Genomic DNA, 127,500 nt, shown 5'->3' on the forward strand with positions numbered 1-127,500 from the left:
GCACCATGGACAGCGCTGAGTGCTCACATGTTAAAATGCTGAGCATCTTACTGGAAATACACACACACGCACACGCACACACACACACACACACACACACACACACACACACACACCACAGACACACACACACACACACACACACACACACACACACACACACACACACACAAACAACACAGCCATTACATTACTTATTTCTGTCAGGCTCAGGCTGCAACTGAGAACTCTAGTTCATATCCCTGCTTCAGTCACTGTATAAACTCTCCTCTCCTTTTCCTCTCCTCTCTCCTCTCCCTCCTCTCTCCTCTCCTCTCCTCTCCTCTACTCTCCTCTCCTCTTCTCTCCTCTCCTCTCCTCTCCTCTCCCCTCCCCTCTCCTCTCCTCTCTCCTCTCCTCTCCTCTCTCCTCTCCTCACCCTCGTCTCTCCTCTCTCTCCTCTCTCCTCTCCTCTCCTCTACTCTCCTCTCCCCTCTCCTCTCCTCTCTCCTCTCCTCTCCTCGCCCTCCTCTCTCCTCTCCTCTCCTCTCCTCTCTCCTTTCCTCTCCTCTCTCCTCTCCCTCCTCTCTCCTCTCCTCTCCTCTCCTCTCCTCTCTCCTCTCCTCTCTCCTCTCCTCGCCCTCCTCTCTCCTCTCCTCTCCTCTCCTTTCCTCTCCTCTCCTCTCCTCTCTCCTCTCTCGTCACTCTCTCCTCTCCTCCCCAGGTTTTGGTCATGATAAGTTTGTGTATCCGGACCCTAAGGAGCCAGAGTTTGGTCGTCTGGTCAGGAAGTACGCCTACAGCATGTACTGGTCCACGCTGACCCTTACCACCATCGGAGGAGACTCCGCCCCCCGTCGAGAACTCTGAGTACTTCTTCGTTGTCGCAGACTTCCTGGTCAGTGTGCCTATGTGTACATTTTCATTCTAGACTAGCACTCCAATTACTGGGAGTAACCAGCTTTAGGCAATACTTTAATTACAAAGTTTACACATCATGTATACATTTCTCTATTAACCCGATTCATTCAAGAACACTCTCGTCATAGATTTAACCATTTATTGCATAAATGGAATGCAGTTATGTTTGGCGTTGAAGGCTCCGCTCTTTACAGAAGATGCTCCTCCCTGAACCAGCCCAGCAGCATGCTACGCCGAGCAGGGAGGGCCGCAAAAATCCCCCATGGGGATACAAGATTCCAGATAAATGTAAAGCCATAGCGAGTAACAGAGGGAGCCTAAGCAAGACACAGCTTTCAGTGTGGCGGCCCCCACCCTCTGGAACTCTCTCCCGGCAGAGATCCGCAACGCCCCATCCCTGGACATCTTCAACACCCCACCCCTGGACTCCTTCAACACCCCATCCCTGGACATCTTCAACACACCATCCCTGGACATCTTCAACACCCACCCCTGGACTCCTTCAACACCCCATCCCTGGACTCCTTCAACACCCCATCCCTGGACTCCTTCAACACCCCATCCCTGGACATCTTCAATGCCCCATCCCTGGACATCTTCAACATCCCATCCCTGGTCATCTTCAATGCCCCATCCCTGGACATCTTCAACACCCCATCCCTGGTCATCTTCAATGCCTCATCCCTGGACATCTTCAATGCCCCATCCCTGGACATCTTCAACGCCCAATCCTGGACATCTTCAACGCCTCATCCCTGGACATCTTCAATGCCCCATCCATGGACATCTTCAACGCCCAATCCCTGGACATCTTCAACACCCCATCCCTGGACATCTTCAACGCCCATCCCTGGACATCTTCAACGCCCCATCCCTGGACTCCTTCACGCCCCATCCCTGGACAAGAAAACCCCTCAAAACTCACCTGTTAACAAAGCCTTTGGCCTATAGTCAACTCTCTTCTCTCTGTTCTGTTTTTATATTATATGGGTTTCTTGAAAGGCGCTATATAAATCTAAGTTATTATTATTATTACTATTATTATATTTTCCTATTCTATTCTATTCTATTCTATTCTATTGTCCTCCAGGTGGGTGTTTTGATCTTTGCCACCATCGTCGGTAACGTGGGTTCCATGATCACCAACATGAACGCTGCCAGGGCCGACTTCCAGGCTCGCATCGACGCCATCAAACAGTACATGAGCTTCAGAAAGGTATTAGCTGGCTAATTAGCTAACTGGTTAGCATGATAGTTACCAAGCAGGTGTAACCCAGGTATATAATCCATCAATACAACAGCTTGGATAAATAATGACTTAACATAGAAATCCCTTTCACTAGATTTACATCATAAATGGATTGACATAATACAAACACAATATTGTCTGTCAGTGAACAAGGGGTTAATTTTATTTGTTTTCGTTTGACTGGCATTTCATTTGTTCAATCAGTGAACTCTTAGATAGGCCGCAGCAACCAATGACCGATTAGCAGAGGTAGACACTTCCTGGTCCCTCGCAGTTTATCTGTTCCCCACTCATTGCGATCTCCCCTTTGCTTGCTGTTGACACTCAGGGCAGTCGCAGCTCTTTTGCCCACTTGACTGAATGGTGACGCTGCGTTGCTGATGAGGCCACTTGAAACTATGAAAACAACTTGAACTCCGGTCAGGTTTTGGCCCTTAGGACAATCCACTTCCAGAACGAGACACCCAGATCTTCCAGTCGACTGGTGGCGAGCCATACCCAGAGAACCTGAACGAACTCACACACACAAAATCCCATACATCTGGTGCGGTAGGAGATACGCGAGTACCCCCCACACACACACAGTCCATTCAAGAGACTTTGCCCGGGACAACCCCCCACACACACACATCACCTTATTGGGCCCGACATTTATTTTGTGTGCACACCCTTATTATTTATAGTTTGTTATTTTTCATACAATGTATTTTATATCTGTTTTGTATTAAATTGCCATATCTTATTTTTCGATAAAATCATTATTGGTATTCAAACTCAGGCTCCTTCCGTCCTAGTTCTTCTGATTGGTCCAGATTTATTTCACACTCCTAGTGTAACCGGAGTCACATAATAAATAGTAATAAATATCGATAAAAGGGTTACATAATTGGCGAGCCAGCCAAGGAGCCTGTTTAATTGAATATCAGTACTGAATTGATACGCAATATGTATTTTATACAACAGTCGGGTGTTAAGATTCCAAATACGGTTATTGTGAGTGGGGTATCCGAGGTAGGAAATGCAGATGAGGTGTTAGATTTCCTCAAGAAGTATGGTGAAGTCCACAAAAGCGTTCTGATTGATGATTCGTCCTCTGACTTTTACCAAAACCTGATCGTTGAGTATTCACACGGCTCATCGGTAGAGCAATTAGAGCCACTGCTGCCATATAAGTACACACAGCAAGATGAACCCAACATGGTGTACTTTATTAGAACTCTAAGCAGTGTTTACACTACTAAGAAAGGCAGTAGTTGTACCAAGACGTACTTAGCTGAGTTACAGGACTTGGCAAAGCAAAGTGGTAAAAGCTATGAGGAGGTGCTGAAAGAAATGATGGCGCAGATTAGCGATGATATTGAGACTATACAACAAGTAAAAGAGGGAACCCCCCCTCTACTGGTTGAGACCCCTGTTGAGAAACCAGAGCTCCTCATTTCACCCTCAGCTCCTCCTCAGAGCAACAACGCATTAGACCTCACTTCCTCAGCGTTGAATACTAATGTAAAGAGTACTCCATCTCTTTCACTAAGAGATGTGAACCCACCAGAGATTCAGAAGGTCGTGGTTGAGCATATTGTAAGGAGGGAGGATATTGGTTCACACATGCAAACTCCAGTAAGACTCCGCTCTTTCTCTGGAAAGACTCCCAGACCTAATAATGAGACTGACTATGACACTTGGCGTTCCCACATTGAACTGCTCCTAAATGATCCCAGCATGTCTCACCTTCAAATATCCAGAAGGATCCTTGAGAGTTTGCTATCACCTGCAGCTGACGTTGTTAAGGGGCTACGTCCAGACTCTCCTCCGGCAGCCTATCTGCAGCTGCTAGACTCAGCTTTTGGCACTGTGGAGGATGGAGAGGAGCTTTTTGCTCAATTCATGAACACCCTCCAAGATCCGGGTGAGAAACCATCTACATATCTTCATCGGCTGCAGCTAGCATTAAACCTAGCCGCAAGAAGAGGAGGGGTTGCACCTGGAGAAGTGAGCAGGCATCTTGTTAAGCAGTTCTGTAGGGGGTGCTGGGACAATGCTTTACTCTCTAGCCTGCAACTCGAGCAAAACAAACGTGCCCCACCTTCATTTGCAGACCTCCTGCTGATGCTACGCACTGAAGAGGACCGACAAGCAGCAAAAGCTAGCCGTATGAAGAAGCACATTGGTTCTACAAGACCAAGAGTCCAACTTCAGTCCCAGAGTGCATGCGCCTGTGTGGAGTCAAAGGACAAGCCAGAGGCCAATCCCAACGCCATAGATGAGCTTAGGAAGCAGGTGGCTAGCCTACAGAGTCAGTTAACCTCTTTCATAGCTCAGACAAAGACAAAGGGGTCTGACAATAAGGGAGCTACTGGGAAATTTCAGCACAGAGCAACAAAACCAGACTTTGTAAATACAGACATGCAAAGACAAATGAAGAAGAAGCAGATGTACAGACCCAGGCCCTGGTACTGCTTTAATTGCGGAGAGGACGGGCACATCGCCCCGTCTTGCACTGATGCTCCAAACCCTGCTTTAGTGGCTGAAAAGAGGAAACATCTAGAGGAGAAACAGCACATGTGGGAAAGACAAAGCCATTCTGACTCGTCTTTAAACTAGATTCAGTTCCTGTTGTGGGACAAACGGGGGCTGAAGAGAGTTGGCAACGTCCCTCAGACGTACATAGCAAAGCTCAAATATGTGCAAGTTTTGAACATTTTAATAGGACCCACCCTTTTAAGCTTCCAAGGGGGTTGGTTGGCACAAAGAGTACATCTCAAGTGATCATTAAAGGTGAACAGGTTAACTGCCTGCTTGACACGGGTTCTCAAGTCACAACAGTTCCCCGGTCATTTTATCAACAACACTTTTCAGAGCAGGAGATTAAACCGTTGCATGATCTCTTAGAGGTAGAAGGGGCTAACGGTCAAACTGTGCCCTACTTGGGCTACATAGAGATGACACTTAGTTTCCCAAAGGAGTTTCTAGGAGCATCTATAGATGTGCATACACTTGCTTTAGTTGTCCCTGACTTTCGAGCCACCTCACAGTCTCTCGTGTTAATAGGCACCAATACACTTGATGTGTTATATGACATCTACTCTGACACACAATTGACACACCCTCAGCCCATTCCACATGGTTACCGAGCAGTAGTCAAAGTGCTCCAGCTCCGACAAAGACAGACTAGCAATAGTCATCATGGCATGGTAAAAATGCAAGGCAGGAATTCTGAAGTCATACCAGCGGGTGAGAGTGTAGTAGTTGAGGGAGTCATTGTAACCAATGGTTTTCAGCACGAGAAGTCTGTTGTCCTTGAGCATCCATTTTCTTCTTCCTTACCTGGTGGTTTACTGGTGAAAACTGGCTTAGTCGACTTTCCTCAGCGGCGGCCTTATAAGTTACCAGTAGTCATCAGTAATGAATCTGACCATGATATTGTCCTTCCTGCAAAGTGTGAGATTGCAGAAATCAGTGCATACCAGAGCATTTTGTCACATGAACACAGTGTAGTCAACTCACCAGAGACTGCACCATCCCAGAAGACAAACCTGGAGTATAACTTTGGAGAGACCTCGATTCCATCCGAGTGGAAAGAACGCATCAAACAGCAGCTGGACAGCATACCTGAAGTGTTTGCGCAGCACGACCTGGATTTTGGCCGCACAGACAAAGTGACGCATCACATCAACCTCTCTGATGAAACACCTTTCAAACAGCGTGCTCGTCCAATTCATCCACATGATATTGAGGCTGTCCGCAAACACATTCGAGAGCTGCTTGACACAGGAATAATCAGAGAGTCAGAGTCACCATTTTCGTCACCGATCGTGGTGGTCAAAAAGAAGAACGGCCAAGTACGGTTGTGCATAGACTACAGAAAGCTGAATCTACAGACAATAAAAGATGCGTATGCTCTCCCAAAGTTAGAGGATACGTTCTCCGCACTCTCGGGTTCACAGTGGTTTTCCGTCCTTGATTTGAAATCTGGTTACTATCAGATTGAAGTCGAGGAGGCAGACAAACCTAAAACTGCTTTTGTATGTCCTCTCGGCTTCTGGGAATTTAACCGAATGCCACAAGGTGTGACAAATGCGCCTGGTACGTTCCAAAGATTAATGCAAAAATGTGTGGGGAACATGCACTTAAAAGAGGTATTGGTCTTTCTTGACGATTTGATAGTGTTCTCAAAAACTCTAGAGGAACACGAGGAGAGACTGATGAACGTGCTCACTCGCCTTAAAGAGTTCGGGTTGAAGCTATCCCCTGAAAAGTGCATGTTCTTCCAGACATCAGTCCGCTATTTGGGGCATGTGGTTTCCAGAAATGGAGTTGAAACCGATCCGGAGAAAATCGCTGCCCTTGAGACTTGGCCAGTCCCTGAGAACTTGCGCGAATTGAGATCTTTCCTCGGGTTTGCTGGGTATTATAGGAGGTTCGTTAAAGGCTACTCTAGCATCGTGAAGCCCCTCCATGATTTAACATCCGGTTACCCACCTCTCCACAAGAGATTCAGCCCGAGAGAGAAAGAGCAATACCACAACCCAAAAGAGCCCTTTGGAGGCCGCTGGTCACCAGCCTGCCAGCTGGCATTTGAACTAGTTGTACAAAAATTAACCACTGCTCCAGTGCTCGGTTTTGCGGATTCTCAGAAGCCCTACGTGCTCCACACTGACGCTAGCACCACTGGGCTCGGGGCTGTCTTGTATCAGGAGCAGGAGGGTCAGCTTCGAGTCATAGCATATGCAAGCAGGGGCCTGTCGCGCAGTGAAAACCGCTACCCAGCACACAAACTGGAATTCTTGGCGCTCAAGTGGTCAGTGACCGAAAAGTTTAGTGATTATCTTTACGGTAACCATTTCACTGTTGTTACCGATAGCAACCCGCTAACATATATATTGACCTCAGCAAAACTAGATGCGACAAGCTACAGGTGGCTGGCAGCACTATCCACGTTCTCATTCAAGCTCCTGTACCGTCCTGGAAAACAAAATGCTGATGCGGATGGATTGTCCCGCAGGCCTCACGGGGAACTGTCGGATGATCTAAAGTCTCAAAAAGAGAGAGAACGCATATGTCAGTTCACTCAGGATCATCTCTCTGACCCAGAAAACATTGATGCCGTAGATCAAGCTGTTGTACAAGCAATCTGTGAGAGGCAGCTCGTCTACAGTGTCTGTCAAAGTGACCAGAGTTGTGATGGTGGTGTTACTTTAGTTGAAACCCTTGCCCTCTCCACTGATGCTGTGCCTGACAGCTATGGTCAGGAAGATAAGCTTGGAGGATTGCCTGTTATTCCCCATCTAACTGAGGCAGAGTTGACAGACAAACAAAGAGCTGATCAGTGTATAAAGCATGTCATTTCTCAGATTGAGAGTGGAGACAAACCACCTCCCACCTTGAGGAGCGAACTCCCTGATCTTCCACTTCTGCTGAGGGAGTTAAACCGCCTTGAGCTCCTCAACGGCATCTTGTACAGGCGACGTCAAATAGGGTCTCAGACATCCTACCAGCTCATACTGCCAGCTGAGCTTCGTGACACAGTCTTGACCAGCCTGCATGACCATGTTGGTCACATGGGGATTGACCGCACATTGGATCTTGTAAGGACTAGGTTCTACTGGCCGAAGATGGCATTGGATGTGGAGAGGAAGGTGAGAACCTGCGGCAGGTGTGTACGGAGGAAGGCACTGCCTGAGAGAGCTGCACCTCTGGTCAACATTAACACCACAAGACCTCTTGAGCTGCTATGTATGGATTTCCTCTCCCTTGAACCCGACACCAGTGGGACCAAAGACATTCTTGTGATCACAGATCACTTTACAAAATTTGCTGTTGCCATCCCAACACCTAACCAGAAGGCCCGCACAGTTGCTAAGTGTCTGTGGGAGAATTTTGTTGTGCACTATGGCATCCCAGAAAGACTACATAGTGATCAGGGGCCAGATTTCGAATCCCGCACAATTAAGGAGCTCTGTGAAGTGGCTGGTATACGCAAAGGGAGAACAACCCCATACCATCCTAGAGGCAACCCTGTTGAGCGATTTAATCGCACCCTGCTAGACATGCTCGGTACACTACAAGGCCAAGAAAAGTCTCGATGGCGTGATTTCGTGAAACCCCTGGTCCACGCCTACAATTGCACCAGGAATGAGGTGACAGGTTTCACGCCATACGAACTGATGTTTGGGCGTCAGCCTCGCCTGCCGGTTGACCTGGCATTTGGATTGCCAGTACAAGGGGGTCAGCACACTTCACACTCCCAATATGTACTAGGCCTGAAGTCACGTCTTGAAGAGAGCTACAAGATAGCCACCAACAATGCTGCTAAAATAGCACACAAGAATAAAACAAGATATGACAGGCGTGTTACTGCCTCGGACTTGGAAGCTGGTGACCGAGTACTGGTCAGGAACGTCCGTATTCGGGGAAAGCACAAGATTTCCGACAAATGGGAGTCAACTGTCCATGTAGTGGTGAAAAGAGCCGGGACCCTTCCGGTCTATACCGTCAAACCGGAAAACAAGGACGGTCCTCTAAGAACACTGCATAGGGACTTATTGCTTCCATGTGGATACTTAGCTGCGGAGGAAAGCAGTGAGCCTGTTCAACAGCCCACAAGGCGCCGGCCAGGAACCCGTGCAAATCCTGCTTCAGATGCAGATCACTTCTCTGAAGAGGAGGATGAGATCATCCCAGTTTACTGGAGGAGTGAACCTCCAGCAGCTCAGGTTCCAACTGTCCATGAGAGTACAGAGCCACCTGATCCAATTACGTCTACTGTGCAGGATACACAGCATCCTGGACCTCCAGGCAATAACCCCGTTGAGAGTCCTGCAAATGCTCAAAATGTTGATTGCACTCCCGAAACTGACCAACCACCTGACATGCTTGATGATACTTCTGATAGTCCCTTGACACTTCGTGAGCCTGACAGCTATCAGGGTGACACTGAGTCCTTACTTACCGACAGAGTAATACCCACTGAAAATGACTTACCTGAAAATGACTTACCTGAAAATGTCTTACCTGAAAATGTCTTACCTGAAAATGTCTTATCTGAAAATGACTTACCTGAAAATGTCTTACCTGAAATTGTCTTACCTGAAAATGACTTACCTGAAATTGACGTACCTGAAAAGGACTTACCTGAAAATGACATACCTGAAACACAAACTGAGACACTCCCAGATACTCTAAATATGGTTGGTGATGTTGAGGGGACGAGTACACCCCAAACTGATAGCCAAGAACATGTTAGTCCTGTCAGACGATCAGCCAGAAATAGAGAACAGCCTAGCCGACTCCAGTATGCAAAACCTGGAAGCCCACTGATGGCTATTGTGCAGTCCTTGTTTCATGGTTTGACTACAGCTTTCGCTGATGCCTTAAGTGAGAGTCGAGACACTGAATTCCACGTTATATCACCCCTTCCGATAGTGACCGCACAGCCACTCCCATGCGACGGGACGTGCATGAGTTCAAGGGGGGAGGGTGTAACCCAGGTATATAATCCATCAATACAACAGCTTGGATAAATAATGACTTAACATAGAAATCCCTTTCACTAGATTTACATCATAAATGGATTGACATAATACAAACACAATATTGTCTGTCAGTGAACAAGGGGTTAATTTTATTTGTTTTCGTTTGACTGGCATTTCATTTGTTCAATCAGTGAACTCTTAGATAGGCCGCAGCAACCAATGACCGATTAGCAGAGGTAGACACTTCCTGGTCCCTCGCAGTTTATCTGTTCCCCACTCATTGCGATCTCCCCTTTGCTTGCTGTTGACACTCAGGGCAGTCGCAGCTCTTTTGCCCACTTGACTGAATGGTGACGCTGCGTTGCTGATGAGGCCACTTGAAACTATGAAAACAACTTGAACTCCGGTCAGGTTTTGGCCCTTAGGACAATCCACTTCCAGAACGAGACACCCAGATCTTCCAGTCGACTGGTGGCGAGCCATACCCACAGAACCTGAACGAACTCACACACACAAAATCCCATACATCTGGTGCGGTAGGAGATACGCGAGTACCCCCCACACACACACAGTCCATTCAAGAGACTTTGCCCGGGACAACCCCCCACACACACACATCACCTTATTGGGCCCGACATTTATTTTGTGTGCACACCCTTATTATTTATAGTTTGTTATTTTTCATACAATGTATTTTATATCTGTTTTGTATTAAATTGCCATATCTTATTTTTCGATAAAATCATTATTGGTATTCAAACTCAGGCTCCTTCCGTCCTAGTTCTTCTGATTGGTCCAGATTTATTTCACACTCCTAGTGTAACCGGAGTCACATAATAAATAGTAATAAATATCGATAAAAGGGTTACACAAGCAAGCCTGTTTTGAGCTTGTGTGGGCTGAACATGGGGCACCATGTGGGCTGCCCACAGTGAGCCCCTACCAGCCATGAAATGGTGGCCACATGTGGGGTCCAACATGTGGGGCTCAAGTGGGCAGCCCACACCAAGCCCAAATAACACTGGGTACGTTGTGGGTTGCCCACAGTGGGAGTTAATGAGTTAGTTGGTTTGAAATGACATTACTTGACTGTCTGTGGCCCCATAAACTGCTTAACTCCCCCCCTCCCAGGTAACTAAGGACCTGGAGAAGCGAGTGATCAAGTGGTTTGACTACCTGTGGACCAATAAGAAGGCGGTGGATGAGAGAGAGGTGCTGAAGTACCTGCCTGACAAACTGAGAGCTGAGATCGCCATCAACGTCCACCTGGACACCCTGAAGAAGGTACACACACACACACACACACACACACACACACACACACACACACACACACACACACACACACACACACACACACACTCACACACACACACACACACACACACACACACACACACACGTATGTATGTATGTATGTATGTACACATAGATGGGTGTCATGCTATTATTCATTACTTTAACACCACACTAGAATGGCCATGGTGGTTGTTAATTAAAAAAAGACAATGCTGCTGGTACTGTACCTGACTTTTCCTAAAACTGTATTTTAAAATAGTTTTGATATAAATTACACAAAAAGCAAAGAGAATATTTATTTACATACAGAATTTCCCGGGGTTCTAGAACTACAGTATTCTTAGCCTTAGCCTATCTATTCACTTTTCACCCCCCCCCCCCTTCCTTTTTAAGATATCCTAACACAATAAATGCATTAATATCTCAATTGTCTATTTAACATGATCGATTATAGAGTTTGGAATCTAGTTGACAGCTGTTCTATATTAGTCATGGAATTCTGGCCCAATGAGGAGTGTTAAAAACTCCAGACTGTATATTTAATCCAGCTTGTGCTTGTCTTCTCTTGCGTGTCTGTCTCTCCTCTCAGGTGCGTATCTTTGCAGACTGCGAGGCAGGGCTGCTGGTGGAGTTGGTGCTGAAGCTGCAGCCTCAGGTGTACAGTCCAGGAGACTACATCTGTAAGAAGGGAGACATCGGCAGGGAGATGTATATCATTAAGGAGGGCAAGCTGGCTGTGGTCGCCGATGATGGAATCAAGCAGTTTGTCGTCCTGAGCGACGGAAGCTACTTCGGAGAGATCAGTATCCTGGCTATTAAAGGTAAGACTGACTGACTGTTTACTGACTGACTGACTGACTGACTGACTGTGAGTGAGTGACTGACTGTTTAGTGACTGGCTGACTGTTTACTGACTGACTGTTTACGGGGTACGGTGGCGCAGTCGGTAGCGCTGTCGCCTCACAGCTAGAAGGTCCTGAGTTCGATTCTCGCCTGGGATGCTGTGGGCGCTGGAGTTGTGACCCCCCCATATCTTCAGTGCCTACTGCCCAGGTGGGCTATCTCGTCGAAAGGGCCTTTCTGTGTGGAGTTTGCATGTTCTCCCCGTACCCCCCAGGGGGTTCCTCCGTACATAACCCCCCACTAAAAACATGCAGAAGATCGTCATCCGACCAGTGACCACAACATCTGAAGTTGGTCCAATGATGGTCCAATGATGGTCCCCGGGCGCTGGAAAGAAATAGCGACCACTGCTCCTGGCCTGCCTGGAGCAGGACAAGCCTGGATGGGTCAAATGCAAAGGACATATTTCACCGGCCACCGTCAGCATGAGTGTGTGTTGTGACCGCATGCATGTGTTGTAGTGTTCGTGTGAGAATAAAGACGGGCTTCCGTCTGAAATCGTGTTTACTAACTGACTGATTGACTGTTTACTGACTGACTGTGACTGACTGACTGTTTACTGACTAACTGTTGACTGACTGACTGACTGACTGACTGACTGACTGACTGACTGTTTACTGACTAACTGTTGACTGACTGACTGTTTACTGACTGACTGTGAGTGAGTGAGTGAGTGAGTGAGTGAGTGAGTGAGTGAGTGACTGTTTACTGAATGACTGACTGAGTGGCTGACTGTTTACTGACTGACTGAGTGACTGACTGTTTACTGACTGACGGACTGACTGTTTACTGAATGAGTGAGTGAGTGAGTGAGTGAGTGAGTGACGGTTTACTGACGGTTTAGTGACTGACTGACTGACTGACTGACTGACTGACTGTTTACTGACTGACTGAGTGACTGAGTGACTGTTTACTGACTGTTTAGTGACTGACTGTTTACTGCCTCCACTTGAAAAGAAAGAAACCAACACACCCAGTTCCATTAGAGAGATAAATATACACAGGGAAAAACATCCAAGTCTGCGTTAAACGATTATGTGAAAACCACACGTACATTTCTTCTTCTCTCCACTCCTCTAACAGGCAGTAGGGCAGGCAACAGGAGAACGGCGAACATCCGGAGTATTGGATACTCTGACCTCTTCTGCCTTTCCAAAGACGACCTGATGGAGGCGCTGACGGAGTATCCGGATGCCAAGGCCATGCTGGAGGACAAGGGACGGCAGATCCTGATGAAAGACAACCTGCTGGACCTGGAGGTATGGATGCTCCTCACTGAGGCACTGAAGAGTCCCATTCCAAATCCAGTCTCCACAGTTTGAAATAACACCCACTCTGACCAGTAGCGGCTCCAGCCAATTGTGGCTGGGGGGGCTAAGGGGGGGCTTAAATATTTACAGCAGGGGCTAACTTTTTCTACATAAATAGACAGTGGTTCTCTTCTCAACCTGTGGTACAGGTACCACTGGTGGTACGCGGGGGCCCCTCCCTCTCATACATTCATATGGTGGTGATTTCTCAGGTACTTGTGTAAAAAGGTTGAGAACCACTAATATAAGAAATAATAATAATAATATGATAGGCTCTAATATTAGACAAGGAGGGTCCACTGCTTTTCCATTTAGAGAGCCAAATCCCCAACCCAACATTATGCATGTAAGTGCTTCAATGAGCTGAAGACTGACTGTGTATTTAGCCCTATGTCACACTGTATGTTGAGACTGATGAGTCCAGTTACACAAGGCTATATGCAGCACACACATTTAGATGGTAAATCAAGCAAAGCCCAGCAAGTTGGGCGGAGCCAGGCATGAAATCAACAGGGCAGAGGTGTTTACAGCATTCAATATCAAGCCAGAGGACAAACAAGTATGAGGAAAAGTTCATAATTGAAGTGGAAAACCACAAAATAATATATGACACAACACATCCTTTTTACAAGCACAACACCAAGCAAGTCCACCCCTCCTCTGCTTCTCCAGTTGGGAACAATGATCTTCTGCCTGTTTGTTGTTGTATTTATCCAACATACAAATTGTCTCGCTCGATTTCACCGTGAGAACTTGTCGGTCTCGTCACTCCAGCTGTCTGGTGGAGCGGAGCCGTGACGTGCTCTGCACGCAGCCGGTTAGTGTTGGCGGAGCACAGAGCACGGAGTAAAACCGGAGAACAGCTGCAACCAGTGCAATCCCGGCGTTATGTTCACATTCACACCACACGCATGAGCACGGCGGCCAAAAAACACAACAGCACAGTAGGCAACGCATGTCTTAACAAAGCCATTATGTATATATCAAATATAAATTCCATGCCCTGGCAGCCTACCTGTTAACATCAGTGCGCTCGATCCTAGACCTGTGTCCAGTCCAGTCCGTGTACAAAGCAAAATAAAGTATCTCCTTTGTGATAGCCATCAACATAAATGCTTGATCAAAGGCGCGCGATACTAACGCTAGACGCTTGTTTTATGTCCATTTTCCGTAGATATTGACATGTCTGTATGGAAGTTTAACTTCCGCGGTGACTTGAGAGACGCTTTGCCTTGCAGATGGAACAGACCACTTTGAGCAGAGCAGAGGGGAGGTCCTTCTATCACACCATGCAATAATACGCGCCAGTATGGAGAGAACCCCTCTATAAAAAATGGTCCGGCCCGGTGCAGACAGCCACGTATGCTGTGTTCAAGGATGCTGGGAATTTTCACTTCTATGATGTATTAGCCTAGTTTAGTGTTATAAATTAAGTTTTTGTTTTTCTCCAAAGAAATTTCCAGGGGGGGCTTAGGGGGGGCTTGGCTAATTTCAGGGGGGGCTGAAGCCCCCCCTAGCCCCCCCCTGGCGCCGCGCATGACTCTGACCACATCACCAGGGGGCCTAATTCTGCTTTGTCTAAAGTCAAGTCAAGTCAAATCAAGTCAAGTTTATTTATAGCCCTAATTTACAAGCCTGTCTCAGAGGGCTTCACAGAGAATATGTCTACTTTCAAGTTTTAAGTTTATTGTCATAATCCGGCAACAATGCAAACATCTTGCTTATAAACGGGGAGCGGAAATCTGGCAGTGTCTGAAATTGACGCCTCCAATGGGAGAGCAGCTGTAGAGCAGGGGAGGGCTTATGCCAGCAGCCTGTTTCCGTGCAGCCAGACTAGCCGTGACGTAACATTAGACAAAATCTGTGATTTTGGAAGCCTAAAAAAAAGCAGGTTTACATGCATAGAGGGCACTCTCACTTTCCTTGAAAATGATAGTGTGTAGAATTCTAACAGTTTAGTCTCAACTGTGGAGATTTTGACCAAAATTGACCTTCACACACCACCTCAAAAGCATATACTGTATATTGGTTAAAAAGTGAAAAATGTGTTTTAGGGGTTAGTCCTCCTTTAAAAAGTGTGCTAGTGCAATACTGATATGGATTAGAGAGAGAGAGAGAGAGAGAGAGAGAGAGCGCACGCACACGCACACACACACACACACACACACACACACACACACACACACACACACACACACACACACACACACACACACACACACACCAGTCAAAAGTTCAGCAGCAGGTCTAGCTAAGCACTATCAAACAGGATTGAACAATCTTATGATAGAGTGAGAGAGGAGGGAGTGGGGAGAAGGGAGAGAGAGAAGAAAGAGAACAAACAGGGTATACTGGGGCTGATCATGTTATCATACTGTAGCCTATATTATAATTACCTGGCAATTGTCATATCATTACGATGATACCACTGTATGTCATACATGACTAAACTAAAACCTAAACTAAAACATAACCAAGTTGTTTTAGGTGCCTGAACGCAACCTATACGGTCTCGTATGTGGCGTCACAAAATGGCAATAAAGGGTACCCAGTGTGTTAAAAACTATGCGTCATGACAAAGCAGCGAAATTTGACTCCCTGGGATGAGAATGAGTTGAACAGAACAGCATGACACTTGAGCTAAGCTAGGCCTCCATGTTAACAAGCCACAATAGTGTTTCAGTCATTCAGTGGTGTTTTGAGAGTAGTTTGAGAGTAGTTGCTTACTGGTAACTAGTCTAGATGCGGAGTGATACTGAATTGTGCAAAGGAATGACGTGGTAGCCGTGGTATACTATACGCTCAATATACCATGCCTATATGAACCAATCAGATTGCTTGATTTGATTAATAAACATCTCCCTCTGCTCTCCAGCTGGCAGCACAGGGCCCTGACCCCAAAGACATGGAGGAGAAGGTGGAGAAGATGACGAGCGTGCTGGATGTGCTGCAGACACGTTACGCCCGGCTGCTAGCCGAGCACGAAGCTACGCAGAGCAAGCTCAAACACAGAGTCACCAAGCTGGAGAGGAAACTGGTCCCACCCCCAGCCCCGCCCAGCGACTAGCCCCGCCCACACATTGGGAAGGTTAATACTGCGATGTTCCTCCTGTTGGTTTTCTTTCAGAGCGCAGAAAAGTTGACTTTGTGGTATTTTTTTGGTATTGTATCAAAACAAAGCTACAAAGCCCGCAGCGTGACATCTTTTTATTCTTTTTTTTTATGCATGGACACGGTTTAAAAAACATACACAAACTGTTTTGCGAGTTACATTGCTGCCATCTGGTGGAAGAGATGGAGAGATTTGCAATTACAAATGCAGCAGGAAAAATGTTTTGAATTTGTAGGTTTCATTTTTAATTGGTGTTTTTCAATGTATTCATCTGGCGTCTCAACAGTAGAATCAGCTTCACTTCCTGGATCACCTGTAGTAAGGAGGTGAAAGGTCACATGTCACACACTGGATCAATCATCCTTTGCATCTTTGGCCCAGTACTGTGAGTCTAACTGAAGCCAGAGGTGGCGCTGTTCTACTGTAAATCAGGTCTGGGTCTGTAAAACTAGCTGCTTCTCACCCTGTAAGTCCACAGTCACTCATTGCACTAACGACCATAGTTTCGTAATCGTATATTTTTCTATAATGTCACTGATAAATAATATTGTTTGACTTCCTGTCATATGACAGCTTGTAACATGTAAAGCTCTCTAGATCAAATATGAACAAAATACTGTCAGATGTTTATGCTGCAATAAAGACATTTTATAAGGAAGCTTTGCCTATTATTGTCATCACTAGATAATGCCAGCAGTGTCTGTCTGTCTCTCTGTCTGTCCTTCGCGTCTCTCAAGAACCGTTCGTCGGATCTACTTCAAACTTGGGGAATGCACCAAATTCCATGCAATTCGGCATAGCACCACCTACTGTCAACACAAATAGTGGTTTATCTCAAGAGCCGTTCCTCCAATCGACTTCAAACTTGTGGACTGCGCTACTGGGAACCTGACAGAGAGCAGTGCCGAATTTCGTGCAATTCGGCAGAGCGCCACCTATTGGCAATCAGAGCTAAATATAAACATATTGCATAATTACACCTCCAATGTGTCAACAAACTCTTTGATGATATCAACTCAGACAAATGTATGCATACAGATATGTATGCACTTCATTTAGGAGAGAATATCTCAATAGACTAATATGACCCCTGAACTGTGACCCCGGGCTCTATTCTCCCCCTGGCCTTAAAGTGGCCTTAGGTGCTAAACTGGCCTTAAACGCAAAAAACACGCTTTACGCCTGACTACCGCTGACTCGGGAGGATAGCGTCATGTTTTTATGCCCCGAAATGCACTTTACGCTGAAGAGGCGTGGCGCAGTGCCAGAATAGGCCAGAATGGGCGTTTCGGCCTTAAATACCAGCCTAAAGCGATCTTCCCAACGGCCGTTAATTTTGCGGTTAAGGTTTTTTCAAAACCAGGCCTTATTCAGTGCACCGGGGATGCACCCACGGCGTTATCCTATTTTGCGGACATGCCTTTCCAAAGCAACTCTCAGTTGTGTCTGCATGCTCGTCTGATACAGACTTCTCCCTCTCAATCACTCTCTCTGCCGCTATCTCACTCTCTCTCCCCCTCTCTCTCTCACTCCCGCTGGGCTGCCCTCTCTCTGTCTCTCACTCTCTCGCTCTCTCTCACTCTCTCTTTCACATCTTTCCCAGTCATCTTCTCATCCCCTCCTGACTTACATGATTTTTGCTTCTAGGGCTTTTCGCAACCGGACTGGAGTCGCTCCGTGGATCGGAGCTTGGAAGCAGGGCCGGCCCTAGTCATATTGGTGCCCCAGGCGAGTTTTGATTTGGCAGCTGTATCTGTAGGTTCTTCACAATAAAAATTATCCGGGTGTTTTGTCAATGAAAGTTCACCGCTAGTCTAGCAGATGTCAAACAGAAACAAAACTAAAAAAAGAGGAAAACTAAAGCAGCCTAGCCTAATACAGCCTTTTAAAAATGTAATTTCCTGGTTCACTTTTGACGGGGAGAAGAAGGCAGGTGAAGTGAAACTCAGACACTCACCACCCCCAACGTAGGCTACTCACCTGCTGCAGCTGCAGCTGTACTGACGCTGCGCCTGGATGCTGTCTGTGACAAGCCTTGTCCAACATCATATGTAGCGTTCTGCACCATCGCCTAATTGCTAATAATAGACATCGGTTCGCGCAAACAGATGCGGGATTCCCGCAATCCTGCGGCCAATTTCAGGCACTGATTGTGCAGAAAAGGAGGGGGCGCCTATCAGTGATTTTGTTTGTTTGTTTGTTGTTGTTTTGTGAGGGGCTACTGCGCCCTAGCCGAACTGGCGCCCCAGGCAGGATGCTGTTTTGCCTGTAGGGTGAGCCGGCCCTGCTTGGAAGGGAAGAATGTGATTGGTTTACTGGAGATCACCAATGGCCACTTGTGAATAATTCTATGCTTAAAAAGGCGTGGTTAAATGGTTAGCGCCGCGCACTCTGGCTTTAGCGCCAAGGAAAAATTAGGGAATGCGCGTGACCATGCCCACTAATAGTGCTGCGCCCAGCCATAAACGCAAATTTAAGGCCAGGGGGAAAATAGAGCCCCCCGTCCAGTGTTGGGGGTAACTCATTACAAAAGTAACATATTACATGTAATATATTACTTTTAGCAGTAACTCATAGGATTTCAGTAATATTATACCAGTTACTTTGTCAAGTAACTCAAGTTACAAATTGAGTATTTCCCCCCCCAAATCAAAGCACATATTTAAAAAAGATACAACCATTTCCTAATCAAACTGTGTGTTTTTATGCAAATAACCACTATAGATAACAATAACAAAGGAAAATAATAACATTTAGAATTTTGGATTGTTTACACTGACTTCAAGGCTGTCGAAGTTATTTTTCGGGATGGTTCCGGGGCGGCGATGTCATTCTGCTGCTGCTGTTGTTTTGAAGTAATGCAAAAGTAGTGTAATAAGTAACGAGTTACTCTACACAGACAGTAATATTGTAAAGTGACTTATTACTTTCAAATGAAAGTAACTAGTAATATGTATTACATTTTGAAAGTAACTTGCCCAACACTGCCCCCGTCTACACACATGCTTGTGAGACATAAAAAAAAACAGGTTGGAAACCACTGGTTTCACTTTTTAACAATGTGTTGTATTTTAAAAGCTTGTTATCCATTGTGTCAAATCTCCATCTGAAAAGTAAAGCTTTCAGTTTCAGATGGAGAAGAAAGTAGGCCTACAATATTTCCCTCTGAAACGTAGTGCATGTAAAGTTATAGTATTACATGCAGTAGTAAAGTACAATGATCTGAAACACTGTGTAGGCTACTAGTCTACCAGTACTCGAGTAAGTAGCCTACAACAAGTGGCAGCCAGGTCTGTCCAGTGTGTTACATTTAACGGTTACATGAATGAAACGTCAGCTGACTTGTTTGACACGTCGCACTGCCCCCCGGCTCGCTGTGCATTGTGGGATTTGTGGTTTTATACTTACGCGAGCTTCACAGGAACCTTGTAACCACAGGCTTCAGAGACTACACGTCCCGGAATGCAACGAGAAGCGCCGCGCATGTCAACTAGGACTCAGCTGCTGCTGCCTGCACTGCAGACTGGTGAGGTGTTGAATGAAAACTACACATTAGCTTTAGTTTGTAATTCTGTCTGCATGCATACCGTGCAGAGGACATGTGTTCAGATTACACTAGAACTGTTTACCCATAAGACATGCTCACTCCCATGTTATTTCTCTGTTGGAGCTAATGACAGCAGCTAACTTATGCTAGCTAGCCAGCTAGCTGCTGCTGTGTGAAGTGATCTCAGCCTGACTGCTAACGTTAACTAACGGGAGACTTCTGATTAACTAACGTTAGTGACACGCTGTCGGCTTTTAGCAGCAGAATAACATCATGTTATGTCTCACTCTCTCACACACACACACACACACACACACACACACACACACACACACACACACACACACACACACACACACACACACACACACACACACACACACACACACACACACACACACACACACACACACACACACACACAGAGCCAGTGAAATGACAGGAGGCAAGGGGCAGCTAAGTTAAATATGGGCCCATTGCATAGCAACCGTTTTGAGGTGGCAAGCAAGAAGTAAAGCAGGTGTAATAATCAATAACATTAATGAGGGCACTGGAACATGGAGCCATAATTAATGGTATTGCTACACCTGCTTTACTTCCTGCTTTCCCACCTCAACACCATTGCTGAGTGTGAAAGGGGTCTATAGTCTTGTCTCCTGCAGCCTGGTGCAGGACAGGTTTTGTGAAATGAAAACTCACAATATTTATGTAGTGATAGAAACAACTCCTCCTTTTTGGTAAAAAAAAAAACATGTTGTAGGTTACACAAGGACCTACTATGTTTGCAGTATATTACATCAGTACAGGTTGTGCATATACTGTTTTTTCTTTTCTTTTTTCATTGTTTTAATTGACCAGTTATTAGTTGTGTTAACAAAGACATAAAAACACAATTTTGCAAACATAAATATACCTTGACAGCCATGATATTTGCCTTTTGCTTCTAAAATACAACATTCTACTTATAAAAAGCTAAAGGGCTAGTTTTGGGGTTTGTTGCAAAAACCACAATAGTCATTATAATAGTCCAGCACCTCCCATCTAATTGCCTGTATCTCTTTCCCTCTGTCTCTCTCTGCTTCTCTCTCTCTGTCTCTCTCTCTCTCTCTCTCTCTCTTTCTGTCTCTCTCTCTCTCTCTCTCTCCCTCTCTGTCTTTCAGAGGCGGTTGCCATGGAGCCGGCGTGGCGACAGCAGGGCCGGGGGCGTGGCCGGGGCCAGGGGGCTCAGGGTGAACGGGGCGTGCGACCTCCACAGCAGAAGGAGAGAGAGAGACCAGGAGCCCCGGCTCCTCCTGTAGCTGCGGGGGGGAGGGCTGGAGGAAGAGGAGGAGGAGGAGGAGGGAAGATGAAGGCTGCCGTGACCCTTGAGCCTGAGCACAGTGAGGATGGACTGAGTGTGTGACTGTGTGTTAACATGGCTCTGACTCCCGGCTTGGTCAGACGTTCCTACAGACACCAATTGGCCGTGTCTGCGGGTGGGAAGCCGGTGGGGTATGAGTCCTGCTCGCTGCACTGGCCCCTCCTCTGGTCAGTCGGGGGGCCTGTTCGGTGGGGGAGGGGAACCGGGGGGAATAGCGTGATCCTCCCACGCGCTACGTCCTGCCGGGGAAATTCCTCGCTGTCAGGTGAGAAGCAGCTGGCGACTGCACATGTATTGGAGGAAGCATGTGCTAGTTTACTGCTCTCTCGCCCCAGATCAGCAGAGGGGGTGGAGCAACGAGCGGGGCAGCAGGGGAAATAGACCCTTCTCACAGGGGCCATTTTGTGTGGAAAAGGCAGAATAAACACAGGTGCAAGCAAAACACTAATGAGGGTTTCCAAATTCCAATCATGGAAGTTTGAAACCCTCATTAGTGTTTTGCTTGCACCTGTGTTTATTCTGCCTTTTTGACACAAAATGGCCCCCGTGAAAAGGGTCTATTGGTGAAGAATGACAAGAGTGACAATTTGTGAGAAAACGGGGTGGGGGGGGGGTGGTCTTGGTGCGCCTGTGTAGCACTGAGGAGCAGGGCTGCCTGTACGCCCGGGTCAATCTGCTTTTCATCTGTGTTTGCATCAAAACAGGAAGGAAGGGAAAGCCCACCTTCTGCTTGAATTGATTGGCTGAAGGGCCCAACTGACATTGACGCCTTGCGCTGAAAAGTTCAGACTATTTTAACTGTTATGCGTGTCTAAAAACTGTCAGAAAAACACGATGCACGGCGCAGAGAGGAGTGCCATACAAAGGGAAACAATGGTTTTGGTGGCGATGCGTTTTTAGTGACTTTTCTGCTTTTCTCTTGGGCTGAGTGTGTTCTAACCTGGCTGGTAGAGAGCTTGTATATAATCCTCAATGGAGCAGTGTCTGTTGTCATGGCAATGGTACGTTTCTACAGGATCCGTCATCTTTGTCTATATAAGCAGCCATGCAATGCATTCTGGTAGTGCTGCGGTGTGTTTGGAGAGACGGGGCGTCACGTGTCGCTCCACATTTGCATGAAGTCGAGGTCGAGGTTGAGGCTACTTTATGCGACTCGCCGCCTCTGAAAACTCGTATACACATTTTTAGGCTGACCGACAGATTTCAGCAATTTGATGGCTGATTTCTCACCTCAAATATCAGAAACACATTTCGGTGAACTATTTTTGTAGTATAAGAGAAAGAAAGAACGGGCCGCCATGTTTTTCCACTTTGAAATCTGGCGGCAGACGGCCCAGTGAGTGACACAGCTTTCGTCCAATCAGGTTCACCAAGGAACCGATATTGAAGCCCGCCTATCAAGCGTCCAATAGTGGGCAACGAGGCGACCCCTCGCCTGTGAAACGATGTCCCTGTGAAAACTACCTTGATAGCGGCTGGCATTGGGGCAGAAATTGCACATAGACCATTTTAATTTTAAATGAACAGCACGTTCTCACTGTTTTACTTTAGTACCAACAGTGTCCAGAAACTTTAAGAACATTTCTCAGAATTTCTGAGGGAATTCTGAGAACGTTGTCATTTCTCAGTTATTTGGAGTCTCTTGGTGGTCCTCTCGAGGCAGGTACACTGATCCACTGTCCACTGTTTTTATTTTCTGCTTGATTGACAGGTGTGTCTGTCCAAGCCAAGTTTGAGGAGATCAGGAAGTCCAACCAGGCTGCCGCTCAGCGATTGGTCCAGAGCCACTTAAGCTCCTCCTCCTCTGATGATGATGACGATGACGATGGAGATAGAGAGACTGTAATGAAGGAGGGGAAGAGAGGGAAGATCCTGGCCTCAACCTTCACCACCTACACCGACCAATCAGGTGAGCCGCCGTAACCATGGCAACAGCAGCTCGCCTAGGTTCACTCCTGTGCTGCTTTTGTTGTCGATTTGTTGTTCTTTTTGTCTCCTTCTCAGCTGTCTCTGACTTTGTTTTCAAAGTCAGTACAGTAACCTCTGCTGCCATTAAAGTCAGTACAGTAACCTCCGCTGCCATTAAAGCAGCTACAATTGTTATTGAACAGTCTAAATTTAATATTGATGCATCACATCTTACCTCTAATAGTAGATGAGACCAATGCCGAGTAGTCTCGCTTGAACCCCGAGTGAATCGGCCAGTGTTGTCTTGACGATTAGTCTGTCTGCGGCCGGGGCAGATCAGGAAGTGAAATGAAACGGTTTGCGGCAGCCACTTCAGCCATAACCACAAAATAACAAAATTACTTAAAAAAAAACTGTTAGAATATAACGAGAGATGTTCGCGAGAGTAGCAAGCCCCTGCATGGCGTTCTCCTTGTTTATGGTCTGTTGCTAGGCAGAGCAAAACGGTTGAAGGCAGGCAGCTGCCGTAAACCGTTTCGTTTCACTTCCTGGTTTATCCGGCCCGCCGGTAGACAGACACAGACTCTATAATCACCAAGAGAGCAATCTCCGATTCACACGGCTCGACTCGGCATGTCTCAGCTACTATTATAGCATACATGGGCAACATACGGCCCGCGGGCCGTATGCGGCCCGCCGGCGCCCCCTGTGTGGCCCGCGATGGTATTGCAAAAAAAAAAAAAAAATTTTTTTTTTTTTTTTTTTTTTTTTACAGTGCACCTGAACGCAACATGCAAGATACCCGCTGAATAAGTGTCCAAATGTTCATGTCATTCTGGCCAATACTCTTCTGTTATAGCATTTCAGTCTGGAATATGGAATATATTTCAATAATATTTATGACTAAAAGGCTAAAAGTAATCTCATGTGTAAGAAATGACTGTTCTACATTGAAGTAGAAATTTAAATAATTAACTTGTTGGTTTTGGATTTATTTAGCTTCAAGAGTGCATTTTTGTTCTTGTGTGACCCTCAACACAGGCTTTGAGAATCCCGGGCCACTTACTGATACTTATGCTTAAAATAACCCACTCATATTCTGGTTTATTTCAAGAAAAACATTTCGGCTAGTGGAAATTCAAATTGGCTGGTAACTTTAAAATCTAGCAGCCATATTGGCAGGTGGTGAAAAAAGTTAATTTCAAGCCCTGCAGGGAGAGCAGGTGGTGACATAGGAGTGCGTGAGAAAAGGATCAAATATTGGTGGTTAAGACTCAATAATGACATCACAACTGTTAATTTAAAATGAGTTATTCCTCTAAACCTGGCTTCAAATGCCCAAAATGTTTCGCGCTGGCGCCGTTCAGCCCTCAGCAAAAACTGGTAGCGAGGACATTTTTTTGTGGCCCTCTCTATCATCAAAGTTGCCCATCCATGGGTTACGGCGTGACAATATTTGTTCGGCCCCCGGCAACAATCTGGGTTTCTCATGTGGCCCCCCATGAAAAACAGTTGCCCACCCCTGTATTATAGGTAAGATGTGATGCATCAATATTTTCTATGGACCTTGTGTCTGATAATAAAGTTGATTGATTGATTGAATTGTAATTATACTGTTTAATAACAATCGAAAATCTGGCTCGTAGCTGCTTTAAAATCAGTGCAGTAACCTCTGCCGCCATTTCTTGGCCGGGTCTCCCTTGGAAAAGAGATTTTGAATCGCAATGCCCTGATAAAATAAAGGCAAAACCACTTTCTCTCTCTCTCGCTCACACTCTCTCTGTCTCTCTCTCTTTCCGTTCTGTCTCTCTCTCTCCCTGTCACTCCATCAGGTGGTGATGTCAGTGGCTTGGTGAGGACTGGTCAGTATCTCAGCGAGTTCTTTCAGTCTGGAGCGCTGACCTGCCTGATCTGCATCGCCTCTGTCAGGAGAACACAGCCTGTGAGAGACACACACACACACACACACACACACACACACACACACACACACACACACACACACACACACAGTCACACACACACACACACACACACACACACACACACACACACACACACACACACACACACACACACACACGCATGTATTAGGGTTGGGTGGTAATATGGAATCCCGGGGTATTTGAAAGTGGTAACAGTGTCCGTTTCATTACCGTCTGCTGTGCAATGTGCGCATATGTTACTTTATATATGCTCATTTGCAGCGGCGCGCGCATCGCGTCCTACGCTCGCTCATTTATAGCACAGCTTCACGCTCTTTACGTTTTGTAAACGATATAAAAAGACTAACTATTAAGAAGCGATCATAATTGCTTCTAAATAACGATTGGTGAGATGGCCTCTAGCTTCGATACCTGGGCGGCATTTGGACCTTCGGGCCAATCACAGTGCTTGAAGCCCCCCTTAAAGCCCGCCTCCAGTCAGTTTTTCCTACCTGCACAACATTGATGTTCTGTGAAAACGTACATGTGTGCGTGCTGTATCAACGCACATCATCATTTACGCCAAATAAATTAAATAGATAAGAACCAAAGCTAATGGTTTTCTCTCTCTCCAGACTCTTTGTCTGGTCCGAGAGCGGAAGCATAGATCTTCCATTACTAGATGATTCACCTCAGGCTCCGCCAATTCTAACAAATGGTCACTGCAACTCTCGCAAATGGTCACGTGGTCACCTGACCTCTCGCCTGAAGTGAGAGGACTGTGCCTGGTGACGTGGGGTTAGTGCTAACCTAGCAAGCTAACTTGAAATAGAGCATCGTGAGTTCCAAAACTCCACACAAACCACACATATAAACATAAAGCTGCCCGTTATTAGCTCAATACAGTTGGAAGTTTGAAACTAATATATTCCATTAAAAAAAATCTATCCACAGATTTAGCTACTACATCAACGAACTTCAGCTTTAGCTAATCGCTCCCTGGTAACATGAGTTCCTGTTGCCAAATCTTACAAGAGTGTGTTGCTGAGACAGAGACAGGTCTTGATCAAGTTTATTTTTCTCCTGATCTGTCTGTCTGAAAAATGCTATTTTAGTGTCAGAATGTCCGTGGAAAGGGATGGGCAAAACGCGCGTGCCAAAATGACAGGAAGTGAGTTGAAGTTGAACCGCCTTGCTTGAAATCCCATCGTCTTTGGCGCAAGTACCAGAAACGGTGACGCCGCCATGACAGTCTGTCCGCATCTCTGTGAAAACGCTATTTAGAAGCCACGATATTGCTTATTATCAACAAACCGGCCAACAGATATCAACGCTGATGGGCTTTATGCAAAAAGCGTGACTCAAACTGCTTGAAAGTTGTTATCGCAGCATTTTGAGCCTGTTGAACACTTATAGCAAACATCGCTCACAGCTAACAGCTAGTTAATGCCAGAGGCTAATGCCAGCTATTGCTGTAATTCCATACTGTAATGTGTATATTAGAGATGTAACGGTATGAAAATTTCACATCACGATTATCGTGACCAAAATTATCACGGTATTCGTAAAAAATTGCTGAAAATGTTCAAAAAGTACTGAGAGACTCACTGAAATCATTTTACGTTTTATATTGAAAACTCAGACCCAAAAAGGATTGATACACTCACTGAAATCATTTCTCCAAGGCTGCACGTTTGCATCTGGGAGACTGTTGCCAACTTTGGTTGATGATGGACAGTATTTACCAAGTTTTTCAAAGCACTGTAATCATGGTAACACGGTAATCACGGTACCACGGTTTTAATGATAATGAAAATTTGAAACGGTACGGTTATCATAAGGAATTTTATCACGGTTATCATTAAAAACCGGTTATCGTTACATCCCTAGTGTATATCTGAAGATCATACGTCACTCGTCAGGCCAATACAGTGTCTGATGTCATCACCCGTTTTTACCAGCAGCTTATTGGAGCCCAAAATGATCAACAGAATAGACTGGTGAACACTGTGGCTAATCAGCAGAGCAGGACGAAACCCAGCAACACATGAAATATCTTAAAAATGACCAAATACACTGGAGGGGGATTTTAAACATGGCAAACTCCACTCAACAGGGACGCCGAGCGACTTAAAACAAACGCACATTCAAATGCCAAGCACAGTTTACTGACAATTTACGGAGCTGACAGTGGGGTTGGGCGATTGGACGAATATATCGCCGACCGATAATACCAAGTCCACTGCCAGTTGTTGTGCCCATTTAATGGTCTAATTCAGTGGTTCTCAAATGTTTTCACATGAGGGACCCCTAAACTGACAAAGATTAGACCACAGACCCCCATTTGATAGGATTTTGTCCCACGGTCCCCCATATGATAATAAGATTGATGCTTTTAGATGTTTTATTACAGAAAGTGTATAAAACCCATGACCAAAATAGTCATTGTGTTGGAATTATAAGGAAAATAATTTTTTTCTGTTTTTCCAATAAAAGATGTCCTGCTCCGTGCGTCAGCTGACCCACGTGTCTTAAGCCGTCTTTGGTTGCTGTCCCATTGATTGGTATAAATAATAATAATAATACATTTATTTTATATAGTGCTTTTCAAGTACTCAAAGTCGCTTTACAGACACATGGGTCAAACACTCAGATTAAGATTAGTAACATTATTGCTAGTTTGAAAAGTAATAAAGGCACACTTCAATATTATACAATACATATACATTTGTTGTTATATGTAAAGGAATTACCAGCAAGACAAACAACACAAAGGGTGCCATAGCAACCAGAGAGCAGCGGCAGCTAAACGCGCCAGCGTTCACTCAACCCGGAACAGGGCCAACCTGCTTTGTATAGAAAACAAAGCAAGTCAATTCCTAAATGTTAGGTTCAAAAGCTGTATGTGATTACTGTATTTAAGGCATACTCAGGTCTTCCTTGTGCGGACTCCAGGAGCTTGCTGTTTGCACGCACACAGACTGACTACACAAGGCCCCTCCCCCTCCCCATTGCGACACAGACGGTGTGTTTGTATGGTCGAGCGAGGTTGACAGTGAATGGGGAGAGTGAGCAGCGCACAACGGTGAAATGCAGGGATTAAACACAAATAAACACACACACATCCCAACCATTGAGGACGCTCCAAACACCTCGCAAAACGCTGGCAGGCTGCAACCTTTTTTTGGGGGGTTGGGGGGGGGATTATATACGCATGTGCGAATATGTCGTCAATTGTCGGTTGATGGGCTGATGGTGGCCAGTTGGAAAATGTTGACATATCGCCCAACCAGTGTAGGAATTTAGCCAGGGGCAAGGGCAAAAATGCCCCCAAGAAATCTCAGAATGCCCCTAAAAACCATGATCCAGGGGCAAAAAATGCCTGCAATATTTTGATGATTTTATTTTAATTCACTTCATTTAATTTCCATCTCTAACACACACTCAGCACCTGCAAGCTGGTTGACAGAAGAAGACGATGAAGAACACAATCGCACAGACAGCGCTGTTGTTCACACTACGCTTTAGCAACTTTATGCATTAATTCTTTTTTTTTAAAGTGCCCCCAACATTTTGTAAATGCCCCCAGTTTTTAGAGAGTGGGGGCAAAAGTTGCCCTCAAAATATTTTTTTAATTTCCTACACTGTGCCCAACCCTAATTCAGTATTGGTAGTGATACTGCTGTAGTCACCTGCCTCTGTGCTCTACTGCAGTGGTTCCGAACCATTTTTGTGTTATGTACCCCTTGAGCTGTTTTACCATGCCGATAGTACTCATGTGTGTCCATAATTCTCCTAAAGTTGTTATATTAAACTTATATTAAACTTTTAGTAGGCCTCTCTAACACATCTCATTAAATGAAAATAATTTGAATGACTCCTCTTTAATACAATTTTGACAGTTTTCAATTGCAAAAAGTCACCAGTTTTTAGCATGTTGGGAATACATTGTAATCCCAATCTTTATAAGTACCGCCTGCAAGCTGCTCAAGTACCCCTAGGGGTACACGTACCCCTGGTTGGGAATCACTGCTCTACTGTATTCAAGCGCACTTATCTGCCTGTCATGGAGGGCTGTCCTGTTCTGTTGTGAATATGTAACGTTTCCTATTCCATTTCTGATGTTCAGAGGAGAAAATGTGCTGGAATGTGCACAGTTGAAGTCACAGTTGAAGTAGTTTCACTGGCCAGCCTCCCCTCCCTTCCGGAAGGGAGGGGAGGCTGGCTGGCGAGACTACAGTTGAAGTGAAATGCAGCGGCGCAGCCACCTTGTGGCGGCAAACGGTGTAGCAGCAACTGCATAAATCCATCATTTGGAATTGGCGGCTCCCTCCAAGCCCTGTTATGTGATTTTAAATCAGATGGTCAGACTGCAACAGGTTGGGGAAGGTTTAACACTGTCCGCCCAACCCCAACACACATTCATTGTTTCATTTGGCAGCCATAATACTATTTTTATGCTATTTAATCAGAATTTAATTTAATCCTCTTTCCCCCTCTCTCTCTTCCCCCCACCCCTCCTGGTGTGTCTCTATCCCTCCCCCACCTCTCTCCCTCTCTCTCTCTGTCTGTCTCTCTCTTCAGGTGTGGAGTTGCTCCAGTTGTTTCTCTCTCTTCCACATCCCCTGTATTCAGAAGTGGGCGAGAGACTCTGTCTTCCTCGTCTCGTCCGTCACTGATGAAGACTTCGGTCAGAAGCAGCTGCCCTGGCCCTGGTGAGGAACACAAGCTTTTCTTTGAAATTTAATTTAATTTCATTTAATTTAGTTTAGTTTAGTTTAGTTTTATTTTATTTTATTTTATTTTATTTTATTTTATTTTATTTTATTTTATTTTATTTTATTTTATTTCGGCAGCTGTAGCTCAGAGCGGGTCGTCCAGTAATTGCTTTCGGTAAAAGAGGTCGGGGGTTTGATCCCTGGCTCCTCCAGTCTGCACGTCCAAGTGTCCTTGGGCAAGATACCGAACCCCAAATTGATGGCTGTGCCGCCATCGGTTTGTGAATGTGTGAATGTACCTACCTAAGCGCTATATAAATGCAGGCCATTTATCATTTACCATAAAATGCATATAAAAAAAGTTTTTACTTTGTCAAACCAAGTGATTCAGCTATATAGAATCAGGAGACACCATAGAACATTTCACTCTGACCAAAGCCTAAAACCCCCCCAAAAACAGTTATTTTTTTTACGTTTTTCAGTTATTTTTAAAATTCCTCTAAATATAGCTGAATTGCTTAGTTTGACCAAGTAAAACTATTTTTATAAGCATTTTATGAAATGTCTATGGAAAAATGAATGGCCGATGAAATTCCTTCATATGCCTAACCCGGAAAAGTGTGTGGCTTTGGCACTCTATAGACACCTCGGCCCCTAGTGGCCACGCCGTAAAAATAACAGCAGATTAGAATATGCAATAATATTGACTAATAAGTTTGACAGTATTTAATCTATGAATCTTCCCTCCTCAGTCCCAAGTGTCGGGCAGAATATCCACCCAGCGCCACGCCCAACAGGTATGGATGCTTACATTTCTGCATTATGTTAAATGCAAAATCTATAAATCTTACAGAATTCTATATTAAAATGATTATATATCGAACATTCCTCCACTTAAGTAACGCATGCTGCGCTCATATCTGCGTCCCAATTAAAACTAGACGTTTTCAAGCTAATTTCCATACAAACTTACTTACAAACTTAAAAACAACCCAAAAACATCTGTTGAACTGTTTGTTTCCATCAACATATATATTAGTTATCTGTGCATAATGAGTCAACAGGCTATTGCAAGCGCTAGCTTGTTAAAACTGATAACGTTAGCAGGAGAAATAAAACAAATTTTCTGAACTTACCACTTCGGTCCACAACCATTACTTCCTCACGCACCTTTCTCGAAACCATGTCCTTTGTTGAGGTCCCCTGATCACACATCAAGCAGCGTCTGTGTCTGGTCCCATATCAACCACTGTCCTGTAGACTGGCTGCCACAGCTGTCAATCATCTCTTTTTATATCGTCAAATAACTACTCACACAAACAAATCTCAAAATAACAAAGTGCTCCTACATTGTTACTGGACAGAGCTTTTTGTACAAATCAAATCCTCTAAATGAATTACAGACTAACCCACTTAACTTTATCCAACATGTTTGACTTTCCCAAAAGAAAACAACAGATCTATAGAACAACACACCTAATGCCATTTATTTACAGTACATCAAGGTTTTCCATGGAGCCCAGCACATTGTCATGGATATTTAAAGAGTAACACCGCCATCTAGTGGTGTAATTTTTGTTTTTACTCTGTATTTGCGGCACTTGCAATTAGTAGTGACTGGGAACTGAGAGAGCAGGTCACGTGGGGGCTGGGTTTACCTAGGCTAGGCTCAGTCACTCACTGTGGGTTCAGTCACTCACTGTGGGTTCAGTCACTCACTGAGGTTCAGTCACTCACTGTGGGCTCAGTCTCTCAGTAAAATATAAGTGCTGCACCTCAGCTTAACACATTCACTGCCAACAACGTATGAACACGTTTTCAGAATCCAGCTGTTCCCTGCCAACAACGTGTTTACACGTTTTTGGCATCGATTTTTTTTTTTTGACGGTGGGTTGTGCATCTAAGCCTTTTACATCTCTTATATAATTATTGGAGCCACCGAACGTTTACAACCCATTCCACCGACCCACTAAGTGGCAACAGTGCTCTCCTGGCTAGAGAAAGGAAAGCATTTTTTTAACTTGTCAAGCCATTCTCTGTCAAGCCATTCTCAGCCCAGCCATTCTCCTTTTCGCGCTGATTGCTGGCGATGCGGGATTGCAAATTTACATAATAGATTCAGCCGATCTACTATGATCGGGTGATAGATTACAGGTGGAGGAACACACTTTGAAACACGCAGCATAAATATGACCAGAATCGCAAAAGCTTCTCTCAACCAAAACTCCAAACGAGCGAGTCCATCCCGACTTCCTCAAACAGCGGCCCAGACATGCAGGCACAGGAGAGCAGCAAAGCACTGACTGGTGACAAGCTTGTCCGCCCACGGAGGGCGGAGTTGAAGCAACTCGAGAGGGAGGGAGAGAGAGAGAGAGAGAGAGAGAGAGAGAGAGAGAGAGAGAGGGAGGGAGAGCGAGAGGGAGGGAGAGAGAGAGAGAGAGCGAGAGGGGGAGGGAGAGAGAGAGAGAGAGAGCCAAAAATGAATGGTTAAAGTGACCGTTCCATCCAATTTCACAAAAAGCCGTTTATCTCTGAATATTCTTTTTCACGCTAAAACCATGCTGTATTCAACTGCTAATGCTTACATAACTACTAACTCTACAAACTAACTCTTTTAGACAGAGAAAGTACACATTCTATTAGTACTTTTGAGATATTGTATGTTCACAAACTCCAAGCTGAAACGAATCCTCGGCTCTTATAAAATGAGCCATAATCCTCAAAAAACGGCTTGGCAGAAGCTACCTACAGCAAAAAAAAACGTCTGGCAGTCAATGTGTTAAGAAACAGCTTAATGACAGATAGAAGTAGGGAGAACTAAACTCACAAATCTCTTACAGTGCAGTATAACAGTCAAAATATCATCAATTATAATATAACGTAAGGGGTTCTGCATGGCGTGGCCGCGGCGCACTGCTCACAATTGAGGCATGGCAGAAATGAGCCCGCAAAGTTATTTCACAAGACAAGTGATTCAACACTTGCATTTTCAATGAGACATAAAGAGAATAAAGTGATTTTGAGGAGATATCACTGTTTTAAGCTTAGATTTGTTTCCTGATGAAAGCGTTTGTCGCACATGATTAGTTAAAGGACCCTCGTAAAATTTGAAAAAATCCCATGATAATACATTTTTTTTTTACAGTTTCTGGCTGTGATTTATGGTGTAATCTTGGCGATATTAGCATTTTATATATGTGTGCGTGTGTGTGTGTAGGTATGTGTGTTACTGTGGTAAGGTGCAGGACCCCCCTGCAGACCCCTGGTTGGTTCCTCACTCCTGCGGCTCGGTCTGTCAGAAGGAGCTCAAGCCCCCCTGTGGCCACAGCTGTCTGCTGCTCTGCCACCCAGGTACACACACACATACACACACACACACACACACACACACACACACACACACTAGAGAGGCGTGGATGGGCTCTGACGCCATTTTAATCCACATGTATACGTAAACCATCCGCGCGCCATCCATCCAAACAAATTATTTCCTATTATTTATAGATCCGCGCCCAACTGTGCACCCTGCATTTCACACTGCTATTATGTGCAGTTTCCTCTATTATTAGCATTCAAATCTTTGTGTTTATAATTCGTTCATTAGTTTCATCACACAGTTAACATGTGACAGTCTTCCTGCACTCTGTCAGTATCAAACTATATCTGTTCCAGCTGTAACACAGTTATATACATCACTGATGATGTGTGTGTGTGTGTGTGTGTGTCTTGCAGGTCCCTGCCCCCCCTGTCCAAAGATGGTGTCGGTGTCCTGTATGTGCGGCAAGGCTAATCCCCTCCCCCGTCGCTGTAGCAACAAGGTACTGTACCTTTAAGACGCCCCTGGCGTCATCTGCGTTACCACATGATGTTAGCATGTTTGAAACACATGATGTTAGCATGATGCTACCATGTGGACTGTTCAGTCTGATTCTACTGGAGTGCTGGCTCTCTGATGAGGATTCTCCTGCAGACCTGCCAACATATATTCAAGTTTATTCATTTAGGAAAAACCCCTTGACACATCAGGCTGTGAAAAAGAGGGAGGTTTTCTGGGGTGTCTGCAAATGCTCCTCCCATTGTTCTGTGGATTTATTCATTTATTCATTCTTATTCAAAGGGATACTCCAACTTTTTGGGAGTTTTGTTCATTTGCCATATCGCCCATACATAACCAAGATACACAATACCTTTACCGTCACTCTCCATACAGTATACAGTGAGCTACACTTGTCCAGTTCGTTAGTATTGAAGGAAACGGTACAGCCGTTCAGTCACCAAAAACAGACATTTCTAACAGCGCCAAGAAGCTCTATGTACATGTTGTGACTACATAGCTGTAGCCTAATGGTATAATGAGTAAAACAAATATGTACTATATATATATATATATATATATATATATATATATATATATATATATATATATATATATATATATATATATATATACATACATATATATACACTGTGTGTGTGTTCTGTCTCCAGGCCTGGTCGTGTCAGCAGCGATGTGGCAAGATGTTACCCTGCAAACAACACACCTGTACACAGCCCTGTCACGCAGGTACCGCACGCACGCACGCACGCACGCACGCACGCACGCACGCACGCACGCACGCACGCACACACACACACACACACACACACACACACACACACACACACACACACACACACACACACACACACACACACACACACAGTCTCTAGGGGTGGGAATCAGAGATTGTCTTCTTCACCGCATGTTAGTTAACCTCCCTTCACTTTACCCTCACTCATTTGATGATGATAGCGCTACCATGAGGCGTCATGAGGTAGTGACTATTAGTGGTAGTGACAATTACGTATGGTTATAATACTATCTCAATACTGTTGTTGCTTTGTCAGTCTCTTGATAATGCACTAGCAGAACTGATTCTTTAGTAACTAATGTATCCAGTGTTGACTTTGTTGTTACATCAGTTGTATCCTTTTGATGATGGTCCTGAAACACTTTGGCCATTTTGTTGTTGTGATTCATGCCAATAAAGCTATTTGAATTGATTGAGTCTGGTAAGTCAAAATAATAACAGGTTTAATGTGAGGAACGTACAGACAGTTTTAACTTGACAACTTAAACATTCTAAATTGAACCCCAGCTCACTTCCTGCTGCAGTGTTTGTTAACTAGGACTGACAGGACTGCTAGTCAGGACTGACATTTTCCTGTGAAAACTGTCTATTGCAAGAGAAAGTATATTCACAATATATTCCTGTATCAATATTTTCTCCCACCCCTAACTCACACTCTGTCTGTCTGTCTGTCTGTCTGTCCCTTTGTCTCTCTGTCTGTCTCTCATTCCCTCTCTCTCTCTCTGTCTCTCCCTTTCTCTCTCTCTCTCTCTCTCTCTCTCTCTCTCTCTCAGGAGTGTGTGCTGCGTGTCCCAGAGTCAGTGTTCAGAGGTGTGTGTGTGGCAGAGAGGAGTCAGAGCGGCCATGTGCCAGTCCTCAGTGGCAGTGCCAGCAGGTACAGCAGCACTCTACTCTAATGATGTTAATGATCCATGAGAGATTAATCACCATTAATTATTTGATGGATCAAGCTGTTAGGCGGGGACACACCAGAAGCATCACCTCGCGGAGGCAGTTTCATTTCGACCTCCTTGTTAAGAGAGGAGAGCGATCACACCGTCCGCGTCACGTCCATCTCGTGTCCTGCAGTGAGAGTTTCTGCGTCTGGTCTATGTTTGACGCGAGCCGGCCTGTGCAGCCAGGCATGAAGTCAGTACAAGTTGTGACCCGCCCGGAACAAAACAGAGCACTTCTGGTGTGAATGGCCAAAGAGTGTTTGTTAACAACGTTGTTGTGTAGGCAGTAGAGATGCGCGGATGAGCTTTTATGCCATCCTAATCCGCGTGTATGCATGAGCCATCCGCCCGCCATAAATCTGCGCAAATTATTTCGTACTATTTATAGATCCGCGCCCGCCGTGCACCTGACATTTCACAACACTATAACACTAGATAACGCAATTAATATTAATGTTCCCAATTAATGATACATCATTTCACCCGCCCGCAACCCATCCGCTATTAATCAGAATGTTTATTTTTATGTTCCGCCCCGCCCACTTTGCGGGATATCCGCGGTCAGTGCGGTTATAACTGCAGCCCGCGCATCTCTAGTAGGCAGGTCTGTAGTCTCTCTCTCTCTCTGTCCCTCTCTCACTCTGTTGTCCCGGATGACCAACCAAAACCCCACTTCAGATCGCAACGTCACTCCCTCTCTCTTTCCCCCTCCCTGTCTCTTTTGCTCGCGGAAAAAAGTAGAACAGAAGCACAGCAGAGCGCGCAGCGTGGGCAGTGTGGACGGTCAGATCAGTTAATGGGCGCTGAATGAAAACTGTCTGCGCAACACTGTGTGTTTTGGCCATTAGGGTCCCAACTCTGAAAATATCAACTGCAATAAACATGTCTTAATGATTTCCCGCCGCCCAAGAGCCCAATTTGACTTTCAGCACTTATTCAGAGGAAGAAGAAAGCCAAGCGAGCAGATGGAAGCACAACACACTTGAAATGAACACCTGCTGACCTGCCAGACGCAGGTCAACATGTCCTGTGGAGGCTGATGAACCAGTTCTAAATATCACTGCATCTGTTTGAAGCAGGCTGCAGAAACAATCCTCCTAGTCCTAACCATACATTTTCCAAAGCACTGCTACAGTAATATGCATTGAAGTGCTGTGTAAAGAGTACTGCAGGGATGTGTAGGCTTACCCAGAAATGGCAGACATGCTGGTTCGTAGGGAGGAAAAGGCTATGGGATTTTTATATGGGGATTTCGGTTAAATGCATGAAATAAGGTCTGTGGTTAACAAAAGTTTATGAAACAACAACGTTTGTGTTCAGCAAGATAATCTTCACAAACGTGGACCACTTTTATTACTTTTTAAGTGTCTTCTTAAAACTGTGTAAAAAAAACCCACACATTTACATTTCAAAAGTCATAAAAGTGGTCTACTTCGTCCCATTGCCTTTTTCCCCTCTACGAACATAGTGCTACTTCTGGACTCATTCCTGTGGTACTCTGTTGTGTGTAAGGACTTGGTTCTGCTCGGGTGAGGCTCGTGTTCGTGAGGCTCCAAAACTGGCATTTCCTTGGCTACATGCTTCTATGAGGCTTGATGAAAATCTGCCCAGTAGTTTTTCTTCCTCTTGATAGTCAAACAGACGGTTGTGTTGAGCACCGCCAGACAACTGAGCTGCAGTGCAGGAAAAGAGCTGAGATGCAGTGACGGGCATTTGGGGTGCACAAGTGAAAAAGGGGCACACCTCTCATAATTATTTATAAAAAAAAGAAAGTTACATACAGTCAGACCTGGATTAACACAGGGCAACCACACTTGAAGTGCTCCCCTCCTTCAAATGTACATGTAAAAACAAACAAACATCCCTATAGGTTGAGGCCACGTCTCGTCATAGACGCTGGTTTAGCTGGCTCAGCCTGGCTCGGGGCGGGGTCAGGGTGGGGTAAAAACCCCCGTTCTATCCATTCAGCAAGGTTAGAATTTAGCTGATAGCCCAGCCCAGGCAGACACGATCGGGGATTTAAGCACCGCAGTAAACGCACATCTGAGCAGACGTCTTGTGTTCTGCTCTAGAACCCCCAAACATGTAGTTTAGAGCCGCAGCACCGTCTTTTGGTGAGTCAGCCCATGAGATATATGGGCGGTTTTACCCCACTCGCGCGCCAGCCGTTTAACATTTTGTGGGCGTTCCGAGACATGCGGACTGTCTCTATACTCTACTGAATAGGCCTTTTTCACAGCAGCAATTTTGTGTCTAAAATGCAGGAAGTAACACAGGTGCACCAAAACCTTAATTAGGGTTTCCAACTTCCAGTCCATTTAGGTGTTCCAGTGCCGGCGCCATAATTAGGGAGTTGGTTGCACCTGTCTTCACCCCTCCTTTTAGACACAAAATGACGCCTGTGAGAAAGGCCCATTCTACTCTGTTCTATTCACCTTATTCTTTGCCCACACATGGACGCTTCCGCATTACGTCATTTCGTAATAGTATTTCCGTTTTGACTTGCCAAAAACCCCGCAGGCAAAATGGCCAAGCACACTCCGCTCCTAAAGTGGCAAAATTACTCCCCCATACACTAACATATCTTGGCCAACACGTATGTAACATACAAAATAAAACAACCCGTAATATCTTAATTTTATGTAGAATGCAGAGGACATGTAACTGTTTAGTTAAACTTGCATTCCAGGAATATTGTGCTCTTAAGATGACGTTAGTGGAGTCGAGGCTGTTGCGTCCTGAAACCCACATAGGTTGCGTAACCTATGTGCGATTCGAAATAACGCATCCGAGATAGAAACGTTATGAATATAGCCACGTTATAAACAGCAAACTAACGCTGGTGATCCGTATGGAAACAGTGTTACTCGAAATGGTTAAAAGTTATATCAATTTGGTCATTCAGTGGCATTTTACTGCCATATAACATAACTAACTAGTGGCTAATATTAGCCACAGAAGGCAACTAGCACTGAACCGGAAGAACAAATACGTTTGCGTTGAACGCGGAAGAGAGAAAAAGTGGGCGTGGTGAATAAGGTGAATAGCACCAAACCCAGTCTGCTGTATTAGTTGAGTATGTTTGCTCCTCTCTCTCTCTCTCTGTCTCTAGTCGTGTTTCCATTACCCTCACAAATGCGCAAAATCTAAATATCGCAATAGAAATTGGGTAATGGAAACACGTAAATTTCGAAAAAGCTCCCAAATATCGCAAAACGTTTTTGCGCTCTCATGAGGTGGTTTTTCAGACGTGTCGATATAGCAGTTTATCGCAAAAGTGTAATGGAAACAGATTTTCCGCATTTGCACGTCATGTGACCCATCTTCTCTTTTGGAAAATGAAAGGAAATGAGGGAGAAAGGGTTTGATAAACCGTGGCAAAACCTTCGCAGCAAGTGGAAAACTTTGAAGCAACGCTACCTAGCAGAAAGACGTGTTGTGCAAAAGCGGAGCCGGAAAATAGATCATGTTTAATGGGAGAAATCGATCCATGCCTGTGTGCGCGCATTTGGCACAGCAGCGAGATGATCGGCGGGATGAAAAGCACACCGGTGCGGTGCTGTTGACTGAAGTGATTAATACATTACACACGTTTCAGGTGCAATGTTATAATTATAATACACGATATATTCTGACTATTGCACCATATCAGCCTCCCCCCCCCTCCTCCATCTCTAAAATGGGACAAGTTGTAGGCTACCTTTTTTCCTCTGCCTGTCGCGCTCACTGCATTCACCGCAGCCCGCAACATGTTCTTTTGAATTGATAATCAGGCTCGTTTATATGCGTTGTAACTTCATGTTGTGATTTGCATTGACCATTGGTTGGATTTGAGCATGCAGGGGACGGGATATGGGGCAGATCCGCGTGCGTAATCACTGTGGCAGCTGCTGGTAACGGGAATTGCGAAACTCAACTTCAATGGAAACGCCTACAAGTCGCAATTGTACATTGTCGAAGTTGTAGAAATATCGCAATTATTTTGCGAAAAACTGTAATGGAAACACAGCTTCTGTCTCTCTCTTCTCTCTCTGTCTCTCTTCTCTCTCTCTCTCTGTCTGTCTCTCTCTCAGCTGTGTGGCTCTGTGCTGTCCTGTGGGAATCACACCTGTGAAGTGGTGTGTCACACTGAAGTCTGCCCCCCCTGCCCCCGCTCCGTCAGCAGAACCTGCCCCTGTGGCAAGAGCAGTAAGTACACACACACACACACACACACACGCACGCACACACTTATAACACACACACACACACACACACACACTCTTATAAAGGTAAGAAAACATGGGGTGTCCGCGTGATCCTCCGACACGCTACGTCTTGCCAGTGAAACTCCTCGTTGTCAGGTGAAAAGAAGTGGCTGGTGACAGCACACGTATTGGAGGAAGCATGATGCTAGTCTACAATTCTCCCCAGATTGGCTGAGGGGGTGGAGCAACAACCGTACAATTGGGGAGAAAAAATCTGAAACCCCCTTGTGTGTTTCTGTGTGTGCGTGTGTGTGTGTGTGTGTGTGTGTGTGTGTGTGCGCGCGCGCGCGCGCGTGTGTGTGTGTGTGTGTGTGTGTGTGTGTGTGTAGGGTCGTCCCTGCCTTGCACAGAGGAGGTGTTGCCGTGTGGGGACTCGTGCGAGCGCCCTCTGTCCTGTGGGAAACACTCCTGCTCTATGAGGTGCCACCGAGGAGCCTGTGACACCTGCAGACAGGTAACCTTGACAACCAACAACACACACACACACACACACACACACAAATCTCTCAATCCACGGTGCAGTCACTTTACAAGTAGAACTGGTCATTTGCGGGTGCTACAGTCATAAAACCTATTGAACAGCTTTTCAATAGAGCCATCAAGGTATTTGATAGAAAACCACTGTCACATCATCACTGTAACATTCTGGAAAAACATCACTTCTTGAGCTTTGAAAATGTTAAGGTCTTCAAGAGTGCTTGTTTCATCTACAAGTGCCTTCACAGACTACTGTAGCTCCTCCACCTGTAAAGGAATTCATACACATGAAAAGAATCACTGGACTTTGGCACCAGGTCGGAAACAAGAGGTGACTGTGCAGTCCAGCTCAGACTGACCACCTTTGGCCAAAACGTCCTGTCCATAAAAGGCTGCCAGATCTGGAACAGTCTCCCTGGCATCATAAGGGAAAGCCCCACCCTTGCCACCTTCCGAGGACAATTGAAAAAATGGCTGAAAGCCAACCAGACCTGTGAACACTTATAGACACACGCTGCAATTTGTAGCACGCACACACACACACACACGATTACACACACACGAGTACATACGCACACACAACATATACGCAACCTCTCCCTCATCCATAACACGTACATACTCCTACACATACACACTCACACACTAATACACAACTTTGTAAATTGTTTATGGTTTTTCTAAGCACTTTTAATGTTCTTAATACACTTTGTTTTAATGCACTCCTGTGCTGTTACTCTGTTTTTATATCCTTGTTCTTATGTTGTTTTATGTTGAGGACTACAGATGGAAACTAGCCTCGTGCTAAATCCACCATTTTTTACACTTGTATAATTCTACATGTTTCAACGTGTTCATTAATTATGCTTTGTCCCTCCAAAATAAACAAATAAAGTAAAGTAAAGAAGACAAAATAACAGGCATAAAATACTAGGATACAAATACCATGAAACATATAATAAAAATACGTCATAAGTTCATAAGTTAAGTTAGGTGGAGATAAGGCACATAAGACACACTGTAATACAAATTCTGAATAGTGCAAATAATGTCAGAAAGTGCAAGTCGGTGAGTAGCAGTGTATTGCTCAAAGTGACTGGTGCTGAGTGGTGTGGGTTCATTGTCTTTTGTATAGAGTGACAGTGACTTGAGACTTGACTTGAGACTCGTCCTCAAAGACTTGAGACTTGACTTGGACTTGAGATTTGGGACTTGCGAACAATCTTTATTTTTGTGTTTATTGACATTAAGGAAATGTCTACTAATAATAACGTCAACTAATCAATGCTGATGCTGGATGCTAATAGATAAAGGAGTGAGGATAATACAGTACACGCTTTGAATTTCTTAGTTTTGCAGTGTTCTAAGCAGACTGGATGGCATCCAGCAGATGATAGAACGCTCATCCATAAGGGACTTGAGACTTACTTGACTTGGACTTGTGACCAATGACTTGAGACTTGACTTGGACTTTTTAACTTTTTTTATTTCTTGTGAGCATCTCTGGTGTATACGAACAATGCTAACTCACTGTAAAAACGATTTTCTCTTACTGGTGTGATATTTATTCCCCACTCACTGTATCATCAATGTTGCATTGCATGCATGCCACTTCAAATAAATCCAGGCAGAGTCCAGGTGTAACATCAGTGATTGTATTATGTTGTTTCAGGCAGGGGGTTACATGACAGGCAGACAGGACAGATAGGCTACATAATGATGTTGCTTTGATTGATGATTAACATGGTTTCTGAAAAACAATGAAAAATGAACAACATGATTAAGAAGCAGTAATGGCACAGGTAAGTTGCATAGGCATTAATGGGCGTGATTGGCTAATAGGTGTGATGAATAGGTGTGAATTGGCAGTGATAATTGCCGCTATTAATTGTACACATATTCATGGCTAAACAAAGATTCAGATCCCCACATCTCAAATTCACTATAATTCACCGCAGGTAGTGAGAGACAATCAACAGAGGATATTATAACATAAGTGTTCTGTGCAACAAACACCAATCCAATCCGTGAATGAAATGCCGACGTGCAATTGAAAATACCAGACGGCAGGATATAGTGTCAGTGTTAGACGTTTAGCAGGACTTCGTTAAGGTGACTTGATGAATAAATAAACAAACTTACGTTTACAAGAACGCATGAACATTCAAATCAAACAAAGGGATTTGAGGGGGCGCGCAAACACAGCGGCAGCCTCCTCCTCTCCATTCAGGGTGTGTTACGCGCGCCCCCGCGTATCCAAGCACCTTATGAAACCTGGATTGCGCGGGTGCGCACTGGAGAGCCGTGGAGAAAGCAGACTGAATGAATGAATTCTTCACACACTGTTCCTCTCTCTTTCTGTCTATCTGTCTGTCTCTCGCTCTCTAACAGGAGGTAGAGAAGGAGTGTCGTTGTGGTAAATACAGGAAGTTCATGCCCTGCCATAAAGAGTATCTATGTGACTCCAAGTGTCCCAAAACCAGAAGCTGCCAGAGACACCAGTGCAGGAGGAAGGTATGAGCCAGTATCAAGCTATACATCTGATCCAGTCACATCCACAAATCTATACATCTGATCTAATCACATCCACAATATCTATACATCTGATCCAGTCACATCCACAATATCTATACATCTGATCTAGTCACATCCACAATATCTATACATCTGATCTAGTCACATCCACAATATCTATACATCTGATCCAGTCACATCCACAATATCTATACATCTGATCTAGTCACATCCACAATATCTATACATCTGATCCAGTCACATCCACACTATACATCTGATCTAGTCACATCCACAATATCTATACATCTGATCTAGTCACATCCACAATATCTATATCTATACATCTGATCTAGTCACATCCACAATATATATACATCTGATCTAGTCACATCCACAATATCTATACATCTGATCTAGTCACATCCACAATATCTATACATCTGATCTAGTCACATCCACAATATCTATACATCTGACCTAGTCACATCCACAATATCTATACATCTGACCTAGTCACATCCACAATATCTATACATCTGATCTAGTCACATCCACAATATCTATACATCTGATCTAGTCACATCCACAATATCTATACATCTGATCCAGTCATATCTACCATATCTATACATCTGATCCAGTCATATCTACAATATCTATACATCTGATCCAGTCATTTCTACAATATCTGGCATACCAGTATGCGTATTATGCTGCCAGTCACACCTCTTTGACTCAATTTTAAAAACAGCTTATGATGAAAAGTAAAGTCTCACTAAGCCTGAGTTTACGCACTACTAAGTAATAATGTTGCACCAAGTGAAATACTTCTAATGCAGGCATAAGTTAGAACTTAAATCTTACAGCTAGCTGTTAGTAGGTGCAAAGTAAAATAAGACTTGTCATGGCTGGCATAGGGATTGGTAACTTGGCAACACATTCTTGCTCAGTCAAACCAATCAGAGCCTTTGTGGGCGCTCACTAGTGATTAGGGTTGGCACGATACTTGAATTTCTAACTTGAAAAGTTGTCTAAGATCAAACAACACATTTTTGATTGACAGGTGTCAATCACTGCCATGATCTGCTCTTGTTTATTGAGGGGACTGAGCTTATATTCCACAAGCTGGTGAAACATCATATTGCCTTCTGACCTCTGCAGCACAAACTAGCCAGACAACGCAAACGAGACAGATGAACAGACTTCTCCATAATCTAGGCCTGTTAAAACTCATTAAAAACTTTACAATTACACAGCAGATTACCGCTGCTCTAGTCATCAACCTATCACAGCACTTTCAACTTGTTGAAGCAACAGATACCCACCAATCAGCAGGGCTGGATTTAGTGGATAACTATTTTATATATATATATATATATATATATATATATATATATATATATATATATATATATACAGATCACACCGGTGTAATATATATATATATATATATATATATATATATATTACACCGGTGTGATCTGTATATATATATATTAGAGATGCTGCGATCCGATCATGTGATCGGATATCGGCGCGATATCAGCCAAAAAACATGGATCGGATCGAATCGGATTCCAGCGAAAATGACCGATCCAAGGCTCCGATATAAGCACTCCATTCCATGACTCCGCTCCAGGATTTCTATCCAGCATGCAGCAGCAGCAGCAGCAGCAGCACACAGAGGCCGCGTTGAGCCTAGGATGGCCAGGGCCAAAACGTCAGACACACCCGTCCTTAACCTATGTGCGATTCGAAATCACGCGTCCGCACCTATGGTCCGCACCAACCCAAGGAGGCGCAGCTAGCGAAACATGGCCGCCTCCACTGTGGCTGTTGACAGTTTCAAATTATAATAAAACAACCACTATTGCGATTTGCAATACATGTCCCGCAAGGTTTCTGAGATTAGGGGAAAGTCTGAGCTGGCGTTACGCTAAACCAACGTGGGGAGGAGGTAGCGGATTTGTTTGGCGTTAACGTTAGCTGTTGTGATGGGGGCTAACGTTAGCTAGCTGGTTGTGGCTACCTATAGCAAGCAGCGCTCCACAAGCTTATTGTGACCAAAATCCCCGCATTTAAAGCACTTCATACTCCCAGAGCTGGCGTAAACCATAGAGAACCTCATGCATTACTCAAAATGAAACGTCCAGGGTTTGTGTCTCCGGTCTCCAAAAGCAACTAACGTTAACGTTACATGCAAGCTAACGTAGCTAGCTGCAGGGCTGTCATGATCTATCAGGAAAACGAATGCGCACATACAGTATGTTGCCGTCATGCCAATAAGAGTCTAAATGTAATTTTTTATGTTTTATCTGCAGACTAAGCAGCTAGGCTTTCGGTTATATAAAAGCCATTATTTTTTGTATTGACTATTGAGAATTATATCACAATACTGATGTCAGATTTGCTTAGGTCAGAGCTATGGAATATTAAATCATCCATCTTTGCTCACAACATTTGCCCTTTCTTTCTTCTTCTTTTTTACCCCAGGTGTGCATAAAATACAGGTTAAGAACTTATGGAAAAGTCATGGAAATCCATTGGTCAAAATGTGTATGAAACCTGAAGGGTTAAATTGAGCATTTATGAGAGATTTCAAAAATATCGAGATATATATCGTGTATCGCGATATAGCCGAAAAACAACGCGATATTCTTTAGAGGCCATATCGCCCAGCCCTAATTTGATTGTTATGTTTTAGTTTTACATCAAATGAATTAGATGAACTAAATCGTTTACATACTATATTACCAAAGCACACACATACATACCTAACCCTAAAAATGTTTGTTGCCTGCTAGCTATCAGACAGAATAGAGAGACTTAAATATGTGCTGTATCGGTATCGGATCGAAATCTGTATCGAATCGGGTATCGAAATTTGATCGGAATCGGATCGGTTTTGAGCTAAAATATCGAAATCGGATCGGAATTGAAAAATCTCGATCGCAGCATCTCTAATATATATATATATATATATATATATATATATATATATATATACAGATCACACCGGTGTAATATATATATATATATATATATATATATATATATATATATATATATATATATATATATATATATATACAGATCACACCGGTGTAATATATATATATATATACAGATCACACCGGTGTAATATATATATATATATATATATATATATATATATATATATATATATTACACCGGTGTGATCTGTATATATATATATATATATATATTACACCGGTGTGATCTGTAGCACCGTGGTGTAAATGTGGCAGAGCGGCTCTCGTGGCTCTGGCCTGCTTGTTGGTGTGTTTTCACTGTTTTAAATGTCAGCCTGATCGTGTGTGTGTGTGTGTGTGTGTGTGTGTGTGAGATCTGATAGGGAAAGGTCGAGCGGCGGTGTGTGATGAGGGAGGCGGAGCTTATCAGACACAGAGAGCAGCGTGTTATCTCACTGTCTTCAAATCAGCCTCATTCACTGTGTAGACTGACTCAGTCAGTGACATCATCCATCACTACATTCTACATTACTACCTTCATATCAGACTGCAAACTGTCATGTTTTCAAACTAGTTTATTATCAAGATGCTCATAATAATAATAATAATAATAAATTTATTTATATAGCACCTTTCAAAACAACCGTTACAAAGTGCTGCACAAACAGGCAATTACAGTGGTTATCACAGTGTCACAATTCAGTGCATAGGATAACGAATAAAAACCATCCAATAAAACCAGATAAAAAATAAAAACACACATAAAAGAAATGGCATAAATCCCGTGCTCACGTCTCGGCCATAACGGACGGACACAGGTCACTTAAGTCCGCACACTAGACTAGATGTTGCTCCCATTAACATTTATTGGTCGTTGATAGCAGCACTTTTTCCCCTCCAAAAAGTTTATTTAGTAAATTAATTTAATTACAATTAAATAAAATGTAATTCTCAGCACAGTCAAGCCAGCAGGATTTCACTGTGAAAAACAACCCAGATGAAGGAAAATGACTAAATATGTGGAAAACCATCTGCAGCCGTGTGACAGACTGGTACTCAGTTTCCCATCATTCCTTGTGTTTCAGTGTTGCCCTGGTAACTGCCCGCCCTGTGACCAGAGCTGTGGCAGATCACTGGGCTGTCGCAACCACAAGTGCCCCTCTGTCTGTCACCAAGGTAACACACACACACACACACACACACACACACACACACACACACACACACACACACACACACACACACTCGAGACACACATACAGTACACACATTTGACACACACATTGATCAAGACACACACATTTGACACACACACATTCAAGACACACACACATTCAAGACACACACATTTGACACACACACACACACACACACACACACACACACACATTCAAGACACACACACACACACACACACACACACACACACACACACACACACACACACATATTCAAGACACATACAGTACACAGATTCGAGACACATTTGACACACATTCTAGACACACACATTTGACACACACATTTGATACACACACACACGCACGCACGCACACACACACATACACACACACACATTCAAGACACACATTTGACGCACACATTCGAGGCACACACATTTGACACACGCACTCACGCACACACACACTAGGGGTGGAGGGGGGAAATCGATTCTTAGATGCATCGAGATGCGGACGTGGATGATTATGAATCGATTCACAAATCTCAATAATCATTTTTTTTTTAACGTTAGTTGTAACGTGATGTTGACGGAAAGAAAAGGCAGAACTAAATTGCGAGCGCGAGGCAGGGCCCGGACAGTTTGCGGCGTGGCGCAGCTGAAAGCAAAACAAACACGTGAAGATTGCAGAACATTAAAGTCGAGCTGAACCCAAAAATGACTTTTATTTAATTTTAGTTCAAATACCTGGGTATGCAGTGCACCTATTTAATAATGTATGCCAAAAAAAATCACAAAAATCTAATTTCTTTATTTTTTCACACTTTTTCACATCAAAAGTTAATTTTTCAAGATTTCATTGATAACACTAATCTACAGTTTGCTGACGTCAGCTAGTACTACCGGTACGAATGGTGTGAACGAATAATGATTCTGTGTAAGCGCTTTGAGCCTTGGAAAGGCGCTATATAAATCCAATCATTATTATTATTATTTATTATTATTACTATCAAATTTCTACCCCATTTCAACCAATCATATCACGACATGGCAGCTGTCAATCAAATCTTTATTTCAGGATAATTTTCTCTTCCAAAAGAAAGAGAAAATGGCGCCTAGTGCCTGTCATCTGGCCGAATTCCTATCCCATAAACTAACTACTAACTTGGCCAATTGTATCAAACATGAACAAAAAACAAAAATGGTAATGTCTAGGAATGCAAAGAAATGTAACTGGCTCGTTAAAACGCGCATTCCAGGAATATTATTTACATTTATGGCGATAATGGCGTGCGCCTCAGAGAGCTTGGTCGTCAGGGGTCGCCCCTCAGAGATTCCAGGCCGACGTGCTGCACTCTCCGCTCGGCAACACGAAGGCAGCTGGCTGCCTGCGGCTCGCCTAGCTCCACTCAGCCACTAACCTCGCATCACCAGGCTCTTCCCGAGGAGAGCGCCACAACACGCTGAATCCCACTCGATTTGGAGGCGGAACATGCCAGGATTGGCCAAAGCCCAATCCAGTCCCCAGAATTGTCAAATAAAATCATCAACATGATACTATGACGCGCCTCTCAACTTGTCATCAAGTTAGTTTTGTCAGACAAATTATGTTTTCAGTCTGAAACGGACTCAGACGCACGTGACAAACGGGTTCAGCTCGACTTTAAATCAGACACACCGGCTGTAGTTTCTCCAAACCAGCCGACAATCGAGCAAGCAATCACAAAATCCATTGCAACTTTTATTGTCATGGATATACTTCTAACGCTACGCCCGTACTCAGTCGTTGAGAATCAGCCGCACTTTGGAGCCGAGGTACAACGTCCCATCTCGCCAGTTTTTTACTGACACAGTGATCCCCAGACTGTACAATGAGACCAAAGCTGAAGTTATGGACTCACTGAAGAAAGCGGGTAGGATAGCTCTAACTTGTGATGTGTGGACATCCATTGTTACTGCGCGCTTCATCACTGAACACTGGCAGTGAAGCTAGTGTCTCATGGACTCCAAACAAGAGTGATGACTGAGAGCCACACGGGTGCAAATGTTCAAGATTCAAGATTCAAGATTCAACATTTTTATTGTACAAGTATCACGTGTGAAATTCTTGTGCTGTGGACTCCGTTTACAACATAAGACAAGTCAGAGACAGTGCATATAGGTGCACATAGGTGCACATGTCATGTGCATACTTTAGACGTGCTTCTACATCTTAAATTGACGTATTTGACATACAGGTGCAAATAGCATATACCTTATTAAACATACAATTAAACATTAGACATACGTAATGGTAGCAGCTACAGTACGGTACAGTACAGCTACTACACTATTTGTGTATGTTAACACATTGAGTGCCAAGGACGTCTGTGGACGTCCTAAAAAAAAGTAACGAGAAGTGCCAAGGACGTCTGTGGACGTCCTAAAATCATAATTCATATTATTCCATAATTCTGCTGTTTAAGGTCGTACCCAGCCAGTGAGCATGAATCCCTTCAAGGGATCACACGGCGCCACCTTAAACATCTACACGGGAGCTGCGCCACCCACCTCAGATCCTTTACTTTGTGCAGGAGAAAGCGGAGAAAGCCGTGATCAAAGACGAGACACCGATGCATGCTGCAGCCAGAGCCATATAGATTGCTCTGTCTGCAGCTGACAGTTGGCTGCGATCCGCGCCCACAACTGAGCTCCTCCGCCTCTGTCTATCCGCCTGCACATAGTCTCTCCACACGACCACCCGCCAGAAAGGCAGCACCCGAAGCCGAACGGCCAAACCCCCTCCCGCAGTCCCGTTTGCCACTTCCTCGTCGCGCTGGGATCCGCCCGGGGCAAAAACGGAGGCTGCGAAAATGACTGACAGAAAGACTGTGTGCGTGTGGGGAGGAGTCTGCAGCTCAGGGGTGGAGAGGGGGGGAGAGGGGGGTGGGGCACGCAGGCTGCACAGAACTACACCATGTCACCACATCAGAAAATACCAGCCAGAGTCAGCGAATGTGCCCGAAATTAGAGTGCAAAAAGTATTCATAAAAGTGACTTTATCTTGAAAAGTAAAAAAAGACAGCAGAAAACCCTTGAAAGTGCTCTTCTTTCAGAGGCTGTCATTTCATAATGGAACTGTCTAGAAACAAAATTTCTTCTTTGAAAGAAGCAGGAGTGTCCAATGTTTCATTATAGTCCAGCCCTGTCCATATAACCTAATAGAAAAAATTCTATAGCTGTTTTCAACTGAATGGAAGTGAATCTGGCACAGGCTCCAGACAATTTTACTGAAGCGCTGTGGCACTCAATGTGTTAAGGAGTCTCGTGGCCTGCGGGAAGAAACTGTTCCTCAAGCGATTTGTGCGTGCTTTTGGAACCCTGTATCTCCTCCCTGAGGGTAACAGGGAGAACAGGCTGTTGTGGGGATGGTTTGTGTCTTTGATGATCTTCAGGGACCTCCTGAGGCACCGCTGGTTATACAGTTCATGCAGTTCTGGCAACTCACATCCTGTTACGTGCTGGGCCGCGCGTCTCACTCTCCGTAGCGCCCTGCGGTCCATGGTGGTAGAGTTCCCGTACCAGGTGGTGAAGCAGCCAGTCAGCAGGCTTTCAATGGTGCCTCTGTAGAAGTCCCTAAGGATTTCTGGCCTTAGCCCAAATTTCTACAGGCGCCTGAGTCTGTGTATTCGCTGTTGGGCCTTTTTGACAACAGTGGCGGTGTGACCGGCCCAAGTCAGGTCCTGGTGGATGTTGACTCCCAGGTACTTGAAGCTGTTCACCCTTTCCACCACTGTGCCGTTGATGGTGATTGGGGGGTGTGCGCCCCCCCCCCCCTCCTGTAGTCTATGATACAATGATCTCCTTGGTCTTGGAGACGTTCAGAGAGAGGTGGTTGTCCTGGCACCATTGTTCCAGGGCCCCCACCTCCTCTCTGTAGGCCGTCTCGTCGCCCCCCGAGATCAGCCCCACGACTGCTGTGTCGTCTGCAAACTTCACGATGGTGTTCGAAGTTTGTGTGGCAGAGCTGTTACAACATGTAGAAGAAGTGATTCAGAATATGCTGAAGTGAAGTTAATTTACTACAAGGATGCTGCTACAGGCACAACTGGCACACTTGTGTTTCTTTTCCTGTTGGTTCTTTGCAATGCTGGGAAATATGTTGGCAAATGTAACCTTCCAGTTGACACATCAATTCCATTTGCTTTGTTAATAAAAGATAATAGAAGTAAATTAATCTGTTTATTTTAATTATGGATCATTACAATGCAAAATGCACTTTATTTTAAAAGTAGTCACATAGTGAGAAAAAAGAAAAAGCATGTATTGAAAAAAAAGATGCATCTATAATTGATGCATCGATAATCGTTTTATCATCGAATCGGGTAGCCCTCTGAATCAAAATCGAATCATGAGGTACCTAGAGATTCCCACCCCTAACACACACACACACACACACACACACACACACACACACACACACACACACACACACACACACACACACATACACACACACACACACACACACACATTCACACACACATTCACACACACATTCATCTTTGTTAAGAGGGATTAATGAGTTTAGCCAGGAAGCAGAGGTCGACATTTTCCCATACACACATGTAACTGTGTGTGTGTGTGTGTGTGCAGAGCAGATAACAGTAGAGAACACAGTGTTATTCTGCCTCCTGCTATCTGATCAATTTAAACTAAATGTCAAAACACACACACACACACGTGTGCGCATGCACACACGCGCACACACACACACGCGCGCACACACACACACGCGCGCACACACACACACACACACACACACACACACACACACACACACACACACACACACACACACACACAGAGTTCAGAAGGTGTTATGGGTCAGAACATTCCTGGACTCTGGCTGTGACCAATCACAGCCCACCTGACTGACACTAATCTGAAGTGACTGTGTGTGTGTGTGTGTGTGTGTGTGTGTGTGTGTGTGTGTGTGTGTGTGTGTGTGTGTGTGTGTGTGTGTGTGTGTGTGTGTGTGTGCGTGCGTGCGTGCGTGCGTGCGTGTATGTATATATAACTGTCAGGGGTTTCCCATTAATGCCTTCTTAATTTGTGCCGTCACATACGTGGCTGAGAAAGAAAATGTTATTGTTAGTTTGACTGTTCTGTACGGAAGCTGAGAACGACCACGTGTTTATTTATTATAACGACTTAGTATTTCGTTATCTCGATATAACAATGTCAGTTTTCTCATGATTTCCCCCCCTCATTATGCTTGGGAAGTAGCCTGTGCGCTCTTTCAGCACCATGGAGCTGTCCAGGTGGTGTTGATTAGGGGCAATCACCAACTAACTAGTGTTAATATGAGTGTTCTTCTTGTAAAGCGCCTGTTATGTTCTGATCTAAAACCATAGTAGGCTACTTAATTCATAATTTATTTATATTTTATATAAATAAATTTATATTATATTTATATTATATATTATATTTATCACCGCATACAGTGCTGGCCTGGTTTTAGACTGCTTTGATTATGCAGCATTATCAGATGCTGTTAACTCCGTTTTCTCGTGATAACGACCAGTTGTTGTGCCAGTCGGCAGCAAAATCAGTTAAGCTGCGTTCACAGCGACCTATTAAAGTTTTTCGCTGGCATCGAGTTTACATACATAGTCAATGCAAACGAGCGATTGAGCGTATATTCGCCCGGGAGAAAAATCGCTGGGCGTCCGAGCGACAGAGACAGAGCGATAGGGAGAAAATACGCTCGTCGCCCGAGATGAAATATCCCAACTCGAGCGAAATTACGCTGGCATCAGTCGCTCGCTGTTCAACGCTGATTGGCTGGCGTGTGAGAGCGAGTCAAGGATCACACTGGCTTGGAACAAACCGCTGGTTTATTGTGTGGCAACAAACCGCATTGACAGCTGATTGACAGGCTGACAGCTGACATGAAGTGAAGTCTGTACTACCGGTATGGAGCTCGCAAGGGGAGCACGCTGATAGGCTTAGCTTGTAAACAACTACGGTGGCTCGTAGTGGACAAACAGCATGACATTGCGTAACGTTATAGCCCCCAGATGTCCGTCAATTCGTGTGCCTGTTGATGAGCGATTTAAACAGAGCGACAGAGCGATCCAAAGGGTTGAATCAAGCGACAGAGCGGAAAATAAATATCTCGGTGTGAACACAGCTTTAGTGTACAGTATACTGCGTACAGATTTCTAATCTGTTAGTGTAAACTGCCTCCAGATTTCTAGTCCTCAAGTGTAAACTGCCTCCCGACGCCAGTCAGAGCCACAAAGATGATATCAAACATGTTTGAATTTCAAAGTGAAAAGTCTTGTAGTGTATACTGCCTCGTCTGAGTCAGTTGTGTAGTGTGTTTCAGTCAGTTTTTTCAGTCGTGATGAAAAAATCGTAATTTTGTAGTGTAAACTCCCCAGTCTTTTCATAATCTGTTAAGATTTTCAAAGACTTCTAGTGTATCACAGCCTAACCCATAAGACTTTCATTCTCGATTCTCCGTGGATGTGCGCATACAGAAAAAAATCAAAAGAAACGACCTGTAGTTGGAACAGCCGCTCTCGAGCACAACATCTGTTCACTTCCGTGTCAGAATGAGGCGTTTGTGCCTGGAATAAACTGCAGAGCTCTCAGCACATTAAAACATGAAGAGGAGGTAAAGGCTGCCCATCTGCTTATATTATTACCCACATTATAATGATACAAAGCGGGTAGAAACTCTGCAATGTTCCTTTAAACAACACCAAGCAACATCACAGCTGTCACATCTCTCCACAAGATAACATTATGCATTCATTATTAACACAATAATATAGGCTTGTTTGTATAATATGCAGGCATGACTGCATTGCTTACAAAAGCACCCCCCACACACACGTGTCGCCCCCCGCCCACACACACCAGTTGGCCCAACTTCTGTGGGAAGCTTTGGTGTGTGTGTGTGTGTGTGTGTGTGTGTATATAACTGTGTGTGTGTGTGTGTGTGTGTGTGTGTATATAACTGTGTATAACTGTGTGTGTGTGTGTGTGTGTGTGTGTGTGAGATTCTTTAGTATGTAACTGTGTGTGTATGACTGTATGTTCGTGTGTTTGTCATTATGTGTGTGTGTGTCGTGACTTCCCGTGTTTTGTTTAGAGCATAACGGATAGCTTCCTGCGTCTATTGTTCCCTGATTGGCCGATAAAGGATAAATTATTCGTCTGTCTGTCTCTGATTGGCTGAATAGATAAAAAAGCTCATTTACTTGTTTGTCTGCGCTCTGATTGGCTGCTCTGACCTTTCAGAAGGTTGCACCGCTGCGTCGCCACAGATAACACCAGCTAATGATACACGTGTGTGTGTGTGTGTGTGTGTGTGTGTGTGTGTGTGTCTGTGTGTGTGTGTGTGTGTGTGTGGTATTTAACCCTGGCAAGCTAAATTAACAGCCGTCAAAGTTTTGGATATATTTGTGAAGCTGCTGTTCAGACCTGCTGTGTTTTTATTTGGTGTGGTTTATAGAAAAGTCAACATTTTATTGTCAGACACTTAGCTTTAGATATGGGGGAGCGGTTCACTGGAATAAACTTCCATTGCATTTAAAAAATACGGTGAACCATCATTCCTTCAAGAAGAAGGTCAAAACCTGGCTTTTTTGCCTAAGCAAAGTAGCCTACTGTTGTTACTGTTGTTGTTGTAACTGCAGGCGAGTTGTCGCTGTCATTGTTGCTGAATTTCCTTGCTTTTTTACTAGTGTTTTCTTCATCGAAATGTGTGCATATTTATCATTTGTAATTATTAATTGTTGGTCAGTTTTTACTGTCTGTGACGGCCCTGCCATTCAGACTGCCGCCATCTTCTTCTTCTTCTCTGCCACAAGATCAAGGACCACAATGGAAACAAGTCTGAGACTTTATTGTGCTTATGCTTGTCAACTTTTAAAGCTATGATGTATTTTGTATTGCTTTTTCTATTGCCGAATAAAATAAAATAAAATAAAATAAAATCAAGCTGAAAAGTTTGAGAAAAGAAAGGTCAAAACCCCATTTACGCCTGCTTTTTAAATGTGACCTGTATCTGGATAAGTTATCTGGATAATGGTCTCATTTAAAAACCAGGTGTAAATGAGGTGTTTGATCTGAACCCAATGCGAGCCAGACTACCTCCAGATGTGGTCAGGCAGATCTGATCACATTGTGATCACGATGCGTTTACAGCTTGCATTAAGATGCGTTTTTACTTATCCAGATAACATCCACATAACTTATCCGGATACAGATCTCATTTAAAAACCAGGTGTAAATGGGCTGAAAAAAGATTCATATTTGACTGGTTCACTGAATCATCTGTTGCTTAGATCACAGTACTTTTAGGGGGCTTTCACACATCTAGGACTGCAACTCACGATTATTTTCATTCTCGATTAATCTGTTGATTATTTATTATTCGATTAATCAATTCGTTGTTTGGTCTATAAAATGTCAGAAAATGATCAACAATGTGTATCACTTGACTTTTCCCCCAAAGCCCAAGATGACGTCCTCAAATGTCGTCTTTTGTCCTGATCAACAGTCCACAACCCAAAGAGAATCAGTTTACTGTCAGAGAAGATGTGAAAAAGAAAGTGGAAGGTTTTAGACTGGCCAAGTCAGTCTGCAGACTGAAACCCTATTTCATCTGCTAAAGAGGAGAGTGAAGGGAGAAACCCCCTGAAACAAACGACAACTGAAAGAGGCTGCAGTGAAAGTCTGGAAAATTTAATTTAATGGAGTTTGGTTAAATATTCGCTTAGTTTCCACTGTACTTATCGCATCTTTCTTTTATCGATACACCAATTTTTCCACCTCCCTCAAGCGTGAAAACTTTTTTAGCGATATTTGGCGTTTTATTTTTTATTTTGCAGCGTTTCCACTCAGGTATTTTAATGCGCAAATTGAAAATGTGCATTAAACAGGTAAAGTGGTGTGCACTTTACACTGCCGTGTGCAGTCTGTCGGGAGGAAAGCTAGTCTTTATCAGGGCATTGAGTTGAGGAGCAGGTAGTAATGTGTCTGTGTTTTGTTTTGTCTTGTTTGCTTTGTTTATGTTTTGCTGACTGAGAGGTTGAATGTTTCCCCATTGTTTAATAAAGGTCTTGTTAAAACTCAAAAATCTCTCTCTCCATCTTTTATCTCTCTCCCTCTTTCTCTGTCTCTCCTCTCTCTTTCTCTGTCTGTGTCTGTCTCTCCCCCTCTCCCTCCCTCTCTTTCTCTCCCTCTCTCTCCCTCCCTCCCTCCCTCCCTCTCCCTCTCAGGTAGTTGTTATCCCTGTCCGGAGTCAGTGGAGGTCAGGTGTGTGTGTGGCTCCACCGTCTTGGCCGTCCCGTGTGGGAGAGAGAGGAGCACCAAGCCCCCCCGCTGCAAGGAGCTCTGCAGGTACATGCAGGCATGCACACTAGGGCTGTCACTTTTTATTCAAAATTCGAATTTAACTTCGAATGTGGGGGATGAGGGCATGTTCAAATGTATAATTAACCTGTTCGATTTTTTTTTTTTTTAATTAACCAAAATTAACCAACTGCTGCTTGCTGGTAATGTTAATCCCATGTCAGAAAAAGTCTCCAGATTTGTCGCGTTAGTCTCTTCTGAGAAAGATTGTCTCCAGGGTCTGAAAAGTTGTCTCGAGTTGGATGCAGCCAATTTTTTTTTTTTTTATTAACCAAAAAACTTTGAATATATTTGAACATTTTGCGGGCAATTAAAGTTTGTTCGAACTTTATTTTGGGAAAAAGTGACAGCCCTAACGCGCACACACACACACACACACACACACACACACACACACACACACACACACACACACACACACACACACACAAAGGCGGGAGCTTCTAGATCAGGGGTGGGCAATTATTTTTCATGGGGGGCCACATGAGAAACCCAGATTGTTGCCGGGGGCCGAACAAATATTGTCATGCCGTAACCCATGGATGGGTAACTTTGATGATAGAGAGGGCCACAAAAAATGTCCTCGCTAACCAGGTTTTGCTGAGGGCCGAACGGCGCCAGTGTGAAAAATTTGGTACGTTTGAAGCCACGTTTAGAGGAATAACTCATTTTAAATTAACAGTTGTGATGTCATTATTCAGTCTTAACCACCAATATTTCATCCTTTTCTCACTCACTCCTATGTCACCACCTGCTCTCCCTGCCAGGCCTTTTTTGGCATTTTTTGACCACCTGCCAATATGGCTGCTAGATTTTAAAGTTACCAGCCAATTAGAATTTCCACTAGCCAAAATGTTTTTCTTGAAATAAATCAGAATATGAGTGGGTTAATTTAAGCATAAGTATCAGTAAGTGGCCCGGTATGATCAAAGCCTGTGTTGAGGGTCACACGAACAAAAATGCAGTCTTGAAGCTAAATAAATCCAAAACCAATGAGTTAATTATTTAAATTTCTAATTCAATGTAGCCTTTTAGTCATAAAGATTATTGAAAGATATTCCATATTCCAGACTGAAATGCTATAACAGAAGTGGAGTATTGGCCAGAATGACATGAACATTTGGACACTTATTCAGCGGGTATCTTGCATGTTGCGTTCAGGTGCACTGTGTAAAAAAAAAAAAAAATTTTTTTTTTTTTTTTTTTTTTTGCAATTCCATCGCGGGCCACACAGGTGGCGCCCGCGGGCCGCATCCGGCCCGCGGGCCATAATTTGCCCATGTATGTTCTAGATCTACCCATGGGATCGGGCGGCTGTGGCTCAGGAGGTAGAGCGGGTCGTCCACTAATCAGAAGGTTGGTGGTTCGATCCCCGGCTCCTCCAGTCCGCATGTCGAAGTGTCCTTGGGCAAGACACTGAACCCCGAATTGCTCCCGATGGCTGCGTGGCCACTGGCCACCTTCGGTGTGTGAATGGGTGAATGTAGGCACATTGTAAAGTGCTTTGGATAAAAGCGCTATATAAATGCAGTCCATTTACCATGATGGAAAATACTCAGGATATATTGGGAACAGAGGAATGACCTTAACAACTCTTCAAACATGTTTCATAGACTTCTTGTTTGTTGGTTGTTACAGTTAGACAGGAACAACTCTGTTAACTCATTGAGTGCCATGGACGAACATGTTCGTCATTTCAAATAGTAACGTAGAGTGCCAAGGACGAACATGTTCGTCAATTGCGTTTTTTGACGGTGGGGCGTCGATCAAAGCCTTCTGCCTCTCCTGTACAAATATTATAGCTATTGGAGGTCTATAACCTATTTTACAGAACCCTTAGGTGGCGACAGTGCTCTCCAGGTTAACAGAAAGGCAGAGAAAAACAGAGAATAAGTCGTTGGGGAAACGGAAATCGCATCGCATCCGTATGCATCGATATGCATGAAGCGTTTTAACGTTAGATGTGCCTGCAGCAGGCAGCAGCCAATCTGCTCCCACAATTGAGCTCCTCCATGTCCGCTGCAACAGCCCATTCGCATGATCAGCCGTTATTATTCTCAACTGGAAGCATACAGTAGTAGCCGGTGACAAACACACGCGGAAAAAGCTGGGTGTCGCGCACCCTTCACAGTGCAGAGCAAACTCAGGAGAGAGCCACCTCCCATACAGGAGGAGTGTGCAGCTGAGGCGGGGCGGGGCGGGGGGGGGGGGCACGCAGAGCAGCACACAACACTGACCCAGACAGACCCAGGCAGCAGGACAGACGCAAGCCAGAATATCCGATGCCCACCAGCAGCAAATCAAGATCAGCAAGAAGCTGCAACCAGCAGCGCACGCAGGGGCCAGCGCTGCTGGTTGCAGCTAAAAATATTATTCTGCCAAACAAAATTCCCTGGCCTTCACTGTTTTATTGAAGGAAATTATTTTTGAGGTGTGACTACATCAGAAAATTAGCTTCAGAGTCAGTGATGTGTTTGAAATGTTTAATTTCACAAAAGGGCCATTATCTCAGCTTCTAGAAAAAAACTGCTCTTTTTTGTTAAATCAAGCTATCTTCTCCGGCTGATAACTAAAGAACGGAAAATGATATCAATAAACCTGTTTTTGCTGATGATAGAAAAGAGTCTCATCGTTCTTTTTGCGTGTTCATTGTTTACATAGTAATATCACACAATATTCTGTGGGCCTCGAGAAATCACTGAAAAAAGCTCTGAAACTCTGGCACTGGGAGCGTCCGTTCTCCAAAAGTGGCTGGCACTCAATGAGTTAAGGTTATGGATAGGGGCTGGTCATGATTAAATAAGAAACATGTTCAGCTGATGTTGTAGTTAGGGCTTGTGGCTCTGAGGACCAGGGTTTGATTCCCAGTTAAGCCACACACATTTTTAACAAACGTTTTTCTTATTTGAAAACGTTGAGTTACGTCTGGGGATGCTCCCATCCGCGTTTTCTGCCTCCGATACCGATTCCGATATGTGGGGGTCCAGTATCGGCCGATACAGAGTACCAATCCGATACCAGTGCTTGACATTAACGGCTGTCCAGTTGCCCTTGGCAACCATAAAACAAAAAAATGGCCTGCGGTTGCCACAGTGGCAACCACATTTTAACATATAAACAATAGGGACAGCAAACAGCAAAATGTGCACCCCAAAATAAACATGTTTCTAATATTCCTAAGACCCTAAATCGATATTAACACATTGAGTGCCAAGGACGTCTCTGGACGTCCTAAAAAAATGTAACGAGGAGTGCCAAGGACGTCTGTGGACGTCCTAAAATCATAATTCATATTATTCCATAATTCTGCTGTTTAAGGTCGTACCTAGCCAGTGAGCATGAATCCCTTCAAGGGATCACACGGCGCCACCTTAAACATCGACAGGGAAGCTGCGCCACCCACCTCAGATCCTTTACTTTGTGCATGAGACAGCAGGGAAAGACGTGATCAAAGAGGAAACCGATGCATGCTTCAGCCAGAGCCGTATAGTTTGCTCTGTCTGCAGCGGAGAGTGGGCTCGGCTGCATCCGCGCTCACAACTGAGCTCTTATGCTTCTATCTATCTCCAGACGATTCCCTGCCAGAAAGCCAGCATCCGAAGCCGAACGGCCAAGCCTTTTCGTTCAGTCGCGTTTTGCATTTCCTTGATGCGCGCTGGGATCCGTCCGGGGCAAAAACGGAGTCGAGAAAACAAACTCTGTGCGTGTGGGGAGGAGCCCACAGCTCAGAGGTGGAGAAGGGGGGGGGGGAGAGGGGGGGGGGGGGCACGCAGGCTGCACAGAAACCACACCACGCCACCACATCAGAAAACACCAGCCAGAGTCAGTGAATGTGCTCGAAATTAGAGTGCAAAAGGTATTCATAAAAGTGACTATATCTTGGAAAGTAAAAAAAAACGACAGAAAACCCTTGAAAGTGCACTTTTTTCAGAGGCTGTCATTTCATAATGGAACTGTCTAGAAACAAAATTTCTTCTGTGGAAGAAGCAGGAGTGTTCAATGTTTCATTAAAGTTCAGCCCCGTCAATATAGCCCTAATAGAAACAATTCTATAGCTGTTTTCAACTGAATGGAAGTGAATCTGGCACAGGCTGCAGACAATTTTACTGAAGCGCTGTGGCACTCAATGTGTTAATAAGATTGCATCACACACAGACTCTCTCTCATCTCCCCGATGCAGCCCTGCCACTCCGCAGTCGCTAGACATCAGCTTTTGGTTGCCGAAACTGTAATATGGTTGCCATTCTTAGTCACCTTATATTTGAGTAATTAAGATCCTATGCACTTAGTCAACTGCCATGGGTTGGTGGTACAATATCGAAATGATTCCTGTCAGAGAATCCTTTGTTGTTTGAAGTTTGATTATTTCCATGAACTGAGCTGAACATACAGATATTACAGGGTCTGAAATAAACATAAGCAAATAAATGGTCTTGAGTTTAATGTAAATCCAACAAATATGACAAGTTATTTCTGTTATACAATAGCTAAGTACACTGTGTTGTGAGATAAGTAACTAACGTTACCTCTCTTGTTTAGCACATATTAACAGATTGTCTTAATAAGGGAGAGTAATAAACATTTCAACTGTGTCCATACACCAATAAAGCCATACAGAATTAGGCTACTATTATTAGCACACAATAATCAACATTAGCCTACATTAGCCTGACCAGCACTGATAATAACGTAAGGTAACTTCATCTGAAAAGTAGGGTACTTAAACCATCAGTCAATTGAGCAAGACGTCGGCAAGTAGGCTATGCTAAACAAACAAACAGAATGAGGTAGAATTATTCACAACATAAATATCACAGCTTACATGTAGGCTATGTCCGTACGGGGTTATAGACAGTCCATATTATTGTCTCTGGACAGCGTTTCACCGTTAATGATCGTTAACTAGCTGCAGGCTGCATCAGGGAGATGAGAGAGGGTCCGTGTGTGATGTCACCTTATCAACAGGGCAGCCCTGTGTCAAACTGGTTGGCGTAGCTAGCGTGAAATACCTCCAAATAGGTGATCCTTTGGCTTGCTCCATGCTGTTAGCTGCTCCTGCCTAGCCTACCTCAGCTTGTTTAGAAACAGTCTACCAGGCGTGCTGAGCACGTTGCTAGCGTATGACGTCACACGCTGCACACACATAGAATTAGAGTGAATAGAATGGCCCCTATGGATCGGTCTATGGATCGGGCCATTTTGCCACCGATACCCGATCTAGAATTTTGTGCTATATCGGGGCCGATACCCGATACCAGTATCGGATCGGCGCACCCCTAGTTACATCCCAAAAGATTGGTTATTATTGGGATTGGGTTAGGCAAGTACAACAAGTTGGTTAGGGTTTGGGTTTGGTCGTGGTTAAATAAGAAAAGCTTAACCTTAACCAAGTTGTTCTTGCCGAACCCGAACCATAACAACATCCTTAAAACAAAAACAAAAAGTCAATGATACATGTTGTTGAGTTGTATGGCGATTCCTCTGTGCTCGGCCTTCTTTGGGCAGCAAGGTATTCTGGGTATTTCCGCCACATTGGGAGATCCAGAAGCTCCCACCCCAAGGCCAGTTTGGACCAGGATTTATGGGCTGTTTCTCAGGTGACCAATCATCATAGCGGAGACGCTGGCCGTTTCCCATAGCAACAACACAGAAAAGTGAATGTGACGGTGTAGTAGGGGTGGGCGATATGGCAAAAATATATCAAGATTTTTACAGGCAGGATCACGATCCACGATCTTATCACGATTCTTTTTCATATTGGTTTTTAAGACTCGGTTGGTTTTTAACGACTATTTTCATGTCGTTCATTTACGCTGAGTTTCCAATAATTCATATGCTAAAAAATAATGTTCACAAGCATGCAAACACTCTATTTATCTATCTATCTATCTATCTATCTATCTATCTATCTATCTATCTATCTATCTATCTCTTGGTCCACTGTTATTTTTACAGTAGGTTTGGGCGAAGGGACGAATATATTGGCTATCTGCGTTTGAGTTGCGTGATTGTCATTTGTCAATTTGCTAATTTAATGGAGAGAGAGAGACTGACAAGGCAAGCCCTGGTTAACTCATTGAATGCCATGGACGTCCTTCGACGTCCAATTAAATAGTGACGTAGAATGCCACGGACGTCCTTCGACGTCCAATGCGTTTTTTGACGGTGGGACGTCGATCAAAGCCTTCCGCAGCTCCTGTACAACTATAGTAGCTATTGGAGGTGTATAACCTATTTTACGGACTCATTAGGTGGCGACAGTGCTTGCTCGGTGCAGTCCAGATTAGAGACAGGTCCGAGAAACAGCCTAAAAGCCGTGGATCAAAGACAACCCGATGCATGCTCCCAGAGCCATTTGCTCTGTCGCGGGAGCTGACATTGGCTCCGAACAGGAGTCAATCCGCGCTCACAACTGAGCCCCTCTGTCCCTGTCTGTCTGACTGTCTGTCTGTATAGTTTCTCCACCCGATTAGCAGACAGGAAAGCAGCCCCTGACGCCAAACCATTCAGCAATCCGGGTTGGCTCTTCCCTGCTGTGGCGCTGAGAGCCGACAGCAGCAGACAAACGCAGCACTCCGAAAATATAATGGTTGCGTGAGGCTGTGTGCAGTGTGGGGAGGAGTTTACGGGGGGAGGGGGGGAGGGGGGTGGTGCACGCAGGGCATCACACAACAACTACGTCACTACATCAGAAAATATTATCTTCAGACTCAGTGAATGTGCTTGAAATGCTGCATTTCACAAAAGGCGGATTATCTCAGCTAATAATTTGAAAAGCCTGAAAACGCTGAAAACAACCTATCTTCTCCGGCTCATAACTAAAGAACGGAAAATGGTATCAATAAACTTTTTTTTGCTGATGATACAATAGAGCCAGCTCGTTCTTGTGCGTGTTCGGTGTTTACATAGTAATATCACACAATATTCTGTGGGCCTCGAGAAATCACTGAAAACGCTCTGAAAACTCTGGCACTGGGAGCATCCGTTCTCCAAAAGTGGCTGGCACTGAATGAGTTAAGTGTGTGTGTGTGTGTGTGTGTGTGTGTGTGTGTGTGTGTGTGTGTGTGTGTGTGTGTGTCTCTCAAACTAACTGCCCCTCCGTGTTGTCCTCCATGCTGCTGCACTTTGCAAAGTGAAAAGGGGGAGGGGAGGAAAACTTGGGAAGCTCTTTCAGACATAGAAATGCAACTGATAGAATGTGCACTGCATGTAGCGCGATTCTAACGATCTGTCTGGAAAGGCAGATCGTGGAGCCATTCTGATCATGAACGATCTAAGATCGTCATATCGCCCACCCCTACTGTGTAGCAAAAGGAAGTCACTGTAGCAGCGATCTTAAAGGCAGTATGGGTTATACCGGACATGTATTGTAAATATCTGCTTAGCCTTTGGTTGTTGCACAACACTCAGTATTGCTAGAAGAGCTAACCAGCCGGTTACTGAGCTAGCAGCTGCTAAGTTAATGTGATCTTTTTCTTTTCTTTTTTTAATAGCTTTTTCCACATCAAAAACGTTACGTGTGGTGTGAACAGCGCCTAATGGTTTTGGGTCTTGGAAGGGTTCTGACTTCCACAAAGTCCGCCAAAGGTCCTGAATTTTCCATGAAGCCTGTGAGCAGTTTTCATGTAAAGCCGTCTCCTCTCTCTCTCCCCCTCCAGATGCCCCTCCTCCTGCCACCACCCTGTGCGAGAGGGTCACCGCTGTCACCCTGGGCCCTGCCCCCCCTGCAGACAGCCCTGCCTGCTGGCCCTGCCCCACTGCAGCCACCACTGCCCCCAGCCCTGTCACGACCGCGTGCTGGTCAAGTCCCAACAGGTAACCTCAGCACTGTCACGACCGCGTGCTGGTCAAGTCCCAACAGGTAACCAGCTGCCCCCTGCCCTGGGAAGCCGATGGGGTATGAGTCCTGGTCGCGTGTATGCTTTTTGCATGAACTGAATCTTTGCCCTAACCGCAACTTCGCAAGGTTAAACCTTCAGAAAACTTCACGCCACTTGTAACTTCAGATATGATTTGTTCGCCTTTTTGTGATCATCCATTTACATGTAGTTTTTTTACACCCTTCTACTGCAGCCTGCCTGCAATCAGACTGCAGTCAAGCCAGCCTCCACTCCCAAATACACAGTCAAACTAGCTGCTGCGTTATTTGACGGTGCGTTGATACAGTCGATTGTCACAAAATGCAGCATCATGTTCTGGTCATTGACTTGTTATTTTTCTCAGATCACCATCACAGTTTAAAATGTTTAATTGCATTGCTTTCATAGTAACGTTAAATCGCTGCGTGGGTGACACTCTGCAGCCCCCAATATACTACTACTATAGAATCAGAGATGATTACTTTTAAAAGCCAAGAAAAAACAATCCGTTTGACTACTTAAATAATGTCATATGCATAAAGTGACATATATCCACGTAATTATTGTGTCATATTATGCATAAAGTGCATATCCGCTCTGCTGCATAGCGGGTAGGGGTGTCACGGTTATGGGGTGGGACAAAATATCGATACTCACGGTATCGCGATATTTCCACTTGCGATACGTTATCGATACACTGGCACCAAGTATCGATATGTTTTTTTTATTTTTTTTTTATTATTTTTTTAACTCATTGAGTGCCATGGACGCAGGGCAGGACACAACTACACCACATCACTACATCAGAAAATATTACCTAGAGTCAGTGAATGTGCTTGAAATGCTGCATTTCACAAAAGGCTGAATATCTCAGCTTATAATTTGAAATGCCTGAAAACGCTGAAAACAACCTATCTTCTCCGGCTCATAACTAAAGAACGGAAAATGGTATCAATAAACTTTTTTTTGCTGATGATACAATAGTCTCCTTGTTCTTTTTGCGTGTTCTGTGTTTACATAGTAATATCACACAATATTCTGTGGGCCTCGAGAAATCACTGAAAACGCTCTGAAAACTCTGGCACTGGGAGCGTCCGTTCTCCAAAAGTGGCTGGCACTCAATGAGTTAATAAACAGGCTAAAATATTATGCTGTGTGTGGTAGTTGAAACATAGTTTCAAGTTGACGTTTATTTATGTTTGTAGTTGAAACAAAAACATAAATACTGTAGGCTACATGAATGGAAATGTTTGATCATTAATATCTACTTTTAGAAATTATATAGGTAGGTAGGTTATATATGTTTTCTTGTTTTAATAATAATAATAAAAAGACTTAATGTGTAACTTTTCCTCCGTGGTATCGAAAATGGTATGAGTGAGAGAGTTCATGTCAATTCTGCTAATAAATACATAATACCTGCTTCTTGCCTTTTAGGGGTATTTCTTTCTCTTCAGTTACACAGATATCGTGATGTATCGTAGGTTAAATTTCTTCCAATATATCGATTATCGCAGAATCGCTGTATCGTGATAATATCGTTATCGAGGGCCAAGTATCGTGACCATATCGTATCGTGAGTTACTCCACGATTCCCACCCCTAGTCACGGTATGTGTATTCGTCGCGTGACGTCAGGTTCGGTGCGTGTAGCTATACGACAAATACGTCAAAACACACTCCCTTAATAACGTTCATCATAATCGTCAATATCCAAATCATCTTGTGCTGTTTGAACATTGCACATCAGAAAAGATCAACAACTCACCCTAGCACCATGTATTCAGGTCCTGCTGTCCTTCCTTGCGTCCACATGGCTGTGCTGAATGTTGGTAGAGTGGTTAACGTTATATGCCAGTTTTATCTGACACAGCCGACATACAACCATATTTTCATTTACTGCATCAAAATATGGCCAAACTGTGCTGGTTTTATGAGATGTCATCTCCCTTCTGCTCATTTCCACTATGCCTGCTTTGTTTACTTTACATCCGGGCATTAGAGGAGAGGGACTGTAGTGGCTGGTAAGGACTACAGGGCCATGCTGTACCAATGTATGACACTAGGTGGAGCACTAGTACTGTCTGTTCAAAATAAATGCCACAGGTTCAAAATGAAATTTATTTTATTTTTTGAAAAATAAAAACAAACCTAACCTTATGCATTTGGGATTCTTTTCTTGCTTTTTTCCCCGTTGTACCGAACTCGTACCGAACCGTGTCCCCGAAACTGAGGTACGTACCAAACCGTGACTTGTGTGCACTGCGACACCCCTAATAGCGGGCGATCTTCATTCATCTTTCCAAAGTATTTTCCAAGCTTGCGAATTCGGTGCGAGCGAGTGGATGTGGCGTGACAGTTTAGGTGGAAAAAAAAGTCAGCGTTACAGAACATAATTAACAAAAAGTCAAGCTGCCAAAAGTACAATTGTAAACTCCCTGATCGCCATAAAGAGGCGGGATGGGTGAGTAAAGCAAATAGCAGCAGACCCCTACAGAGCTTCCATGGAAGTTACTAATAACAAAACAGCAAATAGCAGCTAAATAGCCATAGCTGCTGCTACAGGCTGGCTTTACATGGTGAAACTGACGTGAAATTAAGTTGCAAATGATTTGCAAGGTCAGCTGCAACAGTTGCAAAACTCTCAACTTTGTGAAACTAGTTTCATGCAATAGCCAATCAAAACGCTGATGAGTAGGCTATTAATGCAGTAAATGCACTGATCTGGTCTCTCTTCTTATTATCTGTGACAGCCATAAAGAAAGAAAGTAGCCAGCGGCAGAAGAAAACCTGATACAAGGCGTCCGAATTGATATTATCCAGCTAGAAAACGATACAAAATAAGATACATGGACGTTTACATGGACTTGAGTATCCCGGTTATGAGGCTTATCCTGGTTTTGAGCATATAATCGGGATATGGAGTTTAGATGGCGCGAAATAGCCGAAAAACATTGCGATATTCTTTAGAGGCCATATCGCCCAGCCCTACTATCATGTGAAGGCAGCTTTATGCTGGTCCTCATAGAGTACTACAGGGATCAGCTTCATGCTGGTCCTCATAGAGTACTACAGGGATCAGCTTCATGCTGGTCCTCATAGAGTACTACAGGGATCAGCTTCATGCTGGTCCTCATAGAGTACTACAGAGATCAGCTTTATGCTGGTCCTCATAGAGTACTACAGAGATCAGCTTTATGCTGGTCCTCATAGAGTACTACAGAGATCAGCTTTATGCTGGTCCTCATAGAGTACTACAGAGATCAGCTTTATGCTGGTCCTCATAGAGTACTACAGAGATCAGCTTTATGCTGGTCCTCATAGAGTACTACAGGGATCAGCTTCATGCTGGTCCTCATAGAGTACTACAGGGATCAGCTTCATGCTGGTCCTCATAGAGTACTACAGAGATCAGCTTTATGCTGGTCCTCATAGAGTACTACAGAGATCAGCTTCATGCTGGTCCTCATAGAGTACTACAGAGATCAGCTTCATGCTGGTCCTCATAGAGTACTACAGAGATCAGCTTTATGCTGGTCCTCATAGAGTACTACAGAGATCAGCTTTATGCTGGTCCTCATAGAGTACTACAGAGATCAGCTTTATGCTGGTCCTCATAGAGTACTACAGAGATCAGCTTCATGCTGGTCCTCATAGAGTACTACAGGGATCAGCTTTATGCTGGTCCTCATAGAGTACTACAGAGATCAGCTTTATGCTGGTCCTCATAGAGTACTACAGGGATCAGCTTTATGCTGGTCCTCATAGAGTACTACAGAGATCAGCTTTATGCTGGTCCTCATAGAGTACTACAGAGATCAGCTTTATGCTGGTCCTCATAGAGTACTACAGAGATCAGCTTTATGCTGGTCCTCATAGAGTACTACAGGGATCAGCTTTATGCTGGTCCTCATAGAGTACTACAGGGATCAGCTTTATGCTGGTCCTCATAGAGTACTACAGAGATCAGCTTTATGCTGGTCCTCATAGAGTACTACAGAGATCAGCTTTATGCTGGTCCTCATAGAGTACTACAGAGATCAGCTTTATGCTGGTCCTCATAGAGTACTACAGAGATCAGCTTTATGCTGGTCCTCATAGAGTACTACAGAGATCAGCTTTATGCTGGTCCTCATAGAGTACTACAGGATGACTGCAGGGATCTTTTTGTAGAGGAACCTGGAAGTTAGCATCACTAATTTAATTAGCCTCGTTCCTCGTCTGGAAGTCAATGGGATTTTTGTATGGGGGTTTTGGTGCCTGAAATAAGGTCTGTGGTTAATAAAAGTGTATGAAACTAATCTTTGTGTTCAGTAAGAGAATCTTCACAAATGACGACCACTTTTATGATTTTTGAAGCGTAAATGTGATCGTATATACTGTATATCATGTACAGACTGTGATAAATGTGTGTCAACCTTATCACTGTCATCTGTCTGATAAATGCTTCCTTTCCTGCTACTTCCTATCACACCATCTGACACAATACGCCAACAACAACCTCTGTGTGTGTGTGTGTGTGTGTGTGTGTGTGTGTGTGTGTGTGTAGGTGCAGTTGGCTGGGCCATGGGAGCAGCCGTCTGAGCCAGCGTTTGTGAAGAAAGCCCTCCCCTGTCCACCCTGTCATGTCCCTATACCAACGTATGTTACACACACACACACACACACACACACACACACACACACACACAGCCGAGGATAGAAGATTAAATGCCGAAATGCCACCAGCTGCAGTACGGCTGTCAGAACAGACTCTCCCACATGTTAACAGATGGGCATCATATGCAGTACGGCAAAAACACACAGCTGTTCTATTTCTGTGGATCCACAAGAGTCTGACAAGATGACACACACAGATTGACACACTGTGTGATTGTGGGCTGTCCCAGACGGAAAATGTCCAACATGAAAGAAACGGGCATCTTATCTTATCTTATCTTATCTTATCTTATCTTATCTTTGGTCGCAGCTACAAAAACATTTGTCTTGCCCAGTGAGAGAGGTTGAAAGACAGCCATTGTCACAGTCTTGCAACCAAAGATAACCTAGGACAAATTGTGACAGTGTCAGAAATGTAGGGTGACGGCTATGACGTCTGATAACAACCAATAGAAATGCCACATGATCATATCAGTATAGATCAGACCTGGGCATTATGCGGCCCGGGGGCCAGAACCGGGCGAGAATGATGGTTCTGCCTGGCCCGGGAGGTCTAAGACAAACCACACCATTTTACTTATGAAGCTAAAATAATCAAATATTAGATGAGCTAAATTGGCTGTTTGGAGTGATTTTCAAGATAATAAATGCTGAAGAATAAGTGCACAATTTGAGGTTATGACATTTTTGTCCGGTGTACGATCTTAAACCGGTTTGATTTCATGCCAACCAGCTGAACCGACATGTATCAATGCCAGGTTCTGGCAAATTAAAAGGCAGCCTCAGCAAAACCTATGCCGACGGTTTCACAAGGCTAAATCCAACTTGTATTGCATTAGTAATAAGCAACATGACAACGTGATTAATCTAATGTTTATTAGTTATATAGTTTGTTTATAGACAAACTACCAGAGTCACTGAGAGCTGTGTACTGATGAAGCAAAGTAGCAACATGAACGAAGGAGATCAAATTTCACGAGAGGGGGAGATGTGCACAGCACACTGAGTTTGTTTTGGGCTGAAGATGATTTTTATAAACGGGACACTGAAGCAGTCACCACTCACCTGGCTAAAGATATGGTGTCCTTCAAAACAGTGGAAAAGGAGTCCTTTAAATCCATGCTTCTGATAGGCTACTCGACCGTCAATACGACCCCCCAGGTCAAACGTATTTCTCTAAAGTTGCCATCCTTGAGCTCAATTGCACAACAAACTGAGAAACACGGTTCAAGTTTTCATCTCAGAGGGCCATAACTTTGTGCTGATGACGGACATGTTGTCACGTATGAATATGACACCATATATCTGGCTGATGCTTCATTTAATAAATAAGCAAACACTGTTGTTGTTTTCTTGCTTAATATCTTCTCTGTTGTTATGGTGTCTTGTGTCCTTTTTATGCCTCCGCCGGCGATAGCCAGGCCGGAGGCATAAAAAGGATGGATCCGGGTTGTCCGTACGTCCGTCTGTCCGTACGATGTTCGTTAACGCGATATCTGAGGAACGCCTTGACGGAATTTCATCAAATTTGTCTCAAACATCGACTTGGACTCAAGGATAAACTGATTAGACTTTGAGGGTTAAAGGTCAAAGTTCAAGGTCACTGTGACCTCACACACCCAATTTCCAAGCTCTGTAATGCAACATCTCAGGAACGCCTTGACAGAATTTCTTCCAATTTGCCTCAAATGGCGATTTGGACTCAAGAATGAACTAATGGCGGAGGCATAAATCCGCGGTGCGGTCGTTCTAGTTTATTGAAGCAATATCACATGAGAGGGAGTGATCTTGTATCGTCACGGCTGTGATTCAGTCGAAGATAATCACAGCCGTGACAATATTAGACAACAACAGCACGACCTCGAGTGTGATGTTGCTTTTATACAACAGTTGTACAGCATAAACAAAGCTGTTCATCAAGTAATAATAGCATTGTTTTAAGTCATTTGCGACAACAGATGATTTCTGTCTGCCAAGCAAGCAACAACAACAACAGGTCAAATTCCTGCCTGCAGTTTCCTGACTGCAAGCTAGCTACGCTAACGTTAGCTACTTTGAGCTTAGCACAGACAATTTCAGTTGACTGTTCATAATTAAAGTTAAATCCTTACAGTATCGTTGTCCCTGAACGCAGCTTTGAACGTAGCAAGGACACGTTTAGAACAGCTGTGAAGCGGAGTGATATATACAGAGTGAAGCGCCCATGATGTTATCGTGAAATATCAGCAAGGCTAGGATCCCTCTTGTCCAATCAAATTGCTCCCCCGGAGCGAACTGTTGTATATTTCAATATAAGAAATGTAAAACAACAACAAAACAAACAAAAACAACAACAACAACAGGGTGATCAGAACCTGAGGACCCTGTCAGGATTATCCCTCATCATTACATAGCTATATATACATACATAAATCATATTTGTGTCGTATATGTGTACGATCAGATGATACAACAGCATGACAGAATGTAGAGCGACTACAGACAGAATAGAGTAGAAGTGAAGTCCAGTAGAGACACAGGGAGTCTGGCTGGAACATGAGAGCCATTGTTCTTTGTTTTCACCATGTGGTGTCCAGACCACACACACATATGCACGCGTGCACACACACATACACACACACACACGCACACACACACACACACACACACACACACACACACACACACACACACACACACACACACACACACACACACACAGCATGCAGTGTGTTTGATATCTCAGCTCTAATGTCCCGTGACACGACCAAAACACCTCAGTGTGTATGTGTGTGTGTGTGTGTGTGTGCGTGTGTGTTTGTGCGTGCGCCCATATCTGAACGTACAACACACACCCTCATCAGCGTCACTCATGTTTGTGGCTGTTGGCTATAGAGTACCTCACACACACACTGGATGTTGGCCAGAGTGTGTGTGTGTGTGTGTGTGTGTACACAGTGCAGTGTTGTGCCTCTCTACACACTACACACACACACTGTACACACAAACACACACTCTTCGGAGTGCCAGCTGCCTGCAGCTTTCTGACACACTCAACAACCAACACTACTGCCTGTGTGTGTGTGTGTGTGTGTGTGTGTGTGTGTGTGTGTGTGTGCGTGCGCGTGCGTGCGTGCGTGCGTGCGTGCGTTCGTTCGTGCGTGTGTGTTGGAGGACCCTCTGGAGGCTCTGTTGTCCAAAAACAATAAAACACCATAAAGACTAAAAACTAGCAGTAAAGCTGTATTCACACCTGGCTTATTTGGGGCAGTTGTTTGAAAACCAGGATAATTTCCCCCCTTGGTGTGGTTTATTTGAGCAGGTGTGAACAACACAGCACATCACACTCCCATGGGACAAAACCAGCAGACCGAGACGAGGTCGATCTGGTTCCAAACAAACTGGTACGGTTCGTTTGTGGTGAGAAAGTGTTTGGACCTCGATCCCACACAACTGCAGGAAGCCTCACGCATTTTTGGAGAAAAACAACATGTTCAACATGTTCCTGTTTTGGTGACTGGTGAAAGTAGCGTTTGCGTGGATCAACTTTTGGGGATTTTATTTTAATCGTCAGCAGTTTGGACTGGACCAATTTACCTCACTGGTCTTGTATGGCAAATACCAACAAGTGGTGGTCTCATCAGAGCCAGCCTTCTTCTGTGATGAGATTGTCTCATTGCAACATCTTCATTGTTTAATATTATTTTATTATCTTGACAGACATTCTTATGAGAAAAGTGTAAATTATGCTTGACGTATCCGTGGGGGTCGCGAGTGTCCGTGCGGCCAAGTCAGGTCACACCAGCAGGCACGTCCCTTCGTGAGGCTTCCGACGGGTTTTCGCCTTGCCGTGCACATCCTAGATCTTCTAACTGGGTGGACAAAGTGGAGTTTTCAAAATAACGGTCACTTCAGCGAGGAGAAACCACACGGAGTATAAAAGGGCAAAATGTCTTCTCGTAGGGGTGGGGGGAAAAATCAATACACCATAGTATCGTGATATTTTGCCTGACGATATTGTATCGATATTTGGACGCCAAGTATCGATATATATATATATTTTTGCAGGCCATGCCATGTCAGGCCACCGGGCATCTGCCCGAAGTGCCCGATGTTGCAGTCCACGCCTGCAGTGGCGTATTGAGTCCAGAGAAGCTTAATAATGTAGCCTACATGTAGGGCAAAAAAAAACACTGCATGTTTTACTTCCGGTGAGGTCAAGGAAAAGGTAGGAAAAGCAGTTGGACAATATATAGAAATATCGCAATATATCGCAATATCGCAATACTATCGTATCGTGACTCAAGTATCGTTTTAGTATCGTATCGTGGGCATCTGGTGTTTCCCACCCCTACTCGTCACGTTTGTCTCTCATTTCCATGTGACAGTCCGTACTGTACGTCCACACAGACACTTCTACAGAGGCACCATAGAAAGCCTGCTGACAGGCAGCTTCACTGCCTGGTTCTGCAGCTGCACCGTCAAAGTGCTGGACAGAGTGGTGCGCTCAGCCAAGCACAGCATGAGATGCAGACTGCCCAACCTGCAGGAACTGTCCAATCAGAGGTGCCTCAGGAAAGCCCAGAAGGTCATGAAGGACTCGACCCACCCACACAACAGCCTGTTCTCCTTGTTACCGTCACATCACTGCTGCACAACTTGCCCTGACTGCACCTTCTACCGACAAACTGCTATTTTTATTATTCTCTTATTTCTGTTCTATTGTGTTTAACGCTGTCTGCCTTATTTACGTACGTTACACGTATTTACTTGTTTACCTCTTTACATGATTATGTACTTACTGTGTCTACTTTATTATGTATCTACTGTACAGTACTTGCACTGTCTTGTAATGGAGCCCCCTATAAGAATTTCACACGTGCTTACTTGTACAACGGAGTGACAATAAATATCTTGAATCTTGAATGTCTAGCATCATTCATGCTTAATCCTCTATAGTCTCCATGATAGTGCTATATACCAATCACAATGTTGTTTACAATAACATCCGGGTAGACAAACCCTGCGTCACGTACATACAAAGTCTGTACATACAAAGTCTGTACATACGATTTAATGCAGCAAAGCTGAGAAAATGGTTAAGTGTAAAAGATATTCATATCTCATTAAAGCCCCAATCAGTAAGATTTTTGACATTTTTTACTGTAATATAACAGCTTTTTAGTCACAGGACATGGTAGATTGACTTGTAACAGGGAGACCCTCGTCTTTATTTATCCCACACCGCCCTCCATTGGCCAGCACTGGGACTAAGCAGTTTGTCTGCCACGTCCCGTAGCAAGAAAAAAGAAAAAAGAAAAGCATGCGCGCATGCGCTGTACAGCGGAAGCGCTGTGTTCATGAAAACAAGGAAGTAACTCGATTCGGATTTGCTACGAAAATGATGTTTCACGGAACTATGGATTATTATTTCATCACGGGTTGAGTACCCGATGTCACAACATGTACATAGAGCTTTCTGGCGCTGTGTTTTGTTGACTTTGAACGGCGATATCGTTATCGATACTATTGGACCTAGAGGGCGCAGTCTCACCAACAGTAAAACTTGGAAAACTTACTTAATGGGGCTTTAAATAACAACACTTTCACTAGCGTTAGTATGGAGACCTATTTACCAGTTGGGGCACAGAATAAAAATATTGAGGCCTGGAGGGATTTCGAAACGTACCCCGACCGCAACGGTGGGGGCCCTCGCTGGCGACGCTAAACTGCCCTCTCGCAGATCTCTCCATCTCCATTGACAATACCACTGTGCTTCCCTCCCAAACAGCTAAGAACCTTCAGCTCATTCAGAACGCTGCAGCCCGTCTGGTATTCAACCAACCCAAATTCTCTCATGTCACTCCCCTCTTCCGGGACCTGCACTGGCTTCCCATCTCGGCATGCATCAAATTCAAGACACTGGTACTGGCCTACAGGGCAGTACACCAGTCAGCTCCTCTCTACCTACAATCTATGGTCAGGCTCTAAACCTCCCTCCGCTCCTTCACCAGTGCAGGACGCCTCGCCCCTCCTCCGCTATGGGGGCTCAAAAGTCGCTCATCCTGATCGTGACTCTTCTCGTCCCTGGCACTGCAATGGTGGAATGAGCTCCCCCCTATGGTCAGGACGGCCGCTTCACTGCCAATCTTTCAGCAAAAACTTAAAACACACCTTTTCAGGCTCCACCTGGCCCCTTCTTGAACTAACATCTTTTCTCTCTCTCTAAAAAAAAAAAACTCTATTCCTTCAAGAGTTGTAGCTGTCATAGATTATGTTGCATAGTTGATTTCTCTATTGTTGACAAAATGTTTTATTGTAAGTCGCTTTGGATAAAAGCATCTGCCAAATGACGTAATGTAATGTAAACTTTTAGCTAACCTGTTCGCATCTATGTTCGCAATCGAAAGTATCATCATACTATGGGATGCGATGCGAACAGTTGTATTACGGGATGTGCGTTTCCCAGGCAACGACACACGTTGACAGACACGTTTGGAACAGCGCCGCATGCTGGCACGATGCTTCTAAAAGCAAAATGCTTATTGTTTTGAATGATTTTGCATCTTCTATTACTGCCAAAACCGTTAACACCAGTATTGTTGTATTGTAATAATATGCCATAAAGGTTTATTGAAATTTTGGGGAGAGCAGGGGAAAAAAAGCAAAAAAAAAGAAAGAAAAGATGATGATAATAATTTTAGAACTGTAGAATGGTAGGGGAAACACTGGCTTGAGTTAAGCCAAAACTAGCAGCTAGGCCGACCGGTGGTGAGCTGTCACATTGAATAGATTTGGTTGATCAACACAGTACATAAAATAAGCACAACCAAACGTCAGATGGGTCGTCCCACCGTGTTTAACTAGGGTTTATCTTGAACCTTCCAATTACAGCTGAAAACGACAACGGATATAAACAATAAACAATTTTGTGATATCTCCACAATTCAAATCAATCAGCAGGTGTCTACCCAGAAGTGACCTTTGTTGTTAGCACAACGTTGCGGTGATTGGGTCTCTAGGCAGACATTGGCACAGTGGGCACAGAGTGGTTTGTTACCATGGATCATGTGATGGGGCCTTAAGGCAGACAGCGGGGCGTGGGATGGGGGATGTGAGTGAGCAGGACGTCCTGAGTGGGCGGTGCACTAACCCTCTGCTGTGCTCTGTGTTCCTACAGGGCCTGTTTTGGAGAACATGAGGTGAGACACACTGCACCTTACTAAATGACCTCCTCCTACAGTCAGAGGTCTCTTCTCTAGCTTTTCATCACTCCTTCATGTCTCCTCCCTTCTCACCTCTCTTTTCCTTTCCTCTCCTCTCCGCAGACTTCTGTCTCCTTCTTCCCAATGTCCTCCACTAGCTTGTCCTCTTCCTATTATTATGAGCAATTTAATGTGATCCATTCAACTCTCTCTCTCTCTCTCTGCCTGCCTAGGAGTGTCTCTCTCTCTTCCCCTCGCTCTCTCTCTCTGTCTGTTTGTCTTTCTCTCTTAATCTCTCACGTCTTCTCTTCTTTTTCCTATCCACCTCTCTCTCCATCCATTGTACTCGTCCTTCTCTCTATCACGCCCTTGCATTTCATCCCATTTAGTGGTTTAGTATTCAACACACACACTCTCTCTCTCACACACACACACACACACACACACACACTCACACACACACACACTCTCTCTCTCTCTCCCTCTCTCTCTTAGACAGACAGACACACACACACACACACACACACACTCATTCACCTTCAGACAAGGTTTTAGAAACACTTGTGGTTTCAGAAAGAGATCTGTATTGTGTGTGTGTGTGTGTGTGTGTGTGTGTGTGTGTGTGTGTGTGTGTGTGTGTGTGTGTGTGTGTGTGTGTACGCGCGCCCGCATGCATATGTGTAGGTGAGCCCGGTGCCGTGTCATCGTCAGGGGCGTTTCTCCTGTAGTCGACCTTGTGGGCGACCTTTGACCTGCGGCAACCACAGCTGCACCAAGGAGTGTCACACCATCACCGATGGCAACAAGAGCCAGGTAACGACCTCATTAAGCTCGTTAGGAGGCGTCACTGCCGGAAACTACAGTCTGCATATTGTAACGTTTTACTCATGTAATTACCAGAGATGTGGACTCGAGTCACATGACTTCGACTCTAGGCAAATTTGATGACTTTAGACTCGCCTTTTCATACCTGCCAACATTAGACTGTGAAAAAGACAGAGGGGCCCTATCTTCATACAGGCGATATCCCATATTTGCGCTTGTGCACCTGTTTGCGCGTGCCTTAAGGCAGGGAAGATACCGGTCTGCCTTGCACATTTGTCCAGGTGTTATGCTGAGTTTTGCACCCCCGCCCGGCAGCATCCCCACCTCACGGGAGCATATTGTAATGATTTATACAGAAATGTAACTGTTTAAAAGTGATATAATTGTCTGTGTAGACATGACCTCCCTGATTTCTAAGTTAAAAGAGCCCCAAAATATGTTGGGGATGCAATTCTCGGCAGGGATGCGGAAAAGTTCACAGCACGTGTCGCAGGCGCAAATTAGAGCCGTGCCAAAATCATCTGCGCCCCCAAAATGCCTGCACAAACGGGATTTGGGCGGTCTTAAGTACCAGAATTATTCACGGGTGTGGCCAGGCAATGCTGGGCATTACGTCAATCAAAACCAATCAGATTCCCATCTTGCGATCGCTGTTTACGCGAGGCATGCAATATGCTGTAATTCTCTCCATGTGTAATAGAGTGGACTCACTCGTGCTGAGGACAGACAGAGATGGAGAGAGCTTATTCGTCTATGGTGCCAACGACCCTCCGGGTTATGGGATAGGTGAAGGTGAATAGCCTATGTCCATTGTCCAACAAGTTTTCTCAATTAATTTCCCTCTTTGCGATGTGATAAAAGTTTCTCAGTGAGTTATAGTTGATTGACTCACTGAATTATTTGCTAATACCCAATTTTTGCAGCAGAATTTGATGTGCTGGCGTGGCAATGCTGTGCTTAATGACATATCCAAAAGCAATTAATTACTTTGCACTGTGCTGCCCAGCACAGAGATTATGGTGCACTCCAGCGCAGAGAGGTATTTAGCGCTAATACGTCCTTTTCAAAGCTCTTAGCGCAAAGTAATTGCTTGCTGCTGACGATAGGATAATGCCATCTATCCGCACATTTTAGCACTGAAACGCCTGCTTTGGCATGTGGCACGCCTATGCCCAGTACAATTATAACAGGCATGCACATGTGTCCGCCCCCAATTTGCATTGCGCGTGGCGTTAAACGAGCGCAAACGCTAAATTACCGCTTTTGCGAAGATATGGCCCAGAGACTTTCCTGTTCATTCAGATATCGAGGTGAGGGACCCGTTTGAAAATGGGCATGCCAGTTTTTCCCTTGCCAAGATTTAGCCTAACTTTGGAGCAACAAGCTAGTTTCATGATAGCAGATACTTCACTCTGGCTTTAAAACTGAGCCTGCTTCAGCCATTTGATTGAAATCATGAGATTTCGGGGAAATGGTTAAAAATAGGGAGACTCCCGCAAACATCGGGAGTGTTGGCAGGTATGAGACTTCATTTGTACTTGAAAATACTTGATACATTCCCCCAAAACTAGAGATTAAAAGTATGTTATTAAAGCCCCCATTAACTAACTAACTAAATTTAGCTTAACAGCTTTGCAATCATTTTGATGGGACAGTTACTTTTTTCTTTTTTCTTTCAATATTTTATTTTCAATATTTTTTAGAACAGAACACAAACAAAACAAAACTGACAAACAGGCTCAGACAGGAGAAGAAAAGAAAAGAAAGGAAAAGCATACATCCTCGGCAGTCAATATTACAACTTGGTGCTACAAGCCACATAAGGTGCTTATGTGCTTGTAAGAGATGTTGTGCATGGGATCCCATGCAAAGGGTCCATGAGAAACTAGCCGGGCGAGTCACCCGTCACCCCTAACCTCATCGAGGTAGGCTAGAAACGGGTCCCAGCTGGTTAGACATTTTTTAAGTGAGCTGGTTCTCAGGAAGCGGAGTCTCTCCATCCTTATAGAGATCATGTCCGTCAACCACAATTGAAAAGAAGGTGAAGAGTGGGACTTCCACTCGAGCAGCCGAAGATGGCGAGTTCTGCCTCCGGCTGAAGGGTTCATTTGTAGGCCCTAAGTAGATGCGGCTGATCCAATTTAAATTCGCTCATTGTCTTCACTATACTATTCACTTTATGTTCAGACAGTGGGCCAAATTCTTCCGGGTCCTGTTAACACTTCCGGCGGTCATGGCGCAAAATAAGAGAGTTGTTTTTGGAGCGGACAGTGAAGGGATAAAATAAAGAACGTGGCCTACTACTTTGAGCTCGGTACACAGCAAGCAAGCGAGTATCCACTGTTAGCCAGGTCAGATAACGTTATCGTCGACAATGACGAGCACTTTCTTGTAAAACATACCTGGACTCCAACAAAGAAAGCTTCAGATAGTTTTCTCTCCTCCGAGCGCTCGAGCCACTAACGTCAATAAGACCTGCAGACGTTAACGTAATTCCCTGGAATGCGAGACTTAACGAGCCAGTTACATGGCGTTGCATTCTTAGACATTGCCGTTTGCTTTTATTTGGTATGTTACATACAATTGGCTAAATTATTAGTTAATTCAGAGTTAGATGATATTAGAGCAGCCAGCAATTTTCTTTTTCTTTTTTTTTAGCTGGAAGTCGTCACACGACCACACAACCGGGTCAAATGGGCGTGGCTACATAAGGTGAATAGAGACACTGCGTAACGCGTCATCATTCAGAAGCCATGCCCAAGACGAGGGAAAACGGAAACCCCCCCTCCAATCCTGGTGTTCTCCTATGTCACGTGCATGGTTGCGTGTTGCACAAAAAGATCGTACAGTATATACGGAAGATGAACACTCCAACTTACTTATTGACAGCTAGATCCATATTTTTCTTCTCGCCGATTCTCAATGGCTTCCTTGTTTTGCTCAGGAGTACAAAAGAACTTTAACTGCCGATTTTTTACATTTGTTGTCTGCGCAGCCCCACCACACAACAGCTTTTAGCTATGTTTAATTCAAGGAAAATGACGCTGGTGTGTGGAAATGAACGGAGCTTTTCCCCCATGATGGGCGTGGCCTATTTCATGCTTGTCTCTATGCATGAGTTGCACAATATCTTCCCCTCTGTCTCACCTGTGTGACAGGTGTCAGGTGTCAGATGACACTCTGTCTCATGCCTATTGGTTCTGCCTTTCACTGATGGGATTCTGGGCCAAAGTATTTGACTGGTACTTTAACTGAGCAGAGTTGTACCACAGACAGACTCCTACCCCAGCCCATATAATGTCAGATAAATAAAATGCCAAGTTCCCCCTGCATGCTTCTCTAATCGGTACAGTGACTTCTAATCAGGGAATGACTGCTCTGTCATTCCCACACTGCCCTCTGAAAGCCTGTTGCTGCACTATTACTATGGATGTTTTGGTGTCTGCGTTGTAGATCGGCTTGACAGTGTCAAGTTGCGTGGAACTTTTAAATCCATTTCCGTATATGAAGTGAAATGTGTTTCGCTTGATTAGCGGTGTGATTAGCTACTCCTCTCACTGAAACGAGTCAAGACAACATTTGGGGATATTTGGAGCCCCGCCCCCCGCAAATCAGTTATAAACTCTGCAGAAAGGTAAGCAAAGTAGAGAGTACAAGTAGAAACGGTCAAATATGGCTAATTTCTGAACGTACAAACAAGGAAGTGAAGCGTAATAGTTGGGGGCTTAGTTTCCCCAAATTACAGACCTTCATTTCATGACTCAGCTAACGTTAACGCTATTCATCCCCAGCAAGTCGATACCTCATTTCCCAGATCCATGTTGTTTGAGCCAATCTTACAGCATCCAATCACGTTGCAACAGAGAACCATGAAGAAATTACGTTACTGAGCGTCAGCTGGAAAAAAATATACCAAAGATAATTTTGTTCACATACAAAAACTATGGAGATGGACGGAGATGACTTGTTTATGACTCGAAACTCAAGGTTTAGGACTTGGAACTTGACTCGGGACTTGCCTGTCTTGAGTTGGGAGTTGAGTGCAAAGACTTGACACTTGTGACTTGCAAAACAATGACTTGGTCCCACCTCTAGTAATTACATTAGCTTCAAGAAATATGGAAAGTATCATTAACTCATTCATGGCCAGTTTAGGACTGCCAATATTTAGCACAGGCCAAAGATTTTCATAATTGTTGGTCATCTTTCAAGACCCACAGTAAATTATCTATTAGCACCAAAGTGATTTGCAATACCTCAAAATGAAGATGTACGTCTCTGGGTTCACCAGGGGGAAAAAAGTGAGCTTTTAGCATGTTCTGTACTCTACTTATAGCCATTTATATACACCCTGTTTTCACCAAAAAGGTCTCTCTGAGAAGACAAACAGGAGAAAAGGCCATTTTTGTAAAGCACACAATCTCAGGCAGAACTCGCTCTCAATTCTTTTATTTTGAACTGTATTGACATCGGACATGTAAATATTATTCATTATGACACAAATGACAAAAAAAATAAATATATATATATATATATACATGAAGTGCTTTTTTTACATTCAACAATACAGTTTACTCAGTGTGAGTGAGTGTGCAGACAGACACACAGACAGACAGACAGACAGACAGACAGACAGACAGACAGACACACACACACACACACACACACACACACACACACAGAGAGAGTTCTGTCCACAGCTGCTGCTGGATCGCACCTCCTTCCCCCGCAAATTAGCATAGGAGGGGAACACCCATCTGGTCTGAGATCAGCGTCTAGCCTCCTCTGCCTCTGCATCGTTTTCCTCCTCTCGTTCGGGCTGGGACGAATGCTGCGACACAGGAACGGGTCCGGCTTGGCTTTGGGACCAGGCGCTGGAACCGGATCGATCATGTTCGTCACGGGTTTGACTACCGCGAACAAATCAATCCAGGTTCGCCCTGCAGCAAGGCGACCAGTGCAGCGTGCCGAGGGGCGTTTCAATGGCGTTTCTCCTCTGCACAAGGAAGCGCGTTTCTCTGTTTTTCCTCCTGCTCATTTCAGACAACAGCTGCGGTATGTGTTTGATCGCGTGTTGTCGGCTTTGTCTTTGAGGCTAGGGACCTGATAACATGTCACAGGCTGGGGAAGTGTTTGAACTACGCGCTGCACTAATAAAAACAAAAACACGTCAAACACGTCATTGGCCCTCTGGGCTATTCCTGATAACACGTCAAAGACGTCTTTGGCCATGAATGAGTTAATATTTTATGTTTTTGAGGTGGGGACTCGAATCGGGTGACGACTCGAGTCACATGACTTGGACTCAATTCACATGACTTGGACTCGAGTCATGTGAGTCAGCTTCAAGAAATATGGAAAGTATCATTAACTCATTGAGTGCCAATGACGACTTTAGTCGTCAATTCAAATAGTGACGTAGAGTGCCAAAGACGACTAAAGTCGTCAATTGCGTTTTTTGACGGGGGGATGTCGATCTAAGCCTCTTACATCGCCTCTTACAATATGGGAGCTATTGAATGTGTCTAACCTATTTTACAGAACCCCTAGGTGGCGACAGTGCTCTCCAGATAACAGAAAGGCAAGGAAAAAACAAAGAAGTCGTCGTTGGGGAAACGGAAATCGCATCGCATCCGTATGCATCGATATGCATGAAGCATAACGTTAGCTGTGCCTGCAGCAGCCAATCTGCTCCCACAATTGAGCCGCTCCGTGTCCGTTGCGACAGCACATCCGCATGATCAGCCGTGGAGTTGTTATTATTCTCAACTGGAAGCATGGTTGCCGGTGACAAACACACGCGGAACGCTGTAAAAAAGCTGGATGTCGCGCACCCTTCACTGTGCACAGCAAACTCAGCAGAGAGCCACCAGAGACACTCCCATACGGAGGAGGAGTGTGCAGTTGAGGCGGGGGGGTAGGGGGCACGCAGAGCAGCACACAACACCCAGACAGACCCAGACAGCAGGACAGGATTGACAAACGCAAGCCAGAATATCCGATGCCCACCAGCAGCAAATCCAGCGCTGCTGGTTGCAGCTAAAAAATATTATTCTGCCAAACAAAATTCCCTGGCCTTCACTGTTTTATTTGAGGTGTGACTACATTAGAAAATATTAGATTCAGAGTCAGTGATGTGCTTGAAATGTTTAATTTCACAAAAGGCTCATTATCTCAGCTTCTAGAAAAAAATTGCTGTTTTTGGTTAAATCAAGCTATCTTCTCCGGCTCATAACTAAAGAACGGAAAATGGGATCAATAAACTTTTTTTTGCAGATGATAGAAGAGAGTCTCATCGTTCTTTGTGCGTGTTCAGTGTTTACATAGTAATATCACACAATATTCTGTGGGCCTCGAGAAATCACTGAAAACGCTCTGAAACTCTGGCACTGGGAGCGTCCGTTCTCCAAAAGTGGCTGGCACTCAATGAGTTAATATTATGTTTTTGAGGTGGGGACTCGAGTCACATGACGGACTTGAGTCACATGACTTGGACTCAAGTCACATGACGGACTCGAGTCACAGTTTGAATAGCTGAGACGCGTCTTTACTTCTGACTTGGTGACTTAAAAGACAAAAAAGCTTTCATGAACTTGATATCGGTCGGATCAATAATCAATCCCTCTCTCTCTCGCTCTCTCTCTCTGCAGTGTGAGGTGTGTGAGGAGGGCTGCATTAACCCCCGTCCCCCCAGCTGCCCCCACCCCTGCCCCCTCCTTTGTCACCGTGGCGACTGCCCCCCCTGCGGCCAGATGATCCGCCAGCGCTGCCACTGCAAGATCAGCATGCTGTATGTGGAGTGCAGGTCGGTATACACACAAACACACACACACCTGGTGCTCCGTGCAGAACATTTTAGGAGCCCCAGCACAAAAATTTAGGAGCACCAGCACACACATTTAGGAGCATCAGCACACAAATTTAGGAGCACCAGGGCAAATTTTATGAGCACCAGCACAAAATTTAGCTGCACCAGCACAAAAGTTTAGGAGCACCAGCACAAAATTTAGCTGCACCAGCACAAAAGTTTAGGAGCACCAGCACAAAATTTAGCTGCACCAGCACAAAAGTTTAGGAGCACCAGCACAAAATTTAGCTGCACCAGCACAAAAGTTTAGGAGCACCAGCACAAAATTTAGCTGCACCAGCACAAAAGTTTAGGAGCACCAGCACAAAATTTAGCTGCACCAGCACAACATTTTAGGAGCACCAGCACAAAATTTAGGACCACCATACACATACAGTGCAACACATTCATATTTTTTCCATCTTAACTGTATTACTGATGAATTCTTTGGTAATAAAGAGAGAACTTGGAGAAATAGCATGTGCTGTTATAATAAAACAATTTGAAACAAAATAATCTTTCAAAAATATAAAACATTTCAAGAATAGAATACAGCATCTTTCTATAGACTGTTTTAATGGAATTCTGTTGCAAGGAAACAGTTTGGGCCTCAGTTTATTTCCTGTTCGCCTAAAATGGTCTATCTTTCAAAATTAGAATACTTTCAGTTTCCAGTAGACAGTAGCTATGCACATTGCCCTCTTCACAATATCCTGTGATATCAGTCTGTTTGAGACAGGTCCTTTGCCTGTCTGTCTCAAACATAGAAAATAGAAACACAATAGAAAAATCAATACCATCAAGAGAGGATGTCACTGCTGTTTCCATGACAACAGAGATGAGGGGTGTTCGTCATCACTGCTAATTACAGAGCACAAGACAATTTTTTTCAAGTTCAATAAATTCATGATGTTGCCAAAGTCCATGAGTAATTGCGTTAAATAATCATGGTCTCAGTATGAGTCAAAAATAATCGTGATTATGATTTTCCCTATAATCGAGCAGCCCTATCAGTAATAATATGTAAATATGAAAGGGTGTGTTTGTTTTTTGTGTCTGCAGGAAGCTGACGTCAGCTGATGAACAGACCAAGACACAGCTGAGCTCCTGCAACAACCAGTGTCCTAAAGAGGTACACGCACGATCGCTCTCTCTCGCTCACTCACTCACTCACTCACTCACTCACTCACTCACTCACACTCTCACACATACACACACACGCACACACACACACACACACACACACACACACACACACACAGACACACACCTAACCTCCAGCTTCAAATTCCTATAGTGAAAAATCAGCCTCGGTCCAGAATCCGAATCCGCCCACTCCACTGAGTTGAGTTCAGGCTGCTGCTTGTCTGGCATTGCGACAGGCAACAGTGATTCCCTCAGTCGAAAAAACAACTGGTCCAATCAGGCCCTAGGGGACAATTAGCCAATCAGCATCAATAAACAGCCCAGCGGGCGGGACTGTGCCGTTGTCAAGTGTACCAAGGAGTAACGCTAACAACAACAATGGCTGCAGCCGCCGACTGCTATCGAGGCCGTTTTAAATTGAGCAAAAGTGCAAATTAAGATTCTACATTCATTTTATTCAAGATTCATAACTTTGAAATCTGAACAGCACACTGCTGAGAAGGCATTTATTCAAAGGGGAGATGGGTTTTTTATGTTTTCCCGACTGGATTAACTAAAGTAAAATGCAGGCCGTTAACACATTGGTCTCTAGTGATTGGTCATGGGGGAATCCCCTTGTAGAAATGGGTTAAACAGAGGACAATCTCAGACTAGACGATGGAGTCTAGTCTGATCAGGCTGATCAGGATATCAGCTAGTGAAAAATCACAAGTGAAGTAAAGTCAAAACTTAAAACCAGGCTGCTTCTTAAGACCTGAGGTCTCTCTCTCTCTCTCTCTATCCCTGTCTCTCGCTATCTCTCTCCCCCTCATTATCCATTTATGTCGATCTTCCTGAGCACCTCGGTCGGCCCAACATCATGGGAACTTGTTTATCAGACTTTGGAAGTGGAGTCACCTGGCTGCCTCCCATCATTGGAGAGAGTGAGAGTATGTGAGAGTGTGTTTGTGTGTGCGTGTGTGCACACTTGCGTGTGTGTGTGTACGTACGTACGCGTGTATCACACCATGTAGAGAATTTTTCCACTGATAATGGAAGTCAGAGTGTTCCTTCCTTCCTAATCAGTAATAAATAATTATCAGTATTATTATTATAAGAGCAATATAATGTGATCCATTCAAGTCTGTCTTCCTCAAGTCATCAGTTCAACTCTGTGGCCCCAGACAGTGTACTCACTCTCTTTCATACACACACATACACACACACACACACGCACACACACACACACGCACACACACACACACACACACACACACACACACACACACACACACACACCTACTGTACACATACACATTTTCTAAAAACCACATTCCTAAGTGTGTGATGCGTGTGTGTGTGTGTTTGTTAGAAGACTGTTTTCATAGCTGTAACTTTAGCTTCTAAAAGCGTTACGACACACACACACACACACACACACACACGGCTAGAATAACAAACATGCCAACCACACTAGCGTTCGTTGAAGTGCTGGAATCTTTACACACATTAACCTCTTCCACTCCACCCCTCTCTACCAGACACCGTTTTTTGTCTTTTTTTAGGGAGGACAGGAGTCTTTAGGTTGACATAGCAGGTCAACAGTATATGCCACATAGACGTGGTGCACATCATGTGAAAGCTGGGAACCTGAAGATTACGTTGAGATGCAGCTCTTAACTGTGTGTCAAGTTTTATGTAATAAGCATTGTGCTTAGATTAGGCATCCATTCAAATGTTAAAAGTTTAGAGTGTATATTTTCAAATGTTAAACAGTTAGAGTGTATAAGGAGGACTGATTAGGGGTGTCAAAGAATATTCTATATTCGAATATATATTTGAATATAAAAATGAAAAGAGCATTCGGATATTACAAATTAATATTCGGCTTAATTATTATTATTATTATTATTATTATTATTATTATTATTATTATTACTTACATTTATTTTGCTTAAGCTGTGTTCACACCAAGATATTTATTTTTCGCTCTGTCGCTTGATTCAACCCTTTGGAATCACTCTGTCGCTCTGTTTAAATCGCTCATCAACAGGCACACGAAATGACGGACATGTGGGGGATATAACGTTACGCAATGTCATGCTGTTTGTCCACTACGAGCCACCGTCATTGTTTACAAGCTAAAGCCTATCAGCGTGCTCCTAATGCAAGCTCCATACCAGTAGTACAGGCTTCACTTCATGTCAGCTGTCAGCCTGTCAATGCGGTTTGTTGCGAGCCAGTGTGATCCTTGACTCGCTCTCACACGAGAGCCAATCAGCGTTGAACAGCGAGCGACTGATGCCAGCGTATTGTCGCTCGAGTTGGGATATTTCATCTCGAGCGACGAGCGTATTTTCTCCCTATCGCTCTGTCTCTGCCGCTCGGACGCCCAGCGATTTTTCTCCCAGGCGAATATACGCTCAATCGCTCGTTTGCATTGACTTTGTATGTAAACTCGACGCCAGCGAAAAACTTTAATAGGTCGGTGTGAACGCACCTTTAGAAGGAATATTCGAATATAATTTGGAGCCAATTTTGCACGGCCCTCCTGATACACCACATCAAAAACCACCCATGTCCAATTATGTTTCATAGGTTGTTGCAGCAATCTTTCAGTTGATCCCATTTGTTATGTAGATTTGGTGTGAGATTTAACCTATTTTGTCCCCTCAAGAATTGATAAAAATGGTCAAAGATCCCTCTGAAATACCACATTTAGACAAAATCTTGACAAACAATTTAGAAAACTTAAAGAGCATGATGCAGGTTAGACACCAATTTGCATTAATATGTCGGACTTTTAAGTAGCAATTAGGATTCTCTTTTGTTTTTTGTTTTTTCCCCACACATAGCTGCATCTAGACTGTTTTTTGTGAAGCATCTGGCACGCACACATAAAAACCCTCAAATCTAGCAATAACACCTGTGACGATTTTAATACACAATAATCAATAAATGTTCCCTCGGAACATTACCTCCGTACGCCGACCGTCTGTCCGCCTATATATATATATATATATATATATATATATATATATATATATATAGTTTGTTTGCGGGCCGGACTGACTTGATTGGCCGGCCGGATTTGGCCCGCAGGCCGCCATGTATATATGTATATATATATATATATATGTATGTATATATATATTAACTCATTCTCTGCCAAAGACGTACTCGGACGTACTTTTAACAATGGCGTTCTGTGCCAAGGACGTACTCGGACGTACTTTCATGTTTTGCTTATTTACATTAGATCAGACCCTTTCCCAGCCTGTGACATTGTTTCAAGTCAAACTGATGAAAGGAACCCGCTAAATCACGTTTAGTATTTATAGTATAGTCACCCATTTAGCAGTAAACAGAGTCCGAAACAGAGTCCGACGATCATGAGCGGCCATTTGTGCATTGAGCAGCATTTGCGGCCATGGAGCAGCTGCCTGTGATTCCTGTGTGCGTGTGTGTGAGACGAGAGAGAGAGAGAGAGAGAGAGAGAGAGAGAGAGAGAGAGAGAGAGAGAGAGAGAGAGAGAGAGAGAGAGAGAGAGAGAGAGAGCGAGAGCGAGCATAAGGGTTCATTTGGTCCGTCCAGTCTTGGACTATCTGGTAAATAAGTTCCAGGAAGTAAAAGTCAGTAAAAACTTTTTTTATTTTTATTTTTATTTTTATTTTTATTTTTTTGGGAAAACAAATACTGTATATGTCTGATGTGTCACTGAGGCAAAAAATAAAAGGCTCAAAAGAGAGTTCTGCTTGAAACGGTGTCCTTCACTAAAAACCTATTTTTCTCATATTTCTGTCCAAAGGAGGGCATTTTTAGTGAAAACAAGCTAACTTCCACTGCTTGTAACTAAACAAGGAAACATGGGAGAGTTTCAGTTTTTTACAAGGGGTAAGAAGAGAGTCTCTGCTTTATTGTGAGATATGTTGTGTAATTTTATTCCTAGCACAGAATATTCTGTGGGTCCTGGAAGATCAGGAAATATGCTCAAAATCCTGGCACTGGGAGCACACAGACCGAAATGACCCTGGCAGAGAATGAGTTAAAAAAAAATCTGCTCTCCCCAACATTTCAATAAACCTTTATGGCTATTACAATACAACAATACTAAGGGGTTGTCCTACAACCCAGGTTTTATGAGTGAAGCGAGGCTCCCACCTATTGCCATCTCTGCGTGGTACACGCTATCGAATGCTCTTACCTTTTATTACTTTAAAAGTGTCCTTTACAACCATCCATTAGACCGTTGACAGGATGCAGACTGGACCCTTGGAAAATCCGGGGCGATCCTGACGGTCTCATGGTCTCCCATCCAATAGCAGGAGTAGAGGCGGGCACAAGCCCTCACGCCTGGAATAGGACCGGGAAAACACCACTCACCCGGCATTCGGCCACAACCAGACAGACTGGCAGCAAGGCACCTGAGGTGGGAGCCTCGCTTCACTCATAAAACCTGGGTTGTAGGACAACCCCTTAGTTTTATTTCGTTGAAGCTCGGCTCCCACCTATTGCCACCTTACAACCGACCTTGCTGCAAAGGAGCACCTAAGTGCCCGACCTTGCGACTCTCGATCGAAAAATGGGCCGTCACGGCTTATAGCGCATGGGAACCCGATAAGGATTGGGGAGCAGTCAGCGAGGCAACTAGTCCGCGGAGGCAGACAGAACCGCATGAGCGAATGTCGCGCCTCCCACATCCAGACTATAAAACCTCACAAAGGTATGGTGAGTCGACCATGACGCGGCTGCGCACATATCTTCCACCGTCACACCGCGCAACAGCGCCCAGGAAGAAGCCACGCCCCGAGTAGAGTGGGCCTTAATTCCTTCCGGTGGAACCTTCCCAGCGGCAGAATAGGCCAAGTTAATGGCCTCCACTATCCAGTGCGATAGACGCTGTTTGGACAACGGCTTGCCCAGAGCCTTAGCCCCATGGCACACCAGAAGCTGGTTAGACGTACGCAAAGTACGCGTCTTGGCCACATAGGCACGGAGCGCCTGCACGGGGCAGAGCGACCGAAGTCTCCTCTCTTCCGCCGAAGAAGAGGCAGAAGGCTCAAACGCGACCAGGTCTATGGTCATGGACCTGAAGCCAGCCCCAATACACTTAGGCTGATAAGCAGGGTTCGGGCGGAGCGTGGCCCTGCGCCCATCGTTAGAGAACACCATGCACGATTGTTGCACTGACAGGGCAATCAAGTCTCCCACTCTCTTGCCGGAAGACAAAGCGAGAAGCAATGCCGTCTTCAGCGAGAGGTGTTTCAGGTCGGCAGCGTCGAGTGGTTCAAACGGAGGCCTCGAGAGGCCATCCAAGACCGTGACCAAGTCCCACTTGGGAAAGATGTTCCTTGTCTGGGGGCGAAGCTTGCGCACACCCGTCATGAAACGAGAGACCAAAGACAGGCCTCCCACTGTCTTGCCCTCGATGTCCATGTGGCAGGCCGAGATGGCGGCCACATAAACCTTAAGGGACTGCGGCGACTGGCCCGCTTCGTACAGACCCTGGAGGAAGCAGAGAATGGGCCGAACGTCGCAGGTCACCGGGTCCAGGTTCCTTTCTGCGCACCAGCGTGAGAAGGACCGCCACTTGTAGGTGTACTGAGTGCGAGTCGAGGTGGCTCTAGCACTCTGTATGGTTTGCACCACGTTCGCAGGCAGGCCCTGGGCTAGCAACCGTTCCCGTTCAGGGACCAAGCGGCCAGCTTCCACTTGTGTGGGGATGGGTGGAGTATCTCTCCGCCCGCCTGCGACAGCAGGTCCTTCCGACGCGGCAGCAGCCACGGAGGACCTCTCGTTAGAGTGATCAGATCCGCAAACCAGACCTGCGACGGCCAGTGCGGGGCTACCAGAATGAGCTGTAGCCCTTGCTGTCTCACCCTGGCCAGCACCTGGGGAATCAGTGCGATTGGGGGGAACGCATAGAGGGCCGCCCTCGGCCAGACGTGCGCCAGCGCGTCGTGGCCCAACGGTGGATCGTCCGCGAGGATGGAAAACCACTGGGGGCAATGGTGTGCGAGCCGCGAGGCGAAGAGATCGACGCTGGCTTGCCCGAACCTGGCCCAGATCTGCTCCACCACCTGTGGGTGGAGAACCCATTCTGAATTGCGCGGGTTGCCCCGCGATAGCAGGTCCGCTCCCAGGTTGAGGTGGCCCCGAATGTGTGCCGCCGACAGGGACAGCAGGTGGAGACGGGCCCACTCGTGGATGACCGTAGCCAGCTGGTTCAGAGCCAGTGACCGGACACCGCCCTGGCGGTTGATGTACGCCACTGTCGCGGTGTTGTCCGACCGTATCAGTACATGGTGGCCCATGATCTGATGTTGGAAGTGCCAAAGAGCGAGGCGAACTGCCTCCAGCTCTAGTATGTTTATGTGGCGAAGCTGTTGGGCTTGCCATCGCCCGTTTGCAGCCTGGCCTTCGAAGACCGCGCCCCAGCCCCAAAGGGAGGCGTCGGTCCGAATCACTCGCCTGAGTGGGACCGGACCCAGTCTGGCGCCCTCTGAGAGCCAACAGCGGTCCGTCCACACTTCCAAGGCTTGGCGAGCGCGGTCCGACAGCGTAAGGACGCGGGACCGATGTATCGCTGGGTCCAAGCGATGACCGAGGAACCACCTTTGGAAGGGGCGCATGTGCAGCAGCCCCAGAGGAATTGCCGCGGTCGCCGCGGCCATAAGGCCCAGTAGCACGGAGCACTGGTGAACGGAGATCGTGCGTGCGTGACGCCGAGTCTCCGCTGTCCTCCGAAGGTTGTCCAGCCTCTGCGGAGAGAGGCGGGCGCGCATTGAAAGGGAGTCTAGCTCCAGACCCAGGAAGGTCGTGACCTGTTGAGGCACAAGGGCGCTCTTGCGCCAGTTTATAAGGAACCCCAAGGCCTGGAGGTGGGAAGTCAGCACCTCGGTGTGTGCGGACACCATCTCGCTCGAGCTCGCCGCTATCAGGGCGTCGTCGAGGTAGACGTAAACGCGGATCCCCATCTCTCGGAGGGGAGCCAGCGCTGTGTTGACGCAGACTGTGAAAGTCCTGGGACTTAGAGACAGGCCGAAGGGGAGTACGCAGTACTCGTAGGAGACTCCCTGAAAGGAGAACCGGAGGTACCTCCTGTGCCTTTCCACGATGGAAACGTGGAAGAAGGCGTCCTTTAGGTCGACTGACGTGAAGAAGTCCCCGGGTCTGATCGCTCTGAACAGTGTGGGGAGCGTCAACATGCGGAAGGGAAGCTTCCTGAGCAGGGGGTTTAGCCGCCTGAGGTCGAGGATGGGCCGTAAGGACCCGTCCTTCTTGGGCACCAGGAAGTACCTGTGGTAGAACCCGGACTGCCTGTCCTTGTCCGGCACGGGCCGTATCGCGCCCTTTGCCAGAAGCGAGGAGACTTCCTCGCCGAGGACAGCCATGGAGTCCGCATCCGCCAGGTCTGAGACAGGGATGCCCGTGAAAGCCGGCGGGGGGGCCGCGAACTGCAGCGCGTAGCCCTTCTCCAGCGTTCGCAGCAGACCTGCCAGGGCAGGTCTGGTGCCCTGTGTCGGGGTTACCCTTGGCACATGATCCTGAGGCGCCACGGCACACGGCCCCAGCAGGACGTCCCCAGGGGGGGTGCGTCCCGGAGGCCGTGGCAGCATGGCGTGCAGCCCCGGCAGGACCAGCCCATAGGAGCTGCGTCCCGGAGGCCGCGGCGAGTCGTCGCCCGTGGTGTGCGGCCCCAGCAGGACCAGCCCGGGGGGGCTGCATCCCGGAGGCCGCAGGAGGTCGTTGCCCGGCTGGTGCGACGACAGCTGTGGGGGGGGAATAGCAGGGGGGCCTGCAGATGGTGAGGTGCCCTCCGAGCACCTCGCAGCTTTCGCTGGCAAGGGACACGTACTGAGCAAGGCTCTCTTCGGCGCTCGACAACACTGTGGGACGCCAGGTCCTGGCAGCGTGGAGGCTGCCCCTCCCCCCCCCGGGGGACCGCTAGGTACGCGCCGGGCCTCGGGGCCCGGTCGCGGTGGCCGACTTGTCAGGGTTACGGCGGGAGCCCCTGCTGCGGCGGGCACGGCTTCCTCGACCCGCGCCAGTCCAGGCTGGCTGGGGAGGTGTTGGCCCCGCGTTCCTTGGGGCGTTCGAGCTGTTCCTGTCTGCGTTGGCTGGGGGACCGGACCACCCCTGGGGTTGCCTGTCCCGTGGACGGCGTGCAGGGCTGCCGCGGGTCGTCGTCGAACGACCTCGGGCAGGGGGTGGCCTCGCTGTGTGATGGGTCGCCCCGGTCTTGCGCGGCAGGACTCTGCCGACCGCCTCCGTGTCCTCACGCCGCCTCTGGGCCCTGCTGGCGAGGTCCGCCATTGAACCGAAGAGCCCGGTAGGGCAAACGGGCGCGTTGAGGAGGTCCGTCCTCTCATGGCCACGCAGGCTGGTGAGCTGCAGCCAGAGGTGACGCAAGGCGGCCACCGAAGATCCCATGACCCTCCCTGAGTCCTCCGACACACACTCCAGCATCTTGAAGACGTAGTCGGAGACCCGGCGTAGCTCAGTGAACATTTCAGGCTCGGGGGCTGCTTGGACCTGGTCTACCAGGAAGCAATGATACTTCAGCAGGAAGGCCATGGTGTTGGCCATGGAGGCCGCCTGGCCTGCCGCCAGATAGGACTTTTCCAGGAGCGAAGCAGTCTCCCTGCAGGCTGGGGAGGGGAGCAAGGGCTTCCCTTCCTTCTTCTGGCCTGGGAGCAGGTGGTCCGCCACCGCCTTCTCCAGTGGGGGGGGATGTTCATAGCCTGATTGGGCCCCTTCCACGACGCTAGACCAGCACTTAAAGCGTCGGATGGGGGCCTCAGAGGAGTAGGGTTTGGTCCAGGATCGCTGAACCCTACGCTGCACGTCGGGGCAGAAGGGCAGGCTGCCCCGTAGCCGCGTCTCAACGGCGCGGAAGTGGGAGGCGGTGAACATGTCCTTCTCGACGGTAGGGGGCGTAGGCCAGTCCCAGTCGAGGGCGGAAACAGCCCTGGCCACGACCTCCCTGAACTCCCTCTGGTAGATCTCAGAGGAGATGTCGTCAGGAGGGGGGAGCCCCCCGGGGTGAGCCCTTTCTGGGTTACCCGGGCCGGCCAGCAGGGAGGCCTCATCATCCCGTTTTGGGTGGATCTCGAGGAAGTCATCCCAGGGTCCCCCGCCTCCGGCCACTTGGCGGAAAGGCGAGCCCATTCCGAGACACGGGAGTTAGCCGCACCTTCACCCGACCTGGGGGAGGGGGGCAGGGAACAGCGGGAACCATGTGGGGAACGCAGGTGGGGACCGCGCTGGGAACCCGTCTTGTGCTGTGAACCCGCTGGGAAACTGTGCCGGGTATACTGCTCGCACTGCCGTGATCCCGGTGGGAAGTCACGCTGGGAACCTACCTGGCAGCTGTGCTGTGAACCCGACCGAGAACCGCGTTGGGAAATTCGCGCATCATGCCGAGGGCGCTTCGGCGGGGAGCACTGTTGGGAACCTACCTTTTTTCTTTGGTAGCTGTGCTGCGAACCCGACCGGGAATCCCGCGCATCTTGCCGTGGGCGCTTCAGCGGGCAGCGCTGCTGGGAACCCTCCTTGTGGCCATGCTGTGAACCCCAACGAGACGCACGTGGGGAGCTCACCTGGGAGCACTGCTGGGAACCCTCCTTGTGGCCGTGCTGTGAACCCAAACGAGAAGCACGTGGGGAGCTCTCCTGGGAGCTGTGCTGGGAGCCCTCCCGAGACTTGTCAACGTGCTGCTGTCCGAGAGGCAGCGGGGTGTCGGAGGTAGCAGGCCCAGAGGTAGTCTGACTCTGGCTGGGCTCAGCTGCAGCAGCAACGCCGCCAGCGTGGCCTCTGAAGAAGTCTGCCCTGTATTTTTGAGTGCTACGAGGCATCTCAGTACAGGAGAGGCAAAACTCCGGATCTCCGAGGCAGCTATCTGCGTAGGCCTGTCCCAGGCATTCAACACACAGCGTGTGCGAGTCCTTGGCTGATAGCCACGCGCCACACTTGTCCGCACAGCGCTTCGCCTTGTTAACACTAGCCATCCTGTTAGAACACGCGGTAGTGACAGGCGAACAACGTTAACGTTAATGTATCCTCTTCTTTTTCGCCTTGTGGGTAACACTGAAGCAAGCGAGTTAACACAAACCACTGAACGTGGCAGACCGAGCGCGCGTAGGCGGCAGGCTATTTTAGCGGGTCTTAACTCTAGCAAGCTAGTCGGCAGTGGTGCCGACTAATACCTGTAACCAACACAAGAACGAGACTAAGCTACGAAACACGTGACGCTAGTAGCGGAGAGTTATCTCTACGTGAGGTTAGCTTAGACAGAGCAATTCAATTAGCAAGCATACAACGACACTCGGACCGGCTTGTTCTTAAAAGCCGCCGACACGTGAAAAAAACACTTAGCTTTGTCGCCTCCAACTTTCACCGCCCAGGCGAAGGTAACCTTCCAGACCGGAAAATCAACGACCGAGGTTCCCGTCCGCTACGCCGATGTACGGGGAGCAGTTGAAGTGAAAGTGGTCGGGCAAGCTAACGCTAATCTGGAGCAATAATTCACACGTCTGTCCTTGGCCGAATGCAGGTAAGAGTGGTGTTTTCCCGGTCCAATTCCAGGCGTGAGGGCTTGTGCCCGCCTCTACTCCTGCTATTGGATGGGAGACCATGAGACCGTCAGGATCGCCCCGGATTTTCCAAGGGTCCAGTCTGCATCCTGTCAACGGTCTAATGGATGGTTGTAAAGGACACTTTTAAAGTAATAAAAGGTAAGAGCATTCGATAGCGTGTACCACGCAGAGATGGCAATAGGTGGGAGCCGAGCTTCAACGAAATAAAACTGGTGTTGACAGTAATGAAAGATGCCAAATCATTCAAAACAATAAGCATTTTGCTTTTAGGAGCATTGTGCCAGCGTGCAGCGCTGTTCCAAAACGTGTCAATGTGTGTAGCTGCCTGGGAAACGCACATCCCATAATAGTATGATGGTACTTGGGATGCCATTGCCAACATAGATGCGAACAGGTTAGCTAAAGGTTTAGCATCGCCAGCGAGGGCCCCCACCGCTGCGGTCGGGGTACGTTTCGAAATCCCTCCAGGCCTGAAAAAATGTCTAGGGGAAACACGTGTGTGTGTGTGTGTGTGTGTGTGTGTGTGTGTGTGTGTGTGTGTGTGTGAGAGAGAGAGAGAGAGAGAGGGGCAGAGAGGGGCAGAGAGACAGAGTGTGGACACTTGGAGCGAGTGCTGCAGTGCTCATTCTGAGTCCGGAGACATATTACATTAAATTGGCAGAGATTTTCAATATACTCAGTTTAACATATCCCCAGAAAAGCTCAGGTGCCATGGCCATCTGTATCGTCTGACAAGTCCTTGAGGGAAAAGACACAGTCGCTGGTCCAACATTACATCCACTGTCCACTATTTAAGTCTAACTCACACATTACAACTTCATATCACCTTCAGAAAAGGGGCACTTCCTAGATTTCAGTGCGCAGGTTGGGAAGACTCTTCAGCAGGGTGTTGGCTTGTTTGGGGTGCAGGCGTCCTCCCTGGATGCCCGTTGTGGATCAGCCTTCCTCTCAGCCTGGGCCTTCTCCACACAGGTAGAAGTCTTTCATCTCTTTGGAGCACAGCTCATCAACAAAGATGCTGTGCTTCCAACAGGTCAGGATGAGCCATATCTCTGTGACGCACGTGGCCTCTCCTCTCCTCTCTTCATTCTGTGGTTAGCCGCAGCATCTTTTAGAGCCAGAGCCTTGTTGGGTTTGAGGACTGCTTTGCTGTGCTGCCTACGGAGTAGACTGCTCACCTTCTCCTCCTGCCTACTGAGCAGCCTGCTCACCTTCTCCTGGAAGGCAATGCCTCCCTGTGACGCCATTTCACCACCAACAAGTACACTACTCACTGTAACACTGACTCAATACTGCTATGGACAGAAAATTGATGGGAGACATAATTTCCTCAGCCAGTGCACGGCGCCATTATCCGTGCTTGCTTATAGCTTCAGCAGGGAAAAATGTATGACACCACTGAAGATGTCACAATTTCTATGACAACATCAGTGTCCGTCAAAAAATCACTGACATCGCTTATGTATAGATCAAGGTCAACCTGGCAGTTCAGAGCGCCTACAGCAGAAGGGACAAAATGTTTGGCAAGGCGTGCTGTTCTCCAGTTTAGTGACCTGTATCTCCAGCCTGACGGCAGCAATGTGGATTAATTTGAGTGGATGAGTAATCGCTCATGTTCACTATTGCGAGTGCGAGGCGTGTGATGGCTTGGCTTTTTCATTCATGTCTGACAGGTTGGGTGTGGGGGAGGCGATGATTTTGGAGGCAACATGTGTCATCTTGAGAAGTTTGTTTTTGTTGGAGATGTTCAGCGTGGTGTAGAAGCAGGGGGAGCAGTACAGAAGGACTGGTTGAATGAGGCTTTTGTATAGCAGTAACAGGAGGTGAGTGGGGGGCGAAAGTGCTCTGAGTTTGCAGATGACTGTGTTGACTTCTTGTCAATTAAATAGCGTTGAAGTTTAAAAGAAACACACAAACATTTTGGGAGATTCACCCATTTGCCATCTTCCCGAGAGTAAGATGTGCGTGTACTAGTAGAAACATAGCGACCCGCCGCTCCCGCTAGTTAGCTTAGCAGAATGAATGGTAGTGATTGGTACTGGCTAGCCTACCCCATTAACACATGGACAAATGTAAAAAAACAACAACACAAAACAAACGTAATGCTTCCATACTGCTCACCTGGCGTAATGCAAGTCTCCAGCACCCCTGACATGCCAAGTTTAAGATGTAATTTACACCCTGTTTTAGCTGAAATCTTCACCGTAGTCAGGTGCTGCAAGATGGTGGCAGGTGGATACTGTGCTGTAGCCTGATATTTTTAAGCGGTTTCTATAAGTGACTATGTGTGTTTGAGCACGGGGTGTCTGTGGACGACATTCACCAAGGCCCCTCCCACAAGGAAGTGAGAGTGGAGACGAGGCACCGTGGCTCCTCTGCGGACGCACGCGTCCAACCTGCAAAACCTGCACCACTTACTTACTTCAACAGCTGGGGGTGATTTTTCTACTGCATCTCTCTGCTTGTCTTACTATCAGGAAGAGGGCAAATAAGAGATTCTCCCAAAAGGTGGCGTGTTCCTTTAACAATCCATCAGTTTGCTGGGGACCCCCAGGAACGCCCTCAAGGACCACTGGTGGTCCCCGGACCCCACGTTGAGAACCACTGAAATAGAGATGATCAGAATGTAATAGAGATGTGTTTTATCTGTGTGTGTGTGTGTGTGTGTGTGTGTGTGTGTGTGTGTGTGTGTGTGTGTGTGTGTGTGTGTAGCTGAGCTGTGGTCATCGCTGTAAGGAGGTGTGTCACCCTGGAGGGTGTGAGGAGAAGTGTCAGCAGAGGGTCAAGCTCAGGTGTCCCTGCAAGAGGATCAAGAAGGTACACACACGCACACACACACAATATTTCTCGAGTCCGAATCGAGTCTAACGCCGGGCTCAGACTACACAAATTCAGCGCGAGATAAAGATGATTTGGTCACGTGCGACACATTTTCAGCGTCTGGCCTGAATATGACTGTCGACAAATGGCCGTCTTCACCTCTTGTAGTGTGACATGATCAAAGAGCAGCATCTGGGACGCCTCTCGACACCCTGATGAAAACACTACTAGTCTTTTGATGAAAACACTACTAGTCTTTTGATGAAAACACTACTAGTCTTTTGATGAAAACACTACTAGTCTTTTCATTACTTCAGGCTGAATTCTTTTCTCACCTAGTTTGACAACTATTCCTTTTGACTTCAGCTTGAAGTGTGGAGAAACACAGCGTCCCCGTCCCGTAACCATAGCAACTCACTCACTCTCTGCCTGCCTGATGAGAGAGGAGAGGGAGAGCATGCTGTGAGCTACACAATCTATTATATTGTAGGCTACAAATATAGCAGGCTAGATGTTGTAACCTATAGGCTATGTCTTGTTTTCTGCTCTGGCGCTGTGCTGTCTGTCTAGCCAGCCTGTCAGGTCAGTCATGTTTTCACTCCCTGAGGTTATCAATTATGATTTTGTTTTTCACTGTGTGAGAAAATGGATTTGTGGCGTACGGGTCGTTCCCGATGTTCTGAGTCAGAGTTGGCAGTCCTGGTCTGGATCAGACTGGTAGTGTTGCCACTACATTGTACCACGGGTACGGTGGTGCAGTGGTAAGCGCTGTCGCCTCACAGCTCAAAGGTCCTGGGTTCGATTCCCACCTGGGACGCTGTGGGCGCTGGAGTTGTGACCCCCCCATATCTTCAGTGCCTACTGCCCAGGTGGGCTATCTCGTCGAAAGAGCCTTTCTGTGTGGAGTTTGCATGTTCTCCCCGTACCCCCCAGGGGGTTCCTCCGTACATAACCCCCCACTAAAAACATGCAGAAGATCGTCATCCGACCAGTGACGACAACATCTGAAGTTGGTCCAATGATGGTCCAATGAAGGTCCCCGGGCGCTGGAAAGAAATAGCGACCACTGCTCCTGGCCTGCCCCCTGGAGGAAAGGACAAGCCTGGATGGGTCAAATGCAGAGGACATATTTCACCGGCCACCGTCAGCATGAGTGTGTGTAGTGGCCGCATGCATGTGTTGTAGTGTGTTGTGTGACAATAAAGACGGGCTGCCGTCTGAAAATCGTTGTTACTGAATAAGCGTGAATCCACATGTAGGTGGAACACGTGCCTGTCCTTGTACCAAATTAAATAATGTCACGGTATTAATATAGCGATCAATATCGTATGCCAAATTATTAGGACCTATTACAAAAAAAGGGGGGGGGGGGGCTAGGAAAGAAAAAAACTCACTTTATCAATTAAAAAGTCAGTCTTGTCTACAACTTCCGAGTCCAAATACATGAATGCGTGAGTCCAGGTCATCAGTACTCAAGTCCAAGTCGAGTCACAAGTCCTGAAAATGAGTCCAGGACTAGGGATGCACCGATCCACTTTTTTCACTTCCGATCCGATTCCGATACCTGAATTTGGATATCTGCCGATACCGATATTATGCCGCTACCAATATTTTTCTTGAATATACAGTATAGGCAAAGATTTGGCCAATTACATTTTTTTTTTTTTATATATACCTTGCAAAAAGCAGACAAAATTAAGAAAATATGCAAGGCAAAGAAGGATGCTATTATACATGGAAAAATTACGGACAGCGCCCGCGCTGGAATTGCAAGAAAAATCTAGGACTCAACTAAAACACTGGACCATTGAATATAGTGTTTTTGCTTGAAATGCCCATCCTTGTTGTGTGTGTGTGTGTGTGTGTGTGTGTGTGTGTGTGTGTGTGTGTGTGTGTGTGCGCTCGTGTGTATGTAGGAGTTCCCGTGCTCTCGAGCTCGTGAGCAGCAGTGTGTACAGTGTGACGACGCCTGCAGAGACCAGAAGAAGAGGGCGAGCCAGGTACACGCACGCACGCACACACACACACACACACACCCACACACACACACGTACACACACATGTACACACACACACATACACACACACACACACACACACACACACACACACACACACACGTACACACACACACACACATGTACACACACACACACACACACACACACACACACACAAACACACACGTACTGTACGTACACACACAAACGCACTCACACACACACTCATGGGTTGTGAATGGGGGTGCACAGCAGTTGTGACAGCACATTGGGGGCGATGCTGTCCCCAGCTGAGCCTGAGAAGAGAGGAGGATTGAACTGATAGAAAAGCAGTTTAAACCGCTTAGAACAGGGCTTCTCAAACTCCAGACCCAGGTCCAGACCAGGGGCGGTTTTAGCATCAGAGCTTTGGGTGGGCTCAGCCCACCCAAAGGTCATGGACCACTGAACCCCTAGGGGGGTCCGGGGGCATGCCCCCCCGGAAGAAGATTTTGTACAGTTTCAAGTAAAAATGGATCAAACTGGCGCACTTTGAGATCAAAATGAAGAGACTAGATCTATGAAGAACTACACACATCAATATCTTCTTTACCGTTCTGTGGTTTTACAGCAATGAAAAAATAATTGTTTCCCTATATACTGTATACTATATATATTCTGCATACAGGTTACTATATGGTAGAATTATGCTTGCATAAATAATACCAAAATCACTTCAGGGGAGTTTCAAGTAAAGTAACATTTTGCTTTGTAGGCAAAACAAAAGTAAAATTAAATCAAAAGGGAACTTCCTAACTTATTGGCTGGAATAATATTCCGACAAGATAATAATATACTGTAAGCACTAAAGCAGGAGTTTGCAGTCAACTAGTTGAAATTAATATGTGGCAGTATTTGTGGGGGTCAAAATCTATGTAGGGTGTACCACCACAAATAGATCAGTGTATGGGAAACACTGACTATTAAATTGTGTGACTAGAAAGACACCAATAAATCTGAGAAAACGTACTTTAATTTTGAACAACAGCACTACAACGGTGGCATTACAAATGGTATTATGAAATTATTGTGTGAAAAAACAAGAATGCCACTTTTTTCATGAACTTTAAGCAGAAAATTAAAAAATAGTTTTAAATTAAAAATAAATAATAAATAAAGATCATTTTAACATTGGCTCAACCAGCCCATCTTACTGACCACCAGGGGTCCTGGTCCTTAATCCCTTTTTATTACTCCCATGCCACTGGTACTGTACACAAACAAGGCTGTTTAAATATCTGCCTTGCACTCCCTTAGAGCAGGGGTGTCAGACTCATATTAGGTAGAGGGCCGGATTTGTTCAACTGAGACCTCATGGGGGCCGGATTTTTTTTTTACTAAAATCAATTCGACTCATTTACCCATTTACTTCACAAAAGAAATACTGCTCTTTCCATTTCTCTTGAAACTGCCTGCATTCCGTGTCAACCTTTCTCTTTTTCGACAACATCTTGTTCAGGGGCGGACTGGGATCATAATTCAGGCCGGGCATTAGATACCAAGCAGGCCAGGCCGATACGGGCCGACGCGCGTGCCGGCGTCAGAAAAATTTGGGCCGTTTAAAGCTCAATTTGGGCCGTTTGAAGCCAGATGTGGGCCGTTTGAAGCCCAATTTGGGTCGTTTAAAGCCAGATTTGGGCCGTTTGAAGCCCGATTTGGGCCGTTTGAAGCCCAATTTGGGCCGTTTGAAGCCCAATTTGGGCCAAGTCCAATTTTACAATGAGATGCACCCACTTTAATCCTGAATAAAGTAATAAAACCACTAGTAAACCAGTAGGCGGCGCCTGGCCTGCTGTTCAGTGAGTGGCCTGACTGCGGGCACAATTTCTTTTTTTTTTTTTTTTTTTGCAGGCCAGGCCAGGCCAGGCCAGGCCACCGGGCATTTACCCGACGTGCCCGATTATGCAGTCCGCGCCTGATCTTGTTGATTCTTTTGTTTTTTGGTAGGTAGCTGAATGCGCGATTCAATTCCAGCGTGGCATCATGGCGGCTTTGTTTACACCTGATGACCTACTGACATACTTCCTTGTAGTGCAGGTTAATTAACTTATGTCAAACTTATGAACTCTTAGCTTGCTTATTAGCCACACGTAGTTCATGATAATGGGGTGCGAATTTAATAATAATAACAATATATATATATATATTTTTTTAATATTCCAAAACATCTCGCGAGCCGGATGAAACCTGCCCGTGGGCCGGATCCGGCCCGCGGGCCGGATCTCTGACATCCCTGCCTTAGAGGGAAATAACAAGCCTGTAAGAACTTTTATTGAGATACTGAACTAACATCACAGCAAGACATAAGTGATGCCATGCCCGCATGTTAAGCTATCGTCATCATCACATCAGACAGGCTGTGTAAAGCAGCCACTTGCGATTCTGAAGGGCTTAATTTCATTCAGATAACAAGGGACCCGTTTGAAAATGTTTGTCACTTATGCCCATATGTTTCTCAAAAAACATCACATCCATTTACACCCGCTTACTGCGAGCTAGCATGACATGGCTGGCTGGTGCCATGGTAGCCTACCTACCTTCCTCCAGTCCACCTGTTTGTCTGGCAGGCACAGCGACAAGTTCTTTTGTTTAGCCTACGACAACGTTACGTGCTAATTTGCATATCAATATGCGCTAATTAAGTAACTAGTAACGACTCTGACTGCTCAATGCTCACCTCAGTTTCATTGATCATGAGTGGGGAGAACGATTGTGTGGACTGTGGAGGACCACTTCGCTGCTGTACTGTGTGTGTGACCTGTGTGAAGTGATGTGGGATTAGGCAGATAGATGGAGGAGGGAGCGCCTGCGCAGCCGCGGTTCTAGAAACTTTTCGGGTGGGCTGAACCCCCCTAAATTTTTGTCTCAGCCCACCCTAAGAACATAGAGGAGGGGGGGGAAACATGCACACAGCGCATTGAGTGTAGTCAGAAACTGCTACTAATGACCACCATGGATTTGGAGAGGGATAAAAAAAAAAAAAAAAAGTTTTTTTGCCTCTATTTTTTTGGGTGGGCTGAGACTATTTTTGGGTGGGCTAAAGCCCACCCAAAAACGGCCTAGAACCGCCCCTGGTCCAGACCAACAACAACAAAACAATCTGGACCTGACCTTGTGTCATATACAGCCCTGCACACATGATCGGCGGTAAAACAGCTCTGTGCCTGCTGTGCCGTTGTTCTCCTGTAGGGGAGAGTGGCGCTTCTCAACTAGGCGCTATCTAGTGCGTTATCCTTGGCATCGCGCACAGCTCAATTTTGCCACTTTGCGCTGCGCTCAAATTTCAAAATATCTCAATGCTGACCTTTCATGAGCACAACCAATCAGAAGAGACGAAGATAGAGGCTGTATGTGACGTAGTGACAGAGAGAGGAGACACCAACACAGCAGAGCAGAGCCGGCGGTTGTGAAGCTCTACCTCACAGTGAGAAAAGTGCAGACTTCTTATCATGTGAAGTGAAGGTGCCTTTAGTGCCCGATTAAACGTGCATTAGGGCTGTGTGGTATATCAACTTTTGATCCATAGATGATTCACTAATACGTCCCACTAAAGGTCATGACCATTTTTGGTCAATTATTCAATGTAAAACTGGTGGTTTTCTTTTTTTCTTCTTTTTGCCAAACCTTATACCTTCAGATGAAGGTATACATACCCAAATATTTATTCATTTTCAGAATTTTAACCCTTTATAAGCCAGTTTGTCTTGATTATTAAAAATTATTTTAGCTTTCCACAATTTCCCACAAGATAAAATCCAAAGTGAATGTTTTTGTGTGGGATTATCACAGTGTAAAATATATGTAAAAGATTAGCACCAACATTGAGTCTGTTCCATTTTGACTTTTTATGCAGTGTCAAATCTAAAGAAATATGCACTTTAAAAATCATTAGACCATGTAATTTACCATTTCTGGGCAAGTAATTGAGCAAAAGTCCCCCAAAGAACCATATCAATATTGATACAAATTAACAATCCCCATTCCTATAGTTGTAGTCTATAGGCGAGGAAAAGAGATCGGATTGTATCGGTATCGGCAGATACTCAAGGTTGGGTATTGGATTGTATCGGAGATGAAAAAGTGGTATCTATATCTATATCTATATATACATATATATATATACATACTATATATATATATATATATATATATATATACATGTGTGTATATATAGATATATATATATATATATATATACATGTGTGTATATATATATATATATATATATATATATATATATATATATATATATATATACATGTATATACGTGTGTGCCAGCACTTGAAGCTCAAAACAAGAGTGAATACCAACAGAAGAATATTGGGGGGCACTACCCACATGGTTAGCTGTGTTGCTCATTCCACTAATGCACAATCCTTACAAGTTGTACTTCGTTGTAAAGGTGACTAATCAGGTATTCCAACGATATAAAATACAATACCAATTGGTATTATTAAAGGGGAGAAATAATCGACTGAAATAACGTTTCGAACTCTTTTTTGAGGAGTATATATATATATATATATATATATATATATACACACACACACACACCCTATCATATGAAACTAGAAGACCTAAGGCATTGATTGACACCAACCAATTTAGTAGCCTGTCACCTTGTCTTGGCTCTGACTCAAACTGATGATCCTTTTTCATTTACATGTTAAATGTTGTGCTGTATATTTTAAAACAGGGAAGGAAAAATGGTCAATGTCTTGTTTTAATAGAAGTGCTTGTTGTGATACAGTATCTACCATCTGACATCTCTTTATCTAAGAATTGAACATGTAGCCCACTTAAAATACCCAGATAGATATGGTGTATCGCCATTCAGCCTAAAGATAGAGAGACATTATTTTTAGTCCATATCGGCCAGCTCTAACGTGCACGAGACGTGTGACTCACGCCTGTCGGCTCAAAATGCCACCATGTCCTGTGGAAGTCTGCAGACTCCGCCCACGCTCACCACCAGCTGCGCAGCTGCCCACTGAATATGACATGTTGTAGCCCCACCTCTTTCCAGCCTGAGTTAATAGTTATTCATCTCTCCTGGATCCACCATGGGCCAAATGACCCTGGAAAGTGGTAATATATAGACCACAGATATCAGAGATACGGGCTGCAGGGGGGATCCGGTCCCCCAGACGGTTTCATACGGTCCCCAAAATGTTTTTGGTGGAGGTTACAGGTGGTGATGATTCCTCTATTCTCTGCAGCCTGCCAGTCGACTCGGAGGGCTTTTAAAAACGTACAAAAGGGGAAAAAACAGGGAAATTTGAAACTTCTGGAACTCTTATTAGTGCAGACGTAACTTATTGGTAGTAAAACAGCCTACGAGTTGACACTTAAGCTTAATTTATACTTATTAGAAAGTGTCGCTCAGCACATGGTCGCAGACGAAAAAGGAAGTTTCGCTCATGGTGTTGCATTTATACTTCAGTGAATGTTCGCCTCGGTTCAACGGTCACGTGACACTCGAACGCTATAAGTGCAGACAGCCACGGCAAGAGAGGGAACGCACAGTGAAACCACCTCGGAGGCAAGATGTAACGTACTTGGCTGCAGCCGCATATAAACAACACACAACAACACAACTCACCTCCTCTCTCTCTGGGAAATTATCTAAAACATATGCGTAATCATCTGAAGTCTCCGTGATAGTAATAGCAGACGTTTGCGAGGGGCTTTGATCTTCTATCTCCAAATTCCCAATAGATAGCCTAAATACCGTAGGCTATCCTCCCTCGTTCTTTCTCTCTCTCTCTCTCCTCGCATGGTGCACGCCCGACATAGCCTAATGTAGGTCTAACAAAACGCATTCTTATAATCATTATAGAAAATCTCTGGGAATTATTTTTTCCATCCTGGGAGGCTATTAGCCTATCAGAGTGTCTGCTGGCCAATCCAGGAAGTTTGGCAATACTATTTGGATCGTTTGATTTGTGGCTGTGTGAACCAAGGCATAAATGCAACAATTGTATCAATTAAGTACCTGAATCAGAACAAAGCAAACGACCCAGAGGTGTGAATACACCCATAAACTCCTCAAAAAAAGTTCGGAAACGTTATTTCGGTCGATTATTTCTCCTCTTTAATAATACCAATTGGTATTGTATTTTATATCACCTTTACAACGAAGTACAACTTGTAAGGATCGTGCATTCGTGGAATGAGCAAAATCCCCTGCAATATTCTTCTGTTGGTATTCACTCTTGTTTTGAGCTTCAAGTGCTGGCAGGTGTGTGCCAGTCACAGGTGTTGACTGGCACCTGATTGGCACCTAATTTGCGGTGCCAAGCTGTTGTGGCTGCGTATGGATCTTCCACACGCTACTGAGGTCCCTGACAGTGTCAAATGAATAAAGTGTAAAAATGGCCAATATCTGCTGTTTTTTTCCTTATTACTGTGGGAGAATGCAATCATCCAATCCACCAAGCAACTCAAAAGAAGAGTGAATACCCTCACCTTCCATGGAGTCGCCTTCGCCCTGTTTATCCCCGCCCCCCTGGTCTCTTGGTGCTGCAGCTTGGTTGGCTGTCTTGCTGTCTTTCCGTTTTGCATTGGTCTATTTTGAATTTGGCCCCTCCTCTCGTCTTGCTGTTCACGATGTCTGTCACGCCAGGTATCCCAGCATGCTTGTTCAGCGATTCAGTCGCATCCAATACAAAGTGAATGTGGTCGGGTTTTTGGTTTGCTTCTAGTGGTCAGGGACTCTTAGGATAGGCTAGTAGTAGCTGATTTGTTAGGTTACACTTCTCTCTTCTACACTACTTTTATACTCCTCTACTTAGTTATTTAGTGATGTGTTCATGTGCCAACATGTCATTTTTCATTCTCTGATCATCAAACACAATATGTAGCCTAATTATTGTTATATGTGTATGAATAGGAAACATGCTTTCTGTCACTTACTTATGTTACTATTTCAAATCATGAATATCCATGTGTTGGTGAGTCAAACTGATTTTAGCCCAAAAAAATCCGGGCCCCATGAGGTCTCATTTGAACAAATCCGCCCACTACTCTGACACCCCTGATATAGATGGTTTTCACAGAATTCTGTTGCCTGGCAACAGTTTGGAACCTAGTTTATTTCCTGTCAGCTACAGTGTTATTTTAGCAAACAGGAAGTAAGCTGGAGGAAATTTAGAATGTTTATGTTGTCAAGTTAAAGAAGTTAACATCTATATGTATACACACTCAACACACTCTCTCTCTCTGTGTGTGTGTGTGTGTGTGTGTGTGTGTGTGTGTGTGTGTGTGTGCGTGCGTGTGTGTGGCAGTTGAAGGAGGCAGAGGAGAGAGCAGCTCAGGAGGAGGAGCAGAAGAAGCTGCAGGTTTGAATGTTTTCATAATGATGTGCTTATGATGTCATGTTATTATCAACACTGTTAAGCCCAAAACGCACAGGACGCGCGTCAATTTCTGCCCCTATAGCGCACTGCAAGCATCAGATCTGAAATGTATACACCACAGAATGACAGAACCATCAGTGTTTTGGGGGAAAGGCCACTAATTTATATGTGGGCAGCCACAATGACCGATGGAAAAAAGTTGTTATACGGTAGTTCTGAGCCCCTGTCATTCAGAGGCTGTGTTGGATCTGATCATCCTACCTGTCTGCTGTGCAGAGGCGGGGAGAAAATGATGCAATCATTATGTCCAAACTTTCACCAATCTAATCTCATCATGACATCCAGGGATATATATATATATATATATATATATATATATATATATATAGTGGCTATATTTTGGTAGCCGATGCGTTTAGAACTAGAGCCCGACCGATACTGGATTTTGGAGGCCGATACTGATATTAGGGAGTAAAGAAATTCCGATATCGATATATCGGCCGATATCCTTATATTATACAGTATAATCTATCATAATTATATTACACAATTATTTTGCAATGATCCCTCAAATATCAAACACTTGACAAAGATATACCAATATATATACCAAAGAGTCATGACGAGACTGGATGAAACTTGCAACTACCAGCTGCTGCGACTTGACAAGCTGAATAGCTGGAGACGCCATCAGCCGGGTGGAGATGAGACGGGCCAGTTTACTCTACAACGCTGCAACTTTCCCCTGCAACGTTCTAAAACGGTTTTGTCTCGTTGTGAATCATTGGTATAAACTGGGTTTAAGACTCTGTTATGTAAAAGGCATAATCAACTCCTAGATGTGCGTTAAACCATTAGAATGCACAATGTGGAGGCCAAGACTGTGGCGGAGGGTGGTTGCCTCCACAAAGTGCATGAAAATCGCACATGAAAATTGACAGAGTATTGAAGGCCAGAGATGAAGCTCTTCTGCTTCAGCGCTGCAGTCATGATGTTGCAGTGGAACAAACTATTAGCCTTCAGTTCTTATCAATGTAAGATCTTTGGCGCAAATCAGATGATGTTCAAATATACAAATTAGAACGTTTTCATACAACAGCAACGGTGATACCAGCAGGAAAACTGACTGGAGGGGCTTTAAGGTCCATGCGCACTTAGAGTGACAACTATAAAGATAACTATAGAGACACTGCGTAACGCGTCATCATTCAGAAACCACGCCCAAGACGGGGGAAAACGGAAACCCCCCCTCCAATCCTGGCGTTCTCCTATGCATGGTTGCGTGGTGCACAAAAATATCGTATATACGGAAGATGAACACTCCAACTTACTTCTTGACAGCTAGATCCACATTTTTCTTCTCGCCAATTCTCAATGGCTTGCAATCTTCCTTGTTTTGCTCAGGAGTACAAAAAAACTTTAACTGGCGATTTTTTACATTTGTTGTCCGCGCAGCCCACCACACAACAGCTTTTAGCTATGTTTAATTCAAGGAAAATGACGCTGGTGTGTGGAAATGAACGAGGAGCTTTTCCCCCGTGATGGGCGTGGCCTATTTCATGCAGTGTCTCTATAGACGGTTTTTACGGAATTGTGTGAGGCTGTGGTTTTACAGTGATTTTACAACAGCTAAGAGTGACACCTCTTAGCTGTTGTAAAATCACTGTAAAGCATAAAGGCCTCGTGGGGCTTATTGCTTACCTGGCTTATTTCTTGTCAGCTATTGGATTAACAAACACTGCAACAGGAAGTCAGCTAGGGGCAATTTAGAATGTTTATGTTGTCAAATTAAACCCGTCTATAAACTGTCATGATAAGCTACAAAAGAATAAACAGCATGATTCTGCCTTCATTACCAGCACAACGTGCTTTCATTTTACTCGTCAAAGTCAATAACAACAGAGACAAAGGGTTTGGGCTCATCAATTTCCACAAAGGAGAGAGGAGTCCGGGTAGTGTCTACCAACAGGAGGATCGCAGGTTCGAGCCCCCGTGTTACCTCCGGCTTGGTCGGTACAGACACAATTGGCCATGTCTGCTGGTGGGAAGCTGGATTCAGGGTGTGACTCCTGGACGCTGCACTAGTGCCTCCTCTGGTCAGCCTGTTCAGGGGGAGGGGAACTGGGGGGAATAGTGTGATCCTCCAACACGCTACATCCTGCCGGTGAGACTCCTCGCTCTCAGGGAAATAAGAAGCGGCTGGTGACTGCACATGTATCGCAGGAAGCATGTGCTAGTCTACAACTCTCCCCATATCAGCAGAGGAGGTGGAGCAATGACCAGGACAGCGGGGGAGGGTGACTTTATAAAAAAAAGAAAAAAAAGAATGATGTGATGGTGAAACACTTAGACACAGACAGATAGGAAAATAAGGTTCAGGTTTAAAAGTACAGGAATTCTTCTTTACATACTCAATTATTGCTCTCTCTCCCTCTCTGTGTCTCTCTCTGTATCTCTCTCTGTCTCCCTCTCTGTCTTTCTCTGTATCTGTCTCTCTCCCTCTCTGTGTCTCTCTCTGTATATCTCTCTCTGTGTGTCTCTCTGTCTTTCTCTCCCTCTCTGTCTCTTTCTATCTCCCTCTTTCTCCCTCAGGAGGAGTGTGAGGCGTTTGAGAAGCGTCAGCGTGGGGGGAGGAGGAGTAAGAAGAGAGGGAGGAGGGAGGAGCTGGAGGAGCAGGGGAGGGGATGGTGGTGGGGCGTGTACCTCGTCGTCCCCCTGGGGGGGGCGCTGCTCGCTGCTGCTGCTGCTTACTACCTCAGCCTGCCCTGACGCACACATGCACACATGCACGTGCGCGCACACACACACACACACATTATATTGATTATATTGGAAAAGTGACAGCCCTACACAGAGCAGAGTAGGGAATCTAGGGATGCACAATATTGGATTTTTTTGCCAATATCCGATACGCCGATATTTTCCAACTCTTTGCTGCTGATACTCATATATGTTACTCATATATGTTACTCATATATGCGCAGATTTCTTCCACCTAATTTTCTTAATAGAACATCAAGTCTCTCCTGTAGTGGAATGAACACATTATTATGCCTAATGGTATGCAGACATACATACAGTACAATGCTTTTCAAAATGTACACTACACATTCACTGAGCAAAATAAGGAAACTTCTAAGACTTAGGTTGTGTGAAACATGCCTCATCTTTTATTTATGTCAAAAAAAAAATCAAGCAAAACTGTAAGCTTCATCCTACTGAAACAGGCTTGGATGATGCTCTCTCTGAGACCATCCTGACAATAACAAACACAAACAGGACAGATTTGACCTATTTCACAAATTGCAAAACAAACAAACAAAGCATAATTTTATCAGCAGAGGTGTTTGTTTTGGGCCGATGACGATATTTAATTTTAAAGTCTTTATCGGCTGCCGATGATGTGCCGATATCAGAGTGCATCACTATAGCAGTCAGAGGTGTGGCTGCCTGTCTTCTATTAGTTCAGATATTTTGAAAATATCCTATTTTGCTCCTTATTATATTCTCCTCTATTCTTTAGACTTTTCTTCTCTTGTGAATTTACTGTTATTCAGGGATGCAAACTAGTCACTTGTATGTGACCGTTACCTTTTTGATCCCAAAATAGGGCACTTAGGTGATTGATTTTGTGTGGTTTTGTGTCTGTCCTGGTCTCTGTCACCTTTTTCACCCTCCATCAGTTTGCATCCCTGGTTCTTGTCTTCTTCACTTCTGCTGCTTCCTTTTTTGGTCCTCTGTTATTCCTCTGTTACTGTGTTTGATTATATTCTGCCAAATGGTTCTTCTATATTGAATTCTGGTAGGGTTGCAACTGATTCTTTTCATTGTCAACTAATCAATTAGTTGTTTGGTCTATAAATTGTCAGAAAATGGTGAAAAATGTGCGTTCAGTGTTTCCCAAAGCCGAAGATGACATCCTCAAATGTCTTGTGTCCACAACTCAAAGATATTCCGTTTACTGTCATAGAGGAGAAACCAGGAAATATTCACATTTAACAAGCTGCAATCATAGAATTTTTTCCCTCTTAAATAATTACTCAAACCGATTAACCTATTATCAAAATATTTGGTGATAGTTGACAACTAAACTAAGCAGCTCCAGATTCTGTATAGTATATTTTTTATTCTTGTGTTGTGTTTTTCACTCTCTATTCTACTCTATTGAGATTCTATGCTGCGTCTGTCTGTCTGACAGAGTGAATAAAGGTCAGTGAAGACAGCGGTCGGCCATGTTTGTAGCTGTATTATTCGTTAGATTAGATCAACTCTTGTAAATCAAGATGAATTGTTTTCAGAGTTATGAACAAACCTCCCACTTATTAACTTCTGCCTGTTGAAACCTCATATCTCCAGTCAGATAACACTGACATAACGGTCAATAAGTGATCAAAGTTACGTAATAACTGAATATAATTTTCCTGGACATGTAACTTGTTTGTTAAACTCGCATTCCAGGAATATCGTATTTACCGCACTGCTAGTTAACGTAGGTGGCTCGTGCCTCAGAGCCTGGTTGTCCCGGAACCCACTCGCTTAGCGCCAGAACACACTCGATTTGGGGGCGGGACACGCCAGGATTGGCCAACGCCAACTCAGAACTGTCCAATCAAAGCATCGACAGAGACGCTATGGCCCGCCTCCCAACCCCTCTTTCTTTTTTTGTATGACGGGCAGTATTTTCAGTGTATCAGAGATGGAGAACGTTATAATAGCCACGTTATAAACAACTAACTAACGCTGGTGGTCTGTATGGAAACAGTGTTAGTCTAAATGGTTAAAAGTGAAATCAATTTGGTCATTCAGTGGTGTTTTACTGCCATGTAACATAACTAACTAGCCGCTAACATTAGCCACAGTACCCACGATGCCTTATGTTGTTAAAGGTCTCGTGCTAAAAACGGGTCCATTGGAGTGAATGGAGATGTTGCAACTCTCCTATTATGGCTCTGGCCATAATAGGTAATCATACAGTAATCATCACATGAAGAATTCTTTTGTCACATGAGTGGGAAAGGGCGGAGTACTCCGTGATGTCAGGTTTTACCACATTTTTGGGCATTTTGGAGGGCAACAAAAAGCAGGTTTGAACCCATAGAGGGCACTTTTCCTGATGAAAATTATACAAATGGTACAATTGTAACAGTTTGGTCTCAAATGTGGATATTTTGACCAGTCCAGAATCCTTCACACACCACACCAAAAGCCATTATATTGGTTAAATATTAAAAAAGTGTTTTGGGGGTTAGTTACACTTTAAGTATAATTATCAAAATCCCTTTATTCTTCCACATGTTTAGTATCATCTTCCTCTGATCTGGAAAAGTGACGAAAAGCAGTTTGACCACTTATACATGTGGAAAAGTTTTGGATTGGCACAACAAAATATCTGAAAAGTTCAAGCCACTGCATGCCGGGACAGAGACGAGAGGTTTCTAACAGGTCGGTTTATTGGGAGATGCAAAAAATAAATACAAAAAGGTCATCAAATGTTGAGAAAATGCTTTTATTTTGGCGGTGCCGTGTAAAGGTCTGACTTGATGCTTTTGTTTTGGCGATGCAGTGTAAAGGTTTGACTTGATGTTTTGAAGTGGAGCTTGATTTCCTTTACTATTTGTTTTTTGTTTTGTTTTCTCAAATAAATTTAGAGAAATAAAGTGTAAAAAAAAATCACCTGTGTTGAATGAGTGTTTCACTGAAAGCTGCTCCACTAATCTCATCAATTCAGAACTCGGATTTCCATCCAAATGTATCGCAAAATTTTAACCGAATTTTCAGAAAATCGTGAAAAGAAAACGTGAAATTATGTGCATTTCCATCCACTACGACATAAATATTAGAGTGCCGTTGTATTTCAGGCAGCGACCTGCGACCAGGCAGCTCTATGAAAACCATCTATTCATTTAAAGTTTCTTGATTATCCACAAAGCGACACCATAAAATGGATTACCAGGCGCCACTCTGCAATTGGGCATACATATAATCCACCGAGCATTTACTGTTAAAAGAATAATATGTCAGTTCTAGAAGTGAGCCGCCTGTTAATCGCTTCTTCACTCTTCTTCAGTTAAGACACACTGCAGCAGGCAGTCTAAAGCTACAAATTGTGCCTAAATAGCTGCATCTTATTTACCTTACAAGAGTATTTATTGATGCCCACATGTAGAGTGCATCCTACCGATTCATAACAAGCCTTGGTCATGCTCTAGAGTCGGGGTGTTAACTTGTGCCAGTGAGCAAGGCAGCATGAAACTGCATGGTTTTTGAATGGAGTTTGGTTACATAAGAATCTGGGTAACCTTAGACAACGTAAGGTTTGCTTAATCTGTTTCCACTAAGTCGCATTTACCTTTTATCGTTGCACAAATGGTAAAAAAAAAAACAGGTAGATGGAAGCCCACCTATTAATATTGTGAAAGATGCTTTATACAGAAGATGAAAAAAGGTAGAGCCTGCACACTTACTCCATGCTGTATAGTTTATTGGGAACAAGAATGGACAACGTTTCGGTCCTATTGGATCTTCTTCAGGTCAGAAGATCACCCTGAGAGGTGCTGATTGCACCAGCCACCCATAGAGCCTATTAGCCTATGATTGGCAGTTTATATATATGGGTGGTGTCAGTCACCAAACATTTCTGACCTGAAGAAGATCCAATAGGATCGAAACGTTGTCCATTCTTGTTCCCAATAAACTATACAGCATGGAGTAAGTGTGCAGGCTCTACCTTTTTTCATTTATCTGAGCTCTTTTGCTATAGCCTTGCACCTGTATACGTGATGTGCGTATCATTTTTCCCTTTCAACTTATACAGAAGATGATTCATTACACGCTGCATCAAGTGTATGAAATTGTATCCACTTCCTGTCTCCTCCCTGATCTCCCCACCTTGTTTGGAAGTGTTGTGAACGCTGTGCGGATGTGTGACAGCAGATATTTTGCTTACATAATTACACAGCTAACAGCCATATTTAGCATTACAGAAACGGTACATTCGTGAATGTTAGTTGACATGAGCTTAAAGTCCCTGGAAACCAGAAATATTTCTTTATTATTTAGCATTTTGAGTTCATCACATCACAGGAGCCTATGTTAACACATTGACTGCCAGCCTTTTTTCAATGCTGTAGGTAGGTTCTGCCAGGGTTTTGAGGATTCTAGGCTCATTTTACATGAGCCGAGGATTCTTTTCTGTTAGGACTTCGTGAACACCAATCATCTAAAAAGAACTAATAGAATGTGTGCTTTCTCTGTCTAAAAGAGTTAGTTTGTAGAGTTAGTAGTTATGTAAGCATTAGCAGTTGAATACAGCATGGTTTCAGCGTCAGAAAAAATATTCAGAGATAAACGGCTTTTTGTGAAATTCGATAGAACAGTCACTTTAACCATTCATTTTTGGCATCAGTAAGACCTAAACAATAGTTTTGAACAGTAATTTCCTCCATAACAGCAGGAAACTCCCCTCTGCTTCCAACTCCTCCCTCCGTGGGCGTTCTTCTTGGCTGCAGCGCCGTGTCACAAGCACTTTCCTACCTGTGCAAATGCACTTTCTCATACTCTCGACCTCTCAAATAAATTTCTGAATAGAAATTAAATTACTCTAAATTAGAGCGAAAAAGAAACAAAAAAGAATGGGTTGAAAATCCCATTCTAAAAGCCTTTTATGGCTGTTTCCAATTTGGTGCTATTTTGCAAGGCAAAATGGCCTGCTGCACCACAAGCTTGTCACCAGTCTCACTGCTTTGCTGCTGCTGTGCGGCTGTGAGCCTGTCTGCGCGGCCGCTCTTTGAGGAAGTCTGGTTGGACTCGCTCGCTTCTTGGAGTTTTGGTTGAGAGCTTTGATAAAGCTTTTGCGATTCTGGTCATATTTATGCTGCGTGTTTCAAAGTGTGTTCCATCCGTAATATATTATGCAAATTTGCAATCCCGCACTGCCAGCAATCAGCGCGAAAACGAAAGCGTTTTCGCCAATCCATTTTCATGAGAATGGCTTCGTCACACTGCTTTTTGCTTGCCTTCCTCCTTCCTTGTCACCACTTAGTGGGTCGGTGGAATGGGTTGTACACGTTGTACACGTCCAATACTTATATAAGAGATGTAAAAGGGTTAGATGCACATCCCACCGTCAAAAAAAAAAAAACGATTCTGACGACGTGTTAACACGTCGTTGGCAGTCAACAGCTGGATTCTGAAAACGTGTTAACACGTCGTTGGCAGTGAACGTGTTAATAAGCCACCAGCCAAATTTGAACGATGATGAACGTCGCAAAGTATATAAATTTAGGTTTGACAGTCCTGGCAAAAGTCATGAGAATCAATTATTTTTTAGAGTGTATTTTCTCCTGCGGACTGTGTGGGCGTGTCCCGTCTACAGCAGGGAAATTTCCCTCTCTCAGACCTCTCTCCTCGGAGAGAGAGAGAGATGGTGTGTGTGTGTGTGTGTGTGTGTGTTCGCGCGTTGCTGCGCGCATGGTCATCTGTCTATCTGTCTGCACGCGCGCACACACACACTGACACACACACAGCAGCGCCGCAGAGGAGAGGTTTCTACACACCGCCGACGAGACTAATCTCTGCTCTGCCACTTCGAGTGCACAGCGCTTCTGTCTCCCTCCCACCGTGTGCTGTGTTCATCCGTTCTCTCTCTCTCTCTCTCTCTCTCTCTCTCTCTCTGAGAGAGAGAGAGAGAGCGAACGAACAAACACAGCACACAGAGTGGGAGGGAGACAGACAGACACTGAGCAGCGCTGTGGGGGCAAAGAATGCGCGTGTACAAAGGTTATATAGAGCTTATGACGTCATAAGCTCCTGCGTTTTAGCACCTCGCACACTGCTGTCTTCAATGAGGAAGTACTTTGTAGAATCTTGTAGAAAAGTGTCGATTTTAAGGCTTTGGGTTGAAAGTAATGTATAATAATTTCGGAGGCACACAATTACTAACATAAGACCCTAAATAACATAGAACGTTTTTGTGGATTTTGGTTTCCAGGGACTTTAACATTTTAACACAGTTTGGCTAACGTTAACGAGTAACCAGTGGAGGAAAGGGCCAGGTTTTACTGTGGGAACCGTAATTAGACAGGCTGGGGGCCTTGATCTTATTCATGACAGACTTGATGGCACATTGATATTGATGCTGCTGATTCAGCTTCCAAATACATGTTCTCCTCCTCTCTGCTCCTTTCATGTTGCTCTGCTCTCCACTGCTCTGCTCTGCTCTCCACTGTTCTACTCTCCACTGCTCTGCTCTCCACTGTTCTACTCTCCACTGCTCTACTCTCCACTGCTCTGCTCTCCACTGCTCTGCTCTCCACTGCTCTGCTCTGCTCTCCACTGTTCTACTCTCCACTGCTCTGCTCTCCACTGCTCTAATCTCCTCTGCTCTGCTCTCCACTGCTCTGCTCTCCACTGTTCTAGGGGCACGGTGGCTCAGTGGTAGAGCTGTCGCCTCACAGTCAGAAGGTCCTGAGTTCGATTCTCGCCTGGGACACTGTGGGCGCTGTGGTTGTGTTCCCCCCCCATATCTTCAGTGCCTATGCCCAGGTGGGGTATCTCGTCGTAAGGGCCTTTCTCTCTGTGTGGAGTTTGCATGTTCTCCCCGTGCTCCCCCAGGGGGTTCCTCCGTATATAACCCCCCCACCAAAAACATGCAGAAGATCAGATCGTCATCGTCATCCGACCAGTGACAACAACACCCGAAGTTGGTCCCCGGGCGCTGTACGAGAAAGCGACCACTGCTCCTGGCCTGCCCCCCGGAGGAAAGGACATGCCTGGATGGGTTAAATGCAGAGGACACTTTTCACCGGCCACCGTCAGCATGAGTGTGTTGTGGCCGCATGCATGTGTTGTGGTGTTCGTGTGACAATAAAAGACGGGGCTTGTCCCGTTACGAGAGTTTTTTTTTTTTTTTCTACTCTCCACTGCTCTACTCTCCACTGCTCTGCTCTGCTCTCCACTGCTCTGCTATCCACTGCTCTGCTCTCCACTGCTCTACTCTCCACTGCTCTACTCTCCACTGCTCTGCTCTGCTCTCCACTGCTCTGCTCTCCACTGCTCTGCTCTCCACTGCTCTGCTCTCCACTGCTCTGCTCTCCACTGCTCTACTCTCCACTGCTCTGCTCTGCTCTCCACTTCTCTGCTTATGTTTATGTTTATTTGCACACAAATACATAACATACAGAAATCATTTAAAAAAAATTGCTTATTGTGCAGGAGAGGTTGGAAGCCAAAAATGGCTTATAAAGGTACCTCCCCCATATCAAATTCAACAGATACGGTATATTTAAAAAAGGAAAACAAATAAAAAGAAAGAACGAAAGAAAGAACAGAAAAAATATTACATAATAGTATGGTTTATAGACTAAACAATAAAATTAACAAAATCTAGAATTAGCAAGGAAATTATACAACAAGTTAGTTAAGTTAAGAAACACAACAAATTAAATAAAATTACAGTAGGGTCCTTTTCAGATGTTTCTTGAATGATGATAATGTAAGTATTGTTTTTAGTGATGGAAGTAAATTGTTCCAAAGAGATGGTCCTCTGTATTTCAATGAGTATTGGTTAAGGGAAGTCCGACAAAATGGAAGATGAAAGTCCTTAGAGTGTCTTGTGGAATATGAATGTATATCTGAAGAAACTTTTAAAAAATTCTGAAAAACAATAGGTAAATCATGCGATAGGTGTACATATTTACACATGAATACACAAGTCTGATATATGTTAACATTATAAATTGACAAAAGTTTGTATTTACTGAAAAGAGGAGCAGATGAGTCACATCTATTAGCAAAACTAATCACTCTTAAAAATGTATTTTGGATTAAGAAGATCCTATTGAGATACGTGGGACAAGTGGCTGCCCACACAGTATTACAATACATAATATAAGGATAAATTAAGCTGTAATAAAAAATTAAAAGACAAGAATTGTTGATGAAAGAACGAACTCTACTCAAGATACCAATTGACTTCATAGTCTTTTTACAGACAAGTTCAACATGGTATTTCCATGATAATCTTTCATCTACTATGACACCTAAGAACTTGATGTATGGAACCTGAGTTAATTCAATGTTGTCTATGAATATTTTAGCTTGTTCTTTTATGTACTTTTTATTTTTATTGCAAAATATAATAAAATTTGATTTATTTATGTTAAGGGAGAGTTTGTTCTTTCGAAACCATTTAGAAATAGATGACAGCTCTTCATTTGCTTCTCGAATCAGTGTGCTGAAATTTTTATTTGAACCAACAAGACAAGTGTCATCAGCAAATAAAAGAGGCATTACATGTTTACAGACCTTAGGAAGGTCATTTATGTAAATCAAAAACAAGAGAGGTCCAAGGATGGAGCCCTGAGGTACTCCACAAAGTAGCTTAGCTCTATTAGAATTATGCTTATTAATAGATACATACTGTTGTCTGTCCATATAATCATGCAACCATTTTAGAGCAACATCTTGAAAGCCATATTTTTGTAATTTTGTAATAAGGATATTATGATCGACAGTGTCAAAAGCCTTTGACAAGTCTAAAAATATACAGAGGGAAAATCTTTTATTATCTAATGCTGTAGAGATGTTATGAACAAGCTGCAAAAGAGCCATTTCTGTTGACATTTTTTTCCGAAAACCGTATTGATGGCTATACAGTATGTTGCTCTCATCCATATGTTTTTTAATCCTTGAATATACTAGTTTCTCAAGAACTTTAGAAAAACAGGGTAAAACAGATATGGGCCGATAATTTGTTAATATGCTAGAATCACCTGTTTTGAAGAGCGGTATAACTTTAGCTACGTTAAGGTCACTTGGTATAACACCTGTTTTGAGTGATAAGGTTAAAACATGGGTGAGGGGCTCGACAATTGAGGAAATTACTTTCTTTACAAGACTAGATTTTATTTCATCGTGCCCTGCAGAGGAGTCTTTCAATTCCAGTATAGTGTCATGCACTTCTATAGAGGTAGGAGGGTCAAACATACTTATGCTAGGATACTGCTCCCTGAAATTTTCAAACAGGGAATCATTTGTATTATTTATATTTCTTGCCAAAGAGGGACCAACATTTACAAAAAAATCATTAAAGCCGTTTGAAATATCAGCAGGATTACTAAAATGTCTCACACCATCAGTTAATAGAGATGGAATAGGTGTGGAGGCCTTTTTCTTGTTCAACAATTCATTAATGAGATTCCATGTCGTTTTTATATCATTACGCGATTTTTTTTTGCAGTATGCAGCAATTTAGTGAAGTGATTCTTATATTTTTTGTAGAAACCGATATTAAATGGAGTAGGGCTAACAATACTTGTTTTATATAATTTATTTTTTATAATGGAGGCTTTTTGTAGACCTGGAGTGAACCAAGGCTTAGATCTTTTGGACTTACATTTCCTGTAAACAAGTGGAAAGCATTTTTCAAAACAAGATGTAAATATATTCATGAATGTGAGATATGCCAATTCTGCATCATGTTGATTAAACACCTCTTCCCATGAAACCTCATCCATCAAGGCTTTAAACGAGGCCTCATTTCTCTTGGTAAACTTACGACAATTCATACTCACATCAGGATGTTCTTGAGGACTGGTTTTGTTTAAAAAAAAATTAAATATTGGAAAATGATCAGAAATGTCAGTCAACAATAACCCAGAGTTGATTGTGTGCTCAAAGTAATTTGTAAATGTTGTCAATCAAAGGTGCAGATGTATTGGTTATCCTAGTTGGTTTGCAGATGAGAGGGTAAAGATAAGCTGCATAAAGAATATTCAGGAACTCAGATGATAAATTAGATTCATTTTTAAGAAGATCAATGTTGAAGTCTCCAAGAAGAAGGCATGCCTTTCCCTTGTTATTGATCAACTCCACAGTAGAAGACAAAACATCATTAAATATGCCAACATCAGTATGAGGTGGCCGATAAATACAACCAATTACAAGACTTCTCCCACCAAAAGTGCTAAAGCTTGGTATTTCTATGAAAAGTGATTCAACCTCGATGATATCAAAACTATTACTGAGGTCTTTCCTCTCAATGAACTGAAAATTGCTGCTCTGTTCTCCACTGCTCTGCTCTCCACTGCTCTGCTCTCCACTGTTCTACTCTCCACTGCTCTACTCTCCACTGTTCTACTCTCCATTGCTCTGCTCTCCACTGCTCTGCTCTCCACTGCTCTGCTCTCCACTGCTCTGCTCTCCACTGCTCTACTCTCCACTGCTCTGGTCTCCACCGCTCTGGTCTCCACCGCTCTACTCTCCACCGCTCGGCTCTCCACTGCATTGCAAGAAATATAAGGGGAACCTGGGGAGGAATGCCGCCCCCCTCTCATTCTCGCAGTTCCCTCTCAACATTTAATCTGGGAACTTCGTTCCCAAGCGTTCCCCCCATTTCCACCACTGCGAGTAACATTACATTTTTAAATATAGATTTTTATTTATTTTTTGGTTTTGAACAAGCAACCCAATCACCATAATTTTTTTTATTAATTAATACACAGGACAAGATGTTACTATCCCTTGTGCCAAAATCCGAGGAAAAACACATTTAGAAGCCCAATCCAGAATAAAACAAGCTAACAGGCTAACAAACTAATAAACAAGACACAAATCACCAGTTACCTACCCTAGCCAACAGCAGTATGAAGCATGTCATTGGGGTTTTCAAGTGGGCACCTTCCTTCACCGATGTTTCGTTAAGTTAGGCCCACGACACCTCAAGAAGGCTTAACGGTGTAATCCAGCGTCCTGGAAACACCCCCCTCTATGCTACCACCGCACAACTGCATATTACCTCACTATCTAAGCCTAGCTATCCAGGTCGGTTCAGTATGACATTCCTGACTACACCACCACTGTCAATGATTCAGCCCTGTTGATGCGGACCGTCAATCATGACCAACAACAAACAATCCCTAACTTCACCACCACTGTCAATGATTCAGCCCTGTTGATGCGGACCGTTAATCATGACCAACAACAAAAAATCAATCTTACCTTAGCGAGCTCCCCAGCTAGCATGTTTCCTCCTTATCCACAGCCATTCACTTGCTCGTTCTGCTGCCTGAGACATGTTGCTAACCGCAAGTTTCAGGCTCCGTCCCCGAATGCCCAACTCAGTAAGGCAATAACGGACTTTGCCACAAAACCACGGCAGCCCACCTCTACAGGCCGCACTCGAGCCCTCCAACCTCGCTGCTCTGCCTCTGCTGCCATTTCAGCATACCTAGTTTTCTTGCGCTCATAAGCCTCCTCAACTCGATCTTCCCACGGGACTGTGAGTTCGATAAAATAAACTCTCTTCTCTACCTCAGACCACAGTAACAAGTCCGGACGTAGCCGGGTGCTAACTATATATGCTGGGATGACTAGCTGTTCATTCAAGTCAACCCTCATTTCCCAGGCTCCACCTACACTTAGCTGCCCTAACTTGTGCCTGACCTTAATTAGTCTAATCTTTTCTCCCTCACGTACAAATTTGATCTGTCTAGTCTCTTTGCTAGCAACTAGAGAATTTACTTCTAGCCGCTTTTCCTCAACTGCAGCTGCCAAACATTTCAACACCTGGTTGTGACGCCAGGTGTATTGCCCCTGGGAGAGACTGACCTTACACCCTGACAGTATATGCCTCAGTGTACATACACTAGAACACAACGGGCAGGCACCATCCTCGCCCAACCACTGATTTAAGTTCTGGGGAGATGGCAGCACATCATAAGTAGCCCCTAGAATAAATCTAATTCTGCTGGCCTCCATGCTCCACAACTCTCTCCACTTCAACTTTCTCTTCTCTACACTCTCCCAGTTCACCCACTGTCCTTGCTTTGCCTGCGACACTGCCTTAGTACATCTTACTGCCTCCTCTTGCCTATGTACTTCTTCAACTACCATCTTCCTCTTTTCTATTACTGATGCCTTGTTCCACACAGGTTTCCCTATGCACAACCCTAAGCCTCCACGCCCATGCTGCACCTGACCTATGATATCCCTGTGTCTAAGAGCTGACTGTGCTTGCTGTACTGCCTCCTTTGGGTTCCACTTCCTCCCTGTTTTAACTGTGGGCGCTACACTCCTAACCACTGGATCCTTTGACTGAGTCAGAGTCATTTCCAGTCTAACCTTAGCACACTTGAACTCCTCTGTCAGGCTAGATAATGGCAATTCCAATATGCCTTTCCCATATAAGGCTACACTGCTTAGGCAGCGTGGGACTCCGAGCCATTTTCTAATGAATGAGTTAATCATCCTTTCTAGCTTTTCTACCTTTGAAAGGGGAACCTCATACACTGTCAGTGGCCACATCAACCGAGGCAACAATCCAAACTGCAAACACCACAACTTTAACTTTCCTGGGAGCCCTGACTTGTCTATACTTGAAATACCTTGAATCATTTCCTGCCTCACCTCCTCAAACTGTCCCTTATCACTGAGACTTGCATCATACCATCTTCCCAAACTCTTGACTGGTTTCTCTAACACTGTAGGCACCACCTCATCATTTATAACAAACTTCTTACCTACTACCCTCCCTTTAATGATTGAAATACTCCTGGACTTACTTGGCTTCACTTTCATTCTAGCCCACTGCAGATTACTATTTAACTTATCCAACAATCTGCTAGTACATGGAGCGGTTGACGTCATAGTCGTCATGTCATCCATGTATGCCCTAATAATAAACCATAATAAAACAAACTGTTAAAACAAAATGTTAAGAAGAAATGTATGTCTAGAAATGTATTTTGATTCATAATATTTGACATTTCTGTGGATTCCAGACATGTACAACGTTAATCCAAAATATGTCTAGTAAAAACAGAAGCACACGTTAAATATACTTTTGACGTTATTTTATTCCATGGAATTGTCTTTCTGTGAACATCACATCAACACCGGTGATATACAGATGAGACAGATCTCAACCAAAGTACATTCCCTCCTGATTTGTCTGAAAAATCAAACAAAACAAATGCACCTCAAGTCTCTCACACACACATGCGCGCGCACCCACACACACACACACATACACACACACACACTCAGTGGTTTTGGTTGGAGGAGTGGAGTCAAGTTTGTTTGACTTGGAATCAGATTAAAAACCCTCAAAGCTAGAAGACTGTCTCTCACACACAGGGTGGGGGGGGGGGGTGTGGGGGACTTGCAAAGGGAGCGGGACACACAGGCACGAGGCTCATGTCCCAGCATGCACAGCAGGCCGCTAATTGCTGGCCGATGTGGTCGCACGAGAGAGAGAGAGCGCGCATGTGTGTGTGTGTAGGTCTGTGTGTGTGTGTATGTTTGTGTGAGTTTGGAGAAATTCAGCCTGACATCAGTGGTCAAAATGCACAGAGGAGTGTGTGTTTCTGTGTGTGTGTGTATGGTTAATCCTGTGCTAAGGCCTCATCACGTGTAGAAAATCTGTGTGTGCGTGTGTGTGTGTGTGTGTGTGTGTGTGTGTGTCTGTGTGAAGTGCAGTGTCAGCGCTCAAACAAAAATCCAGAGGGCGGCCAAGAGGCTTATAACGGGGGCACCAAATTACTGGCAAGTGGCAACGTGAAGTGAGACCATTCAGTTGTACTGTGATGCTCCCCAGGAGAACTTTTCAAGAAAAAAAACAATAATCTGACTAAAAAGACACAGAAATCTTTTGGCTGTAAATAAATGCAGGATTATAAGGACAAGTTTTTGCATGGAATGATCCACAGCCCCAGCCCGCTCTGTGTGCCGATCTGCCGCTGTGTCAGGACCCTTGGTATCATCATATCGATAGGTCACAAAGCGACTGTGCGGGCGAGCGGCCGCACAGCGTTTACCACAGTCAAGATCACGCAGCGTTTACCACAGTCAAGTGGGTCGCTGGCGCCTCAAGGGTTTAGGGGTGGAGCGAGAGAGCGTGTGTTCAACTCATAGACATAAATAATATGGATGTATCTATCCCATTACATTTTGTTTTCCTGGCGGAGTTCAAACGGTGGGTGTCACCATCTTGATTTTTCGTCAGCAGAGTGGGGGGGAATGGGTTTTGTCCTTGCGCATCTCACGTGAGATGGGAGTTTCCCAGAGCCGCAGCTCCACCTGCTATTGGTCCGTGATCGGCAAGCTGCGTGATCACTGGACAGGCGATCTGTCAATCACCCCCTTTTCTATCATCTATTTTACTCCAAACGGGCGAGTTATATAAAAATTGACCCACCTACATGAAAAGGTGAAATTAGCTATATAGACCAAAACCGTGTTTCACACAAAGTCGGGCATTTTCACATGGGGAAATGCCTACTGCCCCCGACGCCTAGTGGCCATTCGAGGAACTACAGCTTTTGAATTCACTTCCGCATCCTCAGAGGGAAGGGGGTGGGCTTGCCCACTGGTTCAACTGCCGAGTGAGGCACATCCTGTTTTTACCTTTTGGCCAAACCAAACCTTAAAGGAACACGCCAACATTTTGGGAGATTCGCCTATTTGCCATAATAGGCACCTCGCGTGCTATGTGCGCTCGCTAGGCTTGCCCGCTGCGTGGCCTCGCCCTGCAGCTCGCATATGCAGCTGGCCCGCGTGGCCTCGCCCGCAACTCGGCTGCTGCGTGGCTCGTCTGCTCTATTGCCGTGCGCACGCGTGCGTGTGTTGCTCACAAAATGTTATTGCCCTTAAGGTTACATGTGCGTGGGTGTGTGTATGTGTGCCCCTTAAGTTTCCATCAGTGCCTATGACGTCAATGATGTTATAAGATGATTTTGCTCTTATGACATCACTGATGACATCACTCGTATGACTGATGTCATCAGTGATGTCACAGTACGCTTCCTAAGACATCAGTGGGACAAAAGTTTAAACGAACAAAACATTGCCCACTTGCTCCCTTTTATAATAGATTCCCGATAGTAAGAAGAGAAGATCTAGAAAAATCGTTCCCGCTCGTTAGCTTTAGCACAGTGAATGGTGGTCAGTGGTACTGGCTAGCCTCATTAACACGAGCAAAAACAGTGAAGATTTCACTGCCCCCTGCTGCCCCTTCGTGAAGCCGACTCTGGTGAAGTGGTTCATGTGGATGAAAATGAGAAGTGAGTGTGTGTGTTTGAGAGAGAAGTGTGTCTTTTTTTGAGAGAGAAGTGTGTGTGTGTCTTTGAGAGAGAAGTGTGCGTGTTAGTGATTCTTTGAGAGAGGTGTGTGTGTGTTTATTTGAGAGAGAAGTGTGTGTTTTTTTGAGAGAGAAGTGTGTGACTGTTCAGTGTGTGTGAGAGAGCATGAGAGAAAAGTGGCTAGTCAGTGTTTGTGTGTGTGTGTGTGTGTGTGTGTGTCAGGGAGAGAGTGTGTGTGGTAGAGCTGTGGTGGGCGGAGCTTCTGGTCTCTCTGTAGTCTCCTGTGGGCGGAGCCTCTGCTCTCTCTCTCTCTGTAGTCTGTCTCTCTCCTCAGACTGTCCCGTGGACAGAGGGATGGTGCCTGGCTCCCCGGCGGCATGCTGTCCGCGCGCCGGACTACCCAGACCCACACACACACAGTCACCTTCACGGTAAGACAGCTCTCTCTCTCGCTCTCTCTCTCTCTCTCTCTCTCTGTCCCTCTATCTCCCTCTCTCTCTCTGTCCTTCAATGTCTCTCTCTCTGTCCCTCTATGCCCCTCTCTGTATGTCCCCATGTTAATCATGCTCTTTCTATCTTTATGTTTGTCTCCCTTCATTGTCTCTCTGTTATGCTGTATGCATCTCTCTGTCAGTCTCTGTCCTCTGTGTAGATTCTCTCTATTGCTCTCTCTCTCATCTCTCTAGGTCTCTTTGCCATTCTCTGCCCTCTGTCTATCTTCTTTATTTCTCTCAAAGTCAAATTCAAATGAGCTTTCTTGGCACAAAACATTGTGTCAGTTCTTTCTCAACAGTGTGTCAGTTTGTAGTGACTGTGTGTCTGTAGTTGTAACAGTGTGTCAGTTTGTAGTGACTGTAGTTGTAACAGTGTGTCAGTTTGTAGTGACTGTAGTTGTAACAGTGTGTCAGTTTGTAGTGACTGTGTGTCTGTAGTTGTAACAGTGTGTCCGTTTGTAGTGACTGTGTGTCTGTAGTTGTAACAGTGTGTCCGTTTGTAGTGACTGTGTGTCTGTAGTTGTAACAGTGTGTCAGTTTGTAGTGACTGTGTGTCTGTAGGTGTAACAGTGTGTCAGGTTGTAGTGACTGTGTGTCTGTAGTTGTAACAGTGTGTCAGTTTGTAGTGACTGTGTGTCTGTAGTTGTAACAGTGTGTCAGGTTGTAGTGACTGTGTGTCTGTAGTTGTAACAGTGTGTCAGTTTGTAGTGACTCTGTGTCTGTAGTTGTAACAGTGTGTCAGGTTGTAATGACTGTGTCTGTAGTTGTAACAGTGTATCAGGTTGTAATGACTATGTCTGTAGTTGTAACAGTGTGTCCGTTTGTAGTGACTGTGTGTCTGTAGTTGTAACAGTGTATCAGGTTGTAATGACTATGTCTGTAGTTGTAACAGTGTGTCCGTTTGTAATGACTGTGTGTCTGTAGTTATAACAGTGTGTCAGTTTGTAGTGACTGTCTGTAGTTGTAACAGTGTGTCAGGTTGTAATGACTGTGTGTCTGTAGTTGCAACAGTGTGTCAGTTTTTAGTGACATTGTCTGTAGTTGTAACAGTGTGTCAGGTTGTAATGACTGTCTGTAGTTGTAACAGTGTGTCAGTTTGTAGTGACTGTGTCTGTAGTTGTAACAGTGTCGCAGGTTGTAGTGACTGTGTGTCTGTAGTTGTAACATTGTCAGTGTGTAGTGACTGTCTGTAGTTGTAACAGTGTGTCAGTTTGTAGTGACTGTGTGTCTGTAGTTGTAACAGTGTCTCAGGTTGTAGTGACTGTGTCTGTAGTTGTAACAGTGGGTCAGTTTGTAGTGACTGTGTCTGTAGTTGTAACGCTGTCAGTTTGTAGTGATTGTGTCTGTAGTTGTAACAGTGTGTCAGTTTGTAGTGACTGTGTGTCTGTAGTTGTAACACTGTCAGTTTGTAATGACTGTGTGTCTGTAGTTGTAACATTGTCAGTTTGTAGTGACTGTCTATAGTTGTAACAGTGTATCAGTTTGTAGTGACTGTCTGTAGTTGTAACAGTGTGTCAGTTT

At 44.9% G+C, this 127,500-nt stretch overlaps 3 protein-coding genes and 1 pseudogene across 5 annotated transcripts in view; 3 read left to right on the forward strand and 1 right to left on the reverse strand.

Moving 5' to 3' along the window:
• cnga1b (cyclic nucleotide gated channel subunit alpha 1b) overlaps positions 1 to 16,200 on the forward strand; it is a gene marked incomplete at its 3' end in the record, with an annotated part of 25,409 nt that extends 9,209 nt beyond the window's left edge. The window contains 7 exon segments of the mRNA XM_083640834.1: positions 704 to 819; positions 821 to 877; positions 1,991 to 2,116; positions 10,753 to 10,905; positions 11,510 to 11,741; positions 12,907 to 13,082; positions 16,009 to 16,200. Of these exon segments, the coding sequence (XP_083496960.1) occupies positions 704 to 819; positions 821 to 877; positions 1,991 to 2,116; positions 10,753 to 10,905; positions 11,510 to 11,741; positions 12,907 to 13,082; positions 16,009 to 16,200 (1,052 nt within the window).
• Positions 16,201 to 20,963: 4,763 nt separating this feature from the next.
• Positions 20,964 to 110,177, forward strand: nfxl1 (nuclear transcription factor, X-box binding-like 1; the record flags this gene model as incomplete). Its single annotated transcript, XM_083640835.1, has 24 exons — positions 20,964 to 21,171; positions 22,864 to 23,061; positions 24,893 to 25,002; positions 29,570 to 29,700; positions 30,456 to 30,500; positions 32,921 to 33,054; positions 33,436 to 33,521; positions 34,192 to 34,267; positions 35,108 to 35,208; positions 39,343 to 39,457; positions 39,846 to 39,970; positions 42,385 to 42,507; positions 46,589 to 46,679; positions 55,962 to 56,082; positions 63,753 to 63,909; positions 68,502 to 68,593; positions 75,771 to 75,792; positions 76,480 to 76,608; positions 83,271 to 83,425; positions 84,530 to 84,599; positions 97,903 to 98,007; positions 99,927 to 100,010; positions 107,337 to 107,390; positions 110,001 to 110,177. The coding sequence occupies 24 exons, from the start codon at positions 20,964 to 20,966 to the stop codon at positions 110,175 to 110,177; spliced, it is 2,709 nt and encodes a 902-aa protein (XP_083496961.1).
• On the reverse strand, positions 96,037 to 96,437 carry LOC310779132 (small ribosomal subunit protein mS37 pseudogene; annotated as a pseudogene). Its single transcript has one exon. The product of its transcript is annotated as a small ribosomal subunit protein mS37 pseudogene (transcript).
• A 15,655-nt stretch (positions 110,178 to 125,832) lies between the features above and the next one.
• corin (corin, serine peptidase) overlaps positions 125,833 to 127,500 on the forward strand; it is a 73,705-nt gene continuing 72,037 nt past the window's right edge. For both annotated transcript variants that reach the window (XM_083639733.1, XM_083639734.1), the window contains exon 1: positions 125,833 to 125,916. In XM_083639733.1, the coding sequence (XP_083495859.1) occupies positions 125,863 to 125,916 (54 nt within the window). In that variant the 5' untranslated portion in view covers positions 125,833 to 125,862. The remainder of the gene's footprint in view (positions 125,917 to 127,500) is intronic.

Source organism: Poromitra crassiceps (genome assembly GCF_964638095.1).
Source record: "Poromitra crassiceps genome assembly, chromosome: 7".
Lineage (NCBI taxonomy): Eukaryota > Metazoa > Chordata > Actinopteri > Beryciformes > Melamphaidae > Poromitra > Poromitra crassiceps.